The sequence below is a fragment of the Salvelinus alpinus genome, chromosome 33 (genome assembly GCF_045679555.1).
Source record: "Salvelinus alpinus chromosome 33, SLU_Salpinus.1, whole genome shotgun sequence".
NCBI lineage: Eukaryota > Metazoa > Chordata > Actinopteri > Salmoniformes > Salmonidae > Salvelinus > Salvelinus alpinus.
The window spans coordinates 16868500-16983751 of record NC_092118.1 but is presented as its reverse complement, the minus strand read 5'-3'; the positions used below and the strand labels follow the sequence as shown (position 1 = coordinate 16983751).

Sequence of the window (115252 nt, the reverse complement as noted above, 5' to 3'; positions counted from 1 at the left end):
ACCCTCCACCTTCAAATCGATCCCGTTCCAGAGTACAGGCCTCAGTGTAACGCTCATTCCTTCGACAATAAACGCGAATCCGACCATCACCCCTGGTGAGACAAAACCGCGACTCGTCAGTGAAGAGCACTTTTTGCCAGTCTTGTCTTTTCCAGCGACGGTGGGTTTGTGCCCATAGGCGACGTTGTTGCCGGTGATGTCTGGTGAGGACCTGCCTTACAACACGCCTACAAGCCCTCAGTCCAGCCTCTCTCAGCCTATTGTGGACAGTCTGAGCACTGGTGGAGGGATTGTGCATTCCTGGTGTAACTCGGGCAGTTGTTGTTGCCATCGTGTACCTGTCCCGCAGGTGTGATGTTCAGATGTACCGATCCTGTGCAGTTGTTGTTACACGTGGTCTGCCACTGCGAGGACGATCAGCTGTCCGTCCTGTCTCCCTGTAGCGCTGTTTTAGGCGTCTCACAGTACGGACATTGCAATTTATTGCCCTGGCCACTTGCAGCATGTCTAAGGCACGTTCACACACATGAGCAGGGACCCTGGGCATCTTTCTTTTGGTGTTTTTCAGTAGTCAGTAGAAAGGCCTCTTTAGTGTCCTAAGTTTTCATAACTGTGACCTTAATTTCCTACCGTCTAAGCTGTTAGTGTCTTAACGACTGTTCCACAGGTGCATGTTCATTAATTGTTTATTGTTCATTGAACAAGCATGGGAAACAGTGTTTAAACCCTTTACAATGAAGATCTGTGAAGTTATTTGGATCCTGAAAAAGGTACATTTATTTTTTTGCTGAGTTTATATTTTATATTTGAGATTCTTCAAATAGCCACCTTTTGCCTTGATGACAGCTTTGCAAACAGTACTGCCTCAGTTTGTATGATGGCAATTTGCATATGCTCCAGAATGTTATGAAGAGTGATCAGATGAATTGCAATTAATTGCAAAGTCCCTCTTTGCCATGCAAATGAACTGAATCCCCCAAAAACATTTCCACTGCATTTCAGCCCTGCCACAAAAGGACCAGCTGACATCATGTCAGTGATTCTCTCGTTAACACAGGTGTGAATGTTGACGAGGACAAGGCTGGAGATCCCTCTGTCATGCTGATTGAGTTTGATTAACAGACTGGAAGCTTCAAAAGGAGGGGTGGTGCTTGGAATCATTGTTCTTCCTCTGTCAACCATGGTTACCTGCAAGGGAACACGTGCCGTCATCATTGCTTTGCACAAAAAGGGCTTCACGGGCAAGGATATTGCTGCCAGTAAGATTGCACCTAAATCAACCATTTATCGGATCATCAAGAACTTTAAGGAGAGTGGTTCAATTGTTGTGAAGAAGGCTTCAGGGCGCCCAAGAAAGTCCAGCAAGCGCCAGGACCGTCTCCTAAATTTGATTCAGCTGCGGGATCGGGGCACCACCAGTACAGAACTTGCTCAGGAATGGCAGCAGGCGTGAGTGCATCTGCACGCACAGTGAGGCGAAGACTTTTGGAGGATGGCCTGGTGTCAAGAAGGGCAGCAAAGAAGCCACTTCCCTCCAGGAAAAACATCAGGGACAGACTGATATTCTGCAAAAGGTACAGGGATTGGACTGCTGAGGACTGGGGTAAAGTCATTTTCTCTGATGAATCCCCTTTCCTATTGTTTGGTGCATCCGGAAAAAAGCTTGCCCGGAGAAGACAAGGTGAGCGCTACCATCAGTCCTGTGTCATGCCAACAGTAAAGCATCTTGAGACCATTCATGTGTGGGGTTGCTTCTCATCCAAGGGAGTGGGCTCACTCACAATTTTGCCTAAGAACACAGCCATGAATAAATGAATGGTACCAACACTTCCTCCGAGAGCAACTTCTCCCAACCATCCAGGAACAGTTTGGTGACGAACAATGCCTTTTCCAGCATGATGGAGCACCTTGCCATAAGGCAAAAGTGATAACTAAGTGGATCGGGGAACAAAACATCGATATTTTGGGTCCATGGCCAGGAAAATCCCCAGACCTTAATCCCATTGAGAACTTGTGGTAATCCTCAAGAGGCGGGTGGACAAACAAAACACCACAAATTCTGACAAACTCCAAGCATTGATTTGCAAGAATGGGCTGCCATCAGTCAGGATGAGGCCCAGAAGTTAACCTCTCTTGGGTACGTGAGACGTTAGCGTCCCACCTCAACAACAGCCAGTGAAACTGCTGGGCGCCAAATTCAAATACAGAATACTCATTTTTAAAATTCAGAAAACAAAACATATTTTACATAGGTTTAAAGATGAACTTATTGTGAATCCAACCACGGTGTCAGATTTAAAAAATGCTTTACGGCGAAAGCATACCTTACGATTATTTGAGAACATAGCCCAGCAGACCAATCACTACAAACAGTAACCAGCCAAGTAGAAGAGTTACACAAATCAGAAATAGAGATAAAATTAATCCCTTACCTTTGATGATCTTCATATGGTTGCACTCAGCAGACATTCATTTACTCAATAAATGTTCAAATTGTATCCGTAAAGTTCATAGAAACTTGTCAAACGATGTTTATATTCAATCCTCAGGTTGTTTTTAGCCTTAGTAATCGATAATATTTCAACCGGACAATAACGTCGTCAATATAAAAGGTAAACAAGAAAGGTACTCTCTCGGTCGCGCGCATGAAAAAGCTCTGTGACACTTTAGGGTCCACTCATTCAGACTGCTCTTACTTCCTCATTTTTCAGAATACAAGCCTGAAACACTTTCTAAAGACTGTTGACATCTAGTGGAAGGCATAGGAACTGCAATTTGAGTCCTAAGTCAATGGATACTGTAATGGCATTGAATAGAAAACTACAAAACCAAAAAGAAAACTACTTCCCGAATTGATTTTCTCAGGTTTTCGCCTGCCAAATCAGTTATGTTATACTCACAGACACTATTTTAACAGTTTTGGAAACGTTTGAGTGTTTTCTATCCAAATCTACCAGTTATATGCATATCATATCTTCTGGGCCCGAGAAGCAGGCAGTTTAATTTGGGCATGCTTTTCATCCAAAATTCCGAATGCTGCCCCCTACCCTAGAGAAGTTAATTGACAGCATGCCAGGGTGGATTGCAGAGGTTTTGAAAAAGAAGGGTAAATATGGCGGCGCCCAGTTCCCGGCTGCGTCCGTAGCTGTTAAGACCCCAAAGTATTCCGGTAAGGCGGATTGGGAAGCTTTTCATGCTCAGTTTGAACTGTTAGCTCATTTTAGGGGGTGGTCGAATGAAGATAGGGCACTGCAGTTGGCTTTATGCCTCACGGATGATGCTCTGGCCTGTTTGATATTGATTAGCCCCGAGGACAGACGTGATTATGGTGCTTTAGTGGGAGCACTGAGGAGGCGCTATGGACAGTGTGTACAGCCCGGGCTACTGCGCTCCGAACTGAGTAATAGACGCAGGCAGCCTGGAGAGCCTCTACGGGTGCTAGCTAATGACATTGAGAGCCTCTCTCGGCGGGCATATGCTCACATACCCCCCTCCGTGCAGAGCGAGCTAGCACTGGATCAGCTCATACAGGCGCTCTCTCCTACGGAGCTGCGCTGGCTCATCCTGAGTCATTGCAGATAGCCTTGGAGAGGGAGCTGGTGTGGGCTGGGGCTTCAGCTGGGGCTTTGGTGGGGGTGCAGGGAGACAGACCCTCTGTGCAAGCTGGGGGGCAGAGCAGCCCGGAGCCAGAAAAGCCTGCATGGGTGGCTGAAATGACAGAACTCATTCGTGCTGTGTCGCTACAGGCGGCACAAAACACACGCCCTGGTCTCGGGGTCTGCTGGTGTTGTGGCCAGCCAGGTCATCTGCGCCGGGATTGCCCCATGTCCCCCAGAGCTCACGGAAACGGCTCTGGGTCCGCATAGACCGGGTAGTGCGGACCCCTGGCTTTCTATCCCAACCACCATCTTCTTCAGGAGGAGCCCACCGGCACAGACGGGGAAGCAAGGCTCCACTTCCCCCAGAAGCAGACGAGGGCAAGCGGATGGAGCCTGTTGTTGTGATGGGCCGGAACTGTGTTGGGGACTTTTGTCATGTCCCCGTCACTGTGGAGGGGGTGCCCTGCTCTGCCCTGGTGGTCACTGGGTCCACAGTAACCCTGGTGAGGCCAGATATTGTGCCAGGTTGGACTCAGTGTGAGCCCACAACTGTGCAGCTCCGCACAGTCACAGGTGAGCTGGCACCCATGAAAGGGAAGGGAATAATGACTCTGACAGTAGGGGCAGGTCTGTGCATCCTCCTGTGTGGGTGGCGGCTGTTCAGGACCCTTGTATACTGGGGTTGGACTTTCTTAGGAGCACAGGCTGCCAGTTAGACCCAAATGGGGGCACACTGAACTTCCAGGGAGGGCCGGAAGTCACCATGCCCCCCCCCTAGTGTCACATTCACTCAACCCAACAGACTCTTTACTCCAACAGTTAAAGCAGCAGAGACTCATGGCTGCCCCCCCCCCCCCCCACATCTGTGTGTGACTTTTCCCCAGCCCCCCTGTCACCTACGGCTGTGTGTTACATTCCCCCAGCTACCTCCACGACACAGCCCTCTGTGAGCCCGGGCCGCGCCCCCCCAGCGCAGCTACTCCAGGTGGGAGAGGAAAGGACACTGTCTGCAGTGAGGGAGATATGGGGGAGGAACTGTGTTGGTCTTGACCCCGAGCAGCAGGAACGGTTGTGGCAGTTGCTGTTTGAATTCAGAGACAGCTTTGTGCTGAGTGAGGAAGAGGTGGGTCAGACTCATCTGGTGCAGCATGAGATCGACACAGGTGATGCTCGACCCATCAAGATGCGTCCCCGCCGTATCCCGCTGGCACGCCAGGAGGCGGCAGACAAGGCTGTGTTGGAGATGCAGTGGGCAGACTTCATTGAGCCCTCAGACAGCCCCTGGGCGGCGCCAGTCGTCATGGTTCCGAAGAAGGGGGGCAAGCTGAGGTTCTGTGCAGACTACAGGCGGCTGAATGAGGTAACCAGGAAGGACTCATACCCCATACCACGTATCGATGAGTCGCTGGACCTGGTTAGGGGGTTGATAGGTGAGAATTATCTGTTCATTGAATGACTAGAATATTCCACCCTGAAACATATAATTGTATGGAAGTGATTAGAATGTATAAAATCATAATCAATAAATGTGTGTAGGTGTAAGTAACACAGACTGTCTGAGCTTGGTGCCGACCTGACTAGAGATTTGGAAGAGAACAGGGAGTATGTCTCAAGGACAAGGTCACTAATCTCTGGCGGCTGGGTAGCAGGACATGTGTGTGCGTCTGTTTGTGTGTATGTGTGTGCGTCTGTTTGTGTGTATGTGTGTAGGTGTATGTGTGTGCGTCTGGTTGTGTGAATGTGTGGGCATGAGAAGTCAGTATAAAATGAATTGTTTTGTATTCTTGACTTGAGAACGTTCCCGTGAATAAACCTTTTTGACTATTTAGCTGGGCCTCCGTCTGTTTCATTCAACCAGGATCTTACAAATTCTGGTTTGCAGACTGAGTAATATAATTAAATTGGGTTATGAACCTGGAGAACAAAATTCTCTTATCAGGGGTCCTCCTGGTTCTCCTCACTAGACCTCCGCAGTGGCTACTGGCAGGTGCCCCTCTCCCCAGAGGCCAGAGCCAAAACTGCGTTCTCCACTAACAGAGGACACTGGCAGTTCAAGGTCCTGTGCTTTGGCCTGTGCAACGCTCCAGCTACTTTTAAGCGTTTGATGGACAGGGTGCTGGATGGCATCCCCCGAAAGCAGTGTCTGGTATACCTCGATGACCTCCTGGCCCATGGCAGCTCCTTCCAGTCAGCCCTGGTGGCGCTACGGCGTGTGCTGGAGAGAGTGGCTGCCGCAGGTCTGAAGCTCCACCCCGAGAAGTGCCACTTCATGAGGAGAGAGGTGTCCTTCTTGGGCCACCGAGTGGGGAAGGAGGGGATCAGCACCATGGAGGACAAGGTGGGGGCTGTCAGAGCCTGGCCCACCCCCACCGACCAGCGTCAGCTGAAGAGCTTCCTGGGCCTGGCCTCGTACTACAGGAGGTTTGTACGGGGCTTCTCAAGCGTCGCTGCTCCCTTGAACCGCCTGCTGCCGAAGGACAAGGCTTTCACTTGTACAGTGGAGTGTGAGGAGGCCTTCAACACCCTCAAACGTGCACTGATCGAGGCCCCCGTGCTCGCCCCCCCTGACCTCACCTTGCCCTTTATCCTGGACACAGACGCGAGCAATGTGGGCATGGGTGGGGTGCTGGTCCAGGTGCCAGGGCCAGAGGGGGAGAGAGTGGTGGCGTACTTCAGCAAAACATTTGACAAACATGAGCGCCGCTACCGTGTCACCCGGCGGGAGCTCTTGGCTGTTGTGGCTTCCGTCAAACACTTCAAGTACTACCTGGGTGGCCTGCCCTTTACTGTAAGGACTGACCACTCTGCTCTCCAGTGGCTCATGTCTTTCAGAGAGCCAGAGGGGCAGGTGGCACGCTGGCTGGAGGAGCTTCAGCCGTATGACTTCACGGTGGTGCACAGGGCAGGGGCACGCCACTCCAACGCCGACGCCATGTCCCGCCGGCCCTGTACTGCAGACGGCTGCCGCCACTGTGAGCGGAGAGAGGGACGGGAGAGAGAGCTGTGTGCAGAGGAGGGGGTCTGTGCCACAGTGTCGGGCGAGCTGGCCTGTCTGCTGTGAGCTGCAGACTGTCGACGTGGCTGAATGGGGGCAGCAGCAGGGACGGGACACAGACCTACAGCCAGTGCTACAGTGGGTAGAGGCGCAGGTGAGGCCACCATGGGAAGAGGTGACAGCGCTATCAATCGCGACCAAATGGTTGTGGTCAAAGTTTGAGAGACTGCGGCTGGCTGATGGCGTGCTACAGCGGGCATGGAAGGAGTCAGCTGCGGGAGAGGAGAGGTGGCAGGTGGTGGTCCCAAAGACATTGCGGGAGGCTGTGCTCCAGACTACTCATGGGGGGGTGGGGACTGGACACTTTGGGGTCACAAAAACACTACGCCGCCTCCGTCAGGGCTTTTACTGGGGGCAGCACAAGAGGGATGTGGAGGACTTTTGTCGCCGCTGTGACAACTGCACAGCGAGAAAGGGCCCCCCAGGCCGCTCTCATGCTCAGCTCCAACAGTTCCCAGTGGGGGCTCCCATGGAGAGGGTGGGAGTGGATGTAGTTGGGCCGTTCCCCACCACAGACAGTGGAAACCGCTGGGTGCTCACGGCCATGGACTATTTCACAAAATGGCCCGAGGCCTATGTTCTGCCTGACCAGGAGGCAGAGACCATCGTCAACGCCCTGACAACGGGGATGTTCAGCAGGTTTGGAGCTGCGGAGTCCATCCACAGCGACCAAGGCAGAAGCTTTGAGTCCCGTGTGTTCGCCACCATGTGTGAGAGGCTGGGTATGCACAAGACCCGCACTACTCCTCTCCATCCTCAAAGTGATGGCCTTGTGGAGCGCTTCAACAAAACGCTTGGACAGCAGCTGGTCATCGTCTCTGCCAAACACCAGCGTGACTGGGACAAGCACCTGCCTATGGTTCTCATGGCATGCCGTTCCGCTGTACAAGACTCCACCTCCTGCACGCCTGCCCTCCTCATGCTGGGGAGAGAGATCCGCACCCCTGTGGAGATGGCGTTTGGTCTGCCCCTGGATAGCCCTCATGTTCCCCCGGGGCCGGAGTCTGCCCGGAGACTCCAGGACCGCCTGGAGACAGCCCACACCTTCGCCAGAGAGCAGCTGGTGAATGCAGGTGTGAGGCAGAAAAGAGAAAGGTGGCACTGCACCGGGACAGGTCCCCAAACCCCAGGGACCCCCACAATTCCCCACTCTGGCAATGACATTCTCCAGGCACCCACCCCCAGGTGCCGCAGACAAGGCTCCAGACAGCCCACTCCCCCTGTCTCCCTCCCTGTGTCACTGCGTGGTTCCCCGGAGCCATGGACTGTATTCCCTGTTTCCACTTCCTTGTCCCCCATATCCCTTCCTTCATCCCCTGGGTCCCAGAGGGGCAGCCCCCTGCCACGGATGGAGCCCCGTGTTTCTCATCTGGACACTCCGTGACCATCACGGCCACGCAGGCAAAGGAGACCGCAGGGTCGCTTCAGAGACTTTGTTTGTTCCCTCGGGGACGAGGGACTTTGTGGTGGGGGGGCTGTGTAGCGACCCACACAGATAGCGGTGTGTTATGTGTTAGGCTATTAGTGGGTTGTGTTGTACTTACCAGTGTTCGCGGGGTCCGACATGCCAATCAACCCGCTATCTGCCAATCACGGGAATGCCTGGAATGTTCTGATGCTGGGCATCCTGGTGTTTGGCGGAGTGGCGTGGAGGGGGGTTGGGCAGGGGGATGGAGCATTGGAAGTTAAGACCAGGTTTAGCCATTGTTCTCTCTCTTACGTCTGGCCTTCACAAGAGAAGGTCACGGTTGGCTTGTGGGGTATCTTTAATTTATTTGGTGTGGGCTACGGCCAAACAGTAGCCTGTGTAAAGTTGGGTTAATAAACCGTCAATTCGTAAACTCAATCCTCTGTCTGGACAATTGTTCCTTTATGATCTAGTCAGGTCATTACAGTATATTCGTCTCCGTTTCAGCACCAATTGGTAGATTTAAACATACTCTGATCTTGTAGATTATTAAGGGTTAGGAAAGTATTATGGATAATTAAAAACTGGTTTGGAGAGCCTTTATGCACAAAAGAAAGAAAACAGTGATTTTATTCTTTCAGAAAATGGTCACATTCAGTCCTTTAACCCATGGTAATGTTGGAAGATTAGTGTACATAGAATTATAATAAGGAGAATAGTGAACATTAGTAGGCTATACCCTCCTCTATTGCCTGTAGTGCTGAGGATTAACCAAAAATGTTTAAACAACTAATTGACCAATGTCAGTTCAATTATTTTAATTCAATTTCGTAGTTTTTTTCTGTGAGCTCGATGTGCAGTTTCTGTAGAGATAAATCAGATCAAGCTTGAACTGTGCAATGTAGTAGGGAGTTGTGGTTTCCAACAGACCAATATTCTGCATAGTTTAGCGCAGACAATATGATAATTAACTACAATGACCATAATCAATTGTGCCCGCCTGCCTACTTGTTGAGTTTCTGTGCGGACCAGACACGGGCGACGTTTCAAAGTCATATAAGACACACCTTCGTCCACTTACCCTCGCCTTATGCCCTTGAGGGAACCACCGTGGCCATATTTTTCATCGGTCCAAATGATTAGCTAAACAAGTTAAGTTTGCAACATAAGCCCCTCAGCCCTCGTTTTTAATGGAGTTTGCGAGTGTACAATTCTGTTCACTTCGGGGTCTGAAACGCCCCATAATTCAATTCGCGATGATTGTACATCCGCTAAGAAAAGTCTGCCAAAACTTAAAACCTCAACGTCAATATGGAGTCAACATACAAGTGTAAGTAAAAACGAATGTAAATAAGTTAGAAATTGAGCTACTAATGCACAAACACGACCCATAAAAGTAATTATGTTTTTGTTTGGTTAGCTTTTAGAAATTGTAGAAATAAAACATTTGGTTCTTCAGAAGTAGCTAGGCAGGCTAACTATCATACAGTAGGCAGATATTAATAATTATATAGTTAATATAAGTAGACATGCAATCATAATTGACTGTAGCACATATAAAGCACCCACAAGCTTCTGGTGTCTGAAAATACCGGGCAAGGGCGGTCCATTTAATGCTTGGAGCAGGTGCAATTTGCAGTTCAAGAACAAGCAAACGTATAACCCCTGGCATTTCAAGCAGAATTCAAAGTTGGGCTCTACAACATGCAAAAAGGTAGGGAGCTTCGGTCTAAAAATGACTGGAGGGATTAAACTAGCAAAAGAGTGGGTGGAATGTACAGTAAATTAACATCCTATGCATTAGATGTAAAAAAATAAATAAAAAAAAAACAACAACAAAGAGCTCTCAGAAAAAAAGGTTTATGAACATGGGGTGGTAGGTAGCCTAGTGGTTAGAGCGTTGGACTAGTAAATGGGAAGGGTGCAAGATCGAATCCCTGAGCTGACAAGGTAAAAGTCTGTCGTTTTGCCCCTGAACAAGGCAGTTAACCCACTGTTACTAGGCCGTCATTGAAAATAAGAATTTGTTCTTAATTGACTTGCCTAGTTAAATAAAGGTAAAATACCTGAACCAGGGTGTATTTGGTGGCAGCAAGCCTTGTAGAGGACACCCAGGTTAACACTCAAAAATGTAATAAAAAATAGACACTACTGCCAGAGTCTTCAGAACAGCCTTAGGAGGAGGCTAAACATCACAGCCACATGCCTGCTCATGGCTTTGAGCAAGAAGTTGACATGGGGAGTCATTGTGGGATGTTTTGAAACCTTAAGGTAGGAAAAAAAATTACCTTCACAGAACAAGTTTGTAATCTGAATATGAGCTTCATATTACCACATATATATTCTCAAATGTGTGTTCTGCTGTTGCCTAAATTTATTTAAAGTTATATTACGATATTTTGATATTTGTTTTACTTCTACATTCTTGAAAATGATATGAAATTCGTGTCTTGAAAGCCCCACAGCTGAGTATGTGTGCATATGGCTGGTGTTCTCCAGTGTCGTCTAAAAATGTTACTGTACATTGATTAGGCTATAAGAAATTCAGACTTGTGTGAGCCCCGCATCTACACTCAAGTATGTGTGCATACCTCAGTGAATTCTAAAATGCTTTGAATAATTAACACCTTGGAGAGTGCTGTCCGTTTCACCACCATAGATAGTAGGCTACTTGGCTGCTACGTTGTGTTTGACACTTCTTTCTCAATGTGTTCCAGTACCTCAGAGCCCCCCATGATAATGTAGGCTATACCATAGAAATAATATTTTTTATTTAACAGTAAGCAGAGAAAGTCAAGGTTGCCTAGAATTAAGACATTCAAGAGCGCCCATCCCTGCAAGTTAAAAGACTACAATTTAAATTCTGCATAACGCCACAGCATTTAGTCAACTTCACTGTGGGAAAGTTGATGCTGTATGCTTCAGTTTGCTGCCATATGACTGGTTTCACATTTGTCTCTCAGGTAAAATATATATTTTTAAATGTCATTTATATTTACAATTCCCTTATCCAAACAGATTTCTTATTTACCTATCTCTTATTAATAGCTCTTATCAAGTTGTAAATTACAGTGCATGGAGAACGGTGTTAATTCTATCGGGAAAAAATGTAATGCTTTATACTCCTGGAACCAGTAGGTTCACTAGACCTTATTTATGGTTTCCTCACAAGTAAAGGTGGTAAAATGAGGAAATTAAGTCGAGATCACACCTTCATTTATTCGGTCTCCACTCCAAACAAATAGTGGATGAATAGCATGCTATTATCATGCTTAACAGAATACTCAGAGAAAAGTGTATTAAATTGGGTCAAAATTGTGCTTAGACCTGTAATGCTTAGACCTGTTGTGTATCAGATGGAAAGGTTTGTGTTGAGTTTGAGTAAGTGTGAACATGAGTCAATGAGTGAAAAGTGAGTGGTCGAGAGGTGTGGGTAGCTAACAGGAACCCCACACAATGGAAAGTCAGCTCTTCTGGAGGTGGGGGGCTTTTACATGCTGAATCATTTCTGAAACCTACATTGTGAAAAAATACCACAAAATGTTTTAGAGTTATCCACGATAAAAAAAATCTGACACCTCTCATTGTGAGAGCCCAACTTCCCATAAAGACCTTATAAGCATGCCTAATCCATGCTTGAGTAACAGGAGGCTTACACCACTGTAGCAAAATAGGCCTTAACTTCCCATAAAGACCTTGTGACAGCTGTCATATGAAGAGGAAGCGGGGGAAGCAGTTTGTAATCATGAACTTTTTAAAACTGTAACAAAATGTGATCAACTATTTTCATGCCTCATTCCTGCGCCTGAGTCACTTTCCAACTCTAATCTCTATGGTGCAGCTGCTGAGACATGGCTCCAAGTCCTGTATCATTCATGTGCAAATGAAAATCATGTGCCAATGAAAATCATGTTAAATGGCGCCGGAGAAGAAGGCAGACATTTTACGTGCCCCCAATTGATTGTGTTTTTTTGTTTGTCTATTTGCATTGTTTGTAACTTTAAATTTTTTAAACTTATTTTGTACATAATGTTGCCGTTACTGTCTCTTATGACTGAAAATAACTTCTGGACATCAGGACTATGATTACAGACTGGCAGAATATAATTTTTTCCTTTAACGTGTCTGACGCGAACGATATACTGCTTTCTCGGGAACAGGCCCAGATCCCCCTGATTTGTGTGAAGAGGAGGCGGGGAAAAAGGGGCCTGATGGCGGGCTGCCTTCTGAGAATTCGTAGGCGATCGAATAAACCCCCATTTCCTTCCATTCTGATAGCAAACATGCAATCTTTGGAGAATAAAATAGATGACCTACACGGAAGATTAAACTACCAAAGGGACATTCAAAACTGTAATATCTTATGCTTCACGGTGTCGTGGCTGAACAACGACACTATCAACATACAGCCGGCTGGTTACACGCAGCACCGGCAGGATAGAACAGCAGCGTCTGGTAAGACAAGGGGCGGCGGACTATGTATTTTTGTAAATACCAGCTGGTGCACGATATCTAAGGAAGTCTCAAGCTATTGCTCGCCTAAGGTAGAGTATCTCATGATAAGCTGTAGACCACACTATCTATATAGAGAGTTATCTGGATAATTATACTCTTACACTTACACTCTTCTATGATATATACATCGATCAAGTGTTTAAACTCCACCAACGAAACTAGTTCATCAAATTTTAAAATGTTCAGGAGAGAATTCCAGGACCACGGAGCTAAGTAACTAAAACTATTTCTACCATGACCTGTTCTACTTTTTGGTACTGTTAGAAGCAAATGAGAATGGGACCGTAATTTATATTTATTTACCAACCTGACTAAAAAAGAACAGAGATAAAATGGCATTTTACCCAATATGGCCTTATAAATCAGTGTATACCAGTGTTTAAGCCTACGCAAGGTCAATGACGACCAGCCAACAGCGTTGTAGAGATCACAATGACGTGCTAGATGTTATTGATTTGTAATGAACCCGAGGGCTGCATGATACACTGAATCAACTGCTCTCAGGGTAGTGGTTGAGGCCTGCATATATACAGTGGGGAGAACAAGTATTGGATACACTGCCGATTTTGCAGGTTTTCCTACTTACAAAGCATGTAGAGGTCTGTAATTTGAATCATAGGTACACTTCAACTGTGAGAGACGGAATCAAAAAATCAAAAAATCCAGAAAATCACATTGTATGATTTTTAAGTAATTAATTTGCATTTTATTGCATGACATAAGTATTTGATACATCAGAAAAGCAGAACTTAATATTTGGTACAGAAACCTTTGTTTGCAATTACAGAGATCATACGTTTCCTGTAGTTCTTGACCAGGTTTGCACACACTGCAGCAGGGATTTTGGCCCACTCCTCCATACAGACCTTCTCCAGATCCTTCAGGTTTAGGGGCTGTCGCTGGGCAATACGGACTTTCAGCTCCCTCCAAAGATTTTCTATTGGGTTCAGATCTGGAGACTGGCTAGGCCACTCCAGGACCTTGAGATGCTTCTTACGGAGCCACTCCTTAGTTGCCCTGGCTGTGTGTTTCGGGTCGTTGTCATGCTGGAAGACCCAGCCACGACCCATCTTCAATGCTCTTACTGAGGGAAGGAGGTTGTTGGCCAAGATCTCGCGATACATGGCCCCATCAATCCTCCCCGCAATACGGTGCAGTCGTCCTGTCCCCTTTGCAGAAAAGCATCCCCAAAGAATGATGTTTCCACCTCCATGCTTCACGGTTGGGATGGTGTTCTTGGGGTTGTACTCATCCTTCTTCTTCCTCCAAACACGGCGAGTGGAGTTTAGACCAAAAAGCTCTATTTTTGTCTCATCAGACCACATGACCTTCTCCCATTCCTCCTCTGGATCATCCAGATGGTCATTGGCAAACTTCAGACGGGCCTGGACATGCGCTGGCTTGAGCAGGGGGACCTTGCGTGCGCTGCAGGATTTTAATCCATGACGGCATAGTGTGTTACTACTGGTTTTCTTTGAGACTGTGGTCCCAGCTCTCTTCAGGTCATTGACCAGGTACTGCCGTGTAGTTCTGGGCTGATCCCTCACCTTCCTCATGATCATTGATGCCCCACGAGGTGAGATCTTGCATGGAGCCCCAGACCGAGGGTGATTGACCGTCATCTTGAACATCTTTCTAATAATTGCGCCAACAGTTGTTGCCTTCCCACCAAGCTGCTTGCCTATTGTACTGTAGCCCATCCCAGCCTTGTGCAGGTCTACAATTTTACCCCTGATGTCCTTACACAGCTCTCTGGTCTTGGCCATTGTGGAGAGGTTGGAGTCTGTTTGATTGAGTGTGTGGACAGGTGTCTTTTATACAGGTAACGAGTTCAAACAGGTGCAGTTAATACAGGTAATGAGTGGAGAACAGGAGGGCTTCTTAAAGAAAAACTAACAGGTCTGTGAGAGCCGGAATTCTTACTGGTTGGTAGGTGCTCAAATACTTATGCCATGCAATAAAATGCTAATTAATTACTTAAAAATCATACAATGTGATTTTCTGGATTTTTGTTTTAGATTCCGTATCTCACAGTTGAAGTGTACCTATAATAAAAATTACAGACCTCTACATGCTTTGTAAGTAGGAAAACCTGCAAAATCGGCAGTGTATCAAATACTTGTTCTCCCCACTGTATAACATCACTAAAATCTAAAACCGCCAGTAATGTACATCGTACCAACTCCTTCCTGGCCTCAAAAGAAAAACAAGCCTTATGCCGGTAAGAAAAACCTATTCTCAGCTTGTGCTTCCTTATCAAGTTCACTACATGCAGTCAAGCTCAGCTTATCATCAAACCACACACCCAAATATTTGTACACTTTAACTTACTCTATAGTATGTCCAGCCAACGTAGCAATGACAGGATTAGTAACATGCCTGACATTTGAATATACCATGCATTTTGTTTTACACGAATTTAGAACCAGCTTTAAATCATACAGATTATGTGGTATGATGTTAAATGCTCTTTGGGCATTTTTAAAAGCTAAAGATAAACTACTACCACTTGAATAAAGAAGAGTATCATCTGTATAAAAATTAACATCCGCTGTTTCAATAAGATCCCCAATGTTGTTGATATATTAAAAATGAACAACAGTGGGCCCAAAATAGAGCCTTGCGGAACACCTAAGCACACGTCTATGGACTCAGCTTTACGACCATCCGCCATTACACATTGTGTACGATTTGCTAGGTAATTTATAAACCAATCTAGAGCATGACCAGTAACTCCACAACATTTTAACCTTTGCACTAACACAGCATGGTCCACGGTGTCAAAAGCCTTCGACAAATCAATAAAGACAGACACACAATGTAACTTCTTATCAAGAGCACAGTGGATGTCATTTAAAACCTTCAATGTTGCTGAAACAGTGCTGTGTCCAGACCTAAAACCTGATTGCATTCCATTTAAGATGTTGTTTTCTTGGAAGTAGGCCTTTAGCTGCCTAATAAGGACTCCAGTACCTTAGGCAGTACAGACAATCTTGATATGAGTCGATAGTTGTCCAGTAGCAAAGGATCTCCACCTTTCAGGAGGCAGTACAAAAACATATTTCCATAACTTGGGGATTTCCTTAACATCAAGCGTGAGGTTAAAAATACATGTTAAGGGGAGAGCAATGATGTCTGCAGCTAGGTGCAGGAAGCGGGGGTCTAGTTCATCAGGGCCAAGGGATTTTTTCCCATCAATTTCTTTCAGGGCTTGACACACTTCTGAAACAGAGAAGGATGAAAAGGAGAACCTGGTGAAGGAGTGCACAGGGGTATCAGGCAAATTCACAGGGGGCTCAATTATACCTTTGACCTTTTCAAATAAACTGCCTGCATCTAAAAAAATGCTGATTCAAGGCTTTCAGAATGGAGGTTCTCTCAGTTACAATCTGTGTGTCTACCAAGAATTGTTTGGGAAGCTGTGTATCTTTTTTGCACTCCAAACCTTTCACTACTTGCCAGAATTTGGATGGATTATTTAAATTATGTTTAGTAGATTTCAGGTAGTGGTCTGCTTTCAATTTACGGATCATAGCCACACCCATATTTCGAAGACGTTTAAAAGCCATCCAATCATCTGCCAAACCAGTCCCTCTTAGTTTAGCCCACATAGCATTTCGTTCCCTTATGATTTTTGTAAGTTCCTTAGTAAACCAAGGGTTCTCGCTGCCCTTAATCCTGGATTTTTTTAAAGGGGCATGCCTAGTGCATACATCCTGGAATGCGTTGTGAAAGTAAGAAAAGGCTAGTTCAACATCAGGGATTAATTCCATTCAATGCTAGATACATCATGTAAAAAACCTTGAATATCAAACCGCTTCCAGTTTCTTTTCGTAATGACACGTGGAGATTTCTTAGGAATTTTACCATCTCTCACACAGGCAATAGCACAGTACATACATACCCCAACCAGAAGCCATGGATTACAGGCAACATCCACACTGAGCTAAAGGCTAGAGCTGCCTCTTTCAAGGAGCGGGACTCTAACCCGGAAGCTTATAAGAAATCCCGCTATGCCCTCCGACGAACCATCAAACAAGCAAAGCGTCAATACAGGATTAAGATTGAATCTAAGACCGGCTCTGATGCTCGTCGGATGTGGCAGGGCTTAAAACCCATTACAGACTACAAAGGGAAGCACAGCCGAGAGCTATTGAGTGACACGAGCCTGCCAGACGAGCTAAACTACTTCTATGCTCGCTTCGAGGAAAATAACACTGAAACATGCATGAGAGTACCAGCTGTTCCGGAAGACTGTGTGATCACGCTCTCCGCAGCCGATGTGAGTAAGACCTTTAAACAGATCAACATTCACAAGGCCACAGGGCCAGACGGATTACCAGGACGTGTACTGCGAGCATGCGCTGACCAACTGGCAAGTGGAAGGAAATTCAAGCCACACTTCACAAAAACCACACACATAGATAAGATATAAAGTAAAACTTTATCATGACATACAAGTTTAAAGCCCTGAGAACCATATCTTTATTACTAATGTGAACAAAACTGAATGTCAAAATCACTTTGGAAAAGTGCTCCTCTTTTAAATACAATCAGCACAAACCAGTTTTACAAGCATTTACGTTGTCCCAATTTTGTTTTAATCAAAAGAGAAAACTATAATATCATTATCATGTCCATAATAATAATAATAATAATAACAGTACAAAAATATGCACAAACCTCACAGATTTATATACGGAGCATTGTACAAGCCAAAAACAACATAGAATTGATAAATGAGGTATTCAATAACCACTTGCATATGCACTTGTATTACACAGATCAGGTTAGATTTAAATAATAAAAAATCTAATAAAATCCAAACCATCCAGGGACAAGGTTCTGCAGACTTTCAACTTCACAGTTTCTTGAGTGATGTGACCTTGCCTGTAACTGATGACAAAAATCAAAATGCGATAAAAACCGAACCAGTCTAAAATAGCATTTAGCAAGTCAGTAGAGACAGCTTTTGGGTCGTCCAAGATTTGCATTTCGATGTGTCCCTCAGTATACATGCCAATTGCATAACTTCAATATCAAATGCAACAATGACTGCAGTCCAATGCCCTGAGGTAAGAGGTAGGGGGTCTTCAAGAGGTCTCTCACACACACACACACACACACACACACACATCAACAATTGTAGCCCACATAAGCCTGAGCTGTAAACTGAATTCCCAGTAAATATGGTGCTAACTTGTTGCCCACCTTTGTCATGGTGTGGTCTTAGAGGACAGCACCACCTGCAGTCTCCTACATGGCATTACATGGTTGTTACACACCCTCCTCTAGCATATTCTGAACTTGCTCTCACACTCATACACACGCTCCCTCTCTCATGCAAAGGCTGTAAAGGATGTCAGACAGTCATTGACTAGACTGATTGGAAAAAACAGAAATGTCCGTTTCTAAAACGAGAGAAACGAAAAAGGGTTTTTGTGACACCACCTAAGTGATCAAGCTAACTCGGTCCATCAGAAGAAGAAAAATCTACACAAATAAATAGCATACCTTGGTTTTGAAACCAATAACATGAACGATGAATGCCTTAATGTCTGATTGAATTCATAAAGATAATGGAAATAGTTTACGCTTCAAAGGATTAAGCTTGAAGATAAAACAGTCATTCCTAGCAGAGAGTCCTGAAAGGTTCACTGTTCTCTCACAGCTGATTTTAAGGCAGCAACTACATCTTTCACCTTTATTAAATGTGGACATAATATTTCATCACGATTGCAGGTGTCTCTTTAGTCATTGTATATATGGTGTGGTGGTCCTGTAATCCTGGCCGGTGGTCTGCACCGCAAAAAGCCAACAAATAACAACTAAAACACAGCTTACTAAAGGCAACAAGGCTGCCCACCTCAGAGATTTCAGGGGTGAAAGGTTTAGAAACAGTTAAATGCCTCACAGATAATGCTAGAAATTCATTTAATTCAAATCATGTTCTATTAAAAATGCAGAGTAATTACCTGAACAGTATGAGAATGGAAATACTGTAACTGTGGATGTGTCTGAGAAATTTGGGAGGCCTGAACTTTGAATTGAGACAGAAACCAGTTGTCAAAACAGCTACCCTTTCTGTCTTATTCAATGTAGAGGTTAGGCCAAAGGGCCTTGTGTGTCATGCACTGTTCACTGCAGCATAACTCACGGAGGTATATCCCTGGTATGTCAGGTGTTGGGTGCCATGCCAGGCAGAACCATACCGGGCCCAAGACTCAATCACAGGTAGGCAAAGGTCTGATTAAGAAGCTAAGGAAAGCAACATGACCAGAGCTGACAACTTTAACAACAGGGACTATAGAAGATGGGCTAGCATGGAACCCATTCTTTACTCCACTGTATCCTACCTAGTGGTTCAGCTAACCCACAGCAGCTAGCCCATAACAGCCTGGGCAGGAGACAGGGCTAGTCTTTGGTATTCAGCTGTGCAACGGCCAGAGGCTACCACACAGCAGAGGATTACGGTGTAAAATACTGGCCACCTGATTGTACACATGCAGAGCAATACTCTTAAATAGATTTCGTCTCATAAAATGCAGTATGAAGTAAACCAAACAAATACAGAGAAAACCGGAGGAGAGCAAGCCCATCCCAGTTCAGCTTGGTATAATAATGTGTCCCCAAGAAAACCCAGTAGTCAAGTCTACGTATGTAGTCCAGCATTCCGGAGGGGTCCACTCCTGTGGACCGTTGCTCGTCGCAGGGACTCAACCCACCAGGTCAAGTCACGCTGGCTTTGCAGCAATGAGGTATGTAGTGTACGTCTCCTTCTAGAGAGTCTGAGGTATTCCTTTGAAGACAGTCTGTTAGACTTGCGCATTCTTTCAGTGGAATCCTTTTTTTAAATGACAAAGCGAGTCCATAATAAGAGACTTCACGATGCTTCCTGAGAAAGGGCCCTCTCCCACACGGAGAGGTGAATATGAGGTTTGAAAAGGTATGTGGTTAAAACACTTCTGGTCTGCCAGTGTTGGAGGAAAAGCATTGATGGGTGATATGTCTCTCCTCTCTGTTGAATTGAACTAGGGACACACACTGATCCCAGAGCAGGGACCAGAACACCTTCATTACCTTTCTGATTATTATTAGATAGATGCGGGGTGGTGAGCTTGGGGCTTGCTAGTCCTAAACAGATTGACGGATCAGTCAGCTCTTATAACCTCAATCCGTGTGTGAAAAAACATCCAAAGCTAATTCTGATCCTTAGCCCTTTAGACACATTGCCCATCAGTTTCTTGTGTTAGATTGAAGATTAAGTACATCATTCCAAATAGGCTATTGATTGTGGGGAGTGACTACTGTATATGAGGTATTACATGGCGATCTGTAGGATCAATAAAGTAGTGCACTCAGAAGCAAAAAGGCTACGGCCGTCGTCATGGCAACTCGAGCGTTGTGATAGGGTTACTGTATGAATGCGTAGGAGGTGTGCTGAGGTGAGTGAGGTTCCGTTGTGAAATTACCAGAAATTCCCCTGATTTCAACAAGATCAAAAAGGATACAAAAATAAAGTTAATTCAGGTGAAGTATACTACAGCTCCTGAGGTAAAGATACCACTGCAGGTTACTTGATTTGAGGTATGTAAAAAGATAACTAAAAAAATAGTATTAATAATAATAATAATATTAATTCGAAAAAACTAAAATCAAAAAAACAAAAAGCCAACAAACAAACAAAATAAAACTCTTCAAGTTCAGTTGTGAACACCTGTCAGTGGGTTTTGGCTGAGCTCTTTGATTGTGTTTAGCATGTGTTTGGGATAAGAGTGTCTTTGAAATGCATGTGTGTATGTGTACATGTGTGTAAAATGCATAGGTGTGTGTGTGTTCATGTTCTCTTGAGATGTAATTGGGTGTGTGAATTGTGTATTCATAAATGGGTAGCCAAGGTTGACAGGAGCTATGAGGTATTTGTTGTGCACCAGTTTCTTTTTTTCTTATCGATTTATCAATGTACTGTATTCATGCTAGGCCTCGGTGTTGAGGAAAAGCCTGGAGAGTGGGTTGTAGGGTGGCCTGAGCTAAGGGGAGCCACTGGTGGAGGGCTCGGCAGAGCAAGGCCCCTTGGAAGAAGAGGAGGAGCTGGGACTGTGGCTGTGGGCAGAGGTGGCGAACCCAAACCCAGCGCTGGGTCCAGCAGGGGGCACTGTTGCTGCAGTGGACACACTAGTCCCTGGTGTGCATGATTTCTGTGCAAACAGGGTTCCTACAGGACAGAAGGACAAACAGAATATTACAGCAAGATAAACAACACAACCAAATCAGTTTATTTCTTACACACACGCTCACACGTGCACACACACACACACACCTGAATAGAGTGTGCCGTTGACCTCCACAGACACACTGATGCTAGCAGATCCATTGGTGGAGATGCTCAGAGCCATGTCCTGCTGCTTCTCATCTGGAAAGAAAGAGAAAGAGGAAGTGTAAACCACTGTGGGCAGAAAGCAGAATCAGGTACTGTACAATAGCATGCAGTAAGTGAGAATTGGGTGTCACGAACATTTCCTTGTGGGTGTCTTGCAGCATACATCTGCATAACCCACTGAGGAGAGAGAAACACAATCATGTCACAGTGACCCCAGGAAAACCCAGGAAAACATTCTGCACTTCCCCTCTCAAAGCTTTTCTTGTGTAGCAGTCATAATGCGTTGATTGTTGTACTCTCACACACACATTCAACACCCATACAGGCTGAACCTCTACTGTGTGTGTGTGTGAGAGAGAGAGACATGGGGAATAACCAGCATGTGATAACATTAAGGCACCAAACAAAGCATGAGTTATGACGTATATACAAACAGCCAGAGGCTGAGCTGAAGAGGCACAGGTCAGTGAGTCAGCTAGCAGTGGCCTGGCAGCCTTTATCTCTGTTGTGCAGTGACCGCTGCCTTGCCTTTATAATGGCTTTTAAATGTCATCCTCCTCTATCTCACGGGGGAGCGGAGGGAATCTGGTGTAGGCTGTGCGTTTTTTCACGGTGCTCAGAGTCAGGCATCGAGGGAGCTTCAGTGTACATCACTAGTGTACTTAAATGTATGCGTTTCCTTGAGAAAATGACTACTAGTGCATATCAAGCAATTACTCCAGTCTCGAAAACGTATAGAATGTACTGCATGTGTCGGATACAAACTGACTATGATATGTAACTGTATAGAGTGCCCAGGGGGAGTCAGTCTGGGCACGTACCTCTAGCGGTGGCGCTGTTGCCCAGGCGCAGGTTCATGGGGACCTGGGAGGCCATGGCAAGCAGGTTGTGTTGGAAGGCCTGCTGCATCAGACGCTGCTGCTGCTCCTCTGCCAGGCGTGCCATCTTCCTCTCAGGGCCCTCGCCAGTCTCCAGCTTCTCCCTCAGCTGTTCCAGAGTGGCAGCCCGCGCCAGCCCTGCCACCTGCTGCTGCCCCAGCGACAGGGACATGGAGGTACCACGAGCCGCTGCCATCAAGGAGGGGGTGATCTCTTCTAAAGAGAGGCAGGGTAGGACATGTTACTTTCATGGATACAAAAATGAGAATAATTTCAGTATTGTAAAATATTAAGAAAAAATTGGATAAAATGACAATTTAACGTAGTAAAATGAGGCCAAAGAAAGGGAGGGAGATCTGTTGAAACAATAACTACCTCTATTAGAGAAAGAAAAAAAAACACAGCAATTATGTGGGCCATTATACAGACTTTTCTGTAACTGAGCAGCATTCCAATAACATCAAAGGCAAGATCAGATAAGAAAAACAGTTAATGGTAGTGATCCAGCCAGATCCTATTGATGAGGACAGACAGTTGTAATCCAGGCTGGCCGTAAAGTGACCTGCTGTCTGTGGGAAACATGTTATTAATCAGTAGTAAATGGTTAAGAGACAGTGAACAGCCCAGGGTCTCAGACGCTTTGATCACAAAGGGAGTGCATAGCACATTGATCATCACACAATCTACAGTACAATACACACGGGAGAACAGTGGAGGCTGCTGAAGGGAGGACGGCTCATAATAATGGCTGGAATGAATGGAATGGCATCAAACACATGTAAACCACATGTTTTGTACTTTTAGCCCTTTTTCTCCCCAATATCGTGGTCTCCAATTGATAGCTACAGTCTTTTCCCATCGCTGCAACTCCCGTACGGACTCGGGAGAGGCGAAGGCCGAGAGCCATGCGTCCTCCGAAACACAACCCTGCCAAGCCGCACTGCTTCTTGACACACTGCTCGCTTAACCCGGAAGCCATGCGCACCAATACGCAGGCTCATGGGTCTCCCAGTCACTGCCGGCTGTGACACAGCCTGGGATCGAACCCAGGTCTGTAGTGACGCCTCAAGCACCGCGATGCAGTGCCTTAGACCGCTGCGCCACTCGGATGGTGGAAACCATGTGTTTGATGTATTTGATACCATTCCACTTATTCCGCTCCAGCCATTTCCACGGGCCCGTCCTCCCCAATTAAGGGGTCACCAACCTCCTGTGCTGCAGATATTACATAACACAAGGCCTGCCAATGAGTGTAAAGTGTGTAAAGTACAAAATACTTCTGTAAAGGGCCATTAAGAAATCAGAGCATTTCTTCTTGTAATACTTGTACTGTACATAATGTCTGACTCTCTACAGCCTGTAGGCTGTGGTGTCTAATCCTATCCAGACAATGAAAGAAAATTCTCCTGTAGTTCCTAACCATTGCGACAGAGAGCGCTACGGCACTATGGATATTTGTTGAGGGTAGCGCTCCGATCAGTCCGATGTGCAAACCCAGAGCGCAACTCTCACTTCTATCTTATTTGAACCCAAAAGAGAGCATGGTCTTTCGTTTCCTTTTGCCGAGATGCCTACTGTGTGTTTAGGCTATATCTTAATTCCACTATTTATTTGAATTAATACACTTATAATTATTTATAATTATTATTTATTTTCCAATCTTAATCCTTTATTTCCAGTTTTTTATTGAGAAGTTGCTGATCCTTTAATACTCACCTTTTTTGAGAGAGTGGATGGGTGAGGCCAGTAGGCCGTTGAGGCTCCCAGCGGCCCCGGCCCCCAGTGCAGACAGGTGCATCTTGGGAGAGGAGAGGATGTGAGGGGCTGTGCTGGGGGAGAAGCGGAAGAGGCTGCTGCTGTAGCTGGGGCGACGGCCCTCCCGGCGGTTACTGTCGATGGCCGCCTGAAGCTCGCCTGGCGAACTTAGACCTTTCCTCTCACACTCAAAGGGATACAGGTACTTCATGTACCTGAATGAGACAAACATTAAGATATAAGATAGGATATGCAATTTATCGACTTACAGTCATGCGTGCATACATGGGTCTTCAGATCAGAGTACACACACACATTATATATGCAAACGTATGTGGACACCCCTTCAAGTTAGTGGATTTGGCTATTTCAGCCACACCCGTTGCTGACAGGTCTATAAAATCTAGCACACAGCCATGCAATCTCTATAGACAAACATTGTCAGTAGAATGGCCTTACTGAAGAGCTCAGTGACTTTCAACGTGGCACCGTCATAGGATGCCACCTTTCCAACAAGTCAGTTAGACAAATTTCTGCCCTGCTAGAGCTGCCCCGGTCAACTGAAAGTGCTGTTATTGTGAAGTGGAAACGTCTAGGAGCAACAACGGCTCAGCCGCGAAGTGGTAGGCAACACAAGCTCACAGAAAGAGTCCGCTGAGTGCTGAAGCGCGTAGTGGGGTATCAACACTCACTACCAAGTTCCAAAATGCATTTGGAAGCAAAGTCAGCACAAGAACGTTGGGAGCTTCATTAAACCGACTTCCATAGCCAAGCAGCCGCACACAAGCCTAAGATCACCATGAGCAAAGCCAAGAATTGGCTGGAGTGGTGTAAAGCTCGCCGCCAATGGACTCTGGAGCAGTGGAAACGTGTTCTCTGGAGTGATGAATCACGCTTCACCATCTGGCAGTCTGAAATCTTAACGCTACAGCATACAATGACATTCTAGAAAATTCTGTGCTTCCAACTTTGTGGCAACAATTGGGGAAGGCCCTTTCCTGTTCCAGCATGACAATGCCCCCGTGCACAAAACATAAATGGTTTGTCGAGATCAGTGTGGACGATCTTGACTGACCTGCACAGAGCCATGACCTCAACTCCATCGAACACCTCTGGGATGAATTGGAACGCCGACTGCAAGCTAGGCCTAATCGTCCAACATCAGTGCCCGACCTCACTAATAATGCTCGTGGCTGAATGGAAGCAAGTCCCCGCAGCAATGTTCCAACATCGACTGGAAAGCCTTCCCAGAAGAGTGGAGGGGGGGGGACCAGCTCCATATTAATGATCATGACTTTGGAATGAGATGTTCGACGAGCAGGTGTCCAAATACTTTTGTTCGTGTAGTGTAGATGCAGTGGCAGAGAAGTCAAAGTGTTACCTAACAGAGACCATGGTATGTAACAGCCTATGAGCGTGCAGTAGCATCAGCAGCATTGGTATTTTTCCACCCCATAAAAATTTATAAAAGCGAAGCGCATAATAGAGAGAGTAAGAGAGAACACTGAGGATCAATACGGAGTGAAGAGCACTATCCATTAGATAAGACCAGTGGACCGTTGCTGCTGGAGAGAACAGGCAGGCTGAGTAGGCTAGCATTAAAAATACATAAAGGTTCATTAAGGCTCTCTGGTATACAGGCAGCAGTGTAGAAAGCTAAAGCCCTACACAGAGGCTTACAGAACGCAGAGCGCTCGCCCCTCAGTGAAAGCCCACCTCAATTGTTGTGAACTCTGACCCAAATCACATCACAAAATCTACTGGATCAATGGGCTCCTCACACGTGTGATGTAATGGCTGGAGGATGGAATGCAGCGAGAGAGAAGGTGAGTAGTTAAAAGAGAGGGATGTACACACACACACACACACACACACACACACACACACACACACACACACACACACACACACACACACACACACCTAGGGTCAGGATGAATGGACACATGCAAACAGACACACACATAGACGTCACAGAAAGAGACACACATCATAGGGACCCCCGACTAAGCAGAATGGGGTAGAGAGAGAGAGACTTACTGTGTGCGGAGGGTGAAGGCAGCAGAGGTGATAGAGGTGGGCAGGCTGAGGCCCTTGGTGATCTCTCTCCAGATCTTCTTGTTGATGACCTCCACCAGGCCGCCCTTCTCTGTCACCAGCTTGTAAAGCATGTACAGGTCCAGAACCTGCTTGGCCATGATGGGGATGCGGTTCACTGGAGTCCCTGAAGGTAGAACCACACGCATCAATAGGGATCCAAATATCCTGTTGAAGTGACATTGCTGAAGGAACTGGAATGGTGTGGGTGAGGAGGCTTGTTGCACGTTTTAACAACCTAAAAAAAGTCAACTGTTTTTTCTTTACTCAATATTGTCATAGCACTGTAACGTGCTTTGAACAGTTAATGAAAGTACATTTTCACCCCCCATGGTTTGCTGAAACAAATACACAGGTGATATCGTTACTGCCCTCGGTGACAGAGGCCCATAACTCAGAGAGCCGGTTGAATTAGACTGGGAAATGTAAACACATCGGTATAAAAATGACAAAGAGAACGTATTAGCCAAGTTAAGGCAAAAACAGCTTGACCTGGAAAGAGGGATTTGCAAACAACAAAGTGAACCTGCTCCAGATTTTTGATACAGATGCATTAATCTGGTTAACAGCTTATCTGCAGTAAAGCGTGTAGAAAGTGTGTGTGTCGGGGGGGAGGAGGGAGGGGCGGGGAGGTGTAGCCTAGCCCTGGCCTAGTGTGCACCAGCATAAAAAAAGTGCTACTCTCCAGCCCCGACAGGGATTGTAGGTCTGCTAATCCTTGGGCGGGGGGGGGGGGCATGGTTAGCCCGGTATAATGAAGCTTATTTAGGGGATTGTGGAGAGTAAATCCACACCCCTCGGCTGTTAGCTGTTGTGCTAGTGCTGCCTGGGGCCTGGTGCTGAGTGGCTGCTGGGCAGAGAGGACAGCCAGCCTGAAGCCAGCCTGAAGCCAGGTCAGCTTTGTGGCACGGTGGTTAATAGCAGCCAATCCTTCCAGCCTCCGCAGGCTGCTAGCAGCTCTAACCTGGAATAAGACCCATTAATGTCTTTTTTAAATAGCAATGTGATCAGGCCAGGAGATTAGCCCTGGTCCTGATTCAAAGTCTCAAGTTAGCGGCAGCCAGTCAGTCCACTCCTCCAAGGCACAGGTTGTCTTTAATTAAACCATTAGAGTCATTGGCTCTGACTGGAGGACACATGGGCAAGCTTGTGTAAGTGTTGCTAGCTAACTCTGAGGCGGGGTGTAGCTGCAGAGGCATAACCTCTCATCTCATGTCAGAGGGAAATGTGTGTTAGAAAACACTGCAGACCCTTACGACTAAAGCCTATATACAGTAGGCCATCAACAAAGCCAGCGGTAACTACAGCTAGCTAAGCTAGGAAATCAGAATCCACTACACCTACGAGACAGTGGGAATAGTCTCAGCTTTTCCCGGAATTCAACATTCTGATCTCTAGAGACAATTAACAGACTCCGAAACAGAAAGTACTTTTGCCAAAATAGCCACGTTCTCATCTATAGTACAGTAGTAGTAGTTGAAGTAGTAGTCGATGTCGTAGTAGTAATAATAAATAAAACAAATCTGAAAGGAGAAAGACATTTCACAAAACTAGGGTACAATATACACATAACATAAAATGAACTATAGATTGTACATGTAGACTATAGATTGCCGCTATGACATAATATCAGTTTCCTGTAAGATTAAGGAAGTGCCAACAGCCCAGTAATGTGTCCGGAGTCCTGTCTCTCTGTGTGGTGGATGAGATGACATCAGGCAGGATGTTTGATTAGCACAGAGAGCATAGTGTCACTACCACCAGCCACCACAGCCCAGCACAAAGAGAGAACAGAGACAGAGAGAGAGAGGCCGGGTAGAGGGTAGATAGATCAGGAGCCAGTAGCTCTGCGCTTCCAGAACATACAGCCTATCAAAAGCAGCAGGAATGTGGTGTAAAAAGGCCAGCCTGAGCCCTGGTCAGGCCACGGTTATTTAATGCAGCGCTGCAAGGACATCAATCCTGCATCAAACAATTAGTACAACTGCAGGGGTCAAAGGTTGGCCAGGGGTTATTGATGTCTGAATTAAAGTGCAGGTCAGCAGGAAGCCGTTTTCATACACAGCCAGCCGTATGTCCCCCTGGACAATGAGGCCAGAACAGATAAGCACAATAGACCTGACCTGCACGGACAACCCAGCATTTAGGCTTTAATTCACACCAATGCCTCTATTCCATTCCAGGAGACTAATATCAATGTTAGGAATAGGACCATCAGGAAGCGATGTAGAGAAGCGAATCAGTATTTTAAATTTAGACAATAGATTTTTACTCTGAAGTAGATATTCTGCCTGCGTAAACAAAATACAAACACTACAATAAACCTAATGGTACAATAAACCTGATGGTACAGAATCAAATGAACACGTTTCAACAGGATCTGCTGAAATGTGAGCAAACTGCAACAACCCATTTATGAAAATGATTAAATGACGTAATTAACCAAAGCCCCTTCAGCTGGACTGGAGGAGATAGAGAAACATTAGTGAGAACTAACAACCCACCAGTCTTTGGTGATAAACATATGCTCCAGCTCTTTTAGGCCTGTGGGCACAATCACTTTAAACAGGTTTTAATCTGAGAAACACAACCCCAGAGTCAGTCGATGTAGAAATGAGTAGCAGAGCAGAGTAGCCATGATAGCAGGCCACATATTGAACAGCTGAAGCATTAGCTCAAGCTAGCGTTAATGTAGGCCACTATTGGCTGCTTTCCCTCAAAGGGCAGCAGGGATTTGTCCACAGCAGCACCGAAACAATTTGTAATTGGCTACAGGCTTCACCTCCCATCGTCCTTTGCCCTGGACTGATTTCCCCCCAGGGACAGGGCCATCAGGAGGCAAGTGATTAATGGCTGTGGAGGTCAGGGGTCATGGTGGTGGGAAGTGCTGTGGTGGTGAAGGCCCCCTGAGCCACTCCCTAACTCCTTCCTCCAGTCGCGGTACTTCCAGTGTTCAGACAGGGCCAGAGCCCAACAGAGAGAGGCCCCCAGGAGGCACCTCACTGGGAGGGAGTTACAGTACAGTAATTGAGGTATTATTTCCAGTAGTGAGCACAGTCCAGCTTAGAAGACACTATGCTGGATAGAGAACAAGACCGAAAGAGAGTGAGACCAGCCTACTGCAGTCTGAACCAGTCAAATCAGAGAGTCACAGTTCCAGGATTGAAAAAACACACCAATGAGACTGGTGTTGAAGCATCCCCTTGTCACATGATAGGTTTAACCCCCTTCACCATCCACACTGCTCCCTACAGTTCCAAGGATGTGTTCAATCTCCATGTGACAAAAAACAAGGTCATTACATGATGATCCCTGACCAATGTTTTTGTAAAACAGCTGTCTGCATTAAAGAGTTCTATAATAAATAAATTATATATAGCTGATTTCACATTACTGGCACTCCAGCTGACAGGGACTGGGGAGAAGAGACAGGAAATGCATTTTCACAGAATGTGTTGCCACGAGGTGTGGGGTTTCACTACCATCCTGCTCCACCTCCTCGGAAGTGAGGGAGGAGGAAAAGAGGAAGGAAAGAGAGGATGGAGAGAGGTGAGAGAGAGACAAGGACAGGCAGGAGCGCATTTATAAGCCCATCATTATCTAAAGGATATATTGCTTTCTGTGGACCCCCCCATGCTCTGAGAGAGGGAAGGAGCGGATGAGGTGGATGGGACAGCCAGCTGGATAAAGCCTGGATTACTGCTATAAAAAAGGTGTCAGCCAAAACACAAATGGCCTCTGCCTCATGTCAGTGTCTGAGTCCTTTCAGATGATCCCCTCCCCCCCGAACCCCTTTGGATCCCCCCCTTCCCAACCCACCACCAGCAATATCCCAGATTAGACCAAACAAGGGCCTGCAGCTCCCCACCACTGTTCTGTTCTGCCTCTCTGTCTCAGACCCACTACAGTCTACAAGCAGCCCTGACTGCTCCTGCTGGATGTTTAGTTTACCCAGGGACCCAGGCCATTTGGTTTACATGTTCATATGTTGAGCCTGGTATTGTCAGAGCCTGCTCTGCCGCTGCTGGAGCAGCGTTTGTTTTATTTTTAATGCCGGGCCGAGGGACATAGAAGGTAAAGTCCAACGACGGTATGGAATTCTTCAGCTATCTTTAGTCTGGGGAGAGCCATTCATATGCATCACATGACTGACCAATTCAGATCAAGTGGTACGGAATACGTATGTGGACACACAGCAGCCAAACAGCCGTCCTATCTAGAGAGAGTTAAGATCACCCCCTATATATGTAGGAGGCTAATAACACCAGGCAGGCGGGGATATAAAAGCACAGCTGGTGCCGGCCAGGCCGGGGGGGGGGTAGTATCTCATGACAAACCATGAAAAATAAACCCCACAACAAACATTTGAAGAGTAAATTACAAAGAGACCTTCCATTATATGTTAAGCTCAATACACAACATGTAAATCACTAGATTGAGGCCTGGGAACGAGAGCCCTTTTTATTTATAGGACAAATCCTTTGATACATCAAGTTTCGTTAATGATAAAGGAACAACAGTAACAACTCACGGAGTAGACCGTGATCTGGCTGCGGTCCAAAATGGGGACGTAATCTCTATCTCCTTGGGAACAATTAGTTCAGTAAGAAGATCAGCGATAAAGGGGTGAGAGAAGGAGCAAGAGAGAGGGAGAGAGAGAGAGAAAGATTAAAAAGAGAGAGAGAGAGAGAGAGAGAGAGAAACATGACTCCCTCCTCTCGGGTCATAAAGACGGGTCACAAAGATGGGTCACCTGGTGAATTGGGGGAGGGGGATTGAAAGGGCGGAATGTGGATAGCGTGAAAAGTGAGACTGTAACCCAAATCCCTTTGGTCCCTCGAGGCCAAGCGGGGTCTGGTTTGGACTACTGGCTGACTGGACTCTAATCAACAGTGCATCAGATAAAGAGGTGATGGGGGGGTGCATCTCACCTGCAGGTAAACATGGCCCGGAAGACGGAAGAGATCTAGCCCTGATCTCAAATCCCTCCATCTCAACCAGAGATCAAACCATAGCCTACACTTTTACATTTGTATTCAGTTACAGTTTCAGTAGTCTAATATAACCAAATTGTACTGGCGGGTACATCTCTGTCAATAAAATAAAATTTAAGCAAAAATTGGCTTGATGTTGAAATTTGACATGATGAGCACATTACTAGACGGCTTTTTGATCTCCACTGTGCTTCTACGTTTACTCTCCCCGTCAAAATATGAAACGTCATCATGCTCGTCTGAGGTAATAGAGAGAGACAGGTCTGAAATCAGCTGCTCCTCAAATAACAAAAGAGCAGTGACCACAGAGGTGGTCAACGAGAACAGGGCTGGTTTAGAGGGCAGGTAGGGGACAGAAACCTCTCCACCGGCAGGTGGACCATTGACAGGGTCTCAGTGGACCTCTGCCCCCCCACTCTTCTCTTTATTTCATAGATAACTGCTCCAATCAATGGACACCCAGATTGACAGATAAAACCATCAGCTGGCGAGCCTCATTTGTAGCCCAGCAAGAGGTGATCAATACAGGAGCATCAGCTGCTGTGGACTGGGGATAGCATAGGGTCTGGAGGAGAGGAAACCAGGCACCCCTCACAACTCAATACAAAACCCTCTCTATGGTAACTGCTGATTGGAACATTGAGCTGGAATGGAACAGTCTATATACGTGGACCATAGTAGCGTGGGCTGACATTGTAACCTAGAGAAAGCAATAAAAAGTAGAAGGTCTAGGATCGATACTGTAGCACTGACTGTGTGAGTAAATGAGTACAACACACACCAAGGCTCTTTTGAGACATCCTTTATCCCCCGACAGTACAGACATCTGTCATTCCTTGTTTCCCTTGAAAACCCAACGTGTACCAGTACATTACTGAGTCGTATGTAACGGTACTATATACACCATACTGTATGTCAGCGCAGGGCTATTGTGCTGGTGAAGATCTCCTTCGGGGGCCGTTAACTATTTCAGTCCATCCATCACTGGATGGAGAGGAATCCCAACTCCAGTGCACACAGAACAGGAGACATATGGAGAAATGGACAAAGAGAGAACTAGAGAGAGAAATATAATGTTACATTAACGTTACAACGGTCAGATTGAAACCTTGTCAAATAGAGTAGGGAATCGTCACAGCTCTATTCATTTTGTTTCTGTCTGCAACGTTTACATCACTGAACACACCCCACAACCAAGTCGATTGATTCAGGAAAGGACAGGAAGAGGTGGGGGTGGGGAGAGGAAGAAAGACACTAAAACATAAAAGAAGGGCGGGCCCCTGATGGTACCGAAACTAAAAACAAATAAGATGGAGTAGATTCCCATCGAGCTAACATCAGGAAAACCCCAATTTCCTTTGGTTTGAAGTGGGGAAAAACAGAGGACAGACGGGTCTGCCTGTGGATGAGCCTGCATCTAAATACAGCTTTGTAATTTGGGCGGGCGGGGTTTTAAAATTACCCAAGACAATCTCAGACCTCTAACATATCAACACGCTGACCACATCTTTGATCAAAAAAGAGAGAAATGTCTGCAGCTAAGAATAATTGTCCTTTTTGGCATCTGTCTAGATTCTATAAGGCATTTATTATAAAGCAGTGGCTCTGACTGCACTGGGCTGGGGTTGGCCCTGCGGTTCCCACCCTTTCCTCCCTCAGGGGCCCACTCTACTCTGCCAGCCCATCCCCAGCTCCTGCCTGTCTGGACCAGCCCCAGACCCAAATTGCGTCTCAAATAGCACCATATTCCCCATATAGTGCACAACTTTTAACCAGGGCACAGGTCAAAAGTAGTGCTCATAGGGCTCGGGTCAAAAGTAGTAAACTATATAGGGAATAGGGTGCTGTTTGGGACACACCCCCAGTGACGGATCGCCCATTTCCAGGGGAAATGAAAGACTGTGGCCTTGTTTCCAAACACGCAGGCCTGATGCCTCCCTTCACTCCACTTCCCCTCTGATGCCTCTGTAGTTGTGGCACCCTCTCCCCTCTCTCCTTTCCCTGTTCCTCCTCTGTCTGTCGGTTACCTCTATCCCTCATGCCCTCCTCCCTTGCAGTCCAGACACGTGGCGGTCTTTCCCTAGTCTGCTGTCCGTCAGTGTTCCCCCTATCAAAAAGGCGGGGCACCCCAGTTTTAGGGGCTCATTAATCATTCTCTTCAGGACAGGAGGCCCCTTAATCCAGCCCCTCCCCCCACCGCCTGCCCTGCACACTACCCTCGGCCCCTATCCCCCACGGTGTTATCAAGTTTCAGTGGCTGGAACTGTAGCACAATAAACAGAGGGAAAAGGGGGAGAGGGGAGAAGAGAGGGAAAAGTGGGTGAGGGGAGAAGAGAGAAGAGAGGAGCGGGGGAGGGAGGAGGACAGAGGAGAGATTTTCCAGTACCATCACATTTCTATTCTGGCCCCAGTCACTGTTCTTTACAGCCATGTTTCACACACTTCTCATAAGGAACTGAATCTGTGAGCTAGTCATCTATATAACGTGCTGCTACACTCACAGTTGCTACACTCATGGTTTTGAGTTAGTAGCGTAGTGAATCCAGAATGAAATTCAAATAAATGGTTTCTAAATCAGTGCACCATATGAGTAGCCTGACGTTTTACCACCTGTCAGACCAGCGGGGGAGGTTAGATTCAACAGGTTTGGATTCAGTTGGAAACCATTTTGCTCACACAACACCTACTATAATAGTATGGACAGATGTGCACATATGAAAGAGCTGGTAAAACTCTCAGGCAAGTCATTTCCAGAAACTGTTAAATGAAAATAAAGCCCTATTAAACAGGCCACAGAATGTTCCCATTGTAGCTCTGCTAAAGTGTGTGTGTGAGTGTGTACAGCACAGTGAGCCTCCCTGTCCTGTATTGGTGGGGGGGTGGGGGAGGGCTCTGTAGCGTGAGTGTTAGCCCTGCTCAGAGTGGTAATGTAATGCATACATGGATCCCCTGGAGCCCATTCGTGGTGTAATTGGTGTGGACAGAGCACTCCGTCTCTGGGTTACTGTTAGGGACTTCCACGCGTCCACTGTTCCCACGCCACTACACTACGCAGCCCTGTCCGCCAACACATCGCCAAGCCAACGTGGCCGGCCCTCAGTAAACACAGCTGACTGACCGACAGCCTGGTAACATTAAGACGATTAAGGCACAACTACTGTCAGCCTCGAGATTCAGTCACTAGCTAATAGGCCTGGCTGTGCTGAGCTGGCTGGTGGAGCTACTGTAGTTCAAAGAGAGGCCTGCCTTCAACAAATCCAAATCAATTCAGAGTTTATTAGTCACATGCACAGGGTCGCAGATGTAATTGCAGGGTACAGTGAAATTCTTAAGCTCAGAGTTCCAACAATACAGGTTAAAAAGAAGTGAATGAAACAATAAAATAATAATAATAAGTAAAATAATAGAATATAAAAAGATCACAAGACGGCATATATACACTGAGTGTACAAAACATTTCCATGACAGACCGTCCAGCTGAATCCAGGTGAAAGCTATGATCCCTTATTGATGCCACTTGTTAAATACACTTCAATCAGTGTAGATGAAAGGGGGGAGAGACAGGTTAAAGAAGGATTTTTAAGTCTTGAGACAATTAAGACATGGATGTGTGTCATTCAGAGGGTGAATGGGGGTGAATGAGGGTGAATGGGCACGACATAAGATTGAAGTGCCTTTGAACAGAGTATGGCAGTAGGTACCCGGCGCACCGGTTTCAGGAAGCTGATTCTTATATTTGGTATACTCAGCGTATGTTTACAACTAGTTTTAAATTCTATACAGCTGCTGCAGTTAAAAGTGGTGATGTGCGTAAACAAGGATACGTGTCCATAGTGACAAGAATACATGTCCATTGGGGTTGAGTGGGGGAAGCAAGTAGTTGACTAGTGGTGGCTATACATGATGCAAAACCACCATCAGATCAGTTTCTGTCCCTCTCTCCAGTCTAGTCCTGACTTTTCTGGTTAAATGGCACAGACAAGGCCGGCTTACAGTATTACAATCTAAATCTTTACTACGGAGGATTTCACTAGAATAACCTTAGTTAGCTCTTACTCCAATAGCCAAACAAACCCCCAGCATCAGTTTTTTTGACGCATCAACTTACTACATTACACTCGACACTAAACCATGTTACAGTCGTGGCCAAAAATATGGGCTCCACAATTCTTTATTTCACTGTTAATATTACAGAACCTTTGTTTTTGATTCAGAACCTAATATATCCATTCAACAGAAATGACATTGACAAAATGATTGACACTAGACTTAATATTTGGTAGCACAGCCTTTGGTCAAAATAACTGCAATCATGCGCTTCCTATAACCATCGATGAGCTTCCTGCACCTCTGTACCGGCACTGCTCTTGTGCAAACTGCTCCAGGTCTCCCAGATTAGAAGGGTGCCTTCCCCCAACTGCTGTTTTCAGATCCATCCACAAGTTTTCAATGGGATTTAGATCTAGACTCGTTGCTGGCCACTTCAGAACAGTCCAGCGTTTTGTCTGGAACTGTTCCTGGGTGCTTTTTGAAGTGTGTTTGGGGTCATTGTTCTGCTGGAAGACGCCTACCATTTATACTGTATCAAATCAAATCACATTTTATTTGTCACATGCACCGAATACAACCGTGAAATGCTTACTTACAAACCCTTGACACATCAATGCAGTTAAGAAAATCGAGTTAAGAAAATATTTACTAAATAAACTAAAGTAAAAAACAAAAACAAAATTGTAACAAAAAAATAACAATGAGGCTATATACAGGGGCTACCGAGTCAATGTGCAGGGGTACAGGTTAGTTGAGGTAATTTATACATGTAGGTAGGGGTAAAGTGACTATGTATAGATAATAAACAGTGAGTAGCAGCAGTGTAAAAACAAGAGGGGTGCAGGGGTGGGTCTATGCAAATAGTCTGGGTGGCCATTTGATTAATTGTTCAGCAGTCTTATGGCTTGGAAGTAGAAGCTGTTAAAGAGCCTTTTGGACCTAGACGTGGCGCTCCGGTACCGCTTGCCATGCGGTAGCAGAGAAAACAGTTTATGACTTGAGTGACAGGAATCTTTGGCAATTTTTTGGGACTTCCTCTGACACCGCCACCGTATACTAAGGTATTTCATAATACCAACGGTATGATTTTCAATACAATTTTAGGGAGTTAGGGGCACAGCTGCAAGGGTGCACGCTACACCACCCACTGCTTATAAATATAAGAAATCTAAGATGTAGCAAATTAATGATAACCTGCTGTCAAGATCAAGCTTCTTGGTTACAGCAAAGACATTAAATCACCTCATGGTTCAAGATTCTTGTCGTCAAAACTGTTTTGTGTGTATTTAAAAATATATTTTTAAATGATATACATATATATAAAAAAATATGATTTTTCGCCACATTCGGTAATAGCGTATACCCACCCCTGTGTGGTACAGAAACAGTATGAAAGTCTGGATACCGCCCAACCCTACACTACACAAGCTTCCAAATTACTAAACTTTGTTGTTAAAGTATAAAAACATGAGATCCCAAACCCGTTAACACGGTTGCTTAACTCTTGACGTTCCACGGGTCTCCTCTGAACAAGGTAGATCCGCTTTTAGTTTTAACGCTCCACATTTTTTGGAATCACTTACAAAATGCATTACATTTGGATTCCCTGGTGCCCCTAGCCCAGTTTAAACCCCTGGTGATAAATGAGTTCACCAAGGTATGCAACGGTTTTGATATATTGACTTGAATAACTTATGTATAATGGCTGTGATGTTTGTAATGTTCTAATGTAATGCACCAGTTATTCTATCTTGTACTTTATATTGTATGTCATCAGGGCACCATTGAAAATGAGATCCTGGTCTCAATTGGTCTCCCATGAATAAATAAAAGTTAAAAATAACAACATGACAAGACAGGACACTGCTTCATAGGCAGCAGGGACAACTGGGATGGATCAAACTACTCACTAGTTCGGGGGGTCTATCTTTTTTGTTGGAGAGGTGGGGGGGTGTTAAACACTTGTCTTAACCCCACTCTCTCTCCGTCCCGTGATTCCCTAAACAGAAGTCTCTCACACTCGTTCTGTCCATCAGACCTAGGCACCATTAATCATCTCAAGTGGACAGGGCTGACAGGCATTTGGCTGCTTTGCACTGGTTTTTTTTTCTTCATAAAGTGCCCGTTTCTCCTACAGTCTCCCTTACTGCCCCCTCCACCTCCCTTACCCCCTCCCTCCCAGCCCCCATCCCATCTCAGAGCAAGAGGTGAGGGAGGGGTGTCAAAACAAAACAAACAATCACCCATCTGCTTAAACTGAAGCCTTTAAGATGGTTAATAGCAACACAACAGTGTCAAAGTTTTTCTCCACGTTCCCAACGAGAGAGAACGCAGGAAGGGAAACGGATACGATAAACAATAAGGCTACAGGAAAACATGGCAGCTAAACACTCCTGAGTCCTCAGCCACCAATTGAAGAGGAAATGCTGCTGCTGTTGCTGCTACTCTAATGTGGGGCGCGTCAATGGGCCTCTTCACAGGCTCATTGGGTGTATGACAGCTGGTGAAATTCCTCAACAATGAACACACAAACACGCCTGTTTTTAGGCACACAAGGCCAAATGGGATTCTCTCGTAAGCTTCCTTTCAGTTATTTCCCACTTCCCAAGGACCTGGGGGGGCATGAAGTGGGTAATTGCTCCTCCATTTGGGCCTCTCAACCTTCCCATTTCCGCTTTTCTTTCTTTCACTCCTCAGAAACTCACACTCTCTTCTCCAACTAACATCTTTGATCAGCTGTCAGCTGTCCAAATATATTCAATATCATTAGCTTAGAGTGTTTTCTCCTACTTCAAAACACGGTAATATAATGAGAAAAATGTTTGACACTCAAAGAACAAAGAACAACAAAATGAAATGCAGTATCCAAGTATAAATCTGTATTTCCATTTGATGGTGCAGCAGAAGCCACAAAAACAAACCAAAAATGGAGTACAGTGCCTCATAACAGGGCCAGACATCATTTTGTCAGAGAGATCACTGGCCTGGCCTGCGAGGCAAGCGGCTGAGGGCTGCATCTCACGGTAGTCCTGGGGAACGTGTGCTGTGCTGCGGCCCTGTTCTCACAGCCGAGTGGGAAGACAGCCAAGCAATTTGTTCTCCATGATTAAGGCCCCGATTTAGGAGACAGCGGAGGTCAGCCAAGTGCCGCTTATTGAAGTAGAAAAGAGGGGGGTTCTTTCTCTCTCAGGCCACAAAGAGGTATTGACAGGGTAGCCACGTAGGTGAAATTCTTTGCTGCACCATGGTAATGACGGAATAGAGAACATCTCAGCTAAAAGCATTGACCTTCTGGTTCTAGAATGATCCTGTGATATCATCAATAAAGAAGCCTGGGGGTTATCACTCTCTCAGTGAATCTTATTGGAAACACAACACAGCTAGAAATCAGGACTCACCCATCACCACTCACAATTATCTTGAATAACTTCTTTGACTCATCACTGCTGCTACTGTTTACCATCTGTCACTTTATTCCTAGTTATATGTACAGTACCAGTCAAAGGTTTGGACACACCTACTCATTCAAGGGTTTTTCTTTAATCTTACTATTTTCTACATTGTAGAATAATAGTGAAGACATCAAAACTATGGAATCATGTAGTAACCCCCCCAAAAAGAGTTAAATCAAAATAGATTTTGTATTTGAGACTCTTCAAAGTAGCCACCCTTTGCCTTGATGACAGTTTTGCACACTCTTGGCATTCTCTCAACCAGCTTCATGAGGAATGCTTTTCAAATAGTCTTGAAGGAGTTCCCACATATGCTGAGCACTTGTTGGCTGCTTTTCCTTCACTCTGCGGTCCAACTTATCCTAAACCATCTCAAAATGGGTTGAGGTCGGTGATTGTGGAGGCCATGTAATCCAATGTAGCACTTCACCACTCTCCTTGGTTAAATAGCCAATACACAGCCTGGAAGTGTGTTTAAGGTCATTGTCCTGTTGAGAAAGAAATGATAGTGGGACTAAGGGCAAACCAGATGGGATGGCGTATCGCTGCAGAATGCTGTGGTAGCCATGCTGGTTAAGTTTGTCTTGAATTCTAAATAAATCACTGACAGTGTCACCAGCAAAGCACAGATTTCCACCGGTCCAATGTCCATTGCTTGTGTTTCTTGGACAAAGCAAGTCTCTTCTTCTTATTGGTGTCCATTAGTAGTGGTTTCTTTGCAGCAATTTGACCATGAAGGCCTGATTCATGCAGTCTCCTCTGAACAGTTGATCTTGAGATGTGTTACTTGAACTCTGTGAAGCATTTATTTGGGCTGCAATCTGAGGTGCAGTTAACTCTAATGAGCGTATCCTCTGCAGCAGAGGTAACTCTGGGTCTTCCTTTCCTGTGGCGGTCCTCATGAGAGCCAGTTTCGTCATAGCACTTGATGGTTTTTGCGACTGCACTTGAAGAAACTTTCAAAGTTCTTGACATTTTCCAGATTGACTGACCTTCATTTCTTAAAGTAATGATGGACTGTCGTTTCTCTTTGCTTATTTGAGCTGTTCTTGCCATAATATGGACTTGGTCTTACCAAAATAGGGCTATCTTCTGTATACCACCCCTACCTTGTCACAACACAACTGATTGGCTCAAACACATTAAGAAGGAAAGAAATTCCACAAATGAACTTTTAACAAGGCACACCTATTAATCAAAATGCATTCCAGGTGACTACCTCATGAAGCTGGTTGAGAGAATGCCAAGAATGTGCAAAGCTGTCATCAAGGCAAAGGGTGGCTACTTTGAAGAATCTAAAATCTAAAATATATTCTGATTTATTTAACACTTTTTTTGGTTACTACGTGATTCCATATGTGTTATTTCATAGTTTTAATGTCTTCACTATTATTTTACAATGTAGAAAATAAAAACCCTTGAATGAGTTGGTGTCCAAAATATTGACTGGTACTGTACACCTTTAGCTATCTCAATTACCTTGTACCCTTGCATATCGAATCGATACTGGTACCACTTGTATATAGCCAAGTTATTTACTCATTGTGTATATATTATTACGTGTTTAACTTTTCTATTATTTCTCCATTTCTTTCTCACTGCATTGTTGGGAAGGGCCTGTTAGAAAGCATTTCACTGTTAGTCCACACCTGTTGTTTACGAAGCATGTGACACAACACATTTGATTTTGAAACTCATCCTGGCACCATGTTCTGAACAAAATGATGCATCATGAATGAAACCAGGTTGAACTTGACTGGTTGTGAAAACAACACACTTGCAGTATGAGTGGATAAAAAAGGAAACCACAAAAAACAACTGATTAAATCATCATCTATCCAGTTTTAGTCGGCTTGATGAAGATTCCGATCTGACCAACATAGTACAAGGGTCAGCCTTCCACTCCCCACTGTCAGAGCAGTGACATGCTAATTGGCCAATGACAAATCCTCTCCCTCTAACTAATACATTATCCCCCAACAAGACATCTAAAACACACGTGCCAGGCCAGGCCGGCCAAGCCCAGGGACCAGGGTGGGGAGTCACTAGCTACCGCTGATTTCACTGGCCGTGTGAGGACACACATAAGGCTCTCTCTACAGGGACTCAGTCATCTGACTGTCTTAAGATCAGAGTCGATGGCATCCGCCGTGGCAATGTTTTGAGAGTATCTTAGTTCACACACACAGTGAAACTAACTAACTATGTTACATTTGGCTCTATAGTCCAGCATTTTGGATTGGAGATCAAATGTTTCATATGAGGTGACAGTACAGAATGTCAACATTTATTTGAGGGTATTTTCATACATATCTGTTTTAAAAGCAAGTGCTTTATGTATCTAGTCCACACATTTGAGGAAGTGAAGTATTTGGACAAAATTCACTGAGTGTATTAAAGTAGTCAAAAGTTTACTATTTCGGCAAATATTCCTAGTACACAATGACTACATCAAGCTTTTGACTCTACAAACTCGGATTTATTTGCAGTTTGTTTTGGTTGTGTTAGGTTTTGCTAAGTACGTAACTTTGTGTTGCATATTATGGGTGGTCAGGGTCAATGGGTTCCGGGTTCAACACCCTTCTTGGGGCAGGATAATAAAACAAGACGAAATAGCTGTGAAATGTTTCTGGTGTATTTTTAAGGGAAAATACATCCAAAACTTTCCTGATAATTTGGTCAATATATCCCAACCACAACTGAAATACCAATAATTTCTGTATTACTTTAAACTGTTGGTCTAACTCTAACAATTAAGAAAGAAACCATGCTTGACAAATTCTTGGTAGAACGACTGAGAAAGTCAGTTCTGGGGTTTGATTGAATGTTTGCTACGTTGCGTAACGGCTTGTACTGAATGACGCTTCCCCAAAACGTTCTTCAACTTTCTTGAACAGACTTTAAGATACTCCACATTTGCTCCATTTGGTAGGTGTGCTGAGGTGTGGCTTGAAGCAATGAGTGACATATTTGAAGGGAACCCACAACAGAATCCCTCCCCGTTTTCAACCGGTCATTCAGAACACCCCCGTTTCCATTTAATTGAATGTTTAATTATGTTTTTTTTTGTACTGAACGCAGCCCTGGTGACTTTTCTACTACAAAATTAATGAAAGTAAAATGGTGACACCTTTAAAATAGAATTTCTCCTTGAAAAAATGTGCCTAACAAAATATTGGTCCATATTATCAGGCTGGTGTGTTATTTAGCAATAAGCATTATCACCTGTAGCCCAAATTATGCAGCATAGTGGCTATAAATAAATAGGCAGAAACATGGGGTTGCCCATATGTATTTGTACTAATCATTAGCTAGATCAGGGCTTCCCAAACTTTTTCAGTCATGGCTCCCTTTCATCTTGGGTGAACATAATTTTGGCCTTCAAAATAGTTTTCTAAACATAAATAAGGAGGATAGGTTGCTGCTGCTGGTCAGAGTCTATGAGACAAGCAGGCTGCCTCTTACTGGGGAGAGAAACAGGCTTGTTTGAGCCTACTGCCTGAGGTTCAGAGAAACAACTTTTCTCTAATTCTGTAGCCTACTACAAACCAGTTGTTTCAAAGTTTATAATACTACCAAAGTTGTCTTTGAACTCTCAAAACTGAGCCCAATATAACCATTACCAATTATCACTGGCTTTGAAAAATAACACTCACATGCGAGATGCTCGTCACTTCGCAATATAAACTTTTCCATTTGAAAAATAGAATTTTATATACAATTCTTATTCGTGTTTACATTTGTTTTATTTATTTAAATATTAAATTCATTATGGTACAGTGCCTTGAGAAAGTATTCACCCAGTCACTACAAAAATACAATCCTTCCTAACTCAGGGATTTCACCATGAGGCCTGGTGATTTTAAAACCGTTACAGAGTTTAATGGCTGTGATAGGAGATAACTGTGGATGGGTCAACAACATTGTAATTACTCCACAATACTAACATAAATTAAAGAGTGAAAAGAAGGAAGTAACGTTCTTTGTGCCTCTACATTTCTCACTGAACCTTTTTCACATTAATTCACGATTATCCATAATCATGGTAGTATCCACATGAATGTAGAAGTGTTCAGAAACATATTCTATTCTTACTCACAATAAAAGTGACTCCAAAATGACAATACATTGGTCACCATTCAGTTCCTATTGAGCAAAATATAACCAGAAACAACCAAAACAAACTACAAATGCATCCGAGTTTGTAGAGTCACAAGCTTGATGTAGTCATTGAGTGCAAAGGAATATGGGGCCAAATACTAAACTTTTGACTACTTTAATACACTTTTAGTGAATTTGTCTAAATACGTGACCTCCTAAAATAGATACATGAAGTGCTTTCATTTCTAAACTGTAAAACAGATATTTATGAAAATACCCTCCAATAAAAGGTGACATTCTGTACTGTTGCCTTATATGAAACACCTGATCTCAAATCCAAAATGGTGGAGTATAGAGACAAATAAAAAAATGTAGCTTCACTGTTCAAATACATATAGAGAGGAGTGTACCTGGCAATTGAACATGACCTAAAAGCATTCTGAAAATGTGATATGACCACAGGGAAAAAGCTATGTTTATAAGATACTGGGAAAATACTGCAAATTACAGGTTGGATTGAACTGAGCCTTTTATCCCTTAGCAGTTCTGTAGTCTGAGGTGGTCTCTCTCATTTGAGGGGCGATGTTTAGAAAGCAGACTGATTGTGGAGCCTTCCAGGCTGTTTGCTTAGTGAATTAGTCACAGCCTAAACAGGTCCTCTCAGGTCTGAGACTTGTGTGTGTGTGTGGGGGGGGGGGGGGGGTCAGAGGGGACAGCAGGAGACTGATCTCACCTGACAACACCTTTAACACAGCAAAACAGGATTTACAGTGTTCTATAGTTTAAGTCTATTTTTTAGTTGACTACTCTTTTCTCTGAGGAGAGGAAAGGCTTGTTTCGTGTGTGTGTGTGTGTGTGTGTGTACGTGCGTGCGCGTGCTTGTCAGAGGGGACACCAAGAGACTGATCTCATCTTTAACACAGCTTAACATGATTTACAGTGTTCTACAGTTGAAGTCTACTTTCTAGTTGACTACTCTTTTCTCTGAGAAAGGGCTTGTTTCGTGTGTGTGTGTGCGTTTGCATGCGACTGAAAGTTGAAGAGAAACTATGGTGTTGTGAATCATACAGGCAAGACAATCTTTGTGAGAATTTCAGTATCTCTACAAGTGAACTGTAGTACATAGAAGAGGAAATGGAAGTAGTAGGGGAAAGTTGCTTTCTAAACGTCAGTCTTCTTACCTCTTTTCTGCATGTAGGTGAACAGGTCATCCAGGAATTCCTTTCTGTTGGGGTCACTGTCAAGCTCATACAGCTGAAGGTGAAAACCATTGCGTTTCAGTCAGTCTTATCTTTTGATACTTTTAAATAAAGCATTTAAGTCCAACATGCATTTGTATTTATTGAATTGCTTCTAATCAATTGGCTAACTAAAGGAAAGCAGGAAGTATCATCAAGCAATCACTACTAATAAATAGTAAGGGTTCATTATATAAAATCTGACCAGTGACCTTCTCTATGAGATTAATAACATTCTTTCTTTACTGCTAGATAGGTATTTGATGACCTGTTAGAGCTGTGTTCTGAGTGCTAACCAAAGCCTGGTTCAGCCATAATGTGCTCCAGACCATATACGTACGTACCTTAGCAAAGTCTCTGGAGGCCTCTCCTCTTCCTCCTCTTCCACTGTCATTCTCATCTGCCCAAGCACCACTCCCATTCTGCGGAGAGATGGCGCGGAGAATTAACATCCAGCACACCCAAACATACACACGCTTAGGGCTGTGGCGGTCACGAAATTTTGTCCACCGTTTTTTTTTCATGCAAATGACTGCCAGTGTCATAGTAATTGACTGAAAAAAACAAAAACAAAACAGGTTTAGCATTTCAAAGACTGCACGCATACAAGCCGCTGATGCGCGCCTTTCAACGTCTACATTGAAAAAAAGGATAATAAATCCATTTAACTCTTTAGAACCCATAGTGGCTGTCAACGACCTTTCTTTAAATTACTATAGCGCCCGCGAAGTGCCTTTCTTTCTACAAAAATATCTGTTTCTCGCTGGCTAGCCTGTTAGGCAAGAAAAGTTGTGTGTGTCGGTAAATTTGGGCTGCGCACGCAAAGTGTCAACCTTGTGCTTTGCTTGCGCCGCCGTCAGTTGGTCGTCTCACTCCCTCCCTACAAAGACAACCAGCTAACTAAGCCCATAGAAATATATTAAGAAGTGCCTTAAACCTGTTAGGCTAAATTGCAGAAGATCATCTTTGCAATCTTTTACTTTCAACATTATAAATAAATAAACAATAGTTGAAGTGTTGTATCTGTAAACCGTTGTGCCACATACAATTGAGGTCGGAATTCTACATACAGTTTGGTTGGAGTCGTTAAAACATTTTTCAACCCCTCCACAAATTTCTTGTTAACAAACTATAGTCTTGGCAAGTCGGTTAGGACATCTACTTTGTGCATAACACAAGTAATTTTTCTAACAATTGTTTACAGACAGATTATTTCACTTATAATTCACTGTGTCACAATTCCAGTGGGTCAGAAGTTTACATACACTAAGTTGACTAAGCCTTTATACAGCTTGGAAAATTCCAGAAAATGATGTCATGGCTTTAGAAGCTTCTGATAGGCTAATTGACATCATTTGATTCAATTGGGGGTGTACCTGTGGATGTATTTCAAGGCCTACCATCAAACGCAGTGCCTCCTTGCTTGACATCATGGGAAAATCAAAAGCCAAGACCTCAGAAAACAAATTGTAGACCTCCAGAAGTCTGGTTCATCCTTGGGAGCAATTTCCAAATGCCTGAAGATCTCACGTTCATCTCTAAAAACAATAGTACGCAAGAATAAACACCATGGGACCACACAGCCGTCATACCGCTCAGGAAGGAGACGCGTTCTGTCTCCTAGAGATGAACGTACTTTGGTGTGAAAAGTGCAAATCAATCCCAGAACAGCAGCAAAGGACTTTGTGAAGACGCTGGAGGAAACAGGTACAAAAGTATCTATATCTATATCCATAACGAGTCCTATATCGACATAACCTGAAAGGCCGCTCAGCAAGGAAAAAGCCACCGCTCCAAAACAACCATAAAAAAAGCCAGACTACGGTTTGCAACTGCACATGGGGACAAAGATCGTACTTTTTGGAGAAATGTCCTCTGGTCTGATGAAACAAAAATAGAACTGTTTGGCCATAATGACCATCGTTGTTTGGAGGAAAAAGGGGGAGGCTTTCAAGCCGAAGAACACCATCTCAACCGTGAAGCATGGGGGTGGCAGCATCATGTTGTGGGGGTGTTTTTCTGCAGGAGGGACTGGTGCACTTCACAAAATAGATGTCTTCATGAAGAAGGAAAATGTGGATATATTATGTGAATATATTGAAGCAACATCTAAAGACATCCGTCAGGAAGCTAAAGGTTGGTCGCAAATGGGTCTTCCAAATGGACAATGACCCCAAGCATACTTCCAAAGTTGTGGAAAAATGACTTAAAGACAACAAAGTCAAGGTATTGGAGTGGCCATCACAAAGCTCTGACCTCAATCCTATAGAAAATTTGTGGGAAGAACTAAAAAATAGTGTGTGCGAGCAAGGAGGCCTACAAACCTGACTCAGGTACACCAGCTCTGTCAGGAGGAATGGGCCAAAATTCACCCAACTTATTGTGGGAAGCTTGTGGAAGGCTACCCGAAAAGTTTGGCACAAGTTAAACAATTTAAAGGCAACGCTACCAAATACTAATTGAGTGTATGTGTAACAGTATAACTTTAGTCCGTCCCCTCGCCCCGACCCGGGCGCGAACCAGGGACCCTCTGCACACATCAACAACAGTCACCCACGAAGCATCGTTACCCATCGCTCCACAAAGGCCGCGGCCCTTGCAGAGCAAGGGGAACCACTACTTCAAGGTCTCAAAGTGAGTGACGTAACCGATTGAAACGCTATTAGCGCGCACCACCGCTAACTAGCTAGCCATTTCACATCCGTTACACTCACCCCCCTTTCAACCTCCTCCTTTTCCGCAGCAACCAGTGATCCGGGTCAACAGCATCAATGTAACAGTTTAACTTTACGTCCGTCCCCTCGCCCCGACCCGGGCGCGAACCAGGGACCCTCTGCACACATCAACAACAGTCACCCACCGCACCACAAAGGCCGCGGCCCTTGCAGAGCAAGGGGAACCACTACTTCAAGGTCTCAAAGCGAGTGACGTAACCGATTGAAACGCTATTAGCGCGCACCACCGCTAACTAGCTAGCCATTTCACATCCGTTACATATGTAAACTTCTGACCCACTGGGAATGTGATGAAAGAAATAAAAGCTGAAATAAATCATCCTCTCTACTATTATTCTGACATTTCACATTCTTAAAATAAAGTGGTGATCCTAACTGACCTAAAAAAGGGAATTTTTACTAGGATTAAATGTCAGGAATTATGAAAAACTGAGTTTAAATGTATTTGGCGAAGGTGTATGTAAACTTCGGACTTCAGCTGTACTTTGACTTCTTACCATCTATGAAAAGTAATCTGACCATGGGTCTTGAAGTGCCCTATATAGTCTTTATTGTTATAACCTGACCTATCTATAAACATATCCATCAACGTCTTCGTGTACTCATATTCATGAACGTCTCTGTACTCCTGTCTGCTTATCTATCAGCCTGACATACAGTTCCAGTCTAAAGTTTGGACACACCTACTCATTCAAACCTACTCATTTTTATTATTATTATTATTATTTTTTTTACTATTTCTACATTGTAGATTAAGACTGAAGCCATTAAAACTATGAAATAACACATATGGAATCATGTAGTAACCAAAAGAAGTGTTAAACAAATCCATATATATTTAATAATTATTTTATATTTCAGATTCTTCAAATAGCCATTCTTCAAGAAGCCTTGATGACAGCTTATAAATAAAATTTTAAATATATATTGGTTTAAAAAGAATGTTGGTTACTACATGATTCCATATGTGTTATTTCAAAGTTTTGATGTCTTCACTATTATTCTACAATGTAGAAAATAGTAAAAAATTAAGAAAAACCTTGCAATGAGTAGGTGTGTCCAAAACTTTTGACTGGTACTGTACATATGCACACCATGAACTGAGAAACAATCTGGCCACTAAGGGCTTCATAAAATAATTTTGATTGATTTAAAGTGCTGTACAGCATCATGATGATACTGTTCACGGTGTGAGTGTGTGTAAGTAAAATGGGAAGCATGTAACTACCACACAATTTATTATGGAAACCCCTAAGAGGTGATTATTAGGAAGAGAGTATGTGTATGGTTGAGAAAAAGTGAGGAAGGAAGAGAGAGACAGTGTGAGAGGGAGAGAGATTATGTTCCTGACCACAATTGTTTCCTATTAGTTGCTTCCCTCCCTCCCTCCAGGTCAGTGAAAGTGAGGGAAGTGATGTGGAGAGTCAGGGCTCTGCAGGGAGGAAGAGGAGTTAGAGATGATTGGAGAGATAGAGATGTGGAGCGAGGAGGAAGAGGAGAGTGATGAGGGAGGAAGGTGAGGAGAGTGATGAGGGAGGAAGGTGAGGAGAGTGATGAGGGAGGAAGGTGAGGAGAGTGATGACGGAGGGAGAGAGAGGAGAGTGATGAGGGAGGGAGAGAGGAGAGTGATGAGGGAAGGCAGAGGAGAGGGAATGTAGAGGAATATGGAGAAGAGGAAGCAGAGGGAGAGCACACCCGAGAGGGGAGCCTACATTTCCATGGAGTGTTTCTGCCCCAAGGCCCACCATTCACCCTTGTACCACACCCCCAGGGCCTAAAGTGACAGTGGCTGGGGGTTTTGAGTTGTAGGAGACTGTTTGTTTTTCTTCACATCTGCTGTTTAACACCAACCTGTCTGCCACCACATCCAATTCACTGAATTGTTGTCAAAGTAGGCTACTATTTCTACATTTTGTGTCAGGCCTAGTCTGTACTAAATCTTATTGAGAGAGGTTACCTACATTTTGAAATAGTCTCCGAATAGTTGTTTGCATTTTTACAGAAGAAAGAATCATAGTCAATCAAATAGCTCACGTTGTGTGTATTTTGAAATACTTTCTGAATATTGTTCTCTGGTCACATTTCTGATTATTTTTTAAATATTTATATGTAAATAATATTTATAAGTATAATATTATACTTGGTACATTTAGTGAGTAACGTAGTGTTTGAGTGTTTTTTTTATAGTGATTGTAGACAAAAATGAGTGTTATTCCTACTGACATGAATGTGATCTTTAAAACTAAGTTAACTTCTAATTGTCATTTGTTCTTTGTTTTAGAGCTATTTATGTTTGAAATGTTTGAGAAAATGAGCTTCATCTTGAAAGTTCTCAGTAATCTCAGCAGCATTCTAGAATTCTATTGTGGTCTAAATGGTTATTATAAACTAGGTGGTTTATATTGTACACCTCAGGCATGACAAAATATTTGTTTTTACTGCTTTAAATTACGTTGGTAACCAGTGTATAATAGCAATAAGGCAGCTCGGGAGTTTGTGGCATATGGCCAATATGCCATGGCTAAGGGCTGTATCCAGGCACTCCACGTTGCATCGGGCATAAGAACAGCCCTTACTGGTGGTATATTGGCTATATACCACACCCCCTTGGGCCTTAATGCTTAAATATACACCCTCACAATAAACCCATTTTTTTTTATTTTAGGCAGGTGCAAAGAAACATGATATGAAGAAAATGTATTTCGGCCTACTGTATGTTATCTGGCTATGCTCCATGCTATAGGTTAGTTAATTTTTTATTTATTTATTTATTTAACCAGGTAGGCCAGTTGAGAACAAGTTCTCATTTACAACTGCGACCTGGCCAAGATAAAGCAAAGCAGTGCGACAAAAACAACACAGAGTTACACATAAACAAACGTACAGTCAATAACACAATAGAAAAATTTAGCTGACAAGATATGCTTATAAGCCCCGTGCAATTATTTTATATGATTTTATTGTAAGAATAATATAACTGAACTTAGCTGAATAAAATAGAAAGGATATTTTTCACATTCCAGAGCGAGTGTGCATATTCAGTGGCAATGCTTAAAAGTGTTCCTTTGAAACAGGTCCTATACGCTAGATTTAGCAATATTTGGCAAATTTAGTTGTGAATGATACAAACCTTACAATGTCTTAGAAATGAAAACATATTGCAAAATAAATATTGCACTCTGTTCCTTGCCTCAGGCTGCACACCATGTTCTCTCATCAAGCTACATGTTTCCACAACGAAACAAATTTAAATAAACTCGACAGCCCCTATCTCTGCTCGCTCGAGAAAGGAATGAGTAAGTGAGAGGACAAGAAGGAAATATTTTGTAGCTAAAAAGGTCATGTGTCATCAGCATATTCTTTAAGAAAATATAAAAATTCCCTATTACTAGGGATGCACGATATATCGGTGAACATATCGTAATCGGCCGATATTAGCTAAAAATGCAAACATCGGTATCGGCCCGATGTCTAGTTTAACGCCAATGTTAAAAACCAATGTCAAAACTACCGTTCATACCTAAACTCAGCAAAAAAAGAAATGTGCTCAATGTAATTGAGATCCGGGAACTTCGCTGGCCATGTCAGAACACTGACATTCCTCTCTTGCAGGAAATCACGCACAGAACAAGCAGTATGGCTGGTGGCATTGTCATGCTGGAGGGTCATGTCAGGATGAGCCTGCAGGAAGGGTACCACATGAGGGACCCTTCATCGGACTGAGCCTGCAGGAAGGGTACCACATGTCTTCCCTGTTACGCACAGTGTGGAGATTGCCTGCAATGACAACAAGCTCAGTCCAATGATGCTGTGACACACCGCCCCAGACCATGATGGACCCTCCATCTCCAAATCGATCCCGCTCAAGAGTACAGGCCTCGGTGTAATGCTCATTCCTTCGACGATAAACGCGAATCCGACCATCACCCCTGGTGAGACAAAACCGCGACTCGTCAGTGAAGAGCACTTTTTGACAGTCCTGTCTGGTCCAGCGACAGTGGGTTTGTGCCCATAGTTGTTGCCAGTGATGTCTGGTGAGGCCCTGCCTTACAACAGGCCTACAAGCCCTCAGTCCAGCCTCTCTCAGCCTATTGCAGACAGTCTGAGCACTGATGGAAGGATTGTGCGTTCCTGGTGTAACTCGGGCAGTTGTTGCCATCCTGTACCTGTCCCGCAGGTGTGATGTTCGGATGTACCGATCCTGTGCAGGTGTTGTTACACGTGGTCTGCCACGGCGAGGACGATCAGCTGTCCGTCCTGTCTCCCTGTAGCGCTATCTTAGGCGTCTCACAGTACGGACATTGCAATTTATTGCCCTAGCCACTTCTGCAGTCCTCATACCTCCTTCCAGCATTCCTAAGGCACGTTCACGCAGATGAGCAGAGACCCTTGGGCATCTTTCTTTTAATGTTTAATGAAGATCTGTGAAGCTATTTGGATTTTTACGAATTATCGTTGAAAGACAGGGTCCTGAAAAAGGGCCGTTTCTTTTTTTGCTGAGTATATATAATGTAGGTACAGGACTTAATGACGCCACACAAAATGTTGCGCTACACGTGCAACACAGCATTCCTAACCTAGCTCACAATGTCTGCTGTGTGGATCGAGCAGTCAACAAGTCAAGCAGTCATTTGAAAGAGTAAGAAAATTTCAGCGAGACAATTCAAAGGCGAAATCCATTGAAGCCAAGATAACGGAATTCATTACACTTGACAATCAACCGTTCTCTGTCGCGCGTGATGTTGGCTTTCGCCGACTGGTCGAGCACCGGGACACACTACCAAGTGCGCTATTTTTCAGATGTTGCCCTACCGGAGTTACACAGTAATACCGTCACTACTATTAGCTTCACAACATAGATACTATGGAACACCGTTTGGGTCTTTGTGCATCAAAAAAGATACAGTAGCACTGTCAAAGCTGTACAAAAAAAGTCTGCAAACAAGCAAAGACCTTCCATAAACAATGTGTCTACAATACCGCGTTGATAATAAAGCATAATTTGTTCGACCGCAACTTCTGGGGTAGCTAGCTTTAGCTTGGTACCTAGCGAGCACCAATACAACCAGCCTGGAAACAATGACCAGTAGAAACTGCAGTCATTTTCATTATTCTTAGCAATGATTTAGGAATCCTTGTGAGTAAGTATTAGCTAGGTAGCCACTTGTTGTTCGCCTATTGAAATTGAACTTCAGTTCATGAAAATAAATAGCTAGCCAGCTACTTAACCCTGTTGCTCAAAGCTAATGTTATAAGCAGCCAGCTAGTTTCATCTGGCTAATGAGGCTTGACCGGACCGAGTTATGTGTTGTGAAGCTAGCCACAATAAGGATTAGGCACAATAGTGGAATTTGCGGTTTGCCTTCAAAATAAAATTGTCATTGACAGTGACGCAAATTAATACAAATAGTAGAATTATGCCATGATTTTATTTTGAAGGCTAATTGCAAAGTCCACTATTATGGCTAATCCTTATTGTGGCTAGCTTCACAACACATAACCCGGTCCGGTCAAGCCTCATTAGCCAGATGAAACTAGCTGGCTGGCTGGCTAGGTTCACATAGATGGTCCCACCACCATTATTCAAATAAGAACTGTTTTATAAATTAGGGTTATTTTAGACGATGACACCTAGTTAGTGTGACACCTAGTTATATAGTTAGTTAGCTAACTATAGCTACTGAAACAGATTGTCGTTTTGCATGTTTTTGGGGAAGAACATTGTTTGCATCCATCAGCTAGCTAGCTTTTTTTACAACCAGCACTGTAGGTGCGTGAGACAACTTTACCAGCATCATAGCATACGTATCGATGAATCATTGTGACATATGAAATACGAGTGATTGATTACACTATGTGTAATAACTAGGTAAAAATGTATGAACGCGTTAAATTATTATTTGACGTGCAGTCACATTCAGGTCCTGATTGGTCAACAAGCTTATTTGACACGTCAAAGTGTGTTATTTGACGTGTATCTTTTTTGACACGCAAACAAACAAACGGTGTTCCATAGAAATCCTGGTTGAGAATGAAACAACTGAACAAATGAGCAACGAAACAGCACAGCAGGTAAGTGATTTTTTTTGTTTTGATTATGTTTTACTGGTAATGGGGACATACGTGAATGCCAACAAAATATATTTTTGGTCAGTGTGGTGTGTATATGTGTAACCTTTATTTAACTAGGCAAGTCAGTTAAGAACAAATTCTGATTTACAATGACGGCCCGGACGACGCTGGGCCAATTGTGCGCCGCCCTATGGGACTCCCAATCACGGCCGGATGTGATACAGCCTGGATTCGAACCAGGGACTGTTGTGACGCCTCTTGCACTGAGATGCAGTGCCTTAGACTGCTTCGTCCATGTGTGTGTGTTAACTATTTAACTGTACTAGAATGCTTAAAAGGCTGCTAAAATTTTAAATATTGGTTATCGGTATTGTTTTTTTTGGCAAGAAAAATATCGTATATCGGTATTGGCCAAAAATGTAATATCAGTGCATCACTACCTATTACTAGGCTATTTAAAATAAAATACAAATTCACTATAATTGTAGGCAAACTCCGTAAGCCGCCCTGCACAACTCAGTGAACCAACAGCATCGCCTAGGCCTATACGTTCTCTCCCAGACTCATAGACATAAAGTTTGGAGCGTTTCATAAGGTAACTAGTCCATCCAGTAGGCTATGCATAATAATACAGTCCACACTTAAAGGCATTTACTAAAATTTGGTACAATTTTGGAGCATAGGATAGACCAATTATGTACCAAAGACATCTTAAATCTTTTTATTTTTGTTTTTAATGTTTTTCTTCCGTGGGTAATATACAGTGATGTGATTTTGGATTGCATTTGCATTGATGTCAGACTGATTAGAGGGACAATAGAGCCCTGAGTACCAGCCATTAGCACCTGATGGTCGTTAGCGAGTTAGGTACTACCAATACATGTCCAGAGTGCATAAGAGGAGATTACCGTGACTCAAGGGTCACGTGGAATTTGACTGCGGTCATGACTCATGACTGCCAGTGTGGCGGTAATACGGTCACCGCGACAGCCCTACAAACACTCACAAAGCATTTCTTTGGAATCTGTGAGTGAAGCCTGAGGAGTTGTGTTCCTCAGAAGCTCCTGTGCCCTTCCCCCATTAGCCAACATCTCAATTTCACCTAAACCATCTACATCTGGGCCCGGACCCAGACCTGCCCCCACCAGGCCTTCCAACCCAGCTGGATACCTTGGGCCCCCCCCATCCCTCAACCCAAAAGCAGCTGCAGCAGGCGGCCAAGTTAATGGGGTGTAGCAGGGCTGACAGACAGGCTGGTCAGTAGCCCTCACCAGAGGCGGATTGGTCATAAGGGGGGAGGGGGGGTCACTCAGTGGCCCCACAGGACGGAAGATAAAGGAACATAGGGGTAGAAGGTAAAACAGGATGTGCAGAACAGGAATTTCTCCTTTAAGACAAACCCAATAAAAGTATCAGGAATCAAAACAAGATCCGGACAGGAGAGAGAAGAGAGGGACTGTTAATAGCCCCAAGCCCATTGGTCAGTACGGAAGAAAACTCCTGAAAACGAGAGGCAGGAGGCCAAAGGTTGTCAAGGCCCCAGAGAGTAAGTTATTTTCACCCGCTCACTCACTTGGCATGTGAACATCTATATCTTAATGGTTGCCAATGGTCATGCAGTCTAAATAGATATTGATATCAGCTTAAAACACAGATAGATTTCAATCCAGTTCTGAACCAAATATCCCTATTCGTGTTTCTAAGTAACTGGTCAAACAAATATCTTTTTACAATAAAAATCTTGCATAGTTTTCTTTATCAAACACTTTAGGTGTACATTTCCACAAAGGGCTCAGACACACCAATAGCATTGGCTGGTTGAGAGTACTTTGCACCTCTGAACAGAGCGACGGCTGTGATTTGCACACCAATTTAACATGTAGAATCTGTGAAAATGTCAGCAGTCAGACACCCACCAACGGGTGGTCCATAAAACACAGAGCGCTTAACAATCGGCAGATGAACGCTAGACCCACATTCGGTGCAATGTGTGCGAGCCTTAAGTAACAAAGATTACAACAGGACCATCAAGAAAGTACACATGCAAAATAGTACATTTATACATCTTTATTGACCCCCCTTGCACACTATTTGGTTGCTTTTGTTCAAGTTGGACCATTAGAAATGATAACATAAGATAATTCATATTACGACCATGCATAATCCCACATACTGCATTTACTTTTTCATTCAAAATGTTGCGATCTCATAAACAACATTGTTGTTATCTTTTCCATGGCCCAGAGGTCATTGTGATGTAAAAAGCCATAAACCTATATCTGTCACACTCAATCATTTCACTAGTCTGGCTAACACGGAACTCTCAAAGTCCTTCTGACTTCAGAGTCTGGAATGGCTCTTTGATGTTATCGGCACAATGCTTTGATAAAGAAGGGGGCTGTGCTTTTACTGGTTGTCTCTCCTCTGTCTTTCTCACTCAAACACCCAGACGCACAGACCCCCGAGAGCCGCCCCCTTCCATTACAACGGCTGGATTTTCAAATCCAAACAGAGCGAGGTCTCAACCCGAGAAAAAAAAAAAAACATTTGAGAGAACCAAATCTGAACGTGTGAGTGACTCATCACTGAAGATCTAACTACCAGTAGCCCCCTCCCTCTCCAAAGGGTGAATATATAATATGATAACTATTGACAGTGAGCAGTGACAGTTGGGTTATCGGCCGCCATTTGTTAGAGTACACACGTGCACACATCTCCCCAAGGGACACTCTGTGCTGCACTGGGCTGTGAGAGCGGGGGTCAAGGTGTGTGTGACATCACAGGCAACAAAGGTCTGTGTGATAGAATGTCACAGCTAAATGACAGACTTCCAGCGTCTGGGCCAGCACACCTGTCCACTGACCCACGTCTGTCTAGGGTACTGCATACCTGTCTGACCGACTGTCTGCTCCAGGGGCCAGAGGATTTCCCCTTCCCTGGACTTCCCCTCCTAATGGACAGCTAATGGGTATACAGGCCTGTAAATTCCTCAGTCTATATTCTGTCTGTATATTGTCTATTGCTAGCAGCACCACTTCACCAAGTCAAATTCTGGATGGTTATTGTGCTCCGGGCCTACAAACACACCTGACTCAGGAAACTATTCAAAACTATTATTTTAAATCAGATTGAGGCTGGAACAAAACCCTGCATAAGGGCAGCTTTCCAGGAGGAGAATTGGTCACCACAGTTGTAGGGCTTTATCCCAAATAGACATCAAATATGGGCCAAACAAAAGGAACCTCCTACACTTGGGCAGACATGTTGGCTCTTGTAGGGAAATGGTCAGCCCAGGAATGTTAAAACTATGTTGTTAGTGTTTAGTGTGGAGCACAGCCTTTTGGACCACTTTGTATAAATTGCCATCTCTGCCCCTTCATCAACAAGTACACACTCCACCCCAAGTTCCACATTTATCATGAGGCTCCCACATCCTAAAAACATATAACAGGGTACTACTACCTCTTAGTCTGGTGTATGTGTGGGTGCATGTGCATGTATGAGACATGAGTGTGTGTTGCCGAGGCCGACAACTTCTTTCCCTCTCTAGTCTTCCAGCGTAATGCTGTTAGCAGGTTTACTGGCCAGGCGGTGGGAGGGATAATCACATTATGGCCATACGTGTCTGACTGGCCCAGCACCAAATAAGGGATGAGAATCATCCAGATGATCATCCATGAGTTAGTGAGTCACCAGGAGGGAACAAACAAGCAGTCTGTCTGCCACAGCTAGAACTACATCTCAGAGAGGTGACAAAAGAGCACTACGCCCGGGGACGATTACACACCAACACACATATATATATATATATACACACACACACACACACACACACACATAAGGACACTTGATGAGCAGCTCAAAGAGCCACACTTATGTTGAGATGGAGGAACCATGCCAGAAATGCAAATAATTTGAAAAAGGTCAATTTCTGGCAAAACAAATGCAGTGTTTTATTTTGAGTGGTAAACATAATACTTGAAATGGACTTGACTGTAAATGGATAATACATCTCCGGGAAATAAGCATTGTGTATTGCAGTGTGTATTGTGTTTATATTCTTTACATATGCTTCTATCAACATCTCACACACACAAACAGGTTTACAATCCCTCCTCCTAGTTGAATGTCGACACATACCTGAGGGGGAACACAAAACAGCCATTAAAAAAACAAATGTTTGGAGTCACGCCTCCATTTTGATGGAGGAAGCCAGGCGAGCTGGAACAGGAGGGGTTAATGGCAGGCGCTGGGCAGCTTTAAAGGGGGGAGGGGACAGAATTGATTGCTCAGGATGTTGACAGCAGTTCTCCAATTTGATAAGCAGCTGTTATTAGATGAAGAGGCTAGTTTGCAATAAAATCACTTTGTGATTTTCCTTCATTTCTCCAGAGGGGCTTCGAGGGACAGAGCTAGTTCACAACGTGACGTGGTGTGGCGCTTACAAGGGGAAATACATGAAAAAGAGAAACCTTGGCTCTGGGCAAATCCTCTCTACAGCAAAACTACACAAGCACACTAAAGCAGGTCAACCTGCAGCACATACAGCAAGAGAACATCCTATTGAACTAGGTCATTGTCATGTTGTAGATAACTTAGCAGATAACACTGAACATGCTTGTGGGACGGGGTGGGGCGCAGGGAAGATCATTTTCTCATTGGTTGGTTTAAACGTGTGTCTGGCTGGGTGGCTTGCAGTTCTGGATCCCAGAGTCGTATGCTCGTATGGAGCTAGGCAATGGTCAATCAACGAAGGCACGTGTGTCGATGACATATCAGAGTCGTATTTAACCGGAGCTGCTGCAGCCCCCTAACCCCTCCACTCCACTGGACCTAGCTGCCACAGTCCCTCCTACAGCTTCATGCTACAGGCCCTGGCTCTTTCCCCGGGGGCCTGGCCAGCGATCGAACTGAAACACGATCAATAGCTCTGGATGTGCAAACATGGTGAACTTCCCAACCCCCTCCGGACACAATCTCACAGCACGGGTCAATACTCATCATCCTCATACTACTGCTATGACCAGGGAAATTGAGATTGGGGAAAATATCATTGCGACGACTGGTGTGACTTCAACCAATCACCTTGAGCAAGAGCCTCAAGTTTGGGACTGGGGGATTTCCATTGGAAAAACTCCTGTTCCCTATCTGGCTGAATTAATAATAAAACCCATAATCACCTACAAGCTGGAGCAAAGAGCCACAACCATCCTTTGCAAAAAACACAAACACACAAATCAAAATCAAATCAAATTTTATTAGGTCACATGTGCTGAATACAACACGATCTTACAGTGAAATGCTTACTTACAAGCCCCTAACCAACACTGCAGTTAAAAAAAATATACAGATAAGAATAAGAAATAAAAGTAACAAGTAATTAAAGAGCAGCAGTAAAACAACAATAGCGAGACTGTATAAAGGGGGGTACTGGTACAGTGTCAATGTGCGGGGCACCGGTTAGTTGAGGTAGTATGTACATGTAGAGTTAAGGTGACTATGCATAGATGAGTAGCAGTGGTGTAAAGGGGAGGGGAGGAGGGGAGCAAAGCAAATAGTCTGGGTAGCCATTTGATTAGGTGTTCAAACAATATCGCTATGGTAACCGCAGGTTGTAAATCATGGCTAGAGAAATGCCATTGTACTCCCAGCTTGACCTAGTCAACAATGGCGGGCAGACTTTACTAAAATACAGCAACAGTTCACATCCCACTGTAAATCTACAGACAGTCATGGGATCTCACAATACTGGGGGAGCAGTGCAGTCACCATCTCACAGCCTTCTCTAGGTCACACTCCCCTTACTAATCTTTTTCCCTAAAATGACTAGCTGTCAAACTGGAAGATTGAGGGAAATCTCTAAAACAGACATGGGAAGGGGAGGTAATTGAAACATATTCAAGGTTGTCTCAGGGCTACGCATACCACAAGACTTCTGAGACAGTTCTGGAACCCAGCCAAACGCTGGAGATAAATGACAAGAAACATGCAAATGTGCATCTACATACAGTGAACTCTATACACCATAATTATAGAATTATGCTAAAAGTCTGGTTCTTTCTATGGGGTCCAAAGACCCTGTGCTAAAATAAACATGCAGTGGTTAAATTTTCCTTATGTTGTCTCACATTAACAATAAAATAAAGTTATCAAAATGAAATTACAGCTAGTCAAACAGAATGTTTCCCAGTCTTTCTATAATTTAACTTGGTTCCACCATTGTGAAAAAAAAAAAATAGTCAATTATTTGCTTTGTACATTACTCAATTACTGGTTGGGAAGTGAAGCCTTGGATTAAAGCAGATTATGTGTACAGCAAGTACCTTCTGTGTTACTGAACTCGTACTGCGTTGTCACTCTCCTTGGTATTCCCTACAGCTGCAAATCCCCTTCCCTATGTTGGACAGTGATACTGCTCTCTCAGCACACTGAAAAAACAACAACCTGGCATTGCAGTGGGCTGCCATCTTTAATCCAAATCAAATAATTGGGCTTTATCCCTCTGCGGGACTCGTATAATCATTTATAGAGCCTCTTGCTGTGGTGGGGGAGGGGGGGGGGGGTGCTGAGTGGATAGGGCTGTAAAGGATCTCATGGTGAGCTGGCCATACGCTATGCTAGCACAAAGGCTCTCACTAATCACAATTCCATGTGCATAGGGAGTAAATCTCACTGCCAACGCTGGAACATATGGTGGAATTCCTCCACACACGTACGACCGGATTCTCTCTGTTCACATTTAGACCTACCACAATGCATTCAAAAGCTCATACATCATCACATGAAACGCAGCAGGGTTCTGAATCAGATCAGAGCCTGCCTGCCTCTGGATGTCCAGTCATGTTGGAGGGAGATGCATTTCTTTGGGGAGCAGCAGACAGAATGGCGGGGCGCCGGGGACATGGGGCCAAACATCCAGAGGGGAGAGCATGTCGCTACCTGCCCATCCTGCGCTTTGTCTTGCACCTCTAAAGAGAAGAGGCATGTGAAAGGCAGGTAGGCCCCAGGACAGACCACCGTCCTCCATTAAATCTCTCCAATTACAGAGCAAAGAGAGAGATAGAGAGGACAAACCAGACACTGACTGACCAACTTTTTCACCTTGTCCTACTTGGCTTCTTCAGACCCTCCAAGTCACTAGAAGTAAGGGTTTAAAACTCAGAGGACAAAGGCAGGGTCTTAGAGAAAGCCAGGGTGTATCAACATTCTGGGTAAACATTTCTACTGCTGGTGACCAGTAAGTCTGGTTCATCAAATAAACTGGCTGCATTTGTTCAGCTCCAGCCCTTTCACCAAGACACCACATTCCTCAGGCAGAGAGAGATCCCCTCCCCCACTGCCTCACTCTCTCTCACCCGCTGCCCCCTTCCCCCGCCTCACGCAAATGCAAAGTTTACAGGCTGGCGTGGCCAGAAGTTCACACTCATTGGTTGAAAGACCCTTTCAGAGCCAGAGTAAACTTATCAAATCACATCTGTGGTTCAACATGCACCATACCACTGCCACTTTATGAGTGAATGTCTGAGAACCTTGAGAACTGAACTGTAAATGGGTTGATAACTACTGTATGCACAGACTTGCGTGAGACCCAGAAACCCCTTTAATATAATTGGATTTGGAGCTATTACCTTTGTTCTCTGAAGTGTAGTGACCATTTTATTTGAAGTGCTCTCAGAGGTGGGGCAGCACGAGAAGATTGTTCACTGGCTCTGCATTAGCACTAACAAGTGGGAGCTTTTAAGACTAAAATCTAAGTACATTATACGTACAATAAAACTACAGTTATTTGATACCATTAAAGTCAAGACTGCTCCAAGCAAACACTGCTCTATTCAGGTCAAAAGAGCCATTAGCCTTTTTTCTTGGGTTAAAAGCTTTGGCTAGAAATATGTTGCATTATCTCACATCAATCATCCACCTCACCCCAGTGCTAATGGTAGCTGTAGACATCACATGTCACTGGTCGGCTTTTTTTACACTGCTTTTTTTACACTGCAGAGCCAAAGGAATTCAATACATTCAGAAATAAATAAAGGCCTTTCTGCTATTAAGCCACATCACATCTAATTACATTTGAAATGGGGCCAGGGCCACAAACCCTGCTGTTAAATGAGAAAATTACTTTTGTCTGGTGGAGATATATATTTAAAAAAACCAGGGTGCCTCATTCAGAGCAGAGGCTTTCCTTCTTAACTCCTAACGTCACATAGCAGCTAGCAGGAAGAATTTTCCCCATTCTGAAGTATCAGATTGCGCAAGTAATTTTCCCAATTCAAACACAGCCCTTTTGCAGAGCAGAACGTGGCAAGGTCTAATCGATAGGGACTGATTTCCCTTTTCAGTGGCTGTGGGTATCGGTTTTGTCTCAGCTAGTGTTAAGTGTGCGGGGGTGTTCCACCTCTGACAGTCTGGTCGGCTCCCTAGAGGACCCAGGCTGGTGTTCCACTGTGGGCCCGCTGCCGGTGTTGAGTTGAGAGGAGCTGTGGCCCCTGCATTGTCCACCCAGGCCTCGGCCTCAGCCCGGCTGTCACGCATCTGGAGCTCGGCTCCAGGCCCCAGGGAGGCAACAGAGAGGAGTCCAGCTACTGCAGCTCTATTGTACATTCTCACAAAGTCACTTCATGTGGCGGGCTAATACAGTATGCAAAGGGAAGTGTGTTACATCAAGCTAAAGTCTCACATAAAAATTTATGGATTAACAGATAACAGCCGTCCATATGTCAAGTGAAATGTCATACTTTCCTATAGCCTGCGGTTTAATATTAGTTACAACACTGAGTAACAGAAGTCACAATGTGGCATGTGAGAACAAAGTTCTACAGATTTATTTAGGTCCAATGTGAAGCATTTAACTTGTACATGCCCTTTAGGTTTCATGTTTCAGGTTATATTGTCACATGCACAAGTACAGTTAAATGCCATTCTTGCTCTTTCCCAACAATGCAGTAATCAATATCAGCAGTACTATACATTTTATGAAAAAGTAAAGTAGAACAAAAACACACAAGAAATATAAATAAGACCACAAGAAAGTACGCATATACAGGGTCAGTTTCAGTACCATATCTACAATGTGCAGGGATACTGGAGTGATAGAGGTAGATATGATTAGGGGTAAGATGACTAGGAATCAGGATATATGATAAACAGAGTAGCAGCAGCATATTTGGTGATTGTATGCGTATATGAGTCAGTATGAATGTGTGTGCATGTTATGTACACCCTACCCACTGCCCCAACAGATCCACATATGATGCAATCTCTATTGCACTCCACATTGGCCTCTCCCACCTGGACAAGAGGAACACCTATGTGAGAATGCTGTATAAAGACTACAGCTCAGAATTCAACACCATAGTGGCCTCCAAGCTCATCACTAAGCTGAGGACCCTGGTACTGAACACCTTCTGCAACTGGATCCTGGACTTCCTGACGGGCCACCCCCAGGTGGTAAGGGTAGGCAACAACACATCCGCCACACTGACCCTCAACACGGGGGCCCCTCAGGGCTGCATGCTCAGTCTCCTCCTGTACTCTCTGTTCAACCACAACTGTGGCATGGACATGGGCCCTCAGATCCTCAAAAATGTCAACAGCTGCACCATTGAGAGCATCTTGACTGGCTGCATCACCGCTTGGTATGGCAACTGCTTGGCATTTAACGGCAAGGCAATACAGAGAGTAGTGCGTACGGCCAAGTAAATTACTTGGGCCGAGCTCCCCGTCATGCAGGACCTCTGTACCAGGCCGTGTCAGAGGAAAGCCCTACAAATTGTCAAAGATTGTCAAAGACAATCAAAGACAACTTAGCCACCTAAGTAACGCTGGGCGATATGGCATAAAAATCATCTCTCCATTTTTTTCAAAAAGTTATGGGCGATTCACGATATAGATCTTGATTTCGTAAAATGTTCTCGAAATAAGCTTTGTTGTAAAATACACTGCATTTCAAAACAGTCAGCAATAATCAAACTAATTCAGGGGTTGTGAAATTATACATAGCAAGACTTCCACAATTATAAGACCAAATAATTATTTATTTACTCAAAATAGTTGAACATGCTTTTTTGCAATAATCACTGATCTGGCTTTCAGGTCTGTCTATAAAAACACAATTTTTTTAACAAATTTAACCACAAAAAATTCTGGAAGCAGGCATTATAGAAAATGCACACAGGTCTCAATCTCTCAAGCACAAACCCACCTGCTAGTGAGGACACAAGCTCATTTTTATACTTCAAGTTTAGCCAACTTGTAATCTATTTGCTAGCTAACAAGGTAGAATTGTTATGGACATAATCTTCAGTCCATCTCTAACTGTTTGAACAGCATGAGAGCCTGTCCACTTTGTTCAGACGATGAAATCAAGTGGCCTACCTTATTTCTCAGAATGAGAAACGTTGCCAATTCCTTGTATAATAGTTTTTTTATTCTCATCACATTTATAAAACACAGATTAAACAGCTAGTATAACAGTCTTTGGCTAAAATGCTGTTAGTGGTACCCCAATGCCGCTAAAAACAGAAACGGAGCATTTATTTTCCAGAATCAATGTTCATTGACTCTCCCGTTTTGTTAGTCTGCTCTTCACACAATTTGGAGGAGTTGAGACATAAGGGTATCATAAAAAAACTTGATTCTTGCAATACAGGCATATGCCATGTAGTGTTAAAACATACAATCTAATTAATTTGATATGTCACCCATCCCTACACCCAAGTCATGGACCGTTCACTCTGCTACTGCACAGCAAGCAGTACCAACACACTGGAACCAACAGGACCCTAAACAGCTTCTACCCCCAAGACTGCTAAATATTTAACCAAATAGCTACCTGGACTATCTGTATTGACCCTTTTTACATTAACTCTTGACTTATCGGGGTGGCAGGTAGCCTAGTGGTTAGAGTGTTAGAGAGCCAGTAAGCAAAAGGTTGCTGGATCGAATCCCAGAGCTGACAAGGTAAAAATCTGTCGTTCTGTCCCTGAACAAGGCAGTTGTTCCCCGGTAAGCCGTCATTGTAAATATGAATTTGTTCTTAACTTTGTTAAAGGTTGCCTTGTTAAATAAATAAATCACATACGCTGCTGGAACCGTTTATTATCTATCCTGTTGCCTAGTCACTTTATCCCCAACTACAGTGCCTTCGGAAACTACCCCTTGAGTTTTTCCAAATTTTTGTTAATTTTATTCTAAAGTTGATTAAATAAAACAATTTCCTCAGCAATCTACACACAATACCCCATAATGACAAAGTGAAAACAGGTTTCTGGACATTTGCAAAGTTATTAAAAACAAAAAAAGAAACACGTTACTTACATAAGTATTCATAAACCCATAAGGCCCATAGACCCTTTGCTATGGGCCTTGAAATTGAGCTCAGGTGCATCCTGTTTCCATTGATCATCTTTGAGATGTTTCTACAACTTGATTGGTAAATTCAACTGATTGGACATGATTTGGAAAGGCACACACCTATCTACAGTGGGGAGAACAAGTATTTGATACACTGCCGATTTTGCAGGTTTTCCTACTTACAAAGCATGTAGAGGTCTGTAATTTTTATCATAGGTACACTTCAACTGTGAGAGATGGAATCTAAAACAAAAATCCAGAAAATCACATTGTATGATTTTTAAGTAATTCATTTGCATTTTATTGCATGACATAAGTATTTGATACATCAGAAAAGCAGAACTTAATATTAGGTACAGAAACCTTTGTTTGCAATTACAGAGATCATACGTTTCCTGTAGTTCTTGACCAGGTTTGCACACACTGCAGCAGGGATTTTGGCCCACTCCTCCATACAGACCTTCTCCAGATCCTTCAGGTTTCGGGGCTGTCGCTGGGCAATACGGACTTTCAGCTCCCTCCAAAGATATTCTTTTGGGTTCAGGTCTGGAGACTGGCTAGGCCACTCCAGGACCTTGAGATGCTTCTTACGGAGCCACTCCTTAGTTGCCCTGGCTGTGTTTTTGGGTCGTTGTCATGCTGGAAGACCCAGCCACGACCCATCTTCAATGCTCTTACTGAGGGAAGGAGGTTGTTGGCCAAGATCTCGCGATACATGGCCCCATCCATCCTCCCCTCAATACGGTGCAGTCGTCCTGTCCCCTTTGCAGAAAAGCATCCCCAAATAATTATGTTTCCACCTCCATGCTTCACGTTTGGGATGGTGTTCTTGGGGTTGTACTCATCCTTCTTCTTCCTCCAAACACGGCGAGTGGAGTTTAGACCAAAAAGCTCTATTTTTGTCTCATCAGACCACATGACCTTCTCCCATTCCTCCTCTGGATCATCCAGATGGTCATTGGCAAACTTCAGACGGGCCTGGACATGCGCTGGCTTGAGCAGGGGGACCTTGCGTGCGCTGCAGGATTTTAATCCATGACGGCGTAGTGTGTTACTAATGGTTTTCTTTGAAACGGTGGTCCCAGCTCTCTTCAGGTCATTGACCAGGTCCTGCCGTGTAGTTCTGGGCTGATCCCTCAACTTCCTCATGATCATTGATGCCCCACGAGGTGAGATCTTGCATGGAGCCCCAGACCGAGGGTGATTGACCGTCATCTTGAACTTCTTCCATTTTCTAATAATTGCGCCAACAGTTGTTGCCTTCTCACCAAGCTGCTTGCCTATTGTCCTGTAGCCCATCCCAGCCTTGTGCAGGTCTACAATTTTATCCCTGATGTCCTTACACAGCTCTCTTGTCTTGGCCATTGTGGAGAGGTTGGAGTCTGTTTGATTGAGTGTGTGGACAGGTGTCTTTTATACAGGTAACGAGTTCAAACAGGTGCAGTTAATACAGGTAATGAGTGGAGAACAGGAGGGCTTCTTAAAGAAAAACGAACAGGTCTGTGAGAGCCGGAATTCTTACTGGTTGGTAGGTGATCAAATACTTATGTCATGCAATAAAATGCAAATTAATTACTTAAAAATCATACAATGTGATTTTCTGGATTTTTGTTTTAGATTCCGTCTCTCACAGTTGAAGTGTACCTATGATAAAATTTACAGACCTCTACATGCTTTGTAAGTAGGAAAACCTGCAAAATTGACAGTGTATCAAATACTTGTTCTCCCCACTGTATATAAGGTCCCACAGGTTGCCAGTGCATATCAGAGCACAAAACCAAGCAATGAGGTCGAAGGAATAGTCCGTAGAGCTCCGAGACAGGATTGTGTCGCGGCACAGATGGGGGGGTACAAAAAGGGTACCAAAACATTTCTGCAGCATTGAAGGTCCCCAAAAGCACAGTGGCCTCCATCATACTTAAAATGAAAGAAGTTTGGAAACTCCAAGACTCTTCCTAGAGCTGGTCGTCCGGCCAAACTGAGCAATCGGGGGAGAAGTGCCTTATTCGGGGAGGTGGCCAAGAACCCGATGGTCACTCTGACAGAGCTCTAGAGTTCCTCTGTGGAGATCAGAGAACCTTCATGAAGGACAATCATATCTGCAGCACTCCACCAATTAGGCCTTTATGGTAAAGTGGCCAGACGGAAGCCACTCCTTAGTAAAAGGCATGATAGCCCGCTATGAGTTTGCCAAAAGGCACCTAAAGAATCAGACCATGAGAAACAAGATTCTCTGGTCTGATGAAACCAAGATTGAACTCTTTGGCATGAATGCCAAGCGTCACGTCTGGAGGAAACCTGCCACCATCCCTACGGTGAAGCATGGTGGTGGCAGCATCATGCTGTGGGGATATTTGTCAGGGACTGGGAGGCTGGTCAGGATCGAGGCAAAGATGAACGGAGCAAAGTACAGAGAGATCCTTGATGAAAACCTGCTCCAGAGCGCTCAGTACCTCAGACTGGGGCGAAGGTTCAACTTCCAACAGGACTACGACCCTAAGCACACAGCCAAGACAACGCAGGAGTGGCTTCGGGACAAGTCTCTGAATGTCCTTGAGTGGCCCAGCCAGAGCCCGGACTTGAACCCGATTGAACATCTCTGGAGAGACCTGAAAATAGCAGTCTGAATACTTTCCGAAGGCACTGTATACATCTACCAACCTCAATTACCTAGTACCCCTGCAAATCGACTCGGTACTGGTATTCCGTGTTCCACTGTGTATTTATTCCTTGTGTTATTATTTTTCTCTCTCTATTTTTTTTATATTTCTCTCTAGATTCTTGGGAAGGGCTTTTAAGTAAGCATTGGAGTGTGTTGGAGTGTCCGTGTGAATGAGTGTGTAGAGTGTGCATAGAGGGTCAAAGCAGATAGCCGGTGAAGCCACTTTGTGAGCTATTTAGCAGTCTTAAGGCTTGAGGATATAGATGCTGTTCAGGAGTCGTTGGTGTCAGACTTGTTGCTTCGGTACTGCTTGCCGTGAAGAAGCAGAGAACAGTCTATGGCTTGGGTAGCAGGAATCATTTTCCGGGCCTTCCTTTCACATACTCGACTGGGTGGTTCAAAAATAGAGTTCCTGCTAAATAAGGAAATAACTATTTATTTAGCAGTTAAATCATAAGAGTAAACAACCAACTGACATTTACTATATTGATGCTATAAAGCGTACAGAATGATAAACTGACACTTTCAACATTTGAGTAATGCAGTTAAACAAGTTTGACAAAAATGATCCTGAAATGTTGTACTTTCTTCATGTTAAGCAAATAAAATATCGCCCAAACCTAATCTCTCTATCATAATTCGTTATTGTTTTTTTACCCTTGTAGGATGGCCAAAATTAGGGTGACAAAATCAATGTAGGCCAGAGAAAATTCTGGAAAATGGCATTGTGTAAACTAGGCTAGATGCTGTGCGATAATTAAGGCTAACTGACAGGCCCACTGTTGTTGAACTCGTCATATTTTTATTCTCGAATCCAGAGCACATAAAGAGGTAAGATAGAGATACATTTTGGTATACACTTTTCATAATGTGAAATTCCTGTTATTTTTCAAAGACTTGTTTCAAAAACAAGCGCATCTCTAAAATGTCAACGGTGCACTGAGTGTACCGCAACCGTTTCATTTTCAAAGCCTTTTCCATTTAATTCCATTCGTGTTAATTTCCCTCCTTTCCAGACCAGTGTGGTCACAGCTCTCCCTGCGCTGTGAGTCACGTTAGTCGCGTCAACCATTCTAGGTTAATTGTTCGTGGAGGATTAAATCACATTTATTTGAGTCAGGCAGGTCTGACTGGATGTGTTTTGTTTGAACAGATGGTGGACCAATCTAGGCTAATTCAGATGGGAAAAGAAAACAGCCTCCACAGTCCTCACATTTAGATCCATGCAAATGTCTGATTTCTGAAATCTGTATGGATCTAAAACTTGCAATGGCTCTTTTCTTCAGTTTATGTTCTTATCTTCCTACTCCTTCCATACCTTATCAGGTATACCACAACATCCTCTGTTGTATACTGAACATAATCTTTACCATTCAATGCAGTCCCAACTCTTTCTCTTCAAAGGCTTGAGGTTAATAATTAACATTTTTGTACCAACCTTTTAAATCATTTACCAACACAGCTTTTCAAATGATTGACTCCAGTTGACATGGTTTATAGTTCTATTGAGAATGTGATTGTCTATTAACTAGATGAGCAAAATATAATCTGTTTGTATTTCCTAATCTATCAAACCCCCATTTCTATATCTCACATTTAATATAATCTGAATCTCCAGAGAAAGGAACTGTTCACCACATTCTGACTGATATGGACATCAGACAAAAGTAGTTTGCTTGATTTCAAAGCTGGGAGTAGGGTTGTTTTAGTTGAGAAACAGAAGCTCATAAAGACAAGCCTCAAGAAAGACCTTTGCAAATCCAATCTATCCATGTGCCTGATTTGCAAGTGAAATGTCTCAAATACAAGTTTCACTGCTTCACAACAGCACTGAGACCGCAATATTGAACTATCTTTTAGTTTAGAAACAGGGTGAAACACGACTCAACATGGTGAAAATTCTCAGATTTCAAAATGTGTGAAAACATCAGCTGGCACAGCAAAGCAGACATCGGTTTTGCTGCGAAATATTATGTTTACCACTATAAACGAGTGGCCAATTCTCTCTTTCCCTCCTCTGCAAGAGACTGGTGCTGACAAGCGGGGGCGATTACACGGAGGCATGTATTGTGAAGACTTGGCAGATTAACAACCTGGCCACACACTTCTGTGCTGTAATGTACTGTACGCTACACAGGAGGTTGGCAGGCAGGTCGTCTGCACATGCCGTTAGAGCAGGGGGTGGGCTGCGGTGAGGTAGGCGGAGAGAAAGGCAGCAGTGAAAGGAAAGCCTCCCTCCTACACACCTCCTGCTCCTCTGCCTGGCTGGGTGCCAGGCTCCAGTCAGCTGTGCTGCAGTGTTGTTTACCCAGGGCCTCTGACACAGCGGGTCATTTAGCAACTCAGGGCCTGCCTGCCACTGGCCTGGACCTGAGCCAAACCACTGCCAGGGTTCGGAGATGGCCAAGACTGCCACTAACAATAGCGAAACGCATTTCACTCCTCACCTCCACGCCACCGCAGCAGCACTGTGCATTCAATAGGGAGCGCAGCCCGGTTTCGACACGCCAGGATTAAACTCAGACAGACCCGACCCGGACCACCCTTCCCTCCGGTCTGTTCTAAAGACAGGCTACGGATACTAATAGTCAGTGGTGTTAGTGAGAATTCACTCACTTCTAGATGGAGATAGAAATGTTAAGTTTAATGACGAGGCTCAGCTGTGACATAGGAGCTCAGCTTGGCTCTGCTCCCTGGCTGCAGCTGGTGGAGGCCATGGTGGAGGTCTGTTTCATTTGGCCATTTCCTCTCATCTGTCTGTGCATAGGGGGCTTCATTAAACAGCAGGTGTTGAGATATGTCAAAGTGGGAAGGATATGGTCGTTGAGGATGAAGAGAGAGAAAGAGAGGAGGAGAGAGAGAGAGAAAAAAGGGGGCGCAATAGAGAGAGGGCGATAGGGAGCGGGGCTTGCGGTTGCTGCTGACTGATCAGATTACACCAGCCATCAGTAGCTCCCTTTCCAATAAGGGCCAAGGAAGTCAAATCCTCCAGGTCGATTTGGGGGGGGGGTGATAACCCTAAAGGGCATGCACCATTTGCATTTAAAATGTGAGAACTTTGCCTTGGTAAACGTTTGTGCTCAGCATTGCAACCGATACGAAATTGAGATCAGATTTAAGCAAGCCATACTCTTATTGTCATTATCAAGAACATACATTTCAAACATCACTGAGGTTAGGGCGGCAGGTCGTCTAGTGGTTTGAGCGATGGGCCACTAACCGAAAGGTTGCTAGTTCGAATCCCTGACGAGGTGGGGGGAAAAAATAATCAGCCGATGTGCCCGTGAGCAAGGCACTTAAGACTAATTGCTCCGGGGTCACCGTTGATCATGGCTGTGACCCAACTCTCCGAGGGTGACTCAGTTGGGATATGCGAAAAACACATTTCCAATTCACACATGAATATTAATACACACTTGTACATAGGGCTGGGAAACATACCGAATTAAGAATCTAGGTCATTTATTTATTATGCGCGTTTATGGCCGCTTGTTCTCATGTTGTCTTCCCATTTACACACACACACCAAGCTCATCCCCCTGCCACTAACAACAAAGATGAGAGATCACTACTTCCTCTCTGACAAGCGGTTTCAACTCGCTATTTGCATTTGAGGTTTGGTCCAACAGAATCACTCATACGGACACCAAAACACATTGAGACAATATTTTACTGTAATAAAAGGGGAAGTTACCCTTTCTAAATGATACCCTTTTTCATGTCGCAACTCCTCATATTGTGGTTGTATCAATGAACATTGACTCTGGAAATGTAATGCTCATTGCGCTACCACGTACCGCTAGGAGCATTTTAGCCAAAGACTGTTATACTAGCTGTCTAGTTGCTGTTTTATATATGTGCAGCATGGCAACTTGTTCTCATTCGGAGAGAAAAAAAGGTAGGCCGCTTGACTTCAACATCTGAACAAAATGGACAGGCTGTTCAAACAGAGACAGAAGGGTGTGTTCATAACTTAAATTAACAATAATTCAATTATTAGTGGGTCTTATGGTTGTGGAAAGCCTAGGTATAATTTCACAAGCGGTGAATTCAATAGATTATTGCTGACTGTTTGAAATGCAGCGTATTTTACCTTAAAATTGTACAATTAAGCTTATTTAGAGAATTTTTTAAATTGTAATCGAGATATAATTAAAATCACCCATAAGTTCAAAACAATTCAATGTGGACCCTTCCAACTAGTGGATTCGGTTATTTCAGCAACACACGTTGGTGACAGGTGTATAAAAATCGGGCACACAGCCATGAAATCTCCATAGATAGACACTGGCAGTAGAATGGCCCGTACTGATGAGCTCAGTGACTTCAACATGGCACCATCATAGGATGCCACCTTTCTAGTTGGTCAAATTTCTGCCCTGCTTGACCTGCCCTGGTCAACTGTAAATGCTGTTATTGTGAAGTGGAAACGTCTAGGAGCAACAAGAACTCAGCCGTGATGTGGTAGGCCACACAAGCTCACAGAACGGGACCACCGGTTGCAGCACTCACTACCGAGTTCCAAACTGCCTCTGCAAGTAACGTCAACACAAGAACTGTTCGTTGGGAGCTTCATGAAATGGGTGTTCATGTCCGAGCAGCCCCACACAAGCCTTAAATCACCATGTGCAATGCAAAGCATCGGCTGAAGTGGTGTAAAGCTCGCCACCTTCGGACTCTGGAGCAGTTGAAACGCGTTCTCTAGAGTGATGAATCACACTTCCCCATCTGGCAGTCTGACGGACGAATCTGGGTTTGGCAGATGCCAGGAGAACGCTACCTGCCCCAATGCATAGTGCCAACTGTAATGTTTGGTGGAGGAGGAATAATGTATGGGGCTGTTTTTAATGGTTCGGGCTAGTTTGGGGAAGGCCCTTTCCTGTTTCAGCATGACAATGCCCCCATGCACAAAGCAAGGTTCACACAGAAATGGTTTGTGAGATCGGTGTGGAAGAACTTGAATGACCTGTACAGAGCACTGACCTCAACCCCATCAAACACCTTTGGGATGAATTGGAAAGCGGACTGCGAGCCAGGCCTAATTGCCCAACATCAGTGTCCAACCTCACTAATGCTCATGGCTGAATGGAAGTAAGTCCCCGCAGCAATGTTCAAAAACCTAGTGGAAAGCCTTCCAATATTAATGCGAATGATTTTGGAATGAGATGTTCAACAAATAATTTTGTCCATGTGTATGATTTTAAGGCCATATCGCCCCGCCCTACTTGTACATGTATAAAATTTGACAAATATAGCAACACCCACCAAATTATTATTATTACATATGGTGGCAGAAAACACCATCTTTAATAATATTTGGCCTCTTTTTGGTTCATGTGGCCATAGTGCTGGAGCTGCAATCAAGAGCAGGGATCTTGAAATTCATCAACTCCTTTCTTCCCTGTAGCCTCAGACAAAAATCACTATGCCAATCCATGGTCGGTAGACTCATCACTGCCAATAAAGCGGAGGTTGAGTATAGAGACAAGCGTCAGTATAGAGACAAAGTAGAGTCGCAATTCAATGGCTCAGACACTGCCTGTTCACCCCGCTATCATCCAGAAGGCGAGATCAGTACAGGTGCATCAAAGCAGGGACCGAGAGACTGAAAAACAACTTATATCTCAAGGCCATCAGACTGTTAAACAGCCACCACTAACATTGAGTGGCTGCTGCCATACATGTAAAAAATTGTATCACTAGCCACTTTAAACAATGCCACTTAATATAATGTTTACATACCCTAGATTACACATCTCATATGTATATACTGTACTCTATACCATCTACTGCATCTTACCATCTTTATGTAATACATGTATCACTAGCCACTTTAAACAATGCCACTTAATATAATGTTTACATACCCTACATTACTCATCTCATATGTATATACTGTACTCGATACCATCTACTGCATCTTACCTTTGCCGTTCTGTACCATCACTCATTCATATATCTTTATGTACATATTCTTCATCCCTTTACACTTGTGTGTATAAGGTAGCTGTTGTGAAATTGTTAGGTTAGATTACTCGTTGGTTATTACTGCATTGTCGGAACTAGAAGCACAAGAATTTCGCTACACTCTCATTAACATCTGCTAACCATGTGTATGTGACAAATAAAATTGGATTTGAGTGGGCCAAGCTCACGTCAGGTCAGCTGGTGCACATCTTTAGCACAGCTCACGTCAGGTCAGCTGGTGCACATCTTTAGCACAGCATTGTCTGTCTGTCTGTCTGTCTGTCTGTCTGTCTGTCTGTCTGTCTGTCTGTCTGTCTGTCTGTCTGTCTGTCTGTCTGTCTGTCTGTCTGTCTGTCTGTCTGTCTGTCTGTCTGTCTCTGTCTCTGTCTCTGTCTCTGTCTCTGTCTCTGTCTCTGTCTCTGTCTCTGTCTCTGTCTCTGTCTCTGTCTCTGTCTCTGTCTGTCTGAGAAAAGTGGAGGAGCCACGAGGGTTCCCCCAGACCAGACCAGCCTCCCCGGGATGGCTCTCTCCCAGCAGCAGCAGGTGTGCCCTTTGAGACGGAGAGACATAAAATAAGTGTCTTTCCCTGCACCAGCCCAGCAGCCCTCCCCTCCTGCTCCTTTTTCTTTTACAGCCCCTGTAACAATGACTGAAATAAATTAAAAGATCACCAATCACAGCCCTGACAGAACAGCACAGATACGCTACCCCACCCCCCAGCCTCTTGTAGGAGCCACGATGGGAATGCTCACTGTTTGAAGAGTTAACTCTTTAATTCCGTCTGGAATGTTTCCTTTGGGTGGGGCAGTGCAATGTTGAGACAGACCAATATCCCCCTGACCCCACTCCTCCACCTTCTACAACATCTCCCCCTCCCCCTTCATCTCTCTACCTCTATTTCTAGGTTAGTGGAATATTCCACACTTGACTGTTAGGAGCAGGATACCGCAAGCAAACTCCCACAAAGGAGCCTTCCTATAGCCCCATGGTTAGATCATCTCACGAGATTAGTCAGGCTCGAGTCTCCTTTCTAAATCTCTGTATATCTGACACCTAAACAAGTTCTGTATTTATTTCTATACCATGACAAACTAACACAGTTACATTGAGTGCAGACTATTCTCTGATGGAAAGAATGCTATTAGAATGGTGGAGTCGGTGCTAATCGCGTGTTGCCTCCTACACCCAAAGCACCCAGCCGAGGCCCTGTGTTAATGAGGCACAACGAAGGCCCACAAAGCACTGAGCCACAAACATAGACAGAAAATCCCACTACAGACGCAAGGCACCATGTGAAGCAAACATATAAACACAGCGCCCGAGTCTGTTTAAAGAGTTAGAAATACTACATCGCTGAAACCCAGGTTATGAAAATAAAGACTCTGGATTAAAATACATAAGAAAAACATCAACATACATAATTCATTCATGTGGACTGCCTGAAGCATGAAAATAGAAACGTATACAAAGCCACTTAGTTCAAATAACCTGATTTAAGATGTGGCTTTAACAGTGTAACACAAGAGCAACAAACTATGGATATCCTAATTTAAATAATCATAAACTTCTCAAACTGTATTATCATAAATCCTGTCTCCAGCCACAATCTCACCAAGTAGTTGTCCACCACAAACTAAAACTGGAATCATGGAGGCCCTGAGCAGTCTATTATGTTTTGAGACAAGCTCTGAAATTACATCCATCTGAGTGGACAAAATACTGTACTCTAACATTCTACAACAGGACTAGGCTATACTTATTCAACCAGTCTTTAAACACAAACATTAGAAAACCTGTGTAGAACTAATGAGACACCGTTTCATGTTTTTTTTAATGCTTTCAGCTGTACATCAAATAGGTGTTGCACAATGGTTCTATAAATAGATGTGAAGAATTATCTAGGCTAGGAAATTCTGTTGGTTGAAAAAGGCTTGTGAGAAGAATTCTAGCCTGTGGCAGGTAAGAAAATAAACTAAAAGCAGAATGTGTTCACTTAACTAAACACGGCAAGAATCTGGCTTATAATAGCTACAGATCCCTAGTAGTAGCTGTCCATAGGAGAAAACAAACAGGATGATGCTAAACAAAGGAGATGGGAGGGTTCAAACTGAACAAGTATACAACATCATTGAAAAACAGGTAGTAAGTGGCATTGGATAGTGAATACAAACAAGGCAACATTGTGAAGCATTTAACAAGGTTATACTGATGCCGTACACCTGTACTGTAACAGGTTAGGCAAGGAGGGAGAGAGGCCCCATGATTCCAACCACAGCCTCTATCACTGAGAACTGAAGCCATGTCACAGTGCAAAGAAACCATTTCTCACATTTCCAGTGGTCTTCCCAGCACTCTGCTGGGCAGATGCATCAGGCTGCATTTAAACCACATTTCATTGTCAAAATGCATAGTGGAATACATCTGCTAAATATGTCCTCCTCATTCATCATCCATGAGCCATAAATGAGGCTTAACCTTCACCCCCTCCTCCCTGCTCTAAAAGCAGCTCCCACAACCTCCATCGATCGCATCGCAGGCAGCTGCAGCTGTGCAGCCAGCTCCCTATTTCCTGACTGATGCGTTGCTGGGGCGACAGCTGAATTATGCAACAGCATGCATTCAACAAACATGTTTTAATGCTTGGCCAGTAACTAGCAGCAGCCAGCAGTAGAAACCAGCAGTGCTTGGAGTTTAATGATGCGATGAGCGAGGGGCTTATACTTCCTCCTAGACCCAGCTTAGCGCTCCCTGACTCGGTCATCACTACAATGCAAATGAAGCCCTGGTTACAGTCTCCATTCTGTTGATTAGGTCTCCCTTGACACCAGAAAAAAAGGAACATCAAAGATGTAAACATGAAGAAACGGCAGATAAACCAGCGAAACCAAAACTACCTCTAGTCTACCACTACTACAAGTATTATCATTAGAGAATTCTTGAGAAGCTCAACCACTCCAGTATGGAACTGCTAGGGAGGGAGTTAGCTATCACTGCCTGACACCCAGGGCACGGTCCACAGGCATGATTATTACTCTATTAATCACTAGGCGATTACCACGAGGAGAGTGATACGAGAGGTCAATTAGTGGGCCTACAGCGGAGCCCAGACCGGGGGGAGGGGGGGGGGGCGAGCGAGCGATCTGCTCAGGCCCAATAACACTCCGGCCAACACTCCACGTAATGCTTTTGTCCATCCTCTCGTTTGACAATTATTTACTCTGCATTTTAGGGCAAGGGCGAGGTCACAACACATGCATCAATGACAGAAAACACAAACTCTCCACCCCCGATCTTTACACCATGCTCCTTTGACAGAGTGCTGTCGTAGAGCAGTGTTTCCCAACTCCTGTACCCCCAACGGCACACATTTTTGTTGTAGCCCCAGACAAACTCACCTAATTCAACTCATTAAGGGCTTGATGATTAATTGACAAGTTGAACCAGGTGTGCTTGTCCAGGGCTACAATAAACATGTGTGCTGTTGGGGGTACTGGAGGACTGGAGTTGGGAAACGCTGTTAGAGGACATTCAGTTGAATGCATTAGGTTGTACAACTAACTAGGTATCCCCCTTTCCCATTCTTGGCTAATACAACAATTGCATAATATCAAATCAGTGGTAGGTTGTTCGATTTGGTTTTTATAACATTAATATAAATTAATATAATAGGCTACTTCTAACTATTGTGACACTCAGGTTATGGTGTGCCATTGCTTTTGAAAATATGATCAACACTCCCTCCAGAGAATGGTATTTGTGGCATTTGCTGAGGCTTTTCTCCAGCCTCTTGAAGACAATACCATCAAAAAAGTCCCCCTTCAGCAGTGCAACCTAAAACTGCCACAAGAGATGAGCAGTCATTAAATACTGCAGAGCTGACATAGTGACAGGAAAGATAAAAGAGAGGAAACAAAAAAAGCGCAGACCAATTCTCCTTTGACAATGCCTCTCCAACCCCCCCAGGCTCAACCCCCTCTCCTAATAAAAGAACCACGCCACAGATAGCCAGGCAAGGGCTCTGCGACACCTCTCCTGCTCTGATAACTGGTGGCTGTCTGACAGCTGGACCAAACAGAGACATGTCGACCACCTCTAACCTATCGCCGCCAATGACGCATTTTTTTGTTCACAGTCACATAACAATGTGGTCAAACTTATTTTCATTCAGGTTGTCTCCACTGTGATCTAATAACGTGGTAGCTAGAAGTCTACTACACCCTCTATCCTGTCCGTCTGTTCTCTGTGATAACTGTAGCCTACTCTAACCATAGCACTGCTGCTGCCTGCCTGCCTCTAATCCAGGGCTCAGTCTGCTGTCATTTATTTACTTCCCCTTCCACCATCACTCCTGTGGAGCTAAATTTGGAAATAGACGGAGTGACAGTCCCAAAGTCATTTCCCCTTTAAATAGACAGTAATGACATCCTTGGAAAATGATAGTGCAGCACACGCAATGCAACGGTCAGTCACAGCAATCTATTCTGCCTCCTACATCTGTCAACTCCACTGCAACATGGCTTTTATATCAACCACTGGTGGGCTGTTACACAACACATGCTACTTCCCTAGTGCTGACTCAACCATGAAGGATAGCTTGGCTTCCACTCTGCATTTTGTCGCGCCGTGACAAAGCGGTGAGGAAATATTTACCTTCAATGGAAAAAGTACACTTGGCACAGTGCTGAAACCCTTCAGATGGGTAGCACCACTACTGTGCCTTAGGATACCTCTACCTTCTCACCCCGTGTGCTGCATGTCTGCCAGGAGAGCGCAAGAGAGAAATCCCTGAGCGCGAGAGAGAGAGCGCAGAGTGAGTGAGAGCGACACACGTGCCTGGCCCTGTGCCAGTGCACACTTCTAGGATTTTTGGCCACAAAAGCCCGAGAGCGGCTCAGCCCTCCCCAGTGATTGTAAGTGTCTCACAAAAATACTGGCTGAGAGGTCTGTGTCGAAGCTAAGATTAACACACCCGCTCACAGCAGGAGAGGGCAGAAACAAAATCAGACAAAACACACAACAGCAGACTGGAAAATAGCGAAAGGCTTTCCCCCTATATGATGCTTACTTACCAAGGGGGACATTTGTGTTTTCATTATACAGCCTTGTGTTGACTCACTGTGTTTGGGGAAGAGATAGTACAACTTTGATACCAGATTAGCTGCCGAGGAGAAATATTCAGAGAAATGTGGCAATCTTTCTTCATGTGGACAAATCTATTCTTTAATGTCAAGGGCAGGCATAAAATTCAATTGGGGATTGGATTTTGAGAATATAGCTAAGAAAGGAGAACTGACATACATTAATAAGGAGAGTAGATTGGTGGTAAGCCAAGGTGGCCTTACCTGTTTGAACTGATCCTCAAAGCTATTCCAGTCAGCCTGCCCGTTGGGGGAGGTGGCAGAATGGGGCCCTGCAGGAGAGCGGCTCTCGTCAGGCTCCTGCTTCACCCTGACAGGTGGCAATGGCACCTGCTGGGGGCCCGAGGTAGAGTAACTGCCAAATGGATGCGCTGGGAGGCGGGAGGCACCCTGTTGTAGAGCCAGTGTCTGCTTGCGGAGGTACTCAAGACCACTAGCCCCTCCCTCTTCCTCCTCGCTCCCCTCATCTCCATCCATCATCTCCTCATCATCCCCTGAATCCCGGCCTCTGCCCTCCTCATCCTCCCTCTCTGAGTCCACACTGCTCTGGTTGGAGACCCGGGACAGTGGGCCTTCTATGGGTATCCCTGCACCTCCACTTCCAACCAGGGCCTTGCCCATGAAGCCAGCTCCAGAGGCCCGGGCCGCGGCCAGGATGGCCTGCTGCGCTGCTACCTGCTGTGCATACATGATGTGGGCCTCACGGAGCCGCCTCTCTTTGCACTCCATCTCCAGCCTGGCCTGCTGCTGGCGCTGCAGCTGCTCCATGACAGCCTCCAGCTTCATTCCTCCTGCTGTGCCTCCCTGAGGATAGACACCCCCCAGACCACTCTCCTGTGACATGCTGGGCTGGGAGAGGAAGTGAGGAAGACATCAATAGCCAACCATAAACCAACAACTCAAATTACCACTGGATGTCTGGCTTTACAGGTTCTAATAAAAACATGCATAACACAAAGTTGACTATTTAGACATAAAAAACAGGGAAGTCCCATCTGTCAGGATTTGGGTGAAGTCACCGTCAGACTTAGTACAGTAGGCTACAACAAACCATCCACTTCATGAGGATAACATGGGTAAGTTAACATGAGCCCAATAGATGAGGAAAAGCTTAAATGACATTGAGGAAAGGGGAGAAGATAGGCAAAATACCGTTAATAAACAACATTAAAAAAAGTACAAAAAAATGTACTGCATGAAAAGGATTGTATGGTATGCAATATCTGGTGCTACACGTGATTGTATTTAAGAGTACAGTAGTAAAATGCAGGACATATTTATACGTAGGTGTAGTATAGGCAAATTATACAATGTTCAGCACAGCTGCACATAATACAGAAGTTACAGGACCACGTTTTGTCCTGTAGATATATCTACAGCATATTGCATTTATGCTTCTTATTTGAAAAAATGAAGTCGAGTTAACGCATAACACTCAATTGAAATAGATATGCACTACTTTAAGAATGAGCTAAAACAATGTAAACCATTGGATTTTGAGAGAAACATCAGTAACAATAACAACTTTGAAATAATTGTGAACCATGTAGCCTCGTACAGTTGTTTCTTATCATCAAAATGTGTCAATTTAGCTTAAATCCGAAACAATAATCAACCCAGATGTATCCTACATTCAAAATGAGATGATTGATATTGTTAAAGTTCGAATATAAGTTTATCCAAAACACATAGGCCTACAGCCTCTTCTCTTCTATTCGTGCAGTCAGTCAAAATTAGCCTTCCGGATGTATATGGCGAGGCTCCAGAAAACGTACATGCGTAAACAGGGTATAGTATCGTAGCTGGCTACGCACATATATACTTTCCCCCCCCTATCTAAATCATATTAGGGGAGCAGATTACTGTGCATAAAAATATGCATGCATTTGATCTATTTTGCGTTATCTATTTTGGGATCTATTGGGTTACGCACTATACATTATTTATTTGCAGTCGGATTTACAATTGTTATTAAAACAGGAAATTGGCAATGACGTACGCTGAACTATCAAAACCAAATATTAATAAGGATTTCAATTTTTTTAAAGGGTTACTTTTGATAGTCTCGTGCTTTTAGCCCATATTGCTCTGCAAATAAATGTTCGCTACCTCGCTCCTTCCTATAGGCTATGACACAGCCGAGACCCAGCCAGGGCACAGCGCCAAACAGGGGGAAACAACTCACCATTTGTGCCTTGCTGCTACCGGAATTGTCCACCATCCCTCCTTCCTAGGTTATCCTTTTCCCTCTTCGCTGGCACGGTTTCAATCACTTGTAAACACAGAGAAATTGTGCATGCACGGGGGGGGGGGGGTAAATTTGTCCACCAGCAGATAGGCAGAATGTTGGCTGTGTAACTCTCAATTGTATCTTTCTCCACTTCTTTTTTTAATTTAGAGAAAGACGAACATGAAATATGGCCCGATCTCATATCTCGAAAAACTAGCCGTTGAGGTAACTCCCTTGACTCGATTTTCCTTCACTTGAATTACACCCCCCGTCTAGGCGTACAACATCATTAGGGCCCGCCCAGTGACAGCAACAAGTTCCAGAGTTCCAGCGCAGCGTTGGCTGAATAGTTACTATGCGTATGCAAATCTCATGAGAATGGCAATTTTATGAGAATGGCAACATTGTCAGTCCATGCAAACTAGAGCCTATTAAATAGTACATAATAGATCGCGTGTGGCCGTTATGCTGACAGGCGTTTTCCCTCAATACCATTCCATTTAACATGTGGATAACTTGCCTGTTGAATAATTAGCCGGCCCTACATTTTTGGCAAACATTGATAATGCAACGCTAAGATTATATAACTACTGAGGTACAGTACTAATGCAATTTATAATCCCGGATAAAAACTACTCTGCTGAGTGGTGAACTATAAAATAGCCTACAAAGACACATTTATACATGATGCATGTACGTAACGCAAGTAATGACAGCCTGTTAGCTACTTCCCTTGCCATGAAATAATATTGTGACAACTCAATTCTGCCCCCAAATGGATGTGAATGGAAATGCTCTGGTCTGGTACTATGGCCCCACTGTCTGTCTGTGTGGTCTCTATGTTCAGTTAACGATCTATTTATTCCACATGTGTCAAACTCATTCCACGGAGCGCGAAATGGCTGTGGGTTTTCGCTTCTCCCTTGTACTTGATTGTGGAATTAAGGTAACTGATTAGTAAGGAACTCCCCTCACCTGGTTGTCTAGGTCTTAATTGAAAGGTTAAAACAAAAACCAGCAGCCCAGTTTGACACCCCTGATCTAACATAACCAACCTGCTTTATCAAGATGTCTTTCCAATATACCAGAATACTCATCATAAACATATGCTGCATTCTCAATGCTGTACATCCAAGCTCTTCTACATAACAAATATTTGACAGAGATTAGATTGATAGTACTCTGAATTCTGTAAAAATAACTTTCAATGGTGTAACATCCCCTCCAGCAAACCAGAAGAAAATTACAAAAGGACGTGTGCATATTAATTATATTGAATATAGCAAAACAATCTTTATAATCAAATAAAAATAGTTTCCTATACATAATATTTCAAGTTTTTTACATTTAGCACTCAGTAACACTTGGTATGTTGTTTTAACTAGGATACAGAAGCAGATTGTCCCATTGGTTGCATAGTACAGGCGAGTGCAGTGTACTGGCTACTGACTGCACCGGTTGGTGTTGAGTGCAATATTTATCTATCTAGCACACAGGTCAAGCACTCAATGGCTGCGTTTAAACAGGCAGCCCAATTCTGATATTCTTTCTACTAATTGGTCTTTTGACCAATCATGCCAGAACTTTCCACGTCAGCTCTTTTTCAAAGCTGATGTGATTGGTCAAAAGACCAATTACTGAAAAAAATATCAGAATTGGGTCTCTTGTGTAAACACCGCCAGACTGACACACTTCCACATTAAGTCTGCACTGATAAACAGCAACTAGCAAACACAAACACACTTATCTTTAGCCACACATGTAAGGGCTCGAGTGATGAGAATCACTCATTCTAATGCCTGACAACACAGACAGATTTCTTCTAAATATTTAGTGTACTGACAATGCAATGCTTGCTTTAAAAATCAGAAGATACCAAAACACTAACATAAGGGTGGGAAAATGTACAATTAGCCGAGTGACATGCGAGTGAGAGTGATCAAAATGTAACAACAGGTAGGTGACTTGTCTGTTCAGATCGCCTTCTGATATCGTATGCATGTCCCTGTGAGTATCTAGTAACTACTATATGTAGTAGGCAGAGGATCAGGTAGGTTATTGTGTTGTGTACAGCATTGCCAGGAGGTAGTGGTTAACCTCAGTGACACCATGGGCTGTAATGTTACCTCTAACACGCAGGACAAGATTGACCAGTTCTCATTGCTGTAACATTACAGTAAAAACAGTGCCATTTTGTAACCCTTTAACATATAACACTTTTTTTGGAAAAAGCATTGAAAGGCAGCCTGACATGAGTAAGTGCTAGTTTCCCTATATAATTTAAAGCATTAATTCACATACAAGTAAACCATGTAGTGTCAAAGCCACAGACAAGGGTTTGAGGTTAGACCCCAGATTAATACCAAGGATTTGCAACAAAAACAGGGAATTTTAGGAAGATGTATTAAAAATGCCAATCAATATATCTAAAGTTAGGGAATGTTCAGGTTTGTTTTCAAAGGGCTTACTTTAAAAAAAGGGAATTGGAGCAAGACAAGCTTGCGGAAAAACTTTAGCGTTCAAACCGCTCTAGGACATTTGCTGTACAGGCACTATCAATTTTCTATGTTTAAATAGACCTGGGAGAGATATGCCAAAGAGGACAACAAGACAGTGACCTTCTCCATCAGGTGAATGAGTGTAGTGCATGTCCAGAGATGAATCACCCTGCACCTGTCTATTCAGAGGGGCTGCAGCATGGTTAGCATTTCATCTAGATCCAAAATAACACAGAGGTCAACCTTTGGGGTGACAGAGAGCCCTGCTTGGACAGTGGCTAAGGCTTAGGATGACTTCTGTCCATGCTTAAGGTTAGTTAGGGTGTAGAGAGCACTGCATAAACAGTGGCTAGGCTTGAAAGTGTTAGGGGGGTTCCATGCTTAGACAGTGGTAGGGTTTGGGTAACAGGAGGCCTTCCTTGACTTAAACAGTGGCTAAGGTCAGGGTAACAGAGGTCCAGTCTTTAAACACAGAGCTGCAGGGTCAGCCAGGTCACAGCACTAAGTGCCCTCCTCACTGCACGGAGCACGACCAGGCCTCAGCGCAGCAGCAGGCTGAGGAACCCATGGCTTTAGGGGGAATGAGGTCCAGGTCCTCGTCGTCAGGGATCTCATCCAGCCGGTATCCATCCTGCAGCAGCTGCCTGCTCAGGTCTGGGTGTACCTGCACAGAGAGGTCAACAGGTCAGCTGTGGAATGACAATTCAAAAAAGGTATGCGGACAGGAGCTGTAAGGAGAATATAAATTGTAGGTGGATTTCAGATTTTTTCTTACATTATACTTGCATTGACTCGTTTAAATATGAATAGATGTGCAGTTGACTATAAGGGCAACTATTTTATATAGAAACTGAACCCTGTTCCTGATATAGAGCACTGCTGCTCAACGAACGAGCCTTTCTATGTAGAAGCATGGTCTGAGTATAGTATACACTGGACACACTCACCTCAGCTGAAGAATATCCTGAGGAATACTGCTCGACATCTAGCTCATCATCACTGCAAGGTCAAGACAAGATAATGTCATTAGGAAAACTCTTAGGCTGGGATTCAATCCGATCTCGGATTTGGACAATGTGCCACTTAAAGGTCATTTAGGATTGAGTCAACATATGCAGCGTTTACCGTAAATGTGGTCTATGCAAAGGTGGGAAAATTGCCTTTAAAAATGTGCATTGCTGACCAGGCGCACTTGGATTGAATTCCAGCCCTATATGGGCTCCCGAGTGGCGCAGCGGTCACTGCATCTGAGTGTAGAGGCATCACCACAGACCCTGGTTCGATTCCCGGCTGAATCACAACCAGCTGTGATTGGGAGTCCCATAGGGCGGCACACAATTGGAACAGCGTCGTCCGGGTTTGGCCGAGGTAGGCCGTCATTATTAATAAGAATTAGTTCTGACTTGCCTGGTTAAATAAAGGTTAAATAAAAAACTTCCTAAAAAAAACATAGGGTCTTTAGAGATTCTGTCTGCAGTCAGTAGTGCCTTGCCAATAGTGTTTGCCAGAGAGAGTACTTAGCACCTCTGAACAGAGTGGCGGCCATAATTTGCGCACTGTCAGACATCCACCAGCGTGTGGTCCCTAAATCCCAGCGCGCCGAACGATTGGAAAATCAACATTCGGTGCTATATGTGTGTAGTCCTTTACCTGTCTGATTCCAATGCTACCAATGTCTCTTCAGCGTGCTGACTCAAAGCGGCATAGCCTTTGTTGAACTTCACACTTCTACAAGAGGAACAAGAGAAACTTTGTATTGTAACAGCTCGAATACCTCAACTTCCATGTTTGTAGGCATCCAATGATACACGCCTACAAACATACATCTCCCTACTCTTACCTCTTTCCTCCTTGCCTGGGCTGTTGCATCACTGGACCCCCTGAGGTAAGGCCTTTTTTCTTCATTGCTTTGCGGGCCATCTCACGGTGTTTCTCTAAAGCCAGGATTCAGTCACATGCAGAAAAACACTTTAAATAAAAACATAGGCTATGACAACACTGAAACATCACAAGGCTTTAAACAGGAATTGTGTCAATCTAGGGCCAGGAATGCGCTTACGTAGTTTCATGTGAATGGCTGGGGCTTTGGACATGATGTAGGGTCCCCTCTTCTCCAAAGGTCTGATGCCCCCATCTGTAGCCCTTGGTCTTGAGCTGCTGCCAGTGCCAGGACCCTTGACATGTGAAAATCAGGAATGTATGAAATGTCATGGTGGATTCTGTTACAAATAGAGGATCCCTGGGAGACAACTACAGGAAAACAGCCTTGCCCTAATGCTGCTACACAACTACAAATTAGCCCTGCCATTAGCCTCATTTAAATCAAAAAGATAACTAGCCAAGTATATTGCCACCAATTTAGAAAATGATAATTTTTTAAATTATAAATGAATGCTTTGCTCCATGAAGTAATCCAACAATGTTTATGCCACCATCTTGTCTATTTAAAATCTTCTCACATTGTTTGTCACAGGTGAGTGCCATCATGATCATGACACTTCCCAAAGTGCTGCATGTCATGACGGGACTCACCAGTGTCGCTCAATGAGAGAAGATTTTAAATAGACAAGATGGTGGCATAAACATTGTTGGATTACTTAATGGAGAAAAACATTTATTTTAATAACTGAGCATTTTCTAAATTCAAATGAATCACCTGCAACTGGTCACGCCAGAATTGAGACCATAAAAAGTATTGTCAAATACAGGTTAGTTCAAATCTATGCTGGCGGTTTGTATAGGGCTGTCCAGTAAAGGACACCCAAAATCTTTGGTTATATCATAAAATTGCCAGTGTTATGTTTGGATTCAGTCATGTTCTTAACTTTGTGAAACTCTTCCGTTTCAATTGCTACCATAGCTATGCTTATGCAAATGCCTTTCATATTTCTACTGCAAGAAACATTTCAATTTAGCCGTTTCCATATGTGTGGAGGACGGCTCATAATAACGCTTGGAATCTGCCCGCTTTTATCCGCTCAGAGACTAAGTCCCCAACCCAACCTCCACAACCTGAGTGATGCCCCCAGCCCGAGTCCGGCCGTCCCTGCTCGGACTCTGAGTGCCCCCCACCTTGGGGGAGGCCTCCTCGTGCACCTGGTGAACTTTTGACTTCTACAGCGAGTCCCAACCTGACTCACAATCCCACCAGAAGACGGGCCTGGTGGATGGGCGACCACCACCTAGCCCCCTACCTATCCAGAGCCCAATGTCTTATGCTTTCTACCCATCTGCCTGTTCTCTCTCACACTCTGTCTGGCGTCTGGCCCTTCTCCGTGCACCTGGTAACCGGTAAGTAAAGAAGGAGGATGGTCCCCGACAAAAGCTTGGATCGAGGGCTAACTATCAATAGATCGCAGTAAGTGAGCTGCTCTGCTACGTATGAAACCCTAACCCAGAATCAGGTTGTCTACGAGTGATTTAGCACCAGGTTCCCCACAAACATGCGGTGTGCATCAGGAGAGGGGCAGCAACTTATCCGGCCGCACCCCAACCTAGTCACGAACGGCTCTACTCACCTGTCAAAAGAGGCAGGCTATCCCGGGCCAACCGAAGATCCGCGGCGCTACAGAATCGTTACGTTTATGGGGGATTCTGATTTAGAGGTGTTCAGTCATAATCCCACAGATGGTAGCTTCGCACCACTGGCTCCTCAGCCAAGTAAAAACACCAAATGTCTGAACCTGCGGTTCCTCTCGTATTGAGCAGGATTACTATTTCAACAACACATCATCAGTAGGGTAAAACTAAACTGTCTCACAATGGTCCAAACCCTGCTCATGTTCCCTATTAGTGGGTGAACAATCCAACGCTTGGTGAATTCTGCTTCACAATGATAGGAAGAGCCGACATCAAAAGATCAAAAAGCGACGTCGCTATGAATGCTTGGCCGCCACAAGCCAGTTATCGCTGTGGTAACTTCTGACACCTCCTGCCTAAAAGGCAAAAATTCAGAAGGATCGTGAATTTTTTGATACTGAAAATCAAGATCAAGCGAGCTTTTGCCCTTCTGCTCGACGGGAAGTTTCTGTCCTCCCTAAGCTCACCTGCGTTACCGTTTGACAGGTGTACCGCCCCAGTCAAACTCCCCACCTGCCACTGTCCCTGGAGCAGGTCGCACCCAGGGCTCGCCTCCACAAGTAAGTGAAAAAACGACAAGAGTAGTGGTATTGAATCAATCACCACCTTCCGGAGACACCTGAAACCCCACCTCTTTAAGGAATACCTAGGATAGGATAAAGTAATCCTTCTAACCCCCCCCCATTTTGCCAGCACAATACTTATAGGCTTGAGAACCAAATAGCCCTCGCAGTATCTAGCGGCACCATCAACCGGGTGTCGGAAGAGCAACAGAAAAGAATCATCCCCTTTCAATCATTTGCTTGCCCAGTCAGCCCTCCGGGACAGAGGCATAGGAACCACCTTTACCAGCGTTTCATTGATATTCCTCACTTTGACATGAGGGGGTCACAGTCACTCCACGGGTGATTTGAGCGCGACCGCCACATGTGGGTACGCTCCTTTTGAATTTCATCAAGTTGACATTCAGTGATCCGTGACCAGTGGGAACCTAAGCTTCTTCCGTCCGCTTTATTGTTCCGCAGCAAATCAATGGCCGTGGATGGTACTACCCACATCAAATGTAGACCTCCCTCCCCAGACAAGCTGGAGATACCTTTCACCACTTCGTAGGGCATGAGCCAGATCCATGCAGGGCCAATGGGTTTAGTCTCCGCCTCAAGTCTAGTGAGTGTAGAGGAGACCTCCCCACCTACAATGTATGGGGCCGGCAAGCGCCGTAGCTGGAGAGATCTGTGAGAAGGGCCCGGAGCGTGTCCAGAGTTGCCGCCGCCAACCGCCGGACCCAACCCCCCCCACCGGTCCGCCTTCGGCCAGGCCAACGGACACCACCCGGACGAACCCCCACACGCAGCCCATTGCGAGACCACGCACGAGAGACCATGAGATGGGCCGCACAACGAACTTCCAATGATGGCGAGAGGAGGGCCTCCCTAATCTTCTACATTTGCAAACACTGTACATAGATTTTTCTATTGTGTCATTGACTGTATGTTTGTTTATGTGTAACTCTGTGTTTTTGTCGCACTGCTTTGCTTTATCTTGGCCAGGTCGCAGTTGGAAACTTGTTCTCAACTGGCCTACCTGGTTAAATAAAGGTGAAATAAAATAATAAAAAAGGGCGACAGAGCGACTGCTCGAGCCCCGCTTCGCACCCCAGCCCGACCGACCCAGCCCTAAGAGCCAATCCTTACCCCGAAGTTACGGATCTTTTTTGCCAACTTTCCTTACCTACATTGTTATAACATGCCAGAGGCTGTTCACCTTGGAGACCTGCTGTGGATATGGGTACGGCCCGGCGTGAGATTTACACCCTCGCCACCAGATCTTCGAGGGCCAGGGAGAGCTCACCGGACGCCGCCAAAACCGCAACGCTTTCCAGGGCTTGGGTCCCTCTCCCGGGGCGAACCCATTCCAGGGCGCTCTGCCCTTCACAAAGAAAAGAGAACTCTCCCCAGGGCTCCCGCCAGTTTCTCCGGGACCGGTCGCGTTACCGCACTGGATGCCTCGCGGCACCCGTCTCCGCCAGTACGTGGACAAGTAGTTTGCGGTCAGTGGGTCACATTACCAAGGAGCTATTGAAATGATAAAGTTAAAAAAACTAATGTAAAAACATGTGAGATGAAAATGGACAAACTAACGGGTGCAATGTGTAGGTCTGCTGAGTGTACATTTTGAACCTTGTTTGAAGTCACTAGGTCACATGACCAAGAAGCTATTGAAATCAAAAAAAATATTTTAAATAGTGCAAGATGTAAAATAAAATAGTGTGTTCAATGTGTGTCTATGCCATCGGGTTAGCTTGAACCAGTTTTTAAAGTTAGGAGTAATGGTTAAAGAGCTATTGAAATTTGAAAAATTTGATTTGTCACTATGTTGACTGCTAACTGCTGTTGGTGGACGTAAGCAAAACTACAGGCGAATATCCAACCTTAATCTGGCTTTACCTCGGTTGCAATATAGGCATATTCCCACGAGTGTAAAGGGTTAACGGAATAGTAAAGATTATACAAAAAGTTTTGAAATATAAAAATAACATATTGGTGTGTATTCTACGCAGTTGAACATACCCTCTTTTTAATATTTGTCAGTGAACCTAAACAAGTTGCTGGATAGGGCAAGTAGCCTAGCGGTTAAGAGCGTTGGGCCAGTAACAAAAAGGTCGCTGGTTCGAATGCCCGAGGCGACTAGGTGGAAAATATGTCGATGTGCCCTTGAGCAAGGCACTTATCCAGAGCAATTAGGGTTAAGAGCGTCTTCTAAATGACTAATTTAAATAACGTTCTCAGTATCTGGTGTACAATCTGTAGCTAACATGGTTAGCTTACAGAAACTTTGCTAACGTTAGCAGTAAATAACAAGCCAAGTAACGTTATACGCTGAGAGAATGGTAGGTTGGCTGTCATATGAAAACAGTTGCCAGAAATCAGATTGCGTGTGTTATTGGTTAGCTAGCTAGCCAAAACATAGTTACCGGGGTCAAAACTTGGGAGTCGGGCACTGCAGCAAGGAGAGCATCCCTCTCCTCCTGTTCCTCCATAATGTTGTTCATGTTGGTGGGAATGTTCACGCTTTACACGCTGAAACAGGCATGTTGACTATTTCCAACCATCCATGAAAGGATGTTTTATCACTGTTGTTTTTTACTCCTGCTAGCTAGTCTAAGGACCACTTCCGCTTCCTGTCAACAGAAGCCTTGGACTACTTTCACCGTCCTTCCTTCATCCCTACCCCAAATCATCAGAAACCACATAAGGTCGGAGAACTTCAGTAGTAGCAAAGAGGTAAGACACTTTCTGGTGATAGTATTACCAATATCAAATTCTGTCTGATCATTGCAATATTCAACAAAAGGGGCCACCTAACAGGGCTAGTGCAAAATTATATTTTGGCTAGCACCTATTGATGAAGGAAACTTCTTTCCGGGGACCATTTAAGAGCCCGACGCTTGCGGTAAGGTTTTGGAAATAAGGAACGTATGTTCATACATAATCAGCGTTTAATAATTTTGTGAAAACAAAATGTTAAATTACTACACACCTTTAGGGTTAGTGTTCCCAAACGGCCATATCACAGCACTTCAGGAAAACGACCACCAATGCTAATTAGCAATCTAGCATGTGTAACGTTAATTGGGAGGAAGCACGCAACATATGGATATTTGCAAATCTGCTAGTTGATGTTAGTGTTTCAAGATTATTTCTCGCTAAAATGAGAGAAGGGCCATATTTCGAAAACCGGTCCACAAGCAATCATTGACGTTTAACAGCCAGACGTGGGCGAAGCTAACCGCTGAACACCCTATGCTACGGGAAGAAGGGTTTGAGAGCTAGTGCAAAACCTGACAGAATTACAAGACCCCTCTGCATTGAATCAAAGTGAATGCTGACCAAACCCATTGTTGGAATGAATCCCTTTGTCCTCAACTTTCTTGAACTACCATCTTACATCAGTTTCGATCCAGCAGTATTATGAGATGCATCAAAGTACATACTACTAGTTAGGTTAAATGTTTGGCTCTGCCATATGTTCATGTAAACATAAGATTATGTTGTGCATGTGTATGTCAGTGGTCTGAAAAGCCCATAATTGATTTAATTGAGCATTGACACCTTTTGAATTAATGGGTTACACGCCAGTAAATCAAGCTTACCATTGAGGCAGCAGCGTCAATAGATATTGCTTTATTAAATCCATAATTTTGTACACAACAGGAGAGAGTGGATTAAATCAACATCATACAGACACCAGGACAAGGCAGAGACTTGAAGAGAAGTGGTTCATCTCGTTGGCCACCAGATGACCTGAGGGGAAATGAAAAGGAAACATTTAATTAGTTGATTTAAAATGAAGAGAACTGTGAAAGGCCCGAAGATGCAACATGCGTTTCCCAAAAGACCATGCAGAGAGAACGTTCGCTTATCGTGTCATTGAGGCATGTGTCAATACTCATAGGATCAAAAGAAAAGCAGAGCTGCTCTCAGGCCAGCTTTCTCCATTGAAATCTTACCTTAAAGCTGCAGTATGTAACTTTCTGGGCAACCAGACCAAGTTCGCATAGAAATGGGTTATAGATCTGTCACTCATTGAAAGCAAGCCTAAGAAGCGGTAGATCTGTTATGTGCGCTATATCTATGCTTCCAGTTCTCAAGTTTAGTTTTAGTGTCTTGGTTTTGTACACCAGCTTCACATTGATAGACAATATTTTTGGTTATGGAAAAGTTATTTCAGAGCAGTACAATGATTCTCTAAACAATGACTGCTTATTTTATCAAACTGAAATTAGGCAAACTAGAATTTTAGCAACCTGGAAATGGCGGAGCGATTTTTCTGCACATTGCACATTTAACATTAGAATTATTCCACAATACTGACGCCGTATCAGCTCCTAGAGATTATCACCTATGGCTGCTAATATTAATGCACTAAATGAAACTCAATTGAATAAACATAACTGATTTCAATATCATTTAAATATAGGCCTATGTAGCCTATACTTTGGATAGGCTATTTGTCTTTTAATGCAGTCATCTCAGGTTTCATGTGACGATCATTATCCTTTGCTTGTTTAATATTTGCAGAGACATTGGCAACTTTATTTGTATTCAATTTCGTTGTGAAGTTATGGGGTCACAGACTGAAACATCTTGATTCTATGTTTAGTGGGGATCTGTATAACATATTTAACGATGTACTTCGCTGTTCTACGAATGGTCTGAGGCAGTTGGTAAATAACATGCGTTTAAGTGCAACTTTAGGAACAAAGGTTTTGGAACAATGCTCCTACGAAGGTTGGAACAATGAACTTAGCCTTAAGATGCTTTTGAGAAACCGGGCCCAGAGCATTCACTTTTCAATATGTAAGCACTCACCCAAAGGATGTCTATAATTTGTCCATGCCCAGATCCTCAGGTGTGGAGATACCCAGCTCAATCAGAGTGGGCTGCAGTTCTTGAATCAGGTATGGGTAGATATCTTTGTGGGGGCCAGATTTGTCCTGTTACAGAGAGAGGACGATGAAGTTCACCATAGGGAATATTACAAAAAAGGCATACAGGTTGAATATTGTGTACCATTCTATGCGTTTCCTAAAATACTAATATATTATGTGAATAAATTCAAAGGAAATTAAATCCAAATTATTTTACATGTTAAACCCTATTTCACAAGAAAGTGACATATACAGAACAAAAATAAACACTGAAGTGTTGGTCTCATGAGCTGAAATAAGATCCCAGAAATGTTTACATTCTGTTAGTGAGCATTTCTCCTTTGCCAAGATAATCAATCCACCGGACAGTTGTGGCATATCAAGAAACCGATTAAACAGTACGATCGTTACACAGGTGCACCTTGTGCTGGGGACAATGAAAGGCCACTCAAATGTGCAGTTTTGTCACACAATGCCACCGATGTCTCAAGTTGAGGGAGCATGATATTGGCATGCTGAATGCAGGAATGTCAACCAGAGCTGTTGCCAGAGAATTTAATGTTCATTTCTCTACCATAAGCTGCCTCCAACACCATGTCAGAGAATTTGGCAGTACGTCCAACCGGCCTCACAACCACGTCAACCCAGGACCTGCATATCTAGCTTCTTCACCTGCGGGATTGTCTGAGACCAGCCACCTGATGAGTATTTCTGTCTGTAATAAAGCCCTTTTGTATGAAAAAAAATAATTCTGATTGGCTGGGCCTATGCACACCCATGCTGTGCCCAGTCATGTGAAATCCATAGATTAGGGCCTAATTTCATTTTAAGTTGACTGATTTCCTTATATGAACTGTAACTTGTTGAATGTTGCGTTTGTTCAGAATAGCATAAAAATAGATTATGCTGTGAACCTTCCAGCTAGTCTAGTTAAATAAAAGGTAACAGAAAATTGTTGGCTATGTTGAAAGTGTGAGGAATTGGTACACCTACTAATTAAGGAGTTTGACTGTTCTTTTTGTACAGCTAGGTGGCTCATGTGAGGATTAAAGTCTGCTTCCACCAAATACAAGAAATAGCCCAAACCCTAAAAGTCAATAGTATGCATATTTCAGGGGAACCAGTTGTTTTCAAAGCTACTGGAATGTTCAAAAATGTGCTTTTGATGGATTTGTCTGTGAATGGAAGTCATTTAAATTTATGCTCAGCTATCTGTACAATTTTCTAATTCAACCATCTGGAACAAAAACACCTACTGAATACGATAAAGGTGCTGCAACATGTAGAATGTCTCGCCCATGTGGAAGCTAGGTGAATTGCAATAGGCCCAGCTAATCAGAATGAGTTTTCCCCCACAAGGGAATGTTGCATTTTTGTTCAGTATACTATGGACATTTTCAGAAATTACAATGCAAAAATTCTACATGTAGCTCCTTTAACCAAATGGCATAAATTGAAATGGAAAGAGATTTTCCATTTTGACATACGATATAAAAGCAGCGAGTATATCCACACTTATGTAGTTCTGTCCTTGAGCGGTTGTTGTCTATTAATGTTCTGTATTGTTTCATGTTGTGTGGACCCTAGGTAGAGTAGCGGCTGCTTTCACAACAGCTAATGGGGATCCTAATACAGTGCAGTCGGAAAGTATTCAGAACCCTTGACTTTTTTCAATTACATTACAGCCTTATTCTAAGATCACCCCCCTAATCTACATGCAATACCCAATAATGGCAAAAAAACACACAAAAAACACCTTTGGCAGTGATTACAGCCTCGAGTCTTCTTGGGTATGAAGCGACAAGCTTGGCACACCTGTATTTGGGACACCTGTATTTGGGGAGTCTCTCCCATTCCTCTCTGCAGATCCTCTCGAGTTCTGTCAGGTTGGATGGGGAGCGTCGCTGCACAGCTACTTTCAGGTCTCTCCAGAGATGTTCGATCGGGTTCAAGTCCGGGCTCTGGCTTGGCCACTCAAGGACATTCAGAGGCTTGTCCCAAAGCCAAGGACAATTCCTTTGACCTCATGGCTTGGTCTGACATGCACTGTCAACTGTGGGACCTTATATAGACGTGTGTGTGTGCTTTTCCAAATCATGTCCAATCAATTGAATTTACCACAGGTGGACTCCAATCAAGTTATAGAAACATCAAAGATGATCATTGGAAACATGAGCTCAATTTTAAGTCTCATAGCAAAGGGTCTGAATACTTATGTAAATAAGGTATGTTTTATTTTTAATACATTTGCTAAAACGTTTAAACCTGTTCTCGCATTGTCATTATTGTGTGTAGATTGAGGGGGGGGGGGGTCATTTAATAAATTTTAGAATAAGGCTAACGTAACAATGTGGGAAAAGTCAAGGGGTCTGAACACTTCCCGACTGCACTGTAAAATACATAAGTTTATTTTATTGAGATATGACTTCACTAGAAGTCGGTAGGGGAAGCTGTGTAGCTCACCTTGACTGCCTCGAGGATGCGGATGGCACTGGCCAAGTCATTCAACCTTCGGCAAGCACGAAGAGCTGAGTCGAGGATTTTGGGTTCAGGTACCAGGTCGTAGCCAATTAATGTGTTCATGCCTATGGGATGTGGAATGGGATTCAAGCATACTCTGTTATACATTTTCTTCTCTCCAAATGTTATAGTTTTAAAATGTAATCTGGCTATCCGCTAGTCTCCAACTCAAGGACCCTCGGCAAAAGTGCAAACTTATTTTCAATAATCTTTAGAAGATCACCTTTCTTCAGCTCCCAGGCATCAATGTCTGGCTTGCTGAAATAAGTGACCCAACGGGCATCGAACTCCTCATCTGTCTCCACCTTGGCATGAGAGTAGCATCGGGAGGCCAAAGGAGCTGCAACATAGAAAACAAACTAATTCTAGATTATATAGGAGGTCAAGGACTATTCGTAGATGCTTGACTGAAAAAAATATACACACCCTTCCATTCTCATGACAAAGCAGGTGAGCTGTAACCTACACCTTCTGTCAGACATGTCATCTCACTACCAGCTGATTTCAAATTCGATTTTTGCAGCCCAGTATGTTTTGAGTACTTTGCCTGTGTACTAGATCTATTCTAGGGGAAACTGACCTATATATGTCAAATGCATAATTGCAATATCCCCTTAGCTTTGCAGGGAAGAAATATATATTTACAGCAATCTGGCTAACTGGGCCAGAGGTCAATGCCAAGACACTATTTATTTTCATAGCACAAATCTAGCCATAACTGAGTGTACAGATCAAGAGCAGTCGATGGTGTAGGACATGACCATACACTGGTTTGACCGCAAGGTCTAGAATTGCTGCGCATTGTTGTGCACTTGTGACTCCCTCGAAAAACTGAAGCGTGGGTCATCACAAGGACACATGCTAAAGTTTACTAGCTGTCTCATGGAATCTATACATTTACACTGGATATGACAAATTTATGAACGTGATGACACTACACTAAGGGCACCAATAAATGTTACTTTAGATCAAATGAAAATCAATGTCACCCTGACGCAAACATTAGTCCCATTGACTTAGCTTTAAGCTAGCTACATACAGCGAATGCCATCTATGTGTAGGACCACAATACACAACTTACAGTATTTGTGACTTCATATACTTGCCGCAATGCATTGAATTAGCCTAATAGTGTAAACTATATGTCGAGTTTTGTGAGACTACCTTAACGTTACATACCATTTACGACTAACGTTAGCTAGCTTTATGGCTATTTGCGATGGACAACTGGCGAACACGAAAGGCAAACAGTTGTATGAATAAATATACCATTTAATAGGCTTTGCCGTCAGTCTTACCCGAGTAACATGGTCGTATCCGCGCTAAACTCCGTACCCCAGAGGTTGAAAGTCGAACAACGGCTCTGAACATCTTGCCGACCGGTAAGAATCAGTGGCTAATGGTGTCGTATGCTAAGGAACAGATTCAGAGGGACATCGAAAAGGGAAGCAATTGCGTCTGCGCAAAACCGCAGTGGCTACGTGCTAGGAGACAACCGCGCGACAGAGTGAGGTAGGTTGTTAGCCTCACCTTGAAGGTCTATCAACAACTGCCATTTGGAAATAAATGCATACAATGCACATACCTTAAGGTAACGCATTCATATAATTACACACTACTATAGTGGTGTTAACCTGCCTAACGCAGTAAATAAACTGGGGTACACTTCTCTTTTTAGCTAGGCTACATTACCCACTGATAATTGGGGCATTCGAACGCAGCTCTAGGCTGGGTTTGCCAAAAGCATCGTAGCACTTATCTTAATTCCATAGAAACTAAATGGACGAAAGATTATTTTAGGGCTACGATGCTTTTGGGAAACAGCTCAGGTTGACACCGCCTGCCTGAACAAAGACCAAATAAAACTTGAGCAGACAGAATAACCATTTCACCCCTTAAACTACAGTACGTTTTAACCCATTACTTATCATATAAATATAGATCTTAATGCCAAAACATGTGCACTGTGTAACATTAATACACAAAAAGCATGATTAATAGAGTGAAACTAGCGGCAACAAACAAATGGTTGGCATGCCAAAAACCGGTATATTGTTCATGGGCCCTATTAGCCCTTGATCATGACTTGGTTCAATTACATTACACACAAATCATTGGATGAAGGAAGGGGGAGTTTTGTTTAAGAGCTGTGAAGCTAGGTCTGAACATTAAAGGAAAATTTCACCCCAAAACTCTTTTGGTATGTGTAATTAGTCCATTGTTGAGTCCCAACATGCTTTGCTTGTCAACAATGGACTAATGAAACAAATGCCAAAATATAGTTTTTGGGTGTAGTTTTCTTTTTAACAAGGAAAACCCGGTGGGGCAACGATCTAAAGCTCTGCATCTCAGTGCTAGAGGCGTCACTATAGACCCTGGTTCAATTCCAGGCTGTATCACAACCGGCCGTGATTGGGAGTCCCATAGGGCGGCGCACAATTGGCCCAGCGTCGTTAGTGTTTGGCCGGGGTAGGCCGTCATTGTAAATAATAATTTGTTAACTGACTTGCCTAGTTAAATAAAAACATTTAAACAATGCATTGCTTGCAGTATGGTTTGGGAAGCATACAAACTATCTTTCCCGATCAGTGAGAAATCATTTTCGAAAAACAAAGGTTAAGTTGATACACACCTTTTTATAGTGTTAGTGTTCCCAGACGGCCATATGTCCATGTTACTGCGCTTGTGTACGGAAACAGGGAAGAAAGATTGGACGACCTTTGCTAATTAGCTATCTGCCTCTCTGAACACCTGTGTGTAAACGGACAGCCTGGTCTCATTGACTAGAGGTAAAATAGTACATCAAATCCGGGACACTCTAATTAGTATATGTTACGTTTGGTATGTTTACATGAGACAGAAGGTTACTTAAGGCAAACGAAAGGGGGATGGGTGGGTGTGTAACACGAACATATAGCAACCTAAATGTTGTGTGTTTAATCTCAACATGGACAATTTTAGGATTTGAGCTAATTAGCAACTTTGCAACTGCTTGGTACTTAGCATGTTAGCTAACCTTAACTCTAACCCTAACTCCTAGCCTAGCTAACGTTACTGTTAGCTACCAAGTTAATGTTAAATTGCAACATATCATACAAATTACAACTTGTAACATATCATACGAAATGTAAGGTCCTTGGACTAAGGAGTAATGTTAGAGTTCAATATTGGGCTTGGGCCTGTCATGCCAAATAGTGTCCCCCGGCCAAATAGTGTCCCCCCTACGTCACAATAGGATTCGATGAGTTCTAGCTTCCGTTTCTAGAACTTGCAACATTCTGACCAGATTACATAATGAACCAAAGCGTCCGTTATTATGCTGGTTGCTTGGCTCTATTTGACCTCATAGGAGGATGCGGGCAGTTCTAGTTCTATTCAGTGTTGCCAACTTAGCGACTTTGTCGCTATATTTAGCGAGTATTTAGATCCCTCTAGTGACACATTTTCAAGAAAATCGACTAGCGACAAATATAGTGACTTTTTCTGGTGTTATGACTTTTGGAGACTCTGACGTGAAAGCACGTATCGTTCTTACTCTTCTCAACAAGCAGCGGGTGCTGCCGTGGGCCCCACCCCTGTCCCAAAGCACTCACAGTCCTCACGCAGCAGTCCCTCCCAGCTGCAGTCAGAGCAGGAGATGTTCACCCCTCTGCGTCCAGACTGCAAATGAATCGCGCATGCGGGAAGCCGCAGCTGGCTGTTCCCGCCCTGGCTTACATTCAGGGCGGGATGTAAATGTAAAATGTTCTTTGTCTAAAATAAATCACTGCATTTGACTCACACAGCCTCAGTCACTTACTCACCTTGTCCACTGTGTGTGTGCCTCTCTGTGACATAAGCTAAACATCTAGCTGGCTAGATCATCATGTCTCAGTCTAAACTGTACACTCAAAAATACAGAAAGGAGTGGGAATCAAACCCTGAATTCAAAGGCTGGTTGAAGCTGTTTATTGGAGATGATACACGGGCATACTGCCTGTATTGTAAGGCTGATTTCTACACCAAACTTGTATGTAAAAAAAAAACACATGACAACTCAAAAACATACTCAAAAAAACGCAAAGCCTTATAACAGTTCCACCCAAAACAAGCTGCCATTTATGGTTAAAAAAATTTACTCTGCAAAAAAGGCTGAGGCCACCATGGCATTAGCTATCGCTGAACACTGTTCCATGCTGGCATGTGATCACATTGGAGAAGCATGTAGAGCTGCTTTCTCAGACTCCATTGCTGCTACCCACTTCAAAATGCACAGAAATTATTATTATTGTTCTAGCACCATACTTTCTGAAAAAGTTGGTCGCAGATGTGGGTGACCAGCGTTTCAGCCTCCTCCTCGATGAGTCCACGGATGTAATAGTTTCTAAGTACCTGGGGGTTGTGATAAGGTACTTTAGTGACACCAAGCAGACAATTGTATCAACATTTCTGGGGCTTGTTGAGTTGGAGGGAGGAGATGCCAAATCTATGCCCGTATTGTTGTGGCTTTCCTCAAGAAGTGTTGTCTTAAAAAAGAGAAACCCCTGGGGATAGGGACTCCAAATGCCTCTGTTATGACGGGATTAACAATGGGGTCCATAAAGTGCTGAAGGAGGAGTATGGCCTCAAATATCTGGTTCTTATTCACTGTGTGTGCCACTTTGCAGCTTGCTGTAAGTCATGCTTCCAATGACACCATCCCCCGTAGTGTGGAGTACTTGGTACGAGAGACTTATAACTGGTTTTCAGTGTCTCCAAAGCGCAGGGAGGCCTACAAGGCCATATATGAGACCATCAACTGTGGGGAGAAACCTTTACAGATAACCAAGGTGTGTGCCACACGTTGGCTCTCCATTGAACCCACGGTTTCACGCATTTTGGACCAGTGGGAGGAGCTTAGGCTGCATTTCGCAGTTACCAAGTCCAGTGAACACTGCTACATGGCTGAGGTTTTATACTCCATGTACAGTGATCCTCAAAACATATTGTATCTGACTTTTTTGAAGTCAGTGCTGGGTGAGGTACAGTTGGCCATCAAGGCTTTTGAGGGAGAGCAAGTAGATCCTCTTAAGCTACTTGACAGCTTGGTTAGCCTGATCAAGTCTGTGAGAAGCAGGGTGCTGAATCCACTGGCAAATGTTGATGTACTCAAATGGCCAATAGATGGATACATCAGTCCCAAACCGTACCTTGGTTACCTTTTTGAGTCAAAGGCAGCTGAGCTCCACCTTGCGCCTGAGGAAGAAAACAATGTCCAAAAGCAGTGTGTAGCCTTCACCATCTCCCTCACTAATGAGTTGAGGGTGAGACTGCCGGACAACATCGAAGCATTGCAGTACATGTCAGTTTTCAATGTGGAGGAAACTCTAAAGCACAATAAGAGCCCTGGAGAAATAGAACAAATAGCCAAGCTCCTTGGCTACTCCCCTGCAGAGATAGACAAGATTGTCCAGCAATGGCGTGCCATCCATCTTAGTAAATGGAATGAGACAAAAACACACTGGGCTTCTGGAGTGAGATTTGGAAGTTCAGGGATGCAGCTGATATCAACCCCTTTCAAGAACTTGCCATGGCTGCTGTGTCTGTGTTGTCCTTGCCACACTCGAATGCTGAAGTCAAGAGAGTATTCAGCCAGATGAGTGTGGTAAAAGCAAACTTAGAAATCAGATGTCCTTGCAGACCCTTAACTCCATCCTGTACATTCGATATGTACTGAAGCTGTCTGGTGAGGCTTGCTATGAGCACCAGCTGCCTGATAATGTTTTGCAACTTTTAGGCACATCAGCTGCTTAGTCATTTAAGTCATCTCCCTCAGTTGCTGAACCTGCCATAGAGAGCCTTGACCAAAATGACGATGACCCACTCTTTCTGTGAGCCAGCACAGCCTGTGTGTGTGTGTGTGGAGGGGGGTATGGAAGAAAATTAAAAAAAATTACCTGAATTAGGGCCAGACTAGTTACCATAATTTTCTCACATTGCCATTGACAGTTTTTTATATTGTCTCTTTTTGGTCCATTTAGATTGTTATTGTAGATTGTATACAAAAAAAATGTTAAAATTTGTCATATCAGAGGGCACACAATGTTTAAATGTATCACTTTTTGCTTAAAGGTCAGTACCCTGTCTAGCATGCCAGAAGTTTGAGTAGGCAAAGACTGGCACCGGAGTTGAAGTCCATCAAAGTTGTTTCAACATGGCACATGATCGGTAAGTGTTCCAATAAACATTTTGCCCTGATTAGTTGTTTTGTATTCGTTTCTAATATTATAGAATGTGTGTGTCAGTATCCTTACAATTACAAAAATCTGCATACTGTATGACAGATACGGGTAAGAATAAGGTCATCTTCTCTCTAACATTTTAAATGTTAGGGGTGGACCTCATCTGACCCTTCACGAAATCCAGGAATGGCAACAGCTGGTGTCTGCCGGCGACCGATCACTTTACCAAGTGGGTGAAGCAATACCCATTAAGGTCAGTAAGGGAAGAGTATGTGCTTATCTCTAAATTCCCTTCTATAACCCATTAAAAATGGTGCTTGGAACAAAAAATAAATGTTTGTTTTGTATGATACCCATCAAGGACGAGACTAGCGAGGCCACCTCCAAGGCGATGGTGGACTATGTTCAACACCCACAGTTCTCCTGAGGTCATGACCGAGGTCATGAACGGTGGAACAAGGTACGGATGTTATAGGTTATGTTCTGCCACCAATGGTTTGTTTTATTTATTTTTTACAATTTGTTTTTCCATGGTACATAATCAGACATATTTCAATATCTTACATTGTCAATAGATATCGCTTTCCTACCCCCTCCTCCAGGTTTGGTAAATGGACCAACCAGACCCTCAAGACTGCCATGGGCAAGTTCCTTGATACCAGGAAGGGTGGGAGAACAACCTGAAGGTAATTCTCTTTGCACACAACAGCAGACGGGAGCAGCAGCTGTTGACTGAGGTAAACAATGCAATTGTATATACAATTATTGCATATACTGTAGTATTTCAAATTTGTGATTGACTTAGTGTTGTTGTTTGTCTATTGTTATTTTTGTATAACGTACTTTCAGATCACTGAAACCCCACCTGATGTGGTGGAAGTTGTCGAACCAGATCAGAACGCCTTCAAGGACCACCTTCAGGCACGGACTGAGAAGGATGTGAAGGTTTTTGACCAGGTAAATATGATTACCCGCGGTTAATTTATTTTTTAACACTGCACTAATCCATCAAATGTTCTCACAGTAAACTGTAACCTGGGTGTTTGCTTGTTTACGTCTGTCTCCTACCTTCTTCCTTTTAACTCTACTCCTGTTCTCCAGCAGCTAGAGTTTCTGCCCAACACCCAGACGTGGATCCACCTGATGTCCTCCATTACCAACCATCCTCCAACTTTTATTTACATCATCTACCCTGTTGTCATTATCTGCTAAGAAAGTTTCCTTGCTCTATCATACCGGGCACATAATATGTGAGATACACAGATAAACTAAAAACACTAGCACTGCAAACACTCAGAACAAAGAGAGCAGCAGTGCCTGCAGTCTCTCTCTTCACGTCCCCCTTCTGAGACTGGCTGCCTGTTGAGAACAAGTGACAGGCAGAATTCCACACACCAGTATTCAGTATTTTAGTCTATGATTGCCATGTAAGTGTACAGAAAATCTGTGAAAATAAATTAAGGACACAACTGTACCAAAAACGATCAAAGTTTGTATTCAAATCTTAAATATTGGCAGGTTGGTTTTCACAGCTGTTTCACAAGGTGTTCATTATTGTAAGTTGTAAGGTATCCTTTGATGGTAGTTATTTGTTCCACATGATTCATTGTTGTATCCTAGAACCTACAATAGATAGAAGAAAAAAATTGATCATAATAGAGGAAGGACTACGGAAATTATATTATTTCAGCGTAGATAGGGGATAGCAGGTTCAAATATAAGCATGACAGCCAGACAAGCCAGTGTATGAATCAAACGGATTTGCATATGAATGGAGTGGAAATTAGCTGACTTCGTGATCTGTAAGGTAAGTAACTTTCATGTGTCAAGCAGATGACACGTTTTCTTTTCCATTTCTGAAACACAGCAACGTTTAAGACATGGATTTCATGTTGTCATGTTAACAAGGTACCCAAAAGTAGGTCAAATGAATGTTTTCATTTTATTAGCTAAACAAAACTTCAACAAACGAAATTGTTGCGGAAATAAGCCTTGTTTGCATAGCGATTATGAAAATAAAGTAATTTAGTCTGTAACGATCTCCAAAATTCGAATCATTAGGTCAACACACCGTTGATATAGCAACGGACGCTAATAGTTTGTCGAATTCCATTGTGAACACTATTTGGCATGACAAGACCTATAAGTTAGACTAAGTGCGATAACTTGAGGATCATCAATCAATAAATGTACTGAACAATTTAAAAAAAAAAATGTTGTGCCAAAACAAACATGTCTTTCCATCATCTAGTCCCTTTAACGGCCTGAACATGAAGCATATAGAACTGTTATTTACTGATGTCCTCTCAAAATGTTGGCCTCTATAATATTTCACCTCCACCAGAGGGCAGCAACAGTCAGATCAAGTAACCAAATTGACAGCTTTCACAATTTTACAATAACCCATGTAACACAGTGAGAGGCGGTTTCCCGGACACAGATTCATTTAGTCCTGGACTAAACTATTTCAATGGAGATTCTCTGAGAATTTTGAGAAAGCTTCAGAAGACAGGCAAATAAGTAAAACCACCATTTAGGCCAATATTTTTTTTCTTCTCAATTGTCAATTTTATCATTCAATCATCAGCTTGCACATCAGAAATTACATTTTGGGGAATAGATTCATTTGTTCTATACCAATTCCGTGAACCCTTGCAACTCTTGCATCAATATAAAACAAACTAAAATCCCATCATTTTGTATTGTGGCCCTCTACAATTTTAGAGCATATATATCAGGGGCACAATGGTCGCTGCAATTCTCATAATTTTTAAACTTTGAATTCTGAAAGCCATTTATTCAGTCTTCATTATCTGCACTTATAGCTTTGACTTCAGCACTGCAATTACATCCTCAACTGCACTGATTAATCCAACATGGAGGAATTTCAGAAAAGTGTTTTTTTGCAAAGACATTTCGAGACACTTACCAGGGAGGAGCTGTGCCCTGGTTTGTTCATGCAGATAGACCCCAGCCTGCCAGTTATATTGCAATAAGACCTTTTCAATGACTGTTTGAGTGTGCCTCTTAATCCGTGGTGTAAAAAGTGAAGAAGGAAATAAGAGTGTGGGGAAAAAGTGATTAACTCCATCTGTTCTATTCTTGACACTAGATGGAGGAGGTATTCCCCCCTGTCATAATCCATACTTTTCTCTATTGATGAACATATTCCCTGTATGGTCATTCATTAATACCTCTGTGCTGCTCCCAGCTTAACCTTACGTTCTTTTCTGGCATAATCACATAATCAATCACTGTCCCATTCCCTAACTAGGGAGATGGAGAGTGAGAGTGTGCATGAAGGGGGGAGAAAAACCCTTCGGCAGGTCTTCCCAAGCAAGAGGAATAGTGTGTTCAGTGGGGCTAACACAGGCAGAAAGAAACATAGGCCCAGTAAATATTCAATTGAAAAGATTCCCAGATAAGGGAATGGAGGAAGCACCCATTCTTCTAGATAAGAAAAGATGGAACCATCTGGAGGCAGGGTGATAGCAAACTCCCACGCCATCCGAGAGACCTCGCTCTCATCTGCTGCAGTGGGGTGAGAAGGGAAGAAATAGAGTGCACACTTTTATCACAAGTTCAAAATGAATTTATTCTCATTCTTTATGCAGTGGAAAAGGAAACGGGGATACCTAGTCAGTTCAACTGAAATGTGTATTCAACTGAAATGTGTCTTCCGCATTTAATCCAACCGCTCTGAATCAGAGAGGTGTGGGGGCTGCCTTAATCCACATCCACGTCATTGGTAGGTTTTGGAAAACAGAAAATGGTTATTATTAATCAATATTAAAATGTATTTATTATTATTATTAGTAGTAGTAGTATACTGACCAAAAATATAAACGCAGCATGCAACAATTTCAAAGATTTTACTGAGTTACAGTTCATATAAGGAAATCATTCAATTTAAATAAATAAATTAGGCCCTAATCTATGGATTTCACATGACTGGGAATACAGATATGCATCTGTTGGTCACAGATACCATAAAAAACCAGTGAGTATCTGGTGACCACCATTTCCCTCATGCAGTGCAACACATCTCCTTCCTAGAGTTGATCAGGCTGTTGATTGTGGCCTGTGGAATGTTGTCCCACTCCTCTTCAATGGCTGTGCGAAGTTGCTGCATATTGGCGGGAACTGGATGACGCTGACGATCCAGAGCATCCCAAACATGCTCAATGGGTGACATGTCTGGTGAGTATGCAGGCCATGGAAGAACTGGGACATTTTCAGCTTCCAGGAATTGTGTACAGATCCTTGCGTCAAGGGGCCGTGCATTATCATGCTGAAACAGTCAGCATGCCAATTGCACACTCCCTCAAAACTTGAGACATCTGTGGCATTGTGTTGTGTGACAAAACTGCACATTTTAAAGTGCCGTTTTATTTTCCCCAGCACAAGGTTTACCTGTGTAATGATCATGCTGTTTAATCAGCTTCTTGATATTCCACACCTGTCAGGTGATTTGATTATCTTGGCAAAGGATAAATGCTCACTAACAGGGATGTAAACACATTTGTGCACAACATTTGAGAGTAGTAAGCTTTTGTTGCATATGGAATATTTCTGAGATCTTTTATTTCAGCTCATGAAACATGGGACAATTTACATGTTGTGTTTATATTTTGGTTCAGTGTAATTGTAGGCCTATATGTTTTAGGAGAATACCATTTGATGTGTTCCATACAAAAAGCTGTGGTACTTCATAGAAAACCAATGTCATTGGGGAAATAGACTTCCAGCTGGTGTATCCTTGTCCACCACACACTCATATGGTACCTTGTTGTCTCATCTGATATGCTATTTCTCACCAGCCACATGTGATTTGGCTCTAGGGTAATGCTTTTGTCACAGTGTTTTATCTGTCCTCTCACTCAGGTATACACTATCCAGTTCTCCCTAACTACCCTCTCTGGATTTTACACTTGGCCCAGAATTTGTCGTGCTTGATAACGGATTCAGCAGGTCGATAGGAGATTTACTTATAGAGCCTCTATCTATGTGACCAGCATCACTGACTGGTGTCTCAGGCACCTCACTGAAAGCTGTTAACTGTATGATAACAGCGACCTGAAGTGATAACCTTCTCCAGTCTTGAGGACACACGGTTTGTTCCATATGGGCTTTATTGCAGTCGCAGCATTTTTTTTATTCAACCTTGGTTTCTCTGCTTTGCTCAGATTGATTTAATGGGTTTGAGAAGGAGGTTAATGGCTGTGTCCTCTCTAGACAGTGAAACGCAGGCAGACATTTGCTACAAAAGCACTGTTTGGTATTTCATGATTTAAAAAAATATATATTTTGAAAGATTTCATCTCAGCCAAAATATTAGAAGTACATGGGATCACACTTCTTGACAAATTGCACTATGATTGTAATTGTTCAAATCTATTTCCAGAGCTCTAAAGCCATTTTGATAAATGGATTGTATTAGGCCAATTGTTGTCCTTGCAGATTTTCCTCATGATGAAGAGAAAGGACACTTAATTCCATTTGTAAAAGGTTAACATACTCAGCAGGCATGGCTGATTTAGAACTAATACCTCTGGTGAAGTGTGATCTTGGTTTGGGACAGTATCTAATCATTTTTGATAAAGGAAAAACTTCTTACACTTATCAGTATTTTAATGAGTTGTTCAAAACGGATCGAGCAAGGACTACTTGACTCGTTTTCGAGTCAGATGTACAATATCCCATAAGATATAGGGAAGGGGAAGTTACTCTGAAAATATAGTTTACCAAGCTACCAATTACTTCACACTGGAAGAAGTTTAGCCACACTAAAGCTACCCTAAGAAACATAGTTTACCTAACTGAAGGGTCATTTCAGCAAGCCATGACACCCACCATCTCAGATTGTTCTGAAATAATTTATGTAGGTCGAAACAGATACGATTAGCATTCCTTGAAACATTATTTTGTTGAAATAAAGATAATTGATTGCGCCCATATTGGCCATTTTAATTTATAGGATGTATATATTCTTTAATAAATATAGTACCTATTATCCGACTTGGACCATAATTCTACCTAACAATGATTAGGCATGAGGAATCCAATAAAACGATCAAAAGCCACCCATGGACCCTCACACTCCAACTCAACAACCAGTATACAATATCAGTTCTCTGTCTGACAGGTAGTTTGGAGCTGCTGCTTGGAGTATTGCTTCTTCATCCTTATTAATGTATTCCATGTGAATCTGGTGATGGTCTTTTCCCCCTGTTAAGAGAAATTAAAGCCATTGAAGTCGCTTGCATTTTTTACCGTAAGTTAGTGTGAAAGTACCACGTTTTGCCCACTAGATGCCACTGTTCCTGCTACTGTCACCACACCCTAATCCATTTTTCTTGTCTCTTGTATTTATTAAATAGATCACAACATTTTCTTTGGAACTTTGGGTAGAAAACCAATAACTTTTGCTCATGATGAAAATAAATTGTCAATCGTGTTTCTTGTGCTTTTTAAAGCTGGAATGACTCTAAAGTTACTTTAAAAAAACATCCAAACTACTTCATGATAAATGATCATATCTAAATCTGCAATGTCATATACTACAAGTTGCAATAACATATCACTCTGGAGTCAGATTTAAAGGAAAATACCTCTCAAAAACTAACTTTTGGTATTTGTTTCATTAGCCCACTGTTGATACAGTCCCAAAATGTTTAGCAAAATGTTTCCTTAAAACAGAATGTGTAATTTAGCCTATTCAACACAAAAACGGTTTCAAGTTAGAATTGGGCAATTCTGATGCTGTGAAAGAAAGGAAATTCTTGCCTACTTCACCAATATTTTCTTTGTGTGTAGTTCCAGTTAGCTACACATCTAAAAAGTAATTAACTACTGAAAACACTACCAAGATTTGAATTGAGTTCAACTAACAAATGTAATTAAATTACAAATTAAATTACCCCCCAGGGATACCCACAATGCAGTCGGGGGTACGCCAAATAAAAATGCGATTCATTTATTGATTTATTTTAAAAAACAAAAACATTTTTATACATTTTAAAACAGTCCATTTATATTTTCCAATGGGTCTATACATTTGGGCGAGGTTTTTCCTCACATAAGTAGCCTTGTTTCACTGCCAAAAATAAAATTAAACCATCTAGTGTTCAGCAAAATAACAACACAATGTCAAATACAGGTAGTCTAGTCCAATCACATTAACCGTTACTCTCTCAGGAATTCCACTAACGGTCCGTATGTAGCCAAATGTAGCTCATTCCGTTTGCTCTAAAATTGATAAAAAGTGCAGAAACCTTACTTTTTTAACCATGTCCATAGAGCCACATACCAGCTCTACTGGTAGCACTGCTACTACCAGCAGTTCTACAACTGCATCTGTCGACGGCACAAGTTGTTCTGCTTCCACGAGCACATCCAATGCTAGCATCAGTAATTCTACATTTGTTGTTAGCCCAGCTGGCATGGACACTGACAGTTGTGAATCTGACGCAGCCAAAGAGCTACTGCCTCCTTACCCGGGAAAGAACCGACCAACAGACAGGGACGTTGGACCATCGAAGAGGCGCAAACATGATGAGAACTACATTGATTTGGGATTCACTTATATTGGGAGTAGTATCTTTCCTCAGCCACAGTGTGTTATATGTGCAAAAGTACTATATCACAACTTGATGAAACCTTCACTCTTGCGCAGACATTGAGAAACCAAAAATGCCAATTTGAAAAATAAGCCACGGTTGTTTTTTGATCAAGAATTAAGACGACTTTCGAGTAGTAAGACATGTATAAAAGCAACAGATACCATTAATAAGAAAGGGCTAGAAGAGTCTTAAATGGTGAGCTACCGAGTGGCTAGGACAGGCAAGCCCCATACAATTGTGGAGGACTTCACTCTTCCTGCTGCCGCGGATATGGCTGGGACAATGCTGGGGGCAAAGGCCAAAGAAAACGATACAGACAATGTCTTCATCAAACAACACTGTTTCACGACGCATCAGTGACATGGCAGGAGATGTTTTGAAACAATTACTGCTTCGCATACAAGACAGTGAATTCTATGCGTTACAGCTGGATGAGCCAACAGTCATGGCGGGCCTGGCACAGCTCCTGGTATCCTGTCCGTTACGTTTATGGGGGATCAATTAAGGAAGACATCCTCTTCTGCAAACCACTGGAAACCAGGACAACAGGAGAGGATATTTTTAAAGTACTGGACAGCTTTGTGACATCAAATGGACTTTGGTGGTCAAGATGTGTTGGTATCTGTACTGATGACGCAAAAGCCATGACAGGGAGACATAGTGGAGTGGTAACGCGCGTGCATGCAGTTGCTCCAGATCCATGGGTACTCTGATGCATCCACTGAGAAGCTCTTGCTGCCAAAGGAATGCCTGACAGCTTGAAAGACATTTTGGACACTACAGTGAAAATGGTTAACTGTTAAAGCAAGGCCCCTGAACTCTCGTGTATTTTCTGCACTATGCAGAACGCTATGTAACGCTTTTACAACATACAGAAGTGCGCTGGTTATCAAGGAGCAAAGTATTGACAAATTTTTTTGAATTGAGAGACGAGCTTAAAGTTTTCTTTACTGACCATCATTTTCACTTGTCTGACCACTTGCATGATGATGAGTTTCTCACACGACTGGCCTATCTGGGTGATGTTTTTTCTCGCCTGAATTATCTGAATCTAGGATTACAGGGACTCTTTCCCAATACAGATGACACAAACAACTGGATTCGTTATCCCTTTCATGCCCTGCCTCCAGTCCACTTACAGATATCTGAACAAGAGAGCCTCATTGAAATTGCAACAAGCAGTTCTGTGAAAATTTTAATTAATCAGAAGCCACTGCCAGATTTCTGTATTGGGCTGAGCTCAGAATATCCTGCCTTGGCAAATCGCGCTGTTAAGACACTGATGCCCTTTGCAACCATGTACCTTTGTGAGAGTGGATTCTTGGCCGTCACTAGCATGACAACTAAATACAGGCACAGACTGTGTGTGAAAAATGATTTAAGACTGAGACTCTCTCCAATGCAACCCAACATTGCAGAGTTATGTGCATCCTTTCAAGCACACCCTTCTCATTAACCTGTGGTTAATGTGGTATTCACAATTTTTGATGAACAAATAAAGTTTTATATGTAAGATGGCTAAATAAAGAGCAAAATGATTGATTATTATTATTTGTGCCCTGGTCCTATAAGAGCTCTTTGTCACTTCCCATGAGCCGGGTTGTGACAAAAACACTAATTCTTATGTTTAATAAATGTATTGTATAGTGTGTGTGTGGCAGGCTTACATTGATGGCAAAAAACAACATTTGAGAGTGTGCTGACCCTGGTGCTAGAGGGGGTACGCAGCTGGAGGTTGAATGTTTGAAACGGTACGGGACTATAAAAAGTTTGGGAACCACTGCTCTACTTGAATCCTAGCACTGTAGTTATGGTATGGAGTTGAGTCTGCTGCTATGGTTTCATATTCTGGAGGGACACTGACTATGTGAATTTATATCAACTTTAGTTTTGATCCTTTTCTCTAGTGTGTTGCAATGTAGTGTTGTAATCTTAACGATAATCTGTCCCTGTATTTCAGCGCCCAGCATCTGTCAGGCTGCTTGGTTCTGGAGTTGCGTCTTATCAGGGGCCATGCCATTAAATCAGCTGTCTCTTAGACAAATTTCACTCCCGTTACTCTTATCAACACATCAGCACGCTGTGATTTCCTTTTCAATCAGGACTTTGTACAGTACTATAGGCAAGGCTGAGGGATAAGAATACACAAAAAGGCTTTTCCTGCATATAGTTTATTTGAATGCTTGGATATTTGAAAACATGAGACATTTGCCATATTATGGATAGTTTAGAAATGAATGCGCCTTATGTATATCGTCCCCCCATTTGAAGGTGCCATAAGTATTTGGACAAATTCACTCATAGTGTAATAATAGCCTACATTTTAAACACTATAAGTGCCTTTGTTAAAACACTTATGACACCTTCAAATGGGGGACTAGATACATAAAGTACTTTAATTTCTAAACAGGTAAACAGATATGCATGAAAATACCCTCAAATAAAAGGTGACATTCTCTACTGTCACATCATATGAAACGTTTGATCTCAAATCCAAAATGCTGGCGTATAGAGCAAAATTAAACATTTTAGCTTCCCTGTCCAAATAAATACGTAGGGGAGTGTAGATATTCTGTGTATTCATTACAATATGCATTTGAACAGATTTGCAGTTGTAGGATATAATTAGGAAAACAGAACTACAATGTTCAAAAGGTATTGTCAGTCTACTGAATGCAGAAATCTGGGATCTTGGGTGATTGGTCACTCTGTGTTGTGTTGATGTTTTAAAATAAGATAAGTGTGCTGTCATGTCTAAGCTCTTACAGTGTGACATATAGTATGATGATATTAAGTATCTCTGGGCACAAAGGCGAACGATTGATTGTGCTGAGAAATGGGTTCAATAAATGCTGTATCTACAGAGACAAGCTTTCAGGTCCTATTTTGACTGACCTCTGGAGGATGGGGTGGGCAGGGTGCTCAGTTCTCCTCAGAAAGCACGGTTCTGTCTGAGTGAATGTTCTGATTGTTTCAGCACTGTGCTTCAGTGGAGGGCAGTGCAGAATGAACTCCTATGATCCTTCCCACTCAACTGTTTGATACCAGTTCAGTCAGTCAGTTAGCCAGGGGGGTGGACAGAGCCAGAGTCCCGTCATCCAGACCCAGACACACTCTCTTAGATTCAGGGAAACTGCTGTATGGGGACAGACCAAGAGGTCTCTTGCTGGCTGTTTGTGGGGCATCCACACTGTCTCTGTCCTCCCAGAGAGCACTGAGAGTCTCAGGGGGCTGGTAGCCGGGCTCCTGGGGGTCCAGGGGGTCTTTGGACAAAAGGATGCTGATGGAGGGGACGGTCCTGTGAACAGTCATCTCCGATGCCCCCCCTTCGTGGCTCTCCCACACCTCCCTCACACCCTTGTAGCGCAGCTTGGTCAGCTGGTGCAGAGACCCCACTTTTCTCTTCATGATCTCAGCGCATGTGATGGTCTTGGTGACGGCACGACCTGACCCAGAGAAAACAACCTGCCTCAGGCCACCGCCTCCACTAACCCCAACACCACTGACATCCCCCTGCATGCGAGCCATGGCAAAACCCATGAGGTTACGGATCTTACTGCCCTCCTTGACACGCATCTCCAGCACTCCTGAGGCCAATCCTGGGAAGGGGCACGGGCAGTCCTCCTCTGTGCGACACACCTTCTTGAACCCACCCTGGCCCGGTTTGAGTGTAGCGGGAGGTGGAGGTAGAGGTGTCGGCACCGGGGTGGGCTGTGTGTTGGAAACACTGTTGACAGTGCAGGAGGGCTGCCCACTGTAAGGCTGAACCTGATATACTGGGCACCTAGCTGGGGTAACATCGGTTTCCATTGGGGCTTGTGCATTCCCTCCAGGTCCGGTGTATGGTCTGACAGAGTCCCTGCCCTGATACTGGCTTTGAATGCTGGCCACTCCAACTCCACAGCCGGAATACATCTCTTCACTCCTGTATCTTCTCCAATCATAAAAGTCCAGTCAGAGACTCTTACTCATATGGGATCCAGCACAGCATTGTTTTATTATTCTCGTTATAGGTTTCTTTTTTCTGTAGACGTCTGCGAAAGTTTCAAGGCTTCAGACATGAATATTATCCGGCTCGCAGAAAGTGCTTTCAATAGAGTCTTTCATACTGCTTTACAGACAGCTGAAAAAATAAGATAAACGCTGGGTGGTGAATTGAGAATACAAATGGGGCAATTCAAGATGTAAAAAAAATTATACTTGAAAATGCATAAATTCTCAGCTGAAGTGTCCTTTCTCTTGTTTTCTTTCGATGAGCCTTTATCCTTGTAACCTGGATACTTCGATGCTTCAGTCTAACTTTTCAAGAGAAAATGGTTACTTTACACAACACACTCAATACACCTCTCACTTAGGGTTCAGATCCAGCATTTATCAGTTGGATTCATATCATTCATATCATCTCACTTTCTGGGACGGTCCAGTTGATTAGCATCTCTTCTCCTTTCGTGGACCTCTTGGCCAAGGTGCTCTGGGGGAGCTGTCCCCTGCAGGGCTGGGCCAGGGGTGGCTGTAGGCTGGAACCTTGGGCGTCCTGCCTGGAACTCTGTGTCTCTGTCTCCAGTTATGCTCTAGAAAGTGTGCCCTCTGTTTCCCCACAAAGAGACGTAAGGGACAGGAGCTGCTTCACAAATGCTCGCAGGAGGAGTGTCTACTCTGTGTGGTTGGGGGGGGAGCATGAGGAAAAGGGGGGACAGCCCTCTTAAAGGTACAGGCCTTTCATATCTCAGATGAACACTTTCCCTCCACAATAGAAACCTGCCATGGAGGGAGGGGGGTTATGTCCCTTTTAAGAGCCGTAGCGAGCACAGATCCCGGGCAACTTTGTCAATCTCTTTAGAGGACGTTCCAGTGCATGTGTTCAATGTACATGACTGATTAAACCTGATTTCTGAAATGGAGACTCAGTGAAGCTTTAAAAATGCATTTTCGGCTGTGAAACAATGAATTACATTAGCATGGTTATAATTGAAAACATCATTCAAAGAGCCAGTTAAAGTCAGTGGCATTATATTGCACTGTACTTAGCCTTTATCCTATTAGATGTTTTTGTCCATTATTATTTACATAATGTGGTGTTAATGGCTTCATTGTTCAAGCAATCATGAGTCCACTGAGGTGTATGTCTCTCATGGATGAGTTGTTATACTGTTACAAGGTTGGAAACAATCTCATGATGATCAAGGACATGTGGATCACAGAAGCATAGAGCCATTACTTATATCACCAAAGTATTGTTGTGATGGGGCAAGGGTAGGTCTGCACATTAGTGTGCTGGAGGCACCTCCAGGTGAGATGGTGTCGTAGTGGTGACAGGTAGGCTAATAAGCAGACTAATGGACCCTCCATCACCAGAGGAGGGCGCTGTCACACTCTCCTGTCCCGGCCCAGACAGCTGCAGTGTCTCTGAGCCCAGCCTCCTGGAAGACAGGTGGATTTGTTTAGGCCTGTGACTGACAGATGGGAAAATTGGTAAAGACAGCCCACTGAGGCTGAACCTATGAGGCTAGGAGAGAGGCACAGAACTCCTAACTGTTCTCTAATCACTCCTCTGAGGGCACACACTGGGAATAAGAACCACGCTATATCTGGGACTAGTCCATGAAGGTAATTCACATTGGCATGGGTATTATTTTGGATCCCCTAAGGAAAATCAAAGAAAATAAGGAGGCTTGCTGTTTTCACATGCCATGGTGTTATTTAAATCAGTATTAAATGTTGTATTCTAGTCCAAGTTTCTATGATTGAGAAGCACCATTTCTTCACCAATGAAAACTGAGAACACATTTGCCAATTTATTTTGTTTGTGCACAATTTTGTTTCTTTTCTCACCAACCACTTTATTATAGCCAATTTGTGTGTATCTCAAATGCATGGGACTGGAGAGCTATTCATCATCTGAACCCATTCTACCCACTGCTGGAGACATAGCAACAAATGTCTCTGTTTTCTTTCTACTCTGATATAGAGAAGGAGGAGGGAGTTGGGGGACCAAACCAAAGTGATCATTCTGCTGTTTGGGAGAAATTACCCTCATCAGTCATAAGGAGATGCACAGCTGCCTAAGGAGATCTGGTGATGTTACTGCATAATAAACTAAGAGAGAGAGAGAGAGAGAAAGAGGGAGAGAGAAAAGGGCTGATTTAAGTGCACAGAGGTTAAACTACATGATAAAAAGCTGCCAGTAATCACTCCCACTTCACAACCTGTTTTTAGCACATTTCACTGTGCATTTGAAAAATAATGATCTATCCTCTATTTTCTAAATAACTACATGAAAACATCATACATTTCCATCAGACTGTATTTGTACCTTTTCGAGAGAGAGGAGCTTTTAGAACGGTGGTGGTGTTTAATGACAAAGAGAGCAGTTGCAGCTCACGCTTGGTCACTCACCCTCTCACACCTCCTCCACGGCTGCCCTCTGCTCCCACACCTCTCCAAACACTCCTACCTTTATCTGTCTTCCTCTGACACCTCTGCTCTGACTGCAGGCAGGCAGGCACTCTATCTCTCCCAAATACTGTTCTCTTTACTCCTCCTACAGTTTCTCTTAGCCTTCTCTTCTGCATGTATACCAGCATTTATTCACGCACAAAAACTATTTATTCTTAAAGACTGTGACAAATAGCAGTTGTTCTGTCTAGCTCCTCTCTGCTTACCTTGGATGGCATAGCTGCTGGTGTTATGAATTGTAACACGGACTCTGTTGTTTTGTTTCTGTACTGCAGAGTAGTTGGAGAGGGGCTTGTGTTGCTGGCAGAACTGCACACAGCCTCACAGTTCTCGCTGTGGCAGCCTCTCGCTCGCTTTACGTTAACCGCAAGAGTTTCACGGTCATCAACCAATGCTGGCCTGGAGGCTGTCATTTCCCTCAATGTGGAGCTCGCCCGCGGCTCTGCTGCCGTTCTGCCCCACAAACTCCCAGCCGTTCCCGGTGGGGTACAGAGTTGCTCTCTCCACACACACACACACACACACACACACACACACACACACACACACACACACACACACACACACACACACACACACACACACACACACACACACACACACACACACACACACACACACACACACACACACACACACACACACACACACACACACACACACGTGCATGCTCAGCATAAGGCAGGCCATTTCAGCAATTACAGGAACATGGCAGAACACAATGAAGCAGGGTCCCGCCATCAGGAGGGAAATAGAGAGAGACCAGGAAAAATACTGATGCCATTAATAAGAGACTTTATGAGGGAGGTGGGGGTGGAGGGGTACATGACCCTCTCAGTGTTGTCATCACTTCAGGATGAGATTGATTGGTCTATGTGTTAGTGTGTGTCAAATGGCAATAATATCAAGCTGTCACCCATGACTCCATGATGTGGCTTCCTCGCCATCTCTCCTCTTCTCTTCCACTTGCTCTCTACACTGCTCTCTCAGCACTGCAATGCAGATGTGAGCCTCACATGATGGCAGGAAACTTTCATTGAGAGAGAGAGAGAGAGAGAGAGAGAGAGAGAGAGAGAGAGAGAGAGAGAGAGAGAGAGAGAGAGAGAGAGAGAGAGAGAGAGAGAGAGAGAGAGAGAGAGAGAGAGAGAGAGAGAGAGAGAGAGAGAGAGAGAGAGAGAGAGAGAGAGAGAGAGAGAGAGAGAGAGAGAGAGAGAGAGAGAGAGTGAGAGGTAATTGACAGAGGGAAGGTGATCTAGTGCCACCAA

At 43.8% G+C, this 115252-nt stretch overlaps 4 protein-coding genes across 6 annotated transcripts; all 4 read right to left on the bottom strand.

Moving 5' to 3' along the window:
* Positions 1–17002: 17002 nt before the first annotated feature.
* On the bottom strand, positions 17003–80390 carry LOC139562936 (AT-rich interactive domain-containing protein 3B-like). Of its 3 annotated transcripts, none has more exons than XM_071381125.1 (10): positions 79637–80390; positions 77656–78300; positions 43867–43944; positions 43466–43538; positions 25631–25814; positions 23552–23805; positions 21779–22051; positions 21093–21134; positions 20898–20990; positions 17003–20792 (listed from the first exon to the last, which is right to left on the bottom strand). In XM_071381125.1, the coding sequence occupies exons 1-10, from the start codon at positions 79670–79672 to the stop codon at positions 20608–20610; spliced, it is 1863 nt and encodes a 620-aa protein (XP_071237226.1). In that variant the 5' UTR covers positions 79673–80390; the 3' UTR covers positions 17003–20607. The 3 variants fall into 3 exon arrangements, with proteins under 3 accessions (XP_071237226.1, XP_071237227.1, XP_071237228.1); XM_071381126.1 differs by having other exon boundaries at positions 21779–22048; XM_071381127.1 differs by lacking the exon at positions 21093–21134.
* Positions 80391–80934: 544 nt separating this feature from the next.
* On the bottom strand, positions 80935–88870 carry LOC139562937 (protein FAM219B-like). Its single transcript, XM_071381128.1, has 6 exons — positions 88733–88870; positions 84239–84353; positions 84020–84113; positions 83830–83907; positions 83127–83178; positions 80935–82843 (listed from the first exon to the last, which is right to left on the bottom strand). Exons 1-6 carry the CDS (start codon positions 88808–88810, stop codon positions 82694–82696), a joined length of 567 nt encoding a protein of 188 aa, XP_071237229.1. The 5' UTR covers positions 88811–88870; the 3' UTR covers positions 80935–82693.
* A 1056-nt stretch (positions 88871–89926) lies between these two features.
* Positions 89927–95821, bottom strand: LOC139562938 (cytochrome c oxidase subunit 5A, mitochondrial-like). The gene is made up of 5 exons (XM_071381130.1): positions 95008–95821; positions 93933–94049; positions 93653–93774; positions 91131–91255; positions 89927–90062 (listed from the first exon to the last, which is right to left on the bottom strand). Exons 1-4 carry the CDS (start codon positions 95078–95080, stop codon positions 91142–91144), a joined length of 426 nt encoding a protein of 141 aa, XP_071237231.1. The 5' UTR covers positions 95081–95821; the 3' UTR covers positions 89927–90062; positions 91131–91141.
* Positions 95822–109686: 13865 nt separating this feature from the next.
* On the bottom strand, positions 109687–112332 carry LOC139563108 (ribonuclease P protein subunit p25-like). Its single transcript, XM_071381389.1, has one exon. The coding sequence runs from the start codon at positions 111444–111446 to the stop codon at positions 110589–110591; it is 858 nt and encodes a 285-aa protein (XP_071237490.1). The 5' UTR covers positions 111447–112332; the 3' UTR covers positions 109687–110588.
* Positions 112333–115252: the final 2920 nt, after the last annotated feature.

Excerpts from the sequence above, each read along its gene's own strand:
- LOC139562936 (XM_071381125.1), bottom strand. The coding sequence starts at position 79,672 with ATGGTGGACAATTCCGGTAGCAGCAAGGCACAAATG. Across the intron at positions 20,991-21,092 it reads CAAGACACCCACAAGGAAAT|ATGAGAAGCAGCAGGACATG; the intron begins GTTCGTGACACC and ends CTTTCTTTCCAG. Across the intron at positions 20,793-20,897 it reads CAACGGCACACTCTATTCAG|GAACCCTGTTTGCACAGAAA; the intron begins GTGTGTGTGTGT and ends TCTGTCCTGTAG.
- LOC139562937 (XM_071381128.1), bottom strand. The coding sequence starts at position 88,810 with ATGAACAACATTATGGAGGAACAGGAGGAGAGGGATGCTCTCCTTGCT. Across the intron at positions 83,908-84,019 it reads CCCAGGCAAGGAGGAAAGAG|AAGTGTGAAGTTCAACAAAG; the intron begins GTAAGAGTAGGG and ends TTCCTCTTGTAG. Across the intron at positions 82,844-83,126 it reads CAGGATATTCTTCAGCTGAG|GTACACCCAGACCTGAGCAG; the intron begins GTGAGTGTGTCC and ends CTCTCTGTGCAG.
- LOC139562938 (XM_071381130.1), bottom strand. The coding sequence starts at position 95,080 with ATGTTCAGAGCCGTTGTTCGACTTTCAACCTCTGGGGTACGGAGTTTA. Across the intron at positions 94,050-95,007 it reads GATACGACCATGTTACTCGG|CTCCTTTGGCCTCCCGATGC; the intron begins GTAAGACTGACG and ends TCTATGTTGCAG. Across the intron at positions 93,775-93,932 it reads TGCCTGGGAGCTGAAGAAAG|GCATGAACACATTAATTGGC; the intron begins GTGATCTTCTAA and ends CACATCCCATAG.
- LOC139563108 (XM_071381389.1), bottom strand. The coding sequence starts at position 111,446 with ATGTATTCCGGCTGTGGAGTTGGAGTGGCCAGCATTCAAAGCCAGTAT.